General features: G+C 42.5%; 1 protein-coding gene across 2 annotated transcripts; it reads right to left on the bottom strand.

Annotated features, from left to right (window-relative positions):
- Positions 1-63,326: 63,326 nt before the first annotated feature.
- On the bottom strand, positions 63,327-138,455 carry mmp16a (matrix metallopeptidase 16a (membrane-inserted)). Of its 2 annotated transcripts, XM_085362714.1 has the most exons (11): positions 137,954-138,455; positions 117,016-117,164; positions 115,799-115,813; positions 115,394-115,516; positions 108,728-109,032; positions 89,232-89,393; positions 84,731-84,942; positions 73,023-73,161; positions 67,794-67,944; positions 67,128-67,243; positions 63,327-64,707 (listed from the first exon to the last, which is right to left on the bottom strand). In XM_085362714.1, the coding sequence occupies exons 1-11, from the start codon at positions 138,077-138,079 to the stop codon at positions 64,373-64,375; spliced, it is 1,833 nt and encodes a 610-aa protein (XP_085218840.1). In that variant the 5' UTR covers positions 138,080-138,455; the 3' UTR covers positions 63,327-64,372. The 2 variants fall into 2 exon arrangements, with proteins under 2 accessions (XP_085218840.1, XP_085218841.1); XM_085362715.1 differs by lacking the exon at positions 115,799-115,813.
- Between the last annotated feature and the right edge of the window lie 5,724 nt (positions 138,456-144,179).

Here is a 144,179-nt window from a genome sequence, read left to right as displayed (position 1 = left end):
GAGGACTGTCAACACCTGGTCACTGAAAACCATTAGAGTCTTCAGAAAAGTCATTTATTAAGTCATATTGGTTTGCCGGCTGGAGCTCCACGGAGCAAGGTCGGCACTTCTCGTGTTCTTCTTTCTTATTCTCAGTGCTACATCTTTTGCACGTGACAAAAGCAAAAGAAATGAATTCATGGAAAGAACACTTCCTCTGGCTATTGAGATGTATCCAAAGTAAAGAGAAGAAAAACAGTCTCTCAGCAGCTCGCCTTTCTCTTCCCCCAGGACATCTGAAATGTGCCCTCCCCCTCCCTTCTTTTCTTTGATATGGGCTTAGAGTAGAGGGGGAGGCCCCTCAGGTAACCAGAGCTGGCTCTTTGGACTGAAGGGCCAGCCTTTCAGAGAGACGGATGTGTCATTGAAGTCATCCAACCGTGACCTACAGGCAGGCAAGACAGGCTGGGAGGGTCTGACAAACAACCACCAAATCTCTGCATGAGAACGCACTCCGCCACCTGTTTTTATGCTCTTATTATAATCCTGTTGAGAGGAAGTTTCATTCTCAGTCTGGGAACCTGAGAGGACTTCTTCTCTCTTTTCTGTTTCAGTCTTCGCTTTCTTGGTGAATTACATTTGATTTTGAAATGAAACATTTTCCCATGTGTGGATTGAAAATGTTAAAAACCCTGAAAATGTATTTTGTCAAGCTTCTCACAGTGACTGGTGGCTTCCTCCTGCTGTTCCAAACTTACCCTTTGGTTACTGTACACATTTTTGTCAGATCTTTCCACTGGTTTGGAGAAAATACCACTCAGTACATTATATTTTCTCACCAGCCACAGGTTAGCAGTGTTTGACTTTCTCTGTGCAGTATGGAATTAAACAGTGATCATATAAAGTGCCTATAGCAGCGGTCCCCAACCTTTTTTTGCGCCACGGACCGGTTTAATGTCAGACGATATTTTCACTGACCGGCCTTTAAGGTGTCGCGGATAAATAACAAAATAAAATGACACGACCAAGACAAAAACTGTGGTGTTTTGTAAATATAATAATAAATGCGGATTAACTGTGTAATTGTGTAACTTTATTAGCAGCGTCCTCCTGAAATGCGGCAACAACATTGAGCGTAACATCCTCCTCTCTGCCCCTTAACGTTCTCTGGTCGCTATGGTAACGTGTAAATATTTCTTTCAAAATAAGACACACAACTACAACACGGAAAAAGACCCAGGAACACAGAGTTAGCGATAAAAACCTTGAAAACTATCACCGCTAAGCCTCAACTCTCGCGGCCCGGTACCAAACGATTCATGGACCAGTACCGGTCCGTGGCCCGGGGGTTGGGGACCGCTGGCCTATAGAGTATTTCTGGATGTAAATGTGTAGAGCTTCTCTTTTAGATGGAATGAAGAAAAGCTGTATTGCCAGCAGCAGAAACAATACCTTGTCACACACGCATTTGTAATTCCGGCTTCAAAGATGTAGAAAAGCGCGTATCTCTGGAGCTTGTGTTTGAACAGACTGCTCAAATACAGAGACACTAATACAGATTATAAAGTCACTCCTCTCTGTGATATCTGGAGGCTTTATAAACACTGTAATATTATATATGTGGAGGTATATTCACATGTGGCTTATCTGTAAAACCTGACAGCTTTGGCATCTGCCAGAAAATCTTTGCAGTTTTATCATCTCTGTCATACAACGCACACCGTGAGAGTCGATAGGCAAGCTGAGAGCACCTAAACCAATGGCGGAGACTACTGATCCTAATGAAAACAAATTGGGATAAAGAAAATGATGGTTTCTGGGTAAACTTTACTTCTGTGCAGTATTTAGAGGGGTTGATTACAGCTGCACACGGTTTAAATTAAGCTACTAAAACTACTGAACCGAGACAGAAATCTAAATAGTAATTTGTTGTTGAGGGAAATGTAATAATAATGCTACCATATTTTTTCCTGCTGCCCAACAGCAATAAGTCGCCATGAAAGTAATGAAGCCTTCTCTGACTGTGCACTCCAGAGGATTAATGCGAGCTGCCTTTTCTGGCCTAGAGACGATGAGCTTCCAAACAGCCTCCGCCATCTTTACACTAAAGCTCGCTGTCAGGCACAAGTTGATTTGTAGAACGGGCTGGGATACTGACTCGCACGTGTAAGGGCTATTCAATAACTGGGGCTTTACACATTATAGTTAAATGGGGTCATTTGGCAGCCCGTGCCTACTCTCCCGCTGTGTATCTCTGACAGGGATCAAAAGGACTCATTCTGTTCCATTGACTTTCAATCACCTTCCTCTGAGTTCCCCTGTTGCCCCACCAGCCACCAACCGCTGACTCATTACAGGGCTGGGTAAGGGTAACTAGGCCTTTGCAGCTGATGCATTATGGTCTGAAGGCCCGCGGGCAAAAAACCATCTCATCCCCTCCGTGGCGCTCTGATGACAGGACGCTGGTGTTTCTGTGGTAAATTTGCCTGCCTCGTTCTCCGTGGAAACTTTTTCTCGTCAGAGAGCATCGACTGGCTGAAATCATTTTGAAGCCATCTGAATCTCTAGCGCTGTCACACTCTGTGGCAACGGGTGAATTTGCTGAACGAATAATTGCAATAATTAGTCAACGTTGAATGCAATTGATTCTATTTACAGCACCTGGGAGCCAAATGATATAATTACAGAGTCTGACGGAAATTTGAATTTGAAAAGCTGCACATTGTTTTTTTTAGCTAAGTTTAATTTAGAACTCTAAAGGTTTCTGTGTGATGTAGATTCAGTCCACATGATGTGCCTTAAAGACATTCTGTTTTCACTGATCAGTGGATATACTATACTGTTATACTATACATTATTATGACCATTATTGTCCAGAAGGATCATAAAGGGGGGCATGCTTTAGGGTGTGTATATTACTCCATGGCTGCTGTTTGAGTGTGTAACATCGGTCTGGTTGTAACGTCTGGTTTCAAAAAGCAAAGACAGCAGAAAACATAAAGGTGAAGGTTTTAAAAGCCGGACTTGCTGACAGTTGCTGACGTCACAGTGGCACCGTCCATCTTTTTTATACAGTCTATGGTCTGTAACAATGTTTTGGTGGGTGGTGCGAGTTGAAAACACAGACAGCTCTTTAAAACAACTTTGTTTTGCATTTTAAAACTTATTCCCACCACTGAGACTGCAGCACTGGCTGTTTTTCCAACAGAGGAAAAAGTTCCCATTGGAGGTTTAACAGTTTTAGATCATGTTCTCTGCACAGTGAAGTTATTTGAGCCCTTTGTTCAGCTGTCTGTGCACCTATCCCTACATCAGTGCCGAGGCCAACTAACATCACTTTCCTGTGAAAATGACTAGGAACTAAGTGAAAACCTGCTGCTGGGAGCCAGCGCTAACAACACACATCCCATCTGTTCCACTAGTTCAGCAAAAAAGAAAAAAAAAAAGGTTTCAGGTCCATCTGAGCAGACACAAAAAGAAAAACAGATTCATCTCCTTTGGAAAATATTATTAGGCCTCCATGGCTATGTGTACACAAGGTCTGCCTGCTGCCAAGCACACAAACACAGATGAGTTTTTACTGTCAGCTGGGAACATTTCCTCCTCCTCCCCTTCTTTATTCTCTCTGTGTCTGTCGCACTGCAAAAAGTATCCACCTTAGTTTTTATGTGCTGTTTTGACAACAGCTATCACGATTTCAAAACAGCCGAGTTTGAGGGAGTATGTGACAAGATGTTTGAATTCATACTGTGCAGCGCACTGAGTGACAAGCTAATGCTACATTCACACCAACCACTCGCAGTCACTTGTCCTCAAAGCAACTTTGGTGCGTCAAGACAACGATAAAACAGTAATAGGAAGAAGTCAGTCTGCTATCAGTCTGCAACTAAATAGAGTCGTGTTGGCAATTATTTGCAATCTGTGGCAATTAACTGTGATAATCCAAAACTGCAGATCTGTTGCTGTCGACATATTTTACACAGAAATTTACATAAATTCGTAGTCCAGTCAGAACCTTACAGATTTGAAAGAAAAATCTTGAGATTTTGCCAAAATTAGGGACGTCGTTGCTGCAGGATGGCAATTTAACTGCAAAATGACACAGATAGCATCGCTTGCATGTAGCAGTACAAGCAGAATATGACCAGCTGGTGACCAGATGAGTCAAGGCCTTGACTGCGAAGAGATGCATCGTAGACGAGTTGATTTCACTGTGGTGGAAAATGCCTGCGTTGAATTAGAACGACATTTTTTGCAAACCTTGGCCAATTTGTCTGAGAGTGACTGCAGTCAGTCCAAGTCAGACTGTGACTGTGTGCAGACAGGGATAAGCATTGCAGTCCAATGTGGTCACCCAGAGGCTGAGGGTGTTACACTCTTTACCTCTGGGCAACCAACTGATCACCACAGATACTTGCAGTCGGTCACCAAATGCAAAAAAAATACAACCACTTGTAACTGTGAGGCAGCTGCATTTTCTCATCAGTAACCTGATGTCAAGGGTGCTTTCCCACATTCACACAGATTGTTTCAGTGGCTTAGTTATGACTATTCACTGGGCAGGAGAAACAGCAACAATGGTTATGAGAACCACAGGACACACAAGGACAACAGTCTAGAAATGTTGAATTTAAAAGCTGAAACCTGAGCTGACAGAAACAGGACAAATTTCACTTTCCGAGACCACGCCTGGAAAAATAAACATCTTCTGAACATTACTCAATGGTAATGTAAGTAATAAAATAAAACATAGCTGAACATTGTCACACTTGTAAGTTTCTAGCAAGACTGCCTAATTGAAGAGGAAGCGATTTGTTTTCGTACAAATGAAGCAGATTAGATATATACTGAATAAAAAAATGTGATTAATTCTTCAGTTCTTGGCAGCTTTAAAAACGCATGAACCAATTCCAACCTTTGGGCTGAAATGAAGCCAGTGAGGTGTCGATAAAAAGTGCAGTTCCTTCAATGTCCACTTAAGGCTGGCTTCAAAATCAGGCCAGTCCCTGTAGACTCATTTCCCCTTGTTAAATTATAGGGGAAATCTCCAGAGCCGAAGAATGAAACCAACACAAAAGTAGTCTATGGAGCTTGGAAAGAAAAGCGTCTGGACCTCTTTAAGTTTCTTTAAAGACGTTTCACTTCTCATCCGAGAAGCTTCTTCAGTTCTAAGAGCGATGGGTGGACAAGGCCATTTGACCTCAGTAAATCAAAATAGGGTGGGGCTAGGCTTCACAGTGGGTTCACCCGAAACCTTGGGTGATTGCAATGCACACCTGTTTTCACACCTTCGCTCATGTGATTAGGTAGAGGATCAATAGGGGGTCCGTGGCCCTATTTAGGACACTCCCATAGGGCTTAAAATCTGGGGCTCTCCACCAATTGCTCTTAGAACTGAAGAAGCTTCTCGGATGAGAGGTGAAGGTCCAGAAGCTTTTATTCCAAACTACAATGACCTGGATGGCTGAACCTTCACAGACAACACAAAGGTAACAAAAACTGCAGTTCCTCTAGGCACCACTAGAGGCTGCTTCCAAAAGCGAGTTAGTCTCCCAGCGTTAAAAAGCAGCCACGTAGACGATATTTGAGCTCTGCGGATAGTTTCCCCCTTCATAATAACTCAGAGTGGGCTGATTTTTCTATAACTCATCCACCTGGATAATTGAGTTAGGGGCTTAGCTGTGTTGATTGACAGATGTCTGACACAGGCAGCTGGACTCCGTTGGCGTCTGTTAGGCCTCATCCACTGCTTTGATTTATTAAACTGGACCTTTTCACCACATAGTGTGTGTGTGTGTCTGTGCGTGCACTGTTGGTTCCTTTCAAAGCAATTTTAATGGATTACCTAAGAAATATTATGGCTTGTTGTGTAGTCCACACTGTACCAGAAGTATGTTCTTCCATTTTGGTGAGTGAAATTCTAGTTTTTCTGATATGTGTATCTGCATGTTGCTCATGTACACTTTAAGAATGACTAAATTAGCCAGCATTAACAGATAAATGAGCACTCCACCTTTCATCTACAGTAACTCCAAAATACCCAACGTAGCGACGGCCAAAACATTAACGATAAACCTTCACAATGTGGAGTCCAACGTCAGTAACTGAGCTCATGGTGTCATCATCCATCTTTTATACTGTCTATGCTGTCCAAGTCTGGAAAATAAAGAAATAACCCTTCCTGGCTTCTAACCGGTGAGTGAGATCTGATCTTACTCAGCCATTTAGTTTTACATTATTACATTTTTGTCTTTTTATATTAAAGTGTTTTCAGTTTTATTACATTTTGTCTTTGACTCGCTGTTTTTGCTCGCTTAAGTTATGTCACTTTAAATCACTTTGATTTACAGATGCAGCCTGCGAACCCAACTCAACCCATTCATTGCTAGTGTTAGCTGATAATACTCATCCATGTTTGGGTTTGAGCTAAATCAAGACGGCTAAATTGTCAAAATCAAACGATGTTGTGACTGCAACCCTGTCCTTTTACACAATTTCTTTGTACAATTCAAATTTAAAAGGGTTAAGAGATAAAAATTTTAAATCAAAACCCAAATTAACATTTCTTACAGTGCGCTCTCTCCCTCGGGCTACTGTATGACATCTTTCCTTCCACGTTGCTTTTGGAAAGCAGGATGCACAAAGGGAGAGACATTCATTAAGGTGGCCTTGACATCAAACGGCAGAATGGAACAAAAAGTGAAGAAGAAGAAAGAGAAGAGGGAACAGCGGAGGCGAACTGAGGAATAAATGCCTGCTGAGAGTCAGGTGGAGGAAGAAGGAGGGAGCGTGGGAAGGAGGCAGTAACTGTGTGCGTGTGCTCGGCACACATGCCTCTGCATGCTCTGCCCATGAAGTTGATGGAGATTGAGCCATTAAAGGCATTATCATCGTTCTGCTCAGGGGGCCAATTGATGGCGACGCAAACAGAGACAAAAGCATCCAACCTGTCTCTTTACCATTTATCATTGTTAGAACGACAGCTGGAGCACTCCCAGTATCCCCGCAAAATCCCCCAAGTGTGTCTCTGTTTCTGCAAATCCCTCCATCTTACACTGTATATTTTACAATGGAGCCAATTTACAATGACGCGAGGAAGATAAAGCCGAGGCAAACAGAGGCAAACGCAACTCTGATGGAAACATTTTATTTTGGTGGAGAATGGGTGGCCGGAGGGTCGATGGTGTTTTTTGCATTCCAGATGCTTGCTGGAAAATGGGCTGTCATCTGGGTTTCTATGTGAGCACAAGAGGAGACAGCAGGGGCGTCCCAGCACACGACTACTCTATACTCTTCAGCAAATAGGAATCCCTGGACGCCTATCCAAACAAACTTTTCTTTCTGCGCTTGTTTATGTGTATGCACGGTTCTCTGTCTGTCTGCAGACTGATTTCCTGTGGGGGCGTGCATGTTTGCATGTATGTCCAGACCCCTCAGGAGCCTGTCCAGGCGCACGGTGTTGAGCACTGAGCGTCGAGTCAGTGCATTAGTGTCACGGCAGATGTATCCTCCGGCCTGTCCCCTGGCTCTCACTGTTAGCCCATAGAGATGCGTTCAGCTGCAGCCAGCAGCACTTTGCGTGATGAGCTTGGGCAGTAGCCTCAATAAGGACTGATGGCACCATTTGGAGAAAAAGAAGGAAGGAGGCAGCGCACGGGAAACGAAGTGAGGGCAAGACAGATGGAGAGGAAAAACTAGAGGAATGGATTACTGAAAGGAGAAGATAGAGATTTAAGGATGGAGCGATGCTCAGCAGAGTAATGGTGGGGAGAGATGGGCACACCAAGAGTAATGTTAGTTTATACTGAGCAGTGTGCACTCATATGGGCAAACTGCTGGCTATTAAGAACAAGCAGTCATGTTCTGTGACTACAGCCCGATCCGACACCTATCATTACCCTGGTGAATTTATTATGAGGTACTGAGAAAAAAAGTCTACTTCACAGGCACATTTAATCGATGACTGCAGGCTCGTTGGCAGCTGAGCCCGTGGCACGTGTGAGCCAATGGCACACTTTTATAAGCTTCAGTAAGTCTGCTGCTGATGGGAGGGGGCCGGGGGGAGAGGGGGTAAGCAGGGGGTGCCATGTCATTAGCACTTCACATCCATATTGCTGAGGACCTATAATTAGCAGTACAGCACTACGGGGAACCAGACATGCTGCCGCTGAAAAATCAACACAAAGGTGATTCGTTTAGATGAGGGTCGTTGACTTGATGAAGAGTTCGGTCTCCACATGTTGGTGGTGAGCTGTGAAGGCAAACATTATAAACAATATCATGTTTGATTTCACAGCTGATCAGCTGTTGTGTGCTGATCATTAAAAAAAGACGCAGTCAACAATCAGCTGACAGGTTTCTGCCCTTCACGTAACGCTGGACAAATCAGCAGGAGACAGGGAGCGCCGGGGTTTTCTTTTCATTCGCCCAAAGTTGGTTTGCACCCTTAAACCTAATCAAAGCAATATCAGTATCTAAAAATGCACTGCAGCTAAAACACTGCCAGACCAAAATCACTGAACGGAAATTTCTGGAACAGCTTTCTAAGGCTGCAGACGGGAGGAGAAAGACATCTGAAGAGTGTTTCCAATCCTGCTTTTCCTTTCCATTTTCACCGCACCGTCATTAGATGATACACTACTTTTAACTAATTTTAGCTAAATCATTAGATTTCTTTTCTCTTCGCGTGCATTTGCCCAAGTGCACTTGAGCTATTCCCAGATGCATTTACAGTCGATCATTTCCAGCGGTGCAATTTGCTCAACAGTCCGTCTCCTACCCACAAGTAAGGACAACTAATTTCCAAAGTCTGGTAATGACTTCGTTTGCTGAGGTCGACTCAGTCAGAGAGCTTCCTAATCAGGCGCTGATCACCCACCGACCTGCGACACCCACTTCCTCCGAGCTTGATTATCTCAGCGCTGATTTCCAGCAGTGTGGCAACGCCGCATGTCGTCCGAGATCGCTACTGATGACAGTGAGTGCTAATTAAGAGGGAAAGGATGTAAGGAAGGATTGACTTTCAGAATCAATGTGAGAAGAAGCTGTGGGATCGGACCGAATGGCCAAATAAAATGAAATTACTTCAAACATGTATTTCTGGATAGTATTATAACATATAGCATAGTATTATATCAAATCTGATATTCTGAATTTTTTAATTTCCTTTAGGAAACAGTTACTCAGTCCCGAAAGGAAATCATGAGCTATGTTATCACAGATATGGTGCAAATGGTTTTTCTGAATAAACGTGTACACTGAGCGCGGTTCTTATCTCCCAATAGGCTGCACTGCCCTTATAAAAGGCCTTCTTCAGTACACCAGTCCCTAGGGCTGCTCAATTAATCGAATTTTAATCACGATTATGATCTGGGCTTTCAACGATCATTAAAAATGACTGAGCCGATTATTAGTGTAATAATGTGAATTATTGTTTGCAAGATGTTTTGTTCCACAATAGATTGTGTTGCTGCACGGACGTTTTAGAGTGTCACACAAGTAAGGATTGTTAGGCTGTATGTTGCTATTGTACATGGCAGAGGACCAATCTGAGTCGCATGACTTGTTAATAAAACTTACTACCCCGTTGGGTAGGAAATAGATATTCTGGAGTCTGTCGTGAATGAGACCAGAATATAACATGGTGGCAGCGGAGCGGACAGCGGAGCAAGCTGCACGGCCGCTGTGAACCCCCGAGAGACGCCTGTCGGAGCGGTGAGCAACTAGCGGCTAATCGAGTTAGCACCGCCGCGAGGCATGGAGGGCCTTAAATCGCCGCCGACGCTGGTATTGGACTCCAGTAACCTATCACGGACATGGAAGACCTGGAGGGACGAGTTTATGCTCTATGTGGAGCTGACCATGGACTCAGACGGCGAACAGAAAAAAGTAAGCTTGTTCAGTTATCTCGTTGGTGAGAGCGGCAGGGAGCTGCTAGACACGCTAATGGGCGACACGGCGAGAGAGCGGTGGACAGTTAAGGACACTATTGAGAAGTTTGACAATCATTGCAATCCTGTAGTTAATGAAACTGTGGAGCGTTATCGGTTCTTCACGAGAAACCAAGGCGCCAGTGAGACAATCGACAGCTATGTGACGGAGTTAAAGCTGCTGACAAAAACGTGCAATTTTGGAGTAATAAGGGACTCACTGATTCGTGACAGGATTGTATGTGGACTTCACAACCCGAGTCTGAGGGAGAGACTGCTGCGTGAGAAAAACATGACACTGGATGCATGCATACAGCACTGCAGAGCCGCAGAGCTGTCGCGGGAAAACAGCAAAACCATTTCGGGAGCTGCAGTGGAGGAGGTGCATGCTGTGCGTGGAGCTGCGCGCCAGAAACGGATCGGCGACGCAGTGGACTGTAAGTTTTGTGGCAGAACACATGAGAAAAAGAAAGAAAAATGTCCAGCATACAGGAAGAAATGTAAAAAGTGTAGCAGAGAAAACCACTTTGCAGTTAAATGCATGGCACATTCAGAGCAGAAGAGAAGGACGAATGTACACAACGTGACAACATGTGAGAGTGATGAGTATGAGGACGTTCTCTGTGTTACAGAGGCAGACACACATGCTTCAACTACAAAGAACACTGACAAAGTGAGAGGCACTCAACTCTTTGCAGGCATGCTGATGGGCAAAGAGATTGTAAATTTTCAGATTGACTGTGGTGCCAGTTGTAATGTAATGCCAATCCACATGCTAAGCCCGAACACACAGTTGGAGGACACACAGACAGTGTTGATGATGTACAACAAAAGTAAGATAAAGCCGTTGGGAAAATGCAAAGTTAAGCTACGTAACCCGAGAAATCAGAAACTGTATCGGTTGGAGTTTCAAGTGGTTGACAAAGACTGTAAAGTACCACTGCTGGGCAAGAGAGCCAGCGAAGCGATGAAACTCATAAAAGTACACTATGAAAACATCTTGAAACTGGACAGCATCGTTACTTCAGAGCACCCAACAGCCAATGAGTGGAACATGGATCAGATTAAAACATTAAAACAGAGTATGCCGATGTCTTCACGGGAGATGGCTGTTTGGAGGGAGAGTTAAGGCTCGAGGTGGATGAAACTGTGAAACCAGTGCAGTTACCAAAACGGCGTGTCCCTATTGCAATGATAAAGCCGTTAAAAAAGGAGCTTCAAGATCTTCAGCGCAGAGGGATCATTACACCAGTAGAATGCAGCACAGACTGGATCAGTGGGATGGTTGTGGTCCAAAAGCAGAGTGGGGACTTAAGAGTGTGCATAGATCCAAAACCCTTAAACAAAGCCCTACAACGGAGCCACTTCCCATTGCCCACCATTGAGGACATTTTGCCAGATTTGTCAAAGGCTAAAGTGTTCTCTGTCTGCGATGTGAAGAGTGGATTCTGGCACGTGAAACTGGAGGAGGAGTCGAGCTACCTGACAACGTTTTCGACTCCATTTGGACGCTACAGATGGCTGAGGATGCCAATGGGGATAAGTCCAGCTCCGGAAGTGTTCCAGAGGAAGCTCACACAAGCTTTGGATGGACTGGCAGGGATCTACATCATTGCAGATGATGTGCTGATCACGGGTCAGGGGGACACAGATGCTGAAGCAGTACGTGACCATGACGAGAAGTTGAGACAGTTTTTGACTCGTTGCAGGCAGAAAAACATTAAGTTGAACGCAGACAAGTTCAAACTTAAACAGAAGGAGACCACGTACATTGGACATCAGCTGACATGCAATGGTCTGAAAATAGACCCAGAGAAGGTTAGGGCTATAGAAAAAATGCCCAGACCTACAGACGTGAAGGCAGTACAGAGACTGTTAGGTATGGTGAACTACTTAGCAAAGTTTTGCCCACATCCGTCTGACCATTGCGACTTACTGAGACAACTGACACACAGAGACAGTGAGTGGAACTGGACGACTTGACATGAAGACGCATTCCAGAGACTGAAAGAGGCTATAGCAGAGGCTCCAGTCCTGAAATACTACTGCCCAGAGGAAGAGCTGACAGTACAATGTGACGCTTCTGACAAAGGGTTAGGTGCAGCACTCATGCAGACGGGTAAGCCTGTGGCTTTTGCGAGTAGAGCACTTACACGTACAGAGCAGGGTTATGCCCAGATCGAAAAGGAGCTTTTGGCTGTAGTTTTCAGCATGGAGAAGTTTCATCAGTACACATATGGTCGTAAAGTGGTGGTACACAGTGATCACAAACCCTTAGAGACCATAGTAAGAAAACCACTGCTGAGCGCACCCAAACGGTTGCAAAGGATGCTTATGCGCATTCAGAAATATGACATAGATGTGGTGTATGTGCCAGGCAAAGACATGTTATTAGCAGACACGTTGAGCAGGGCATATCTTCCAGAGTGCTCACCACAGGGCTCCATAGAGGAGGAAATAGAGAGCATTAACATGGTCACTCATGCACCCATCTCACCTGACAGACTAAACAGCATAAGGACTGCTACACAAGACGACAAAGCACTACAGATCCTCATAGATACAATTCACACAGGTTGGCCGACAGACAAAAGAGACACTGACGGTGACATCAGACCATACTTCTCATTCCAGGATGAACTGAGTAGTCAGGATGGACTTGTGTTTAGAGGTGAACATGTTGTTGTCCCGACTACCATGAGACAGGAGATCATAACTAGACTACACTCGACACACCTAGGTGTAGAAGGTTGTCTAAGGAGAGCCAGAGAGTGTGTGTACTGGCCAGGCATGAACGAACAAATTAAGACTTATGTGACTAAGTGTGACATCTGCAGGTCAGTTGACTACAGACAGCAGAAAGAGACCTTGGTCCCACATGAGATCCCGACTAGACCATGGGCTAAGGTGGGCTGAGATTTAGTCGACTGTGGGGTTTCCAGCATAAAACATCTTCGCCAGGTTACCCTCAGAGTAACGGGAAGGCAGAATCAGCAGTAAAGACAGCAAAGAGGCTGCTGCTAAAGGCAAAAATGGCAGGGCAAGACCCGTATCTTGCGATTCTGGACCATCGCAATACACCATCACAAGGCCTGGAGACCAGCCCAGCTCAGAGGCTGCTCAGCAGGAGGACACAGACGCTTTTGCCAACCAGGACGAGCCTGCTAAGGCCAAAAGTCATTCCAGCCCGGCGGGAGTTGGAGAGGAAACAGAAGCGCCAAAAACTGTGCTATGACCGATCAGCACGAGACATGGACTCTTTGAAGCTAGGGGACAGTGTCAGAGTTCAGCCTTTTGACCGCCATTCCACTTGGAGCAGGGGAGTGGTGATTGGGACTGTTGACCCGAGGTCCTATGAGGTTCAGTTGGACTCTGGAAGTGTCCTGAGGAGGAATCGGAGGCACCTGAGACATGCAGGTGTGGTGGATCAGGAAAATGCCATAACGGACACCGGGGCACTGACCAGGTCAGTGACAGCTCCCTCAGACACTCGTGAGCGGCAGATCAAGACTGACGAGGTAACAGGGGGTGTCAGGACAAGGTCAGGCCGCAAAGTGGTTCCACCACTTAGGTACAAAGACTATGTTGCATAATGAGGATTTATTGTTTATTGTTTGAGGGGAAGAGTTGTGTATTCTGTGGATATTGATGTTCACTACAGCTTACAGAAATGTACATGTTTGAATAAGTGGAATGCTTTTGTATTCTTTGAGTGTTTCATATTGTTTTCACCCTCAGTGAGAAGAAGGACAAATCAAAACAAAAGGACTTCTGTTTTTTCCAAAAAAAAAAAAAAAAAAAAAAAAGAGAAGGGATGTAATAATGTGAATTATTGTTTGCAAGATGTTTTGTTCCACAATAGATTGTGTTGCTGCACGGACGTTTTAGAGTGTCACACAAGTAAGGATTGTTAGGCTGTATGTTGCTATTGTACATGGCAGAGGACCAATCTGAGTCGCATGACTTGTTAATAAAACTTACTACCCCGTTGGGTAGGAAATAGATATTCTGGAGTCTGTCGTGAATGAGACCAGAATATAACAATTAGCCCCTCCCTCATTTATCCGCGACACCTTAAAGGCCGGTCCGTGAAAATATTGTCGGGCATAAACCGGTCCGTGGCGCAAAAACGGTTGGAGACCGCTGATTAAGAGGACCCGAGGGAAGCTCGGAAAGCTAAGCAGAAGTTATTTGGAGAGTGACTGCCGTTGGTTGAAAAGAGAGTTTAAAAAAAAAACTTCAGTGGTGTTGCACACTATTTTATATTATTTTTTTAAAGTCATTGTTAACCCTTTAAAGCCGGTCAGAGCAGCACGCTCCGTTTTGCGTAACTATTTTTAAATCCCTGTAGAACCTGGACCATGTAAGCTAGCGCAATAATTTGTTTTGCATATGAAACCAGAGGAGTTGTACTTACATCTGATGCCATCAGCTTGTCCTCGGTCACGGTTTCGTTCCACATATAGCTTTGCAAAAATTGCATAAAAAGCGCTTGCAGGAACAAAAACATAATATTCCAGAAACATGCTTTGCCGTTCCTATCAGCTGTTCGTAACACTTCCCACAGTGAAATGATGCACATGCTGTTTTCTTTGCAAATTTGCATCATAGGATTGTTTTTTTGTTTTTCCTGCAGTATATAAAAATTGCTGTATCTCCAAAATAAAACTATGAAGACACTCAAAATAAATTTCCTGTGGTGGGAAACTATTTTTTTGCAACTTTATTGTATTTAAAGTTTTGAGGGATAAACCTCTTAAATTTCTCCAAGTAGAAATATATGTAAACAAAACAAAAGCAATTTTCAAATTTTTTTGTAGTTTATTGCACTTTTTTGCAATTTATGTAATTACTATGGACTTAATGCATACATATTATTAAAATATGGGCTATAACAGTTGTATTGATGTATAGCAACTTGAAATGCTCCCACAAATGGCACTACAACATGTAAAAAAATAATATAAGCTCTGGTGGACTTGGTTCTATAGTAGGTCTTAAAGGGTTAAATAAATATCGTCAAATAATCGTGATCTCAATTTCAGTGAAAATAATCGTGATTATCATTTTTGCCATAATCGAGCAGCCCTACCAGTCCCATCCCACCTCCTAGCAAACAGACCCACTGTCATTATGTTCCCATTAGCTCTCGCTAACTCCGCTGCTCCAAACATTATCACGGCTAGACGCTAATGTTATGACTATGATTATCATTATGTGTTCCTGGTTCTGGAAACACACACACCAGCACGGGAGACTTCATTCCATTTCCCTTCCTGCCGTGAAACAAATCAAAAACTAGTTATGCTGCCGTCCGTGAACGCCATTGCCGCTACCTCGCCACGACATTAATATCAACTATCGATAGAAGCCGGCTGAGAAACTGTCGACTGGGGCCCACTTCTGAGCTGAAGTCAATTAGTGCGGAGGACGACCTCTTCAGATCTACAATTATTACCCCCGACTAAAAACTCTCTGGTTGATGCTAGTCTGCTCTAATAGCATCTTTGGTCGGCTACTCAGTAGAGCTAATTCACATTTATGAAAGAGCATAAATGCGCGTGTATGCACAGTGTTGCTCAAAAGTTTCGAGTCACCCGTCCTTTCTTTATATTTTGTTGGGAAAATAGGTGCAGCAGTTTACTGAAACATATAGAAACATACATGGAAACACAGCTTATGAGACAAATACAGATGGTATGACCATCTTTATTCTTCAACACGGCCTGAACTCTCGTAGGCAGCTTTCATGTAATTTCTTTACGTAGTCTTCAGGAATAGTTTTCCAAGCTTCTTGAAGGAAATTCAAAGCTCTGTCTGATCCCACAAAGCTTCAATAATGTAGTGCATTGGGCTCCATTGTGCGTTTTTCTAGGCTGATAGGCAGTGTGTTTGGGATCATTATCATGGTGAAAAACAAAGTTGTTGCCAATCAGATGCTTTCCGGATGGTACTGAATGGTGGATTAAAATCTGAGAATATTTTTCTGCGTTCATTATTTGATAATTTTTAACAAGATCTCCATCATCACTGCCTCAAACCACGACAGCGCCTCCACCGTGTTTCACAGGTGGCTGTGGACACTCGCTGTTGTACCTCTCGCCTGATCTCCTCTGTATGTATTGAGGATGATTCAAACCGAAAATGTCCACTTACCTAGTTTCCTCAATTTCTTAAGGACACAAGTCAAGTCAATAATCCTTTATTTGTCACATTCATTGTTACACACACATGGTCACCTGCAGTGAAAATTTGATCCCTTCCGACCATACATACATTGCACAAACATCACACTGGGAAGACAGGTTGGAGACAGGTAGAATGGTGGAAAAACGATGGAAATACACACACTACATGTCATGCTGAGATATGGCAAGTTCTCACCTAATAGCACTTTGAGAATAACCTTGTTGGTGTAAAAATACTGTTTTGTGCTGACAAATTGTGTAATCTTTGGTATTTTTCAAAAATTAAAGACATGGAAACTAATTATATGTTTTTTGCTACAGGCTGGAAAGTTGTTGTATTATTCCTTCTTTTATATTTTATTGCATCATTGTTGTGCATTTTACTTATTTTAGTTGCATTTGACATTGTTAAGCACTTTGTGCAGCATGAGGTGTTGGAAATATGGAATAAAAATAAACTTGACCTTGACCTTACACAATTTCTTTGCTAAGTTGACTATTAAGTGTGTTGCCAGCGTTGTAAAGACATCCTTCAAGTTTTTTATTTTCGAATGATTCATAGGTCAGTTTTAAGTGGTTCAGAAAAGAATCCCCCTGAAAATGCTCAGGTACAAGAACTGGATTGAGAATGAGTAAAAGTGCAGAGAGTGTATCAAGAAAGTGTCACGGCGGGGTGCGCCGATGTGTGCGGAAACAGGACCCAAAAGCAGATGATGACGAGGAATAGTAATGATTAACAGAAAGGTGAACCTTTAATGCGATGACGGCAGGGAAATGAACCAAGAGACCAAAAACAAACAGGCAAAAACACTAAGAAACAAAATACTAAATGGTACTGAGACCAAAACCTAAACTATGACTGTGGTGGAAAAATAATAAACAAAGACCATGACTAAGACTAATAATACATAACAAACGAAAACTAGAACTATGACTGAGGTGAGGTAAACAGGCTAAGACCATGACTAAAACTGTGACCCTGGTGAGATAAACAGACGAACTGACAATGGCATGAAGAAAACAAAAGGCTTAAATACAGACATGAGGTGATCAGGGGAAGTGGCGACACATGAGGAAACAGCTGACTGACATGAATCTAATGACAGGACCAGGAGGAGTGAAACTAAATACAATGACCAAAGAACACATGACACTGTCAGAATAAAAACAGGAAACACTAAAACTAGACATGACAATACAAACTTAACATACCAAATATGTGATGAATAATGCAAGAACTCAAACAGAAAACCCAGGAGCAATAACTGCCTAAACTAAAGGCAAATAGGAAATAACACAAAACTAACAACATCTCAAAAAATAAGAACAATACAAAGAAAACTCAAAGTGCTGGGTCGGAGACCCAGCCTGTGACAGAGCCCCCCCCCTTAAGGGCGGATTCCAGACGCCCTAAAACCTCGAAAAACAAAACCAAAAACAACCCACCAAGGGCGGGCGGTGGGGGTCCAGGACGGAGGGCCAGAAACAAGGCCAAAAAAAACAAAAACAAAACGTCCATCAAAATCACAGGAGCGCAGGGAACAGTTCATGACTCCTCAGGGGGCCGACCCGGAGGGTGACGGTCCAGAAAATCATAGTTCATGTGATCAGGGGGCCGACCGTGCGGACGGCAACGGCGGCGACACGGAAACGGTTCAGGGGGCCGACCTCGACGGCGGTGACGTGGAAACAGTTCAGGGGGCCGGCCGTGCGGAAGGCGACGGCGTGGAAACAGTTCAGGGGGCCGGCCGCGCGGAAGGCGACGGCGGCGACTCAGGCGATGGCGATCAGGGGGCCGGCCGCGCGGAAGGCAGCGGCGGCGCCCAAGTGTCAGGCGTACCGGCCGAGGCTTGGAGGGCACAGGACCAGGCGACGCTGAAGCAGAGGCAGGACCAGGCGTAGCACAGGCAGAGGCCGGACCAGGCGTAGACGATGAAGCAGAGGCCGGACCAGGCGTAGCCGAAGCACAGGCAGAGGCCGAAGACTCTGACGAGGCCGAAGACTCTGACGAGGCCGAAGACTCTGGAGCCGGACCAGGCGGAGCAGAAGCACAGGCAGAGGCCGGACCAGGCGAGGCTGAAGACTCTGACGAGGCCGGACCAGGCGAGGCTGAAGACTCTGACGAGGCCGGACCAGGCGAGGCTGAAGGCTCTGACGAGGCCGGACCAGGCGAGGACGAAGGCTCTGAGGCTGAAGCCGGACCAGGCGAGGACGAAGGCTCTGAGGCTGCGGCTGACGAAGCACAGGCTGGAGCTGCGGCTGACGAAGCACAGGCTGGAGCTGCGGCTGACGAAGCACAGGCTGGAGCTGCTGGAGCTGCGGCTGACGAAGCACAGGCTGGAGCTGCGGCTGACGAAGCACAGGCTGGAGCTGCGGCTGACGAAGCACAGGCTGGAGCTGCGGCTGACGAAGCACAGGCTGGAGCTGGTCCTGGCGTAGCAGAGGCAGAACCAGGTGACAGTGAGGCAGCCACAGGTGGTGAAGCAGAAGGTGGCCAGACGGGCTCCTCAGGCCCTCCAGCTGACGAAGCATGAGGCTGAACGGGCTCCTCAGGCCCTCCAGCTGACGAAGCGTGAGGCTGGACGGGCTCCTCGGGCCCGCCAGCAGACGTGGCGTGAGGCTGGACGGGCTCCTCGGGCCCGCCAGCAGACGTGGCGTGAGGCTGGACATGGCGAGGCTGATGTGGTTCTCCTGAACCTTCAGCAGACGAAACATGAAGCTGGCTGGGTTCTCCCGAACCTCCAGCAGACGAGACATGAAGCTGGCTGGGTTCTCCTGAACCTCCAGCAAATGAAGCATGAAGCTGGCTGGATTCTTCTGAACCTCCAGCAGACGAAGCATGAAGCTGGCTGGGTTCTCCTGAACCTCCAGCAGACGAAGCATGAAGCTGGCTGGGTTCTCCTGAACCTCCAGCAGACGAAACATGAGGCTGGCTGGGTTCTTCTGAACCTCCAGCAGACGAAGCATGAAGCTGGCTGGATTCTTCTGAACCTCCAGCAGGTGAAGCATGAAGCTGGCTGGGTTCTCCTGAACCTCCAGCAAACGAAACATGAGGCTGGCTGGGTTCTCCTGAACCTCCAGCAGACGAAACATGAGGCTGGCTGGATTCTCCTGAACCTCCAGCAGATGAAGCATGAAGCTGGCTGGGTTCTCCTGAACCTCCAGCAGACGAAGCATGAAGCTGGCTGGGTTCTCCTGAACCTCCAGCAGACGAAACATGAGGCTGGCTGGGTTCTCCTGAACCTCCAGCAGACGAAGCATGAAGCTGGCTGGGTTCTCCTGAACCTCCAGCAAATGAAGCATGAAGCTGGCTGGGTTCTCCTGAACCTCCAGCAGACGAAACATGAGGCCGGACGGGCTCCCCGGGCCCTCCGGCTGACACTGAAATTGGCTGCACCAGCTGTACCTCCGTCTCCGGCTCCAACCCGGCCTGGATAGCAGTCCCACAGCAGCTTAGCTGAGCCTGATGGCTAGCTTTTCCAGGGCAAACAGTCTCTGTATAGCCGGGTTGCGTTTGTGATACGGGGCGTCGGTGGCGCGCACGCCGCTTTTTCTTAGGAGTGGGAGACGGCGGAGCGATGGGCGGAAGTCCCTGGTAACTCCGAGGTCCCCCGAGAGCCAGTCGAGTTCCCCGGAAAGAGTGCTCGTGCTCCGGAATGAGCCACGGCTTCCACCGGAGCTCCTCCTCCAAGAGAGCGCAGAATATAGACTGGCGCTCGTCGTCGTCCAAGTCTATGGTGTGCGGCGCTTCCTCGCGCTGAACTGTGACAGGAGTATGGCGAGACTGTGATGAGGGCGTGGAAACTGGTGAGCTGAGAGGTGGTGACGCTGCGGCGAATCTCAGCGAACCGACACGAACACACTCAGGTTCCGGAGGCAGCAATGGAGATGACTGATTGTGGGGTTGTTGTGACTGGTGGGTGCTGGAAGCCATTTCCTGACTCGACAGTCCCTGGGCCTGCAGCATCTCCTTTATCCTCGTAAAGGCATCAACTATGGCAGGTGAGTCCGGGAGCTGGAGAAGGCGGGGATCCCTCTCCATAATAGCTTCAGCAGCGTTAATCATTACCAGCTTGCTCTTCAAATCGGGCGCTGTGAGGACGCGGTTGAGGATCGCTTGGATCTGAGCCATCTCCTCCAGACACTCGGTGAGAGCAGAGTCTGCTGGGTCCATGATTGGTCAGTTCGTACTGTCACGGCGGGGTGCGCCGATGTGTGCGGAAACAGGACCCAAAAGCAGATGATGACGAGGAATAGTAATGATTAACAGAAAGGTGAACCTTTAATGCGATGACGGCAGGGAAATGAACCAAGAGACCAAAAACAAACAGGCAAAAACACTAAGAAACAAAATACTAAATGGTACTGAGACCAAAACCTAAACTATGACTGTGGTGGAAAAATAATAAACAAAGACCATGACTAAGACTAATAATACATAACAAACGAAAACTAGAACTATGACTGAGGTGAGGTAAACAGGCTAAGACCATGACTAAAACTGTGACCCTGGTGAGATAAACAGACGAACTGACAATGGCATGAAGAAAACAAAAGGCTTAAATACAGACATGAGGTGATCAGGGGAAGTGGCGACACATGAGGAAACAGCTGACTGACATGAATCTAATGACAGGACCAGGAGGAGTGAAACTAAATACAATGACCAAAGAACACATGACACTGTCAGAATAAAAACAGGAAACACTAAAACTAGACATGACAATACAAACTTAACATACCAAATATGTGATGAATAATGCAAGAACTCAAACAGAAAACCCAGGAGCAATAACTGCCTAAACTAAAGGCAAATAGGAAATAACACAAAACTAACAACATCTCAAAAAATAAGAACAATACAAAGAAAACTCAAAGTGCTGGGTCGGAGACCCAGCCTGTGACAGAAAGACTTTTAGAAAGCTGGAGAACTATTATGACTCAAGACTTTTGCACAGCTCTGTTGCATGTTGCTTTAAAACTCTTCAGCTGCTCTTTGTGGACATGCATCCCAGCATACACACTGAGATAAAAACTGGTTTTCACAGATTGTGTTCCATTCTCTTGACAGCTTTCAGTGTTACAAGCCAAAGACAATGTTACCACAGTGAAATCGACTCCTGCTGCAGCAGACTGGATAATAACAGAGAAGCAGAGGTGGGACCAAGTCATTGTTTTGCAAGTCTCAAGTAAGTCTCAAGTCTTTATCCTCAAGTCTCAAGTCAAGTCTCAAGTAATGTCAGGCAAGTCAGAGTCGAGTCTCAAGTCACTGGTGTAAAAGTCCAAGTCAAGTCACAAGTCTGAAACTTTGAATTTCAAGTCCTTTCGAGTCTTTAAAAAAACAAAAAACGAAAAAATAATGTTGCAGTTATGCTAAATGTAAATATTAGACCATGTAATTTTAAAATCTGTGTTTTTCTCAACACATGACAAAATAGTGAACTTAGAAAATATACACAAATTGTGAAATTGCACCTCTTTAAAATGCAGCTCAATTAAACCTAGCTCCAAGGATAATTTTCACCGACAGTTCTGAGATAAGCTGCATGTTATTCTTGGATGCGGTTGTAGGACTGGCTTTAAAATCGCATGACAAAAATATCATACACATTAAAAAAAAACTGTATCACCAACATAGCCTGGAAAACATTTGCTAGTTAGATGAAGTCAGCTATCTCATCGTAGCACATTTATATGCATATTTATAATCATACGGTTCTTGGAGTGAGTGCATACACTCATGAAGTTTAGTAACTTCCGGTCACTGCAACAAGCCCAGGTACAGTTTACCGACAGATGGGTGCAGGACCTTGAAACGCACCGTGTCGAACGAAAGACCATCGTACGTATCATAAGTTTACCAGTCTCACAAATTGTCGTCATAAATACACATTCCTTAACCGTTTATTAATAGAACCTTTGAGCTCAACGGTAATTAATTAGTAGTGGAAATAATTTCTGGTTCATCACAGAAATGTAGCAGTGACAACAATATTGTATGCTGTAATCGTACTGGGCAATTAGTGATACAAAAAACCTGTTTTATCCTGTGAATAAAAGCATATGTTTTTGTCAATGTACCATAATAACAGAAGCGAAACGCAATATTGTGTCAGGACAATTCACTATTTATGCACAATAAACAAAGGAGCATAGCGCGACAATTTCTGTTCAGCGCCAGACTTGCTTGTAACCTATATCACCAATTATGTTATGAAAATGACGTATTAACTACTAAAAAACACTGACCTTCGTGTAAATGCTTGGAGCAGACTAACCTGTGAGCTGGAGTGTTCTGGGACGTTATATTTGATCTTTGAATGGCTGCAATCCAGGCCACCCGTCGCCTCTTTGTTACTTCGGAAACATGGCTCGAACAATTTCTCTTCAACGACGTAATCCGATAACAACCGATCTCTTTACCCGTCGGCTTCCCGTGGCTGTCATGCGACCGGCTATTGCAGTTAATAATACAACGGCTTCTTGACATTTTTGTGTTTCTTTTTATCGCTGTATAACTGATTTTAATTGAAAGCCTGCGTGCGCTAGTACCGCTTGCCACGAGTTCCCAGAATCCTTTGCGGTTCTACCCGTGAATGACGTCACATTTTCAATCTCTATATAATATGCATGTTAAATTTTATATTTGGGGTAAAATATCAAGTCTTTTCAAGTAAACCGGTTCAAGTCCAATTCAAGTCCCAAGTCATTGGTGTAAAAGTCCAAGTCAAGTCACAAGTCTTAGAACATTTTTTCAAGTCAAGTCTAAAGTCATAAAATTAATGACTCGAGTCTGACTCGAGTCCAAGTCATGTGACTCGAGTCCACACCTCTGCAGAGAAGTAACAAATACATGTTAGTGATTGATTACTTTCTAAACACAGTTTTCTTATATTCTGTAATCGAAACATCCGGAAAAGGGACCAGACTTTCAACAGGTTTCATTTATCTCTGTCTATTTTCTATTAACTTTTAACTTGGACGTGTCAAACTGTGCCCTGTCTTTGAATTACTGTGGTTTAGTAACGGTGCAGATAGATAAATGTTGACCTGTAGCATGTTTGTAAATGGTTAAACTTCCATTGAAAAATCTTGATGCATGCTCAATCATCTGGGTAAGGAAATCCCAAGAAGTTGATTCAGCTCATTCGGACGTAACGTTTTCAACCTTAAGGTTGGGAAACCTGCAGGCAGTGGACTCTGAAGAAGTCCCTGGAATGAGTGACAAACCGTTTGTCCCACTGAAAACGCTACGTCCAGATTAACAGAATCAGCTTTTTGGGATTTTCTTAAAATAAAAATAAATGAAAAAGACTCCACTAGCTTTATAAAGAAACATCAAACAATGAGAGTCCACAGAGGTCTCCAGTCTCCAGCATCGCTAAGGGAGCTGATTTCACTCACTGTAATCAACGTCTCTTTGCAGTTTATGCATCAGGAAGTGTTCAGTAAACCTAGTTTTGAGAGATATCGGCAAACAGTGAAGTTGGGATAACAAACACTGAAAATCCTGGAAAGTCCAGCAGGTCTTTATTACATCATAGCTCGGCTGTTTTTGTGCACAGCTGGGATTATTGGTCTGTGTTTTAGCTGGCATTGTGTTTTTCCACCGAGCCAAGCCAGAGCAGTGCTGCAAATGTGAGTTGTGTGACTTTTCCTGTGGGATAAATGAAGTGGACTTTTACTTCCACCCCGGAACCCTGAATAGGTTTTCCCACTTTGCAACTTACCTGTAAAAGTAGCATCTTAATCATGCATTTTGTTTGAATGGCCAGTGAGAGGCGACTGCTCTGGCTGCAAGAAGACATGAAGGTGTGTTGTCACCATTCATTCATCTCAATTCAGTTTTATTCATATAGTACAAATTCACAACAACAGTCATCCTTAGGCACTTTATATTGTAAGGTAGACACCCTAAAAGATTAGTAAAAACCCCAACAATCAAAGCGCTCCCTATTTTCGAGAGTGGGAAGGAAAAGGTATAGTTTCAAAACATTAAGCTGCAGACAGATAAAACTGCAAGCTTTATGCTCTGTAACGTACTACAGTGGTTAAGACTGTATTTTATGGTTTCTGATATATGATTGCAAAGTGTGTCTTGTGTGTCTCTTCACCTCCTTGCCTCTACTTTCTCTGCATCGTGTTCTTTTTCCTCTTTGATCTCACTCTGAAGCCTGTTTGGCTCAAAGTGCTCTCATTTTGTTAATAGGAGAAGCATGATATAAGCAAAATGCAGCTGGACTCTATTTGCAATACAAATGCAAATTTCATTTCCTCAGGAGCAGCGTGCATGTCTCATTCTTGGCATCAAAGATGTCTCCTCTTATTCTTCTCCAAATAGTTAATGAGTTAAAGCGATCCAGCATGACTTATTTATGAAATCAAAGCCAGTTCGGTGGGTCAAAGTTCACCAGTTCAGTTTAACATTCAGAGTATCACTGTGTCACAGCTTGTAATATCACCAGGTAATCCGAGCTGCGATCAATCTGCAGTCCTCTACCAGAGCACACAAATGTAGTTTCTGTCCCATATATGGAGAAATGTTTGACTTTTCCCTCATTTTTCTTTGAAGCCTTCAGAGTGAAAGTTTCGGACTTTGCAGTGAAGCCCAAATTGCACGTGAACAACATGGAAAACAGACAATTAATAGATCCATCCCCATCTGCATCCCTCAATTTTCTCTTCAACTTCAGCTCTCTAATAACAGTCTTAAGTTGACATTCGGTTTTTCCCAGGGCCAAGCACTTAGGGTAGTGCTGTCTGCTTTCTAATTGTAATAATAATTGTGGTTCCGGCTAATCTCGGCCAGAGCTGTGACCCTAACCTGCTGTGAGCGGATTTGAGATAATGAAATAATTGCCCCAAACGCTTTTTACCCAAGCAGTCGCTGAAACCTGAACCCCTTCAGACAAAGTGGCATCGACATTCATTCAGTCTCTATCAGCGGCGTTTTCCACTTTAATTGAAATTTAGATTGTTGTTGACCCTCTGGGTGAGGTTTCATGGACCGAAATGTGTTGTGGGAGGATAGCATGCAGCTCTAACACAGCTGCCATCTAGCCATCACTGAATGTCTGTATGCATGTGTTTGTGGAAGCTCGTCTTGGTGTTTTCATAATAAAAGGATATCTGTGCCTTTTATCTTCCTCGGCCAGCTCTGCAGCCGTTTTTTGCATATGTGTGTTAGTGATTAGACAAGTACCCCACACACACTGAGTCCTAATCACTCCCTGTTTGTCATACAGTGCACACCATTCACCATCTCCTCTGCTATTTTATTTCATTTCTTTCTCCACAAAATATTGCCAACAAAAATTCCATAATGGAACAAAAACACGTTTCCTCTAATAATGAGGCAGTGCATCGGGCTGAATCGATTGTCTCTTTTGACAGCTTAAATGCCACGCTGCATTTAAGCTGTCAATAATTGCACAAAATTATGATAAATAAGATTCCAAAAGCTGAATTCAAAATACTCCTTTTTACTGAATAAACTGAGTCATCATTATGTAAGGAGCAGAAAGCCATGGAGTGGTCAATTCAATTCAGTTTGGGGTTTTTTTTCTAGAGAAAGAAGTCCAAACAAAAGTCAACGTGAGGCCCTTCATACTGTAAAGATAAAGATAATACAAATGTAAGATGGAAAACCTTAACAATCTGACAATCCCCATAAGTCTGGTTCTGTCAGAGGTTTCTTCCTGTGAAAATGGAGTTTTTCCTTCCCACTGTCGCCAAATGCTCAGTGATTGTTGCCGTTTTCTGTGTCATATTGTATTTACCTTACAATCTGAAGTGCCTTGAGGCAACTGCTGTTGTGATTTAGTGCTATATACTATGATCTGAATGAATTTAATTGATTAGCACCTTGTGACAGCAGGAAGGAAACCCTGGCTCAGGGAGGGGCAGAAGAGAAGACAAATGAAAACAAAGAGGAAAATGAGAGATAAAATACAAACTGTTGGAGAGAGAGAGCAGACACAGTTTAATGGCATGCAGTAGTGGTGTATAAACACACGAGGATTAAAAAGAAAGACATGGAGAAGAAGTGCTGATTGCATCATGGGAAGTCCTCCAGCAGCCTAAGCCTGGAACAGCATACTGCCTCTAAGACATGGATCCTATAAGCCTTCTCAAAAGGAAAGCTGTACGTCTAATATTAAAAGTAGAGAGGGTGTAGGTCTCCCAGGTCTAAACTGGAAGGAAGAGAAGGCCATATTGGCTTTTCTTCATCGTTAAATCCAAAATCAAGCTGAAGATCCTTCTCCTCACATACAAAGTCGTGAATAACCAGACCCCTTCTTATATTAAAGACTCCAAAGTACCATCACCCTAATAGAGCTGCCATTTTCTTTCTCTGCATGTTTGCATGCCACTCTGCATTTAATCATTTTTTATTATTATAAATCACTGGCTGTCTCCCACAGTGAGTGTTTTGTCCTGTCTTCCTCCCAACAGAGTAACAAACACATGTACTAAGTTTTCAGCATCACCCTGACACAGGTCAAGTGGGTGATTTCTGACACGGCCACACTTCAAAGATAGATTGTGTCTAACTGCTCACGTGAAGTTATCTTATACTTGCGTTCTTTCTGCTGGCCAGCAGGGGGCGAGTCCTCTGATTATTTATTTATTTTCCTAAGAGAACACAATGTTTATTTTCATTTCATTTCAAGTTATGTCCCAAATTAAAGTCATATAGTAGTAGTAGTAGTTGTAGTATATAGTATACATATTACATATAATAGTATATAGTAGTAGTATATAATAGTAATATAATATAGACACCATGTAGTCGAAAGAATGAGTGAATATGGAGGAAAATTCCTGCAGAAATGAATAAAGTCTTAAAAAGCTCAAGCTTTCAAGGATATCAGAACACATCAGCTTCAGTTGTTCGAGTTCTGCATCCTTTCACTGAAGCACTTTAAGGACCTCAGAAGTGAAATCGACATGAGCTATCTATACACCAGCTATTCAGCACATAAGGAAACAGAGCTGAGCGTAGAAGTGAGTCAGCGTGATATAAACTACTCTATTCAATTTAGGAAGTACAATTTAAACAGTGTGGATTCAAATTGCTGAAGACCAAGACATGACGTGCAGTCATGTGCTGCATTAATGAGCTCTAACACTATAAAGGCTTATATGCAATGACTTTTCTTTTCTTTTCTTTTCTTTTTTTTTGACGGCTATTCAATGATTCTTCTGTTTTGCACCTCTTTACTATTTTATTGACTTTCCAAGGACTTGACTCATGTGGGAGCTGCAGAAACCACTGGAATTTCAGGATGATTTGCAACCTGATTGGCAGAAAATGTCAAACGTGGTGCAAGTTTGTCCCTCTTTTTCCTTGTTAGGGACGACTTCACACATATCTAAAATCAGAGCCTAACACATAAAGATGCATATGAATTAGTAATAATGCAGCAATATGGTGCGTTTCACAATGATTTGAAAGGACATGAGAGTTGTGCCCTAAATGAACCACAAAGTTTCACTAAAACTAAAGATAAATACTGACAGTGTGGTTTTTTTTTGTCCTGGAAAGGAGTATTTAAGGTGATCCAGAGTACATAAACAGATAAAAACAAAAATCACCAGGTATATTTATACTGAGATCTCTGCAGCAGATTACACAGCTCGGATCTGCTCTGTGGGTTGTATACATTTATCTTACCAACTTAAAAACAGCAACAATGCAGCAAAGAAACAAACCCCCCCCCCCCCCCCCCCCCCGGAAAATAATTCTGACTTGTACAAATAAGAACCAAATCTGAGAAGATGGAACTGTGAAGAAAGCTCAACAAACCCATGCATGGACCCAAAGTACAGTATCAGTATGGGCACCCAGAGCTTGCATCCATCTGGTTTCTTAGCTGCTTATCCAAAATAGGGTTGCAGAGGGAGCTGGAAGCTATCCCAGCTGTAATTGGGCAAAAGGCAGAGTACACCCTGGACAGATCGCAAGTCCAACTCAGACCTAAAACAAAGAGAGAGACCGACAACCCCACACTCTCAAATTTACACCTAGGGTCGATTTAGAATAACCAATTAACTTAACAAGCATGACTTTGGAGGGTAGGAAGAAAACCACAGAGGCGCAGGGAGAACATGAGAGCGATTCTTTCTACTGTGAGGCAACAATACTAACAACTGCACCACCACGTCGCCCTAGGAAACATACTGAAATATAAAATCTGTTTTTTGGGGGTGTTTATGGCATCTTACAGCTTCAGTGTAAAAAAAAGAAGCCTTATCACAGCCAATCAGCTTCATGTTAAATATCTATAGAGATTTTTGACTCTGCATCATTGGTGGGAGACACCGTGTTTACGCTGTAGCTTTGAGAGTTCAAATATCACTGAGGGGAATCACAGAAACATGACGCCAGGAAAGCAAGATTCCACAGAACGACTCGTGTAATATGGAAACCCCTCCTGTGCCCAGTTTGGATCGATATTTCTAAAGAAAATAGAAAATGAGACGTCTTCCTCTTGCAATATCTCACTGAAACACAAACACACATGGAATGCACTGAAGCACACATAAACACATTTAGTGCGAAGGCCCATTGTGCTAGAATTGTAGTTATAAAAGCTATGACACAACAGCATGAATAATAGTGGCTGTGAATCCACTTCAGGGCCACAGTGGCCACAAGATCAGGAATCAGTGAGCTTAAATTATTCAGGCTGTGAGGTGATGGGACTGTGAGAGTGAACATCCTGTTTGAGGATTAAAGGTACACGGATGAGCTGTATATATTCTCTAAACACCACAAAGTGACAGTGTTATTACCGCTGGCAGATTGTGTTGTATGTTATGAATGAGACAATCTTCCCAATTACATTTAATGGCGTTTATAAATGAATTAAAGTTAGTATGTTTATTTTTAAGACAGCCCGTGTTCAATCACGGCACGTTGACTTTTCAGCTTTTAAACCGCAGCTGCACCTCGGAAAATTAAAATTAAAATGGAAATAAAGGACAAAGACAAAGATTTTTGCTCTGACTCCACAAAAAAAGAAAGTAACGGCCTTTCTGTGCTGAATGGCATTTAGATCCTGTTTTTTTTTTTAACACTATTCATCGCACTAATTAAACTGACTGGGGAACAAAAGCCAACTTAGCCCATCCAGTTTCCTTAATTGCTTTTGACACAGTGCACAGATGATCAAAGATAAGATCCATAGTCAGTTTTAGAGTTAGTACAATTTTTAATTAGCCTCTTTTATGGAAGTAATTTTCATGGAGGCACCAAGAAAGACACACAGAGAGTTTTCCCGACCACTGAGAGTGCTCAGCTTCAGGCAGCACTCAACCGAATGTATGACCTGATTCATATGAACGCATTGCCTCTAACATGATGCTCAAATGTCCTGCAATAGTGTGAAAGGAAGGAGTCATGCTAAAGCAATTACACTGCTGGAAAAGGAACACTTTGAAATGATGCTGAATACCTATACTCAGTGTTGGGTAAGTTACTTTAAATTAGTAACTTAGTTACATTACTAGTTACTTCTATCAAAAGTAACTCAGTTACTTCAAGTTACTCGTTACTTTCAGAGTAACTAGTTATTAGGGAAAGTAACTTTAGTTTTACTCAGAATTCTCTTGTTAATGTGTTGCTTCCGTAACTGGATACCCAGCCAGATTGCCAAAAATCATAAAGCCTTTGAATGAAAACAAACACTGTTGTGACAGTGATGTACACTGTTTTGATGGTATGTATCAATCTATCAATTGTTTGGTGTAAGACTCAGATAATTATTTTTTAAAAGCGAGATATTTTAAATGAGAATAAGAAAGAAAAGTATTTCTTTGTGCCCCCCTCTCCCTGTTAATGCCCTACCTGGCCCCCCTGGCAAAACTTTGCTAGACCCGCCCCTGCACAGTTACCAGCTGTCAGCTACCTAAAAAAGGATCCTGGTGTTATTTGTCTCTCAGAAACAGTTCATAACTTCCCTTCAACTCATTCATGTCACCTAAAAGGTAAACCTGTTTCTCCATCACAGCTCTTATGATTCAGTAAGGACATCTCCTGGTTTCATCTTCATGTTTCCCTCTCACCAGATAACCAAACCGACATCATGACCAGCAGCTTTTACAGCTGTGGCTCCAACAAACATCAGCCGAAATATGTAAGACTGCTTTCTTCCATTTGCGCAACATCTCTAAAATTAGAAATATCCTGTCTCAGAGTGACGCTGAAAAACTAGTTCATGCATTTATTACTTCCAGGCTGGACGACTGTAATTCATTATTATCAGGATGTCCAAAAAACTCACTGAAAGCCTTCAGCTAATCCAAAATGCTGCAGCAAGAGTCCTGACAGGGACTAGAAAGAGAGAGCTGATTTCTCCTGTTAAATCCAGAATTGAATTCAAAATCCTGCTCCTCACATACAAGGTCTTAAATAATCAGGCCCCATCTTATCTTAATGACCTTGTAGTACCATATCACCCTATTAGAGCACTTCGCTCTCACACTGCAGGCTTACTTGTTGTTCCTAGAGTATTTAAAAGTAGAATGGGAGGCAGAGCCTTCAGTTTTCAGGCCCCTCTTCTGTTGAACCTGTCATGGTCCTGGGCCATGTGGGCCCAGTATTCTTAGTTTCTTGTATTTTTGTATTTCGTTCCTTATTTAGGCCATGTTTCCTGAGTTGTCCTGTTGTGTTGTTCCTTATTTGACTTCCCCTTGTGACTTTTATCCCCTGTGTGCCCCTCTATGTATCTGTGAGCCCTCATCTCCCCTCCTTGTGTTTCATTCCATGTTTCCCCAGCCCACTATGCCCGTGCTCTCTCTCTCCTCCTGTTTGCACCTGTGTACTTCCTGTTTTACTTTGACAGTCTCCCGTCAGTGTTGTTTACTCCTGCCATGTCTTGTTATGTTTATCTGTGTCAGCTGTGTTCCCATGTGCGGCCACTTCCCCTGATCATCCCTCTTGTGTATTTAGTCTCTGTGTTTCATGTAGTCTGTGTCGCGTCGTCTGTGTTACCACCCCCTGTGTTCTGTATCTCCAGCCATAGCTTTTCCTTAGTTTATGTCCAGTTTAGGTTTCTGTTTGAACTATTACTCTTATGCTGCCCTCACTCTGTTTTGTTCCTTTCATCAGCCAGAATAAAAGGCTCGCTTTTGTTTAACTCCACTCCTGCATCCTCGCTTGTGTTCGCTCCTGGGTCCACCACACACATTTCCGCACGGTCTGCATCCGCAGACCGTGACAAAACCAGCTTCCAGTTTGGATTCAGGAGACAGACACTATCTCTACTTTCAAGATTAGGCTTAAAACTTTCCTTTTTGCTAAAGCATATAGTTAGGGCTGGACCAGGTGACCCTAAATCCTCCCTTAGTTATGCTGCAATAGACGTAGGCAGCCGGGGATTCCCATGATGCATTGAGTTTTTCCTTTCCAGTCTCCTTTCTCACTCAGTATGAGTTAACAGACCTCTCTGCATTGAATCATATCTGTTATTAACCTCTGTCTCTCTTCCACAGCATGTCTTTTATCCTGTCTTCCTTCTCTCACCCCAACCGGTCGCAGCAGATGGCCCCGCCCCTCCCTGAGCCTGGTTCTGCCGGAGGTTTCTTCCTGTTAAAAGGGAGTTTTTCCTTCCCACTGTCGCCAAAGTGCTGCTCATAGGGGGTCATATGGTTGTTGGGTTTTTCTCTGTATCTATGAAGCGCCTTGAGGCGACTTTTGTTGTGATTTGGCGCTATATAAATAAAATTGAATTGAATTGAATTGAACTGATAGTAGAAAGTAAGATTAAATAAATTCTAACAACAGCTGATCAAGCTTAAACGTGCTGCTGTTGTTTAATGCGACCTCCGCTGGTTTCCTCTTTCTGGCGCAAAGTGGGCGATAAACAAACAAGAGAGAAAAGCCGATCAGCTGATCATTGATCAGTTTCATGATTGAAGTAGAATGAGAGAAGAAGAGGCAGCTGTGCAGCGTAAACACAGAATAACTCCAGCTTTGTGTCTTTTTCATTGTAGCTGAAGTCCGGGACAAACTGTATTCCTTTTCACCTCAATACGAAACGTGTAATAATTTCTCTGAATACGAGACGATTCTGTTTTTTACGGGACGTTTGGCAACTCTAATAATTAACCTTATGAACAAAATAAAGTTCATCATAGCACCACCCAGCTGTATAGAAACTCCGTCATGCTAGCTAGCACGCAGTAGGAAAAAGTCAGCATAACGAAAATAAACTCCACCTAAACTTGGTTTATATCTGACCCAGATAGACTGCAGGTCATAACTTCTTACCTGAAGTTCAGTCACCTGACACTCGGACCGGCGGCCGCCTCGGGTCTCTCCTCCTCCTGCCTCCCCTTTCCCTCATCCACCTGCTGGCCTCCACCACTTGTTAATGTTACTGAATCTGTGGAAGCTCTGCGATAACCACCACACGAAGTAACGAGTAACGCGTTCCTGATTTTGGCATAATAACTAGTTACCGTGCTCGTTACCACAATAATAACGTAGTTACTGTAACGCGTTACCTAATAACGCGTTAGTTCCTACACTGCCTATACTGATATGCACTTTTGGTCAAGTTACTTGAAAAGAGTAATTTGTTACTAATTACTGAGTACTTCTCCAAGAAAGTAATCCCATTACTTCACTGATTAATTATTTTCAAAAGTAATTCGTTACTTTATTAGTAACTAATTTTATTACGTATTCATGACCTGAATACATAATAAAATTCTATTTTTTCTGCATAATCCATCATATAAAATTGAATCAATTAAAAAAGTCTCTTTTTAAAACTTCGTTTTATTCATTTTAATCTTTTAACTTCATGCACATTGCATCAAGCGATGCTTGATGTGTTTACACTCACTCTTTCAAATAGATGCAAGCAAAACTGTCACGGTTTGCAGGGGCAAGCCGTGTGGAATATATATAGGACCAAAAGGCGGCAGCTCTGGTGCAGGTGAGGGTTTATTAACAACAAAAATGCAAACAACAAAGGTGCTAGGAACATGAAACTGAAACCTAAACTGGGTAAACTAACAACACAAACCAAGAATGACGGTGCAGGGAGGTCCGGGGAAATACATACAGGGAAACCGAGGGGAAACAACACAGACGAACCAGCAACGAGGACACGGTAACACACACTATAAATACACATGCCAGGAATCAGGGGATGGGAAACAGGAGGGGAACACACCTGGAATACATGATAACTGACAAGGCAGGGGAAACGTAAACAGAACACACTGACATAAGACAGAGCCCTTCAAAGTAAAACAGGAAACACATACACGTAATGACACAGACTCAGAGACGCGGACTAAACACAGAGACTTACTACACTAAGGAAATGCACAAGTAGGGAAGACATCAACCAGAGGGAACACCACTAAATGCTAGAAAATACAAAACTATCAAAAGTAAAAGTACATAACCAAAAACACTGGGTCACCGACCCAGGACCATGACAGTACCCCCCCCTCAAAGGCTGGCTCCAGACAGCCCAACAAGAAACAAAAACAGCCAGAAAAAACAGAAAACAACCCGACCAGGGCGGGCGGCGGGGGCCCAGGAAGGAGGGCCCGAAGCAAAACAAAACCGGAGCACCAGAAGGCCAAAAGACCAAAAACAAAAAACGAGCCCAAAACCAAAAGAAACGAAGCACACCAAAACACAGGAAAAAAAAAAAAAAAAAGTCCAAAACAGAAGAGTCCAGGGGGCCGACAGCACAGGAGTCCAAAACAGTTCAGGGGGCCGGCCAGGGGGCCGACAGCACAGGAGTCCAAAACGGTTCGGGGGGCCGACCGTGCGGACGGCAACGGCGGCGACGTGGATATGGTTCGGGAGGCCGGCCGTGCGGACGGCAACGGCGGCCACTCAGGCGATGGCGGTCCGGGGGCCGGCCGTGCGGAAGGCAGCGGCGGCCACTCAGGCGATGGCGGTCCGGGGGCCGGCCGTGCGGAAGGCAGCGGCGGCCACTCAGGCGATGGCGGTCCGGGGGCCGGCCGTGCGGAAGGCAGCGGCGGCCACTCAGGCGATGGCGATCAGGGGGCCGGCCGCGCGGAAGACAGCGGCGGCGCCCAAGTGTCAGGCGCACCGGCCGAGGCTTGGAGGGCACAGGACCAGGCGACGCTGAAGCAGAGGCAGGACCAGGCGTAACAGGAGCACAGGCAGAGGCTGGACCAGGCGTAGCAGAAGCACAGGCGGCCGCAGGACCAGGCGTAGCAGAAGCACAGGCGGCTGCAGGACCAGACGAGGACGAAGACTCTGATGAGGCCGGACCAGACGAGGACGAAGACTCTGATGAGGCCGGACCAGACGAGGACGAAGACTCTGATGAGGCCGGACCAGACGAGGACGAAGACTCTGATGAGGCCGGACCAGACGAGGACGAAGACTCTGATGAGGCCGGACCAGACGAGGACGAAGACTCTGATGAGGCCGGACCAGACGAGGACGAAGACTCTGAGGCCGGACCAGACGAGGACGAAGACTCTGAGGCCGGACCAGACGAGGACGAAGACTCTGAGGCCGCAGCTGACGAAGCACAGGCTGGAGCTGCAGCTGACGAAGCACAGGCTGGAGCTGCAGCTGACGAAGCACAGGCTGGAGCTGCAGCTGACGAAGCACAGGCTGGAGCTGCAGCTGACGAGGAAGGTTGCTGAACGGGCCCCTCGGACCCTCCAGCGGAGACAGGAGGCTGAACGGGCCCCTCGGACCCTCCAGCCGACGAGGCATGAGGCTGGTGTGGTTCTCCGGAACCACCAGCTGACGAGGAAGGCTGCTGGACGGGCTCCTCGGGCCCCCCAGCTGATGTAGCATGGTGCTGGTGCCCAGCTGACGAGGAAGGTTGCTGAACGGGCCCCTCGGACCCTCCAGCGGAGACAGGAGGCTGAACGGGCCCCTCGGACCCTCCAGCGGAGACAGGAGGCTGAACGGGCCCCTCGGACCCTCCAGCCGACGAGGCATGAGGCTGGTGTGGTTCTCCGGAACCACCAGCTGACGAGGAAGGCTGCTGGACGGGCTCCTCGGGCCCCCCAGCTGAAACAGGAGACAAAGGCCGGAGCGGTCCCTCGGACCCTCCAGCGGAAACAGGAAACAAAGGCCGGAGCGGTCCGTCGGACCCTCCAGCGGAGACACGAGACGAAGGCTGGACGGGCCCCTTGGACCCTCCAGCAGAAGCCATCACAAAGCCCGCAGGCATGGAGTCCACTGGCAGACATGAAGGAAATGGGTGCTGTGCTGAGCACTGGCCCTGCTCAGACAGCACTGACACGGGGCACTTCCCAGGTGGCTGCTTAAACTCCAGGGGTCCAGAATCAGCTGAGGACTGGGACCTAGCCTCTGGGGAAGCCCTGGAGCGGCAAACAGTGCCAATGGCGGCTGAACCAGGAAAAGCACCTTGAGGTGAAATTAAACTTTCTCCCTGCACGGAGTGAATGAGTGAAGCCAATGATACTGGAGCCAGAGCTACTGGGGCCTGCGCTACAGGCGGCACTGGAGCTACTGGGGCCTGCGCTACAGGCGGCACTGGAGCTACTGGGGCCTGCGCTACAGGCGGCACTGGAGCTACTGGGGCCTGCGCTACAGGCGGCACTGGAGCTACTGGGGCCTGCGCTACAGGCGGCACTGGAGCTACTGGGGCCTGCGCTACAGGCGGCACTGGAGCTACTGGGGCCTGCGCTACAGGCGGCACTGGAGCTACTGGGGCCTGCGCTACAGGCGGCACTGGAGCTACTGGGGCCTGCGCTACAGGCGGCACTGGAGCTACTGGGGCCTGCGCTACAGGCGGCACTGGAGCTACTGGGGCCTGCGCTACAGGCGGCACTGGAGCTACTGGGGCCTGCGCTACAGGCGGCACTGGAGCTACTGGGGCCTGCGCTACAGGCGGCACTGGAGCTACTGGAGACTGAACTGAGGGTGGCACAGGAGACTGAACTGAGGGTGGCACAGGAGACTGAACTGAGGGTGGCACAGGAGACTGAACTGAGGGTGGCACAGGAGACTGAACTGAGGGTGGCACAGGAGACTGAACTGAGGGTGGCACAGGAGACTGAACTGAGGGTGGCACAGGCTGCGGGGGAGCTAACTGGGCTGAGAGTGGCTGCGCGGGAGGTGATATGCTGTTCACAAAGTCATCTGCCGCACAGAACACCGCCCCTGAATGAACCGTCATACAGTCCGCAAATGGAAAACAGTCCTCACTCACCACAGCCGGCGAATTAGAAGTCCAAACGTCCAGCTGTGGTGTGGCGCGCTTGCGGCGCGATTGGCGTCTCCTCCCCGCAGACGGCTCCGACGGGCCGGGCAAGATCACATCCGGCGAGTCGGGCAGCGAGGCAGGAGTGGCCGAGAGAAGGTGCGGTGTGAGCCGGAGAAAAGCCTGCATAGTCGGAGGAAGCGAGTTCAATAGCCATGGCAGGCCGGAAAAGAGCCGTTGCAGCCGGTCTTCTGTTGCGCGGCGAAGCTCTTCCGGGGGATGTTCCAGCCATAGGCTGAGAAGGATCTCCACATTGTACGTGATGTCGTCCTGGAGCTCCTCGGACGGATTTACAGCCGCTGGGTCCATGGTGGCTGGTTCGTTCTGTCACGGTTTGCAGGGGCAAGCCGTGTGGAATATATATAGGACCAAAAGGCGGCAGCTCTGGTGCAGGTGAGGGTTTATTAACAACAAAAATGCAAACAACAAAGGTGCTAGGAACATGAAACTGAAACCTAAACTGGGTAAACTAACAACACAAACCAAGAATGACGGTGCAGGGAGGTCCGGGGAAATACATACAGGGAAACCGAGGGGAAACAACACAGACGAACCAGCAACGAGGACACGGTAACACACACTATAAATACACATGCCAGGAATCAGGGGATGGGAAACAGGAGGGGAACACACCTGGAATACATGATAACTGACAAGGCAGGGGAAACGTAAACAGAACACACTGACATAAGACAGAGCCCTTCAAAGTAAAACAGGAAACACATACACGTAATGACACAGACTCAGAGACGCGGACTAAACACAGAGACTTACTACACTAAGGAAATGCACAAGTAGGGAAGACATCAACCAGAGGGAACACCACTAAATGCTAGAAAATACAAAACTATCAAAAGTAAAAGTACATAACCAAAAACACTGGGTCACCGACCCAGGACCATGACAAAACACAGCAAAAAGGAAATAGAATCAAAGATTCAGCAGCACTAAGTTTTCACCTGTTTAGCAGGAGTGGGGCTGGTGGAGTTTTGCCAGCGTGCTAGGTGCTTGCTCAGATTTGAAGTTTAATTATTTGCTGTAGAAAGAAGTTTCTTCCCACGTAGAGTGTACAACAGACGCTAGTGTTTTTGTCACTTTTTACAGAATCAAACTCAAAGTAAAGGAAGTACTTCGCACTCTGTCCATGAGAGTATTATCCGTTGTTGATCTACACACGTCTGTTGCTGCCACAGACGTTACACGCGCTTAAGTCACTGTCATGAGAAACTCTCACAAACAAAATCACGGTAGTAACAGTAACAGTAATGTAATTACTTTTTTGCAATAGTAATCCCTCACTTTACTCATTACTTGAAAAAAGTAATTGGCTCACAGTGACTGCCCATCTCTGCTGATATGTACTGGGTAATAATAATAATAATGGATTGCATTTATATAGCACTTTACAATTCCACTATTCATTCACTCACACACTGGTGGAGGCAGCTACAGTCGCAGCCGCCCTGGGGCAGACTGACAGAAGCGAGGCTGCCATATACTGGCCAATACCAGTATGCAGTAGGGTACAGTGGTCCTTGCCCAAGGACACAACAGGTATCGAACCGGCAACTTTCCGGTTACAGATGTGCTTCCCAATCCCCTGAGCCACGGTCGCCCATAATGTGTTAGGAGTGAAAGGATGCCCTGCTGTTTAATGGAAATGAAAAGTGATCAACCTACAGATTTAGAAACAATGTCATTGCAGCAATTTGAAATGGTACTCTGTTGTTTGCATGTCCCACATGTGGTTGTGTTACCATGTGAGCATTCATCAGTTAACTCTCAAAATAGACATTTTTACATAAAAACAACAAGAAAACGGTCTGTTCACCATATCCAAGGCGTCCTACAGAAATACAAATACACACATTTGTTTATAATCGAATTGTCGAATTTCCCAGAGGAACCCACCCGAGGGATTAATAAAGTTCTATCTTATCTTATAATGTTTCAAACAGTATTTGAAAAAAAAGGACAGATTTTTTTTAAAAGATAATCTTCAGATTCACCTCTACTATAAAAATGTTTTAAATCTGCAACTTCTTGTTTGACAGTCTTGACCTCCAACATGGCAACATGGCAGACAGAACCCTTCATTTCAGTACTACTGGTACTGGAAATTACTTTGCAATAAATGGTTTTTAATGTGTGGGCCCACCGTGTAGTTATTTGATAGTATGAAAAGAATTAAAATGTTAATTTCTAGAAAAATTATCAGAAATGTAAATTCCATTTAACCTCACAAAGACTGAGCAAACTAGTGGAGGAATGTTCCACAGCAGCTGGTCTCATATTCACACCAAAAAACAGCAACTCCATTTTACCAACTTGATGTAATATAACAATAGTAATTGCTATTAACGTGTGCTGTTGGGCATATGCACACTCAAGCCACACTCATGAAGTCTGTTTCTGATTGTTTGGTCAGAGACATTCCCATCAGCGGTGTCCTGCTGGAGGTCATTTTGGAGCTTTGGGCATTGCTCATCCTGCACAAAGCAGCTGATACTAGCCCCGCTGATGGGTTAAGCACCTTCTACGGCCCTGTCCAGCTCTCCTAGAGTAACCTCCTGAATTTCTTCCATGCTCTTGAGACTGTGCTGGGAGACACAGCAAACCTTCTGGCAGTGGCATGTATTGATGTGCCATCCTGGAGGAGTTGGACTACCTGCGCAACCTCTGTTGGGTCCAGGCATCACTCATGGAACTGACCCTAGCCAGAGAAAAGAGGAGGAAAATGTCAGAAGCCTCCACCTGTGAAACCATTGCTGTTTAACAGAATTTCCCATTGTTGCTCCTCTACTCCACCTGTTAATTCCCTTCATGCCAAAGCAGCTGAATCAGATTAACAGCCCCCTCTGCTACTTAACCGACCACATCAATATCCCACATGTTATTCATCTTTCTCATTGTTCAGTTTAATTTGGGCTCATAAGAGCTTTTCTAAAAATCCTAACTTTACCACATGTTCAAGAGCTGCAAGCTTGCATTAATAATAGCTGTTAAAATACTGGCAATTAATATGAACGTTTTAGAAATGACCTTTTGGTGCACTTTCAGGTGGCCTTTACCTTGAATCTTTGACTATTTTCTCAACACAAGAACACAAAAAAATATATATACTGTAATCAAACTCAGATGCTGAATTCCTTCTCATTATTTATTTATTTTCATTACTTGTACTGTTTATATCAGAATTAAAATAAAAAATCTCATGTTTTCACTCAAAGTAACATAAACATCTTCTCTGGCAGGACACACAGTTGTGCTTAGCCGATGATCCAGGTAAATCAGACGATCTCAGACCCGGCCAGCATCAGCCGATGACTAAGCTAATAGAGCTTTATGCATCCTATAGACAAAATACATCTGCAAACCCATTTGCAACCCACCTTCACCGCAGCCCCTTCATTTCATTGTATTCATGCTATTTCTGAATGAAAGCTCCCTGTGTTCGATAACATGGCCTTGCAGTTACTCTCCCTGCCTTTAGGTTCTTGGAGGAGAGAGCTGTACTGTCAAATATAAATGACTACAGATGGAATAATAATCCCACCACTAACACGATAATGACAGAAACCTATTTAAATGTGCTGAAATCTGGTTTCTTGACACTGAGGAAGCTTTAATTCCCAAGTACACAAGAAAAAAGAAACGGCTTGTTGGGTAACCATCTCATAAATTTATGAAGTACATTAGTCTGTGCTCCCTTGGATTAGTGGGGAGATTAAATCTGATCAGAATCGGAGACGTCCTCAGTTATCAAACACAAGGCCTGAGCTGACAGTCCAGGCTGAATTCATATAGTCGAGTGTGTCCACTGAAAAATGGGCTACATCTTACTTATTGATAGATACAAGCCTCAGAGTTAAAAATTAAACCATACAGAACATTTTAAATTGAGTGCAAATTTATGTTTCATATTTGGAATAAGCTTTCCCGAGTATTTTAATCCAAACATTTCAGCCTGCGCTCCTGAGAGGTTTGGAAATGAGATTCTGCTGTCGTGTATAATCCACTTCTATAATGACTTCTCTGTAAAAGGGATAGATAGTCTGAGGCCACGGGGGTTTGCTAAGTAACTCTGTCAGAGAGCTACAGCTACTCACCACTAACACAGCCACTTACTAAAAATACACACCGTCTGCTGAGTAGCACATTTCACAGCTCTGCTCGACACTGTAAATAGACATTTTTCAGTGTCCTCACTGTAAAGGTGAAAACTTTGAGTCACAGCCAGCTTACAGCAGAGGCTCAGTGAATGACTGTTTTTAGATACCCCTACAAAGGGCCATCTGTGGTGCACAGCCACCGTTTTATCATGCCTGCCACTGAATCATTAATAATGAAAATTCCATTATGAAGTCTTAAATCGATTCATAAAGTGGTGCCAAGTAGTGCCAAGGTTTTGTCAGGCGCAGTGGCCCGTGGACATGGGATGGACTCAAGCGCAGATTCAAAACCGGAGGCCAGGGGTGAGGTGTAACGAAAAGAGACTTTATTTTTACAATGCTCAGAGGCTAACAGAAAGTGCAGACTAGAATCAATGAACATAAACTAGATGTCTGAGGCGAGAGAAAAATACTGTGGTGAAAACTAGATGGCAGGGATAACTGGGTGCAGGTACTGGGCAGGGAAAACTGTGGCGGGCCCGGGCACTGAAACAGAGGACAGAGCAGTCAGGGGAATCCCACAGAGGGTTGCGAGTGAATCTAAAAAATAGTACACTGAGCTGTCTTACAAGCTTGCAGGTGGGGGTTGCGTGGAGGGGGGAGGCAGGAGAGGTCCAGGTGGGTGCTGCATGCAAGGCAGGGAGGCAGGCAGGAGAAAATGGCAGCTCCAAAACGGAGAGGGATTACCGGTGGCAGCAAACTGGTATCCAGGAGAGCTTGGTAGGTGGTTTTCAGAGGCTGACGAAAAAAACAGAGATACGGTTAATACACACGATTAGTCACCAAGGAACGGACGTGAGGCCGAGAACTGACTAAAGTTGGCAGATAATCTGGCGAAGACCAGTTGAGTGCGCCGGTCATAAATACTGCTGGTCCGATTGCCATCAGGTGAGGAACAACAAAGACTCCACCCAGTGGGGAGGAGCTGATGCTGTGGAAAACCACCCAGACCACGACAGGTTTAGAGTTTGATAAGGAAGAAAGATTCATTTTTTTAAAGAATCCAGGGTGTTGGTGCAGATGAAGCCATTTGTGTCCATTCTGACAAGATGCATGAACGAGCTCTAATGAGTGCAGTTACATGAATGGTTTTTATCTAAGGCAAAATTACATGAAGTGATTCATTACAGTTTCAAGAGAAAAAATGTGAACAGTTGGATTTTACTCATAAAATGTGGCCAAATCTGAAGACACTCATTGCACACAAACAGCTGCATTTTTAATGTCTTTGTTGAACTGCAGGCTGGAAAAAGTAGGTAAACTCTTAGAACCACAGTCAGAGGCTTCCTGCAGCTGCTTATGAGCCTTGTACACAATAATGAGGTCAATTTTTGATTATTCCTGCTATTAAACTGTTTCAGTTAGTCAATATCTCTGCTACGTCTTGATCTTTTTCAGGTTGTGCTACTCCCATCGCATCTCTCTGACTAGCTTATTCCAAAAAACTTGTTGTTTCTCATGTTAATTTGTTTTTAGTCTTGGGTCATTGCTGCATCGCCAAACCTACCTGCTATTCTGGCATCCACCTGGAAGTGTTCTTGATAGAATCCAGGTCCAGGTTTGCAAAGCATCCAGCCCTTGGGTAGTAAAGCAGCAACAAACCACGAGTCTTTCCATAATTTTCCATAGCTGTTATGGTTTTTTGTGTGTGTTTGTGCGTTTTGGTGTGCAGTTAAATTATGTTTGCAAATGTATTTTGCCAAATTGTTTTCACTTTTGTCACATCTGTTGACTGTTGTCTGTTTTGTTTTATACTTTGTTATCCTTGTGTGAAGCACTTTGTGATCTAGAAAAAATAAATAAAGTTTTACTTACTTATTTATCTGTGCACTGAACACTGTACCTGAAGTATTATGGAACATCTAAATGCCTTTAGCAAACCTGTAATACCCTACACTGTATTTTTTTAAGGTACAGTTAGTTGCACTGATTTGTGTGTAATTCCAACAAAATTCTCCAAAACTTTCTATTAAATTAACCCTTTAAAAATACATCATATGAAAATCACCATGTTCACACACACTCTTGAACCCAGTATCTGAGATGGAAATCACTGTTTCGCCCAATCATGTATTATATATGTGGCTACAGACAAATACATATTACGCCAAAGGCAGAGGAGAGGTTTGCTTTGGAGGCAAATTTTAATGCAAGTCTGCACTTTCAGACACAAAATATAAAACATAGGTTTTATCAGAGGTCCCTCTTCAAGAGACAACCCCACTGGCATCTTAATAAAATGTCTTTCTCCTTAGCTTAAGTCACGAGTCTAACATGAAAACATACCTGGGCTCATGTATTTAATCCTGATATTATCACAATTACCTATTGTTAGCAGATTAGACGTGTATCCGTCCCATCTCTGAACAGGTGACAACGAGTGGGTTAAGCAACACCTGGTTATAAAATAACGTTATTCAAGCTAAAGTAAGGTTTCCTATACAAATCACTGTTTGTCTCTGATAGATCTACATCGAAGAAAGTTTGACTAATGCTGGCTAACAGCAGCTAACAATTCACCTTAGTGTCGCTGTTGTCACCCAGATATATGTGACTCCTTTCTTGAAGATTTACAGCCTCTTCCAGAGTAGATACAGAGTTGTTTGTCTTACAGCTGCCACCGTAGATAGGATTATGCACTTGAATTGGGAGGGGTAAGAAATCAGAATTCCTCTGACCACAATCTACTGACATCTAGTGGTGAGATTTTACACACGCTACCTTGAAGAGTGATTTCCTTCATGTAAAGAGGTTGTAATTATTTCTGCACGTGTCAGTGAATAAAAGCCAACATTGGTTGATTTCTACAGTTTACAAACAACATTCTCTTTCTAAATTGATTAACCTCCAGGTCTTTATAAAGGTTCTACTACAGTCATGTGAGGGTTGTGATGGTTGGTATGTTTCATGCTGACCAGTCTTCTTATGCCTTATTCACAGAGACTTAGACACTGTTTAGTTACAATCTGGCAACCACAGATCACAATTGTTGTTGGAAGTGCCTGCTGGCTGTCGCTAGCTAATCAACTACTAAAGCCCCTTCATTCAGGCCAAGAGAACAGTCAGTAACCCATCAGCACCTGCCAGTTGTTAGGAAAAAGTAAGGCACAACTTTAATTTTGACCATGAATGTTTTCTGTTTCCATCTTTTATTCTACACTTCTAAATCTCACACATCTCCAAGAGTAGAAATTGTCCATGCAAGCCAGAGCAACCACAGAAATCTGCTTACAACCAGTGCATCACAAGAAAGTTTTTGATGTTGCACCCTACTTTGTTATTTATTTCACCTTGCATCAGTGAGCAACCTCCCACAACCACTAATAACTAGTTGAAGAATACACCTTTCCTTAGTGGTTTAGAGTCTCTATGGAAAAGTGTTTCTACAACCCAAAGACAGTTTTATCTCCTTAACTAGAACACCTTACCTCAAGTAGCTTTTGGATAAGACGTATATTTTATAGCCTGGAGTGTGAATGGCTAAGGATGAAAATACCTGAAAGCATTTAGTGTGATAGCGGCTCTGAAGAGACCTACATGACTGCACAAGCTTAGGGTGAGAAAAAGAAGAAAGTTGCTTTATGTTATTAAAAAACCACAAAAATAAAAGACAACATTAGTTGAATACAGTAATGTGAGAAGTCTTATATCTAAATGTCAGATGATAACATTTTTAGTGGGTCCTAATATCTGGTGCTACAGCTGTGGTGTTCTGGCAGAAAACGGTTTAAAACCCTTTAAACTTGATATCTTAGAGATATTATTTATTTTCCTTTCTTATATTTATATTTGATCTGAAACTACAACAAAACTGTTGTGCAGTTTCTGTCAAACTATCATCTACAAGAGGGTTTATGAAAACAAACAAAAAGCTAAATTAGATTGCCAATGAGTGTGACAGCACCTTCAATTAAAAGACTGTAGCTAAGCAATTTCTATTAGATAAAGAATTATAGAGCAGGCAGTGAATTGAAATATTTTCTTATGCTTCACAGAATATAAAGTATGAGGAGAAAATGTGGTTGCAACAACCTCATCACCTTGAATGGGGCAAAAGCAATATCGTATTGACTTCCCAATTACCAGAAAAGAATATGTATGTAGAAGCAAACCCTTTCTCATCCTTTAACTGGCACGTGTTCTCTGTGCAGAGCAAAACAAATTCAGGCCAACCAGCCACACTGCTATAATGAGACAAAACAAACAAAAGAAAATGAGCTTAACCGCTGCAGAAACTTTTCAGAGCTTATATGCAAATTTGCATTGATTTGGCAATCCCCTGTAACTGTACGGACTAAACATCTTTCTTTCAAACAATGTCCCCTCATTCGGTGCTTTGGTGATGGTGGCGGAGGCGGCTCCTAACACTGCTGACCCCAATCTCCCTGATTTGAAATGTAGTGATTAGCGAGGTTATAGCATATGATTTACATCAGACACCACTCCAGTAAGTTTGTTTCATCATAGCGTTATAAAAAAAACTATTCTGAATGCTGCTCACGTTGTGCCAAAAAACAGTTTGTTCTATGCGCACACTTGCCTGTGTTATGTTAAAATCACACCATTCGGCATCTGTTTATCATCTTCACAGAGAAATGTGAGCTACTTGCTACTGCTACTATTTCATTCAATTCAGTTTATTTAATATAGGTAGAAAATAACAACAACAGTCACTTCAAGGTGCTTTAAATCGTTCGGTAAAGTCCTTGCAGTAACAGAGAAATTCCTAATAATCAGCTCTCCTGTGAGTAAGCACTTAGCGACAGTGGGGCAGAAAAACTCCCTTTTAACAGGAAGAAACTTCAAGTAGCAGACACTGCTGAAAAGAGCCAGAGATTAATAATCACTAATGGTTAAATGCAAAGTGGTGTATAAACATGCAGAGAGTGAAAAGAGGTGAGTGACAAATGTACATTTCATATATATATATAAAGTTTACTTTAAGTGACTTATGCAACAAATGAAAGAGCTTCTTTGTGCATAGTGCTGGGTGCAACACATTATAGTTTTCAGTGACGCAGTAATGTAACGCGTTTCTGTGGACATGGAGGAAAATTGTGGAGCAGGAGTGGAGATATGGACACTAATTGTTATTGCTCAAGAGCGCTGTGGTAAAGGTAAAACTGCATTCAGGACAGAATCAAATGTATTATATATATATACGCATGTGTCTGCACAGATAGCATGCTAACACAAAGCTACCCAAGAACCCAGAGTGATGACAAACCTGAGCGTTTGCTGACTCTGTAGCCTGATAATTATGTGACAGTGCACTCCAGGTCATCTTTATGGAGTAACGAGAAAGTAATGTAACAGGACGTGTAACAAATTACTTTCTCTGGCAAGTAGTTAAGTAACACACTGCATTACTTTAAAGAAAAGTAATGAGTAACGTGCTATAAGATTCTTTATTTGAGTAACCACCTCAACACTGCTCATGGATAACCAGCTTCACAGATATTCTTTAACAGAACAGGAAAAAGTTTTTAGCACTGTTAGCTAAAAGTCCTATTTATTTATCAGGCATTCATTACAAGAAACAGGAAAAAGTGTTTATTTATATTATAAATCATATATAAGATTTCATTAATCGGGCAAATTATCACAAATTGTGCCCAGCACGGCTCACACAGTCACAATATTTTTCTCTAAAGGAGATTAGCATCCTTTACATTTTCCTTAGCGACTCAATCCTAGTTAAAACCATCAGCAAAACCGCCCCTACATCCAATTAGGGAAAGGCTCCTCTGTCTATAATTTGCTCTAATTATTTCTTAGATTTGACTTTTCAGGAATTTGGTTCAGAAATAAAATATTATAGCTGAACCTACTTTTCCTATTTTCAGAAAAATAAGCCAGGAAAATGTAGAAAGAAAGCACTTTGTGCATGTATCTGAGTATCCACCAGTTTTCTTATTTGCTCAGGGTCGCAGGTGTCAGAATGTAAATTTGTGCAAACCTTTACAAATATTTACCATTGCACCTTGGGGTTTGAATGTGAGTTGCCAATTTGGGCTGGATCTAGCATGCATATACTGTATGCACCCTAAAGGTGAAGGCTGCATTGTATGACCCAGTAACTGGATGCTCTAGAGTGTGAAACCAACACATCAGTATGCCCATGACTCATGCTGAACTCACACCCGTGCTCAGGCATAACACAGATTGGTGTACACAGTGCACACACACACATTTCACACTATTCAGGCCACTGACCATACATGCCTCCTGTAAGTAGAGCACCATGCGGCAGTACTCTTCAGTGCTCCTTGTCAGCTCCTGTGTGATCACACAGTACAGCATACATAACATGCACTTTGTGTTACAAGGGCAAAGCCCCGCATTTCCTTTGTGAAGAGCCATTTACATCAGGTTGACTGCTTCGTGGAGCTCCTCTCTTTCCCACAGTCATTTATCTCATGCACCCTGCTGTCATCTTATTTTAACCTTCACTTCCTTTCCTTTACATATTCCTCAGAGACTCTGTGTAGTCGAAGCCTGCTTCCTAACAAGACTAAAACGTTTTTGCTAGATATTAAGATATAGATGTGGTTGATTTAGGCTTGCAAAATTTTGCAGATCTTATCCCAACTGCCTGAGATTTGAGCAAAAAAATAAAAAATAAAAATGCTGATCTACCGATCTCTGGAAACAAACCAGGGTCCATAATCCCGCTGGTACCAAAAAGTCCAGAGCGGTCATATCGTCGTCACATGGAGGTTTGAGACAAAGCAGGAGAAAGCAAATAATATGAATTGCCAGCGAGTAGCCGTGCAGCCAGCCTCTGCGGGCTGCTTGAAATACGTAAAACTTCCTGAGCCTGAGGTTCCCCTCACAGAAAATAATTGCCAGAGACGGGGGTGGGGTGGATGTCTGGGGTGTGTGTTGATTTAGCAGATTTGTTGCTGAGGCCCTCAAAAATGGGAGCATTGAACATGAAAAGATTGCATCCCATGTCTCCTGCTGATAAAACTTTATCACTGTCAAAGGAAGCTGTGAAATCAGCGCAGGAAAAAATAAACAGACATTTTTGCTCTCGGGATGTTCTCACGCTCTTGTATCCACTCGCGTAAGGGTCAAAATGCGGACTCGTAGCACTCAAAGCCACCGTGGCAACTTTTATGAAAGGCTGCTGCGGTTATTTTAAACACGGAGCTCAGTATGACCAGTGCTAATTGCTCCATGAAAACAGTTACATAATGTCAACTACAGCTCTGTAAGGGAGCACTCCATCATCGAAGAAATAAAATAGCCCTGCTGATATCATCAAGGTTTGGGCCCTAAAAGCTAAAAGCTTTGTATCAGACTGGGGTATGGCTGCTGAAAGATATTTATCAAAAAGGCAGGTTTCGAGGGGTTCAAATGCAAAGTGCAAATGGCAGAGTTACAAAGAGATTTTTGAACTGCATTACATGTAAGAGTACCAGGATACTTTATTTATAAAGTGCATTTGATGCACAGGATCAGTGAGTTTTGTTTCCAATAAATATTAAAATAACTCTGAGCATTTGTTTCATGCCAAAGAAAACAGATTTATGAAAGCTTCTCTTTAAATATCAGCAATTTATTCATTGTCATATGAGTGGAGACGACTGAGAACAACTGTTGGGTTCTATTAAGATTTTGTTTTAATGTATTAACCGCCTTATATTAGGATGCCTGGGTGGTTGATCCAGGGTTTTGAGTTTATTGTATTATTTATCATTTCTATTCTTTGGTTTCTTCGTTAGATTTATGTCTTATGGTTTATGTCTCTGTGTAATCCTTAGTTGCTATATCCCCGTGTCCAGTCAGTGTCTGTCTGCCCTGGTCCCATGTCTTTGTTCCCTCTGTTGCAGTGCCTGCATATGAGTCTGTGTCTTTAGTTCAGTCTGCATTATGTTTCCTGTTTTACTTTGAAGGTCCATGTCTGATGTTACAGGAAAGAGGTTGAGCTCCTGACCACATGGTGCAGAGACAACAAGCTCCTGCTAAATGTCAGTAAGACCAAGGAGATTATTGTCAACTTCCAGAGAGGCCACACCTGTCACCCCCCATTGACCATCGACGGCGCTGCGGTGGAGAGAGTGAGCAGCACCAAGTTCCTGGGGGTGCACATCAGTGAGGACCTCTCTTAGACCACCAACACAGCATCACTGGCCAAGAAAGCACAACAGCGCCTCTACTTCCTGCGCAAACTCAAGCGGGCAAGTGCTCCACCACCCATCCTGACTACATTCTACAGAGGAACTATTGAAAGTATCCTCTCCAGCTGCATCACTGTGTGGGGCGGTAGCTGCACTGACTATAACAGAAAAGCTCTACAACGCATTGTGAGAACAGCTGAGAGGATAGTTGGTGTACCACTCCCCTCCCTGCAAGACATTTACACCACTCGCCTCACCCGCAAAGCCATCACAATTGTCAACGATGCAACCCACCCCGCGCACTGTCTCCGCTCCCGCACTACCAGGCTCACCAACAGCTTCATCCACCAGGCTGTGAGACTGCTGAACTCTCTTCCCTCCCGGCTCCCAGCCAGCAGAATCACCAGATTGGCAGAAGTGTAGGAAGACAGATTGGACTCTACTCTCTCCCCCCCCCACGCACACTCTCCAACAAGGAAACACTCTCTGAACCAAGAACTGAAAACATTCCTGACTTGCATTGCAATTGCACACACCTGCTGCTATATATATATTTTTAGTATTTCTTTTAGCACTATTTATATTACTATATTACTATTTATTACCTTATTGTTAGGGCTGTTTTTGTTGTGCATCTGCACCTTATTGTTGTCAATGTCTACGCATGGGACAGTGTGAAACGTAATTTCAATTCCTTTGTATGGCAAGTACATTTGAAGAAATTGACAAATAAAAGTATTCTATTCTATTCTATTCTATTCTATTCTATTAATGTATCTGGTTTTGCTTCCCCTTGTCTCGTTAGGCCTGATTTGCCCCAGCTGTGTTTCCCTCCTGTTACCTATTCCCTGATTGCTCCCTCTGTGTATTTAAGCCCTGTGTTTCTGTGTCTGTGTCATGATCTACCCTTATCTTGCTGTGCGTTCTGTCAGTCTTCCGGTGTAAGTTTATTTTGATATATCCAGTTATGTTACATTTGAGTTTAGCATTAAAGCTGTTTTGAGTTCAAGTTTTGCCTCCGATTGTCTGCACCTTGGGTCCTATTCCTGCCTGCACACAGCCGTTCATAACACCTTAATAATCACACTAACATTTCTACCGTTGTAGAGCAATAGAAATAACCCCAGACTTTATGGATAAGACATAAAATGATATTACTGCTCTAAAAATGCTCAAGTGAAACAGATATGAAGTACAAAAATGCTCCATATCATCCATGTCCATAATAATACAACACAGGCTCTTCACTGAATTTGCTTTGCTTGGGCTTTGTGATGCATTTTAATACCATACAAAGTCATGTGAAAAAGAAAGTTTCCACTTACTGTAGGCACAGAGGGTAAGTAAGAGCCAGGTGCTGCTAATGAAGTGCACTTCATAACTTGATCATCAGCAAGTGTGAGCACCTCCATAAACACAGAAGTTGTGGCAGTTTTCTGGTGTGAATTCAGGTGCATGTTAACACTATGCTGCAATTTTCCTTGGAGTGAAAATCGCAAGACATTCACCACACAGGCAGACTATGCAACGCAGATGCTCGGAGAAACTGCAAAAAACCTAAGAGCTAACTTTAGAACTCAGTTAGGATGTTAAATGTTCCTGACAGAACAATTAGGAAAACATATAGAATAGATTTGATTTGTTCGGAAGTCCTGCCAGCGGAAAGATTCTTCTCTCTAAAAAAAATAAAGATGGCAGCACGACGGCTTGCAAAGTGACAACCTCTGATTGCTGCCCCTACTTGAGCCTGGTTCTACTGGCGGTTTCTTCCTGTTAACAGGGATTTTTCTCCTTCCCACTGTCACTAATTTTTTGCTCACAGGGGGCTCCTGATTGCCCCCAGAGTTTTCTCTGTATTGTTATAGGCTCTTTACATTACAATACAAAGCACCTTGAGGTGACTATTGTTGTGACTTAGACGATGTCCACACGTACACAAGAAGATTTTACGTTTTCGTTGTTTTTTTACATTGTCCACATGTGCAGTTTTTAAAAAATCGAAGTCAAACGCTGTCAAGAACATGCCAAATCCTAACCGTATAGAAATGTTGGCCAATCAGGAGTCTAGAAGCCTGCGAGGGAAAAAGTAAACAGGGTTTTGGGCCCGGACAAATCCTTAAGTACTTCTGAAAAGTTTTTGTGTTTTTATGGGAAGGCAGCTAATTTTGTGTTATTGTTCAAGTGGCTTCATCATTTCAAATGTTAATTACTAAAAACAGTATTTTGGCTGGTGTAGACTCACAATTTAGGAATGAACAAAATGCATACAGCATACATAAATGAAAAAATATATATATTCAAAACCGACGACGATGTTGGCGTCGGGATTTGTTTGTGAGAGCATCTGTGTTGAATGTAGAAGCCACGTCCTAAGTTCACTCTGACACCTCTGTCTTTCTTAATGGAGGGCCGGTAACTGTTTTAACTGTAACTGTATATGTACAACAGCAACAGTATTTTGTTGAAATTAATCTCATGTAAGCAATAACGTGGCGCGTGACGTCAAAAACAGCGCACACCTTTGACATGACTAAATCTCACTTTTCTGCTAGCAGCAGTAAGTGAAGGAATAAGAAGAGTTACACTGGTTGTGATTTCCAAGCCTGACCACTTCCAAATGTGGTGCGGATGATCACAACTATTACGCACAATGCATGCATTTAAATGTGTTTTTAAATGCAGATAATGTATTCAGATACAGCTTCTATCTTGTAGATGAAGTATCATTGAAACAATGATGGCTTCATGTTTGTGGGGGCCATGACTGCCAAAACAAAGCCTCTAGGTTTTGGGTCACATTGTGAACTATGAAAACTGTCACGAACACAAGTAGACACAGTGAAACCTCTGTGGAGAAAGCATCAGAGTGACTGAAGGAAAGACATTCGGTTTATGTGTGACACACTTCGGTAAGGTGAGCATCAATCAAAGTGAATATTTTTTTTATCTCCCTCTTAAATCTCACAGCGCATGTCTGGGTTAGAAGACAACAGGTAATCTATTGGTAGGAGGAAGGACTAAGGTGGCAATAGAAGAGTAAGATTTAAAAGTTTTCAAGTAAGTTATGAGTCTCTCTTCTCTGAATGAGCAGGGGATGGAAAAAGTTTTTAAGCCCAATTCTTCTTAATCTACACGTAGACAGGTATCGACTGTTCCCTCAGACTAAAGAAACGTAAACAGCAGAAGAAAACAACCTCCAGATAAACATCAGACAATTCAATAAAAACTATTTCTTCACGATCAAAACATATCATTTATAGTTAACCAGAGACCCACGCCAGTCTCTTAGAAGTTCATAAGTGCTCCTTGTGAAGGAGAAAAAGGAAGGGTCATTGCTTACTGCAGCTGACCAAATCAATGGTGTGATTAATGGAGCTAATTTTACCTGGACACTGTGGATCATTACTTCCTGCTCTCCATCTCCTCCTTCCTCCTGTCTATATGGAAGCCAGTGTGGATAATGTGTTTGCTTCTCTAATGAGAGCCCCGCAGAGACGCAGAGGACAGTGGAGGGTAAAAGCCACGGACGACATGTCCTCTGGGACTGCGGCCCGCCGCACAGAGATGATATCTGCAGCAGTCGCTGAAAGCATCACCACAGCTTACAGAGTCGTGACCTTCCACCACTGACAATGTGCTGACTCAAATGTTACCCTGCATACCTGTCTTGTAACAATATTTCATTAGTCTGGAATTTTTGCCTCAGAAAAGATTAACATGAACAGAATTAAAATCCCCAACCCCCTCCCCGTGGCAAATGTTGCTGCCCGTTGAGCTTTCCATTCTCGTACGGTATTAAAGCAATTCCTGATTACAGCAGCAAAATGCACAATTGGAAATAATGAACTTGGGTGATCCTATTTGTATTTCCTGAATGAACTGACCACTGTAGCTAACTCACTTGGCAGACACTCGAGTTTGTGGAGTGGCTCTAAAAACACAAAATGCACTGCGGTTAAGATAAGGTCAACATATAGTGCGAGTGCTACGTTTAGTTTTCCTGAGCCCCTGCAAAGCTGACATTTTGGAATTTTTCATCCAACATCAACAGTAAGTAAGAGTTGACCTTAATGCTGAGTTTGACAGGGTCATATGTGGAATGGCCTTCCCTGTGAGCTTCAGCCACGGCCAGCTGCTGCAGTGCAGAATGCAACTGAAAACATGGAAGCTGGTGGGGGCAGTTTCAACAGGATGACTGCAACAATGTCCGAACTTATGACCTGTGAAGGAGAAGAGAAAAAAGTGGCCCACAGAGGCTCACACCACAGTATATATGAGTTAGGTGAGCTCTCTCCATCAACTACTGAAGAGTGCTGTGTCCCTTCATCAGCAGTGTGGAACCTCTTTTGTCTTTATTGCCATGCAAATTGTTTGGGTTTTATTTCATTGTGTTTCGAAGAACTCCATTTATTATGTTAATGACCATGAAAAACTTTACACCAAACAAGCGCTCCCTATAAAAACGACTGACAATGTCTCCTCATGTAGAAAGACTAAACAGAAATCCACAACAGTCGCATGAAGCATTAAAACGTCAAACAGACACTTGTGACGACAATGAAGCACGTGTAAAAAGATGTAGAAGTACTAGAAGACAGGAAGTAAAAGCATGGAAAGCACACAAGTGACTGGACAGGAAGCGCAAAGCAGAAAGACAAGGGTACAAAAAGTCGAAATACTATTTTTGAGAGAAAAGCTGAAATGTGGAGAATACCGTTGTTGTCTCAAGACAGACTGCCGCGGCTGCTGTAGCCTCTACACAATGACTTAGATGAAAAACTGAAACAAATTCATCAGCCGACTTGTGATACAATATACATCCTCTTTCTTGCACAATATAACCATTGATAACCTTAAATCTGTTCATTACAAGCCATTTCAATCTTCCAAGATTGTGTGTTCTTCCGTCTGACCAGATGCAGCTGTCTACACCTTCTTTACTACGTCCTCACACTTAACACCACACTGTGTTTATGTGCTCAAACAAATCATTTCCTTCCTTGTAACTAAAACCAGTTCTGAAGTACAAGTTCACAAACTGTGGCACAGTGGTTGCCTCACAGCAAGAAGGTCTTGCGTTCAATGTCATCATCAGGCTGGGCTCTTTCTGTGTGGAGTTTGCATGTTCTCCCCGTGTTTGCATGTATTCCTCCCAAAGACATGCTGTTAGTTTAACTGGAAACTCTAAAGTGCCCATTCACTCTAAAGTGTGAATAGTTGTCTGTCTCTGTGTGTTAGCCCTGTGACAGACTGGCAACCTGTCCACGGTGTACCCTGCCTCTTGCCCACAGCTGGGATAGGCTCCGACGACCCTGAAAAGAGGGTATAAACTCAGAGGGTATAGCAAAGTCTTGTTTGTCTTGAAACAACAACGTTAATCTCCACGTTTCGAGTTTTTCTCAAAATACAATTTTGACTAATTTCTCATAATGGTAGATTACATATTTTTTTCTTAATGTGGCCCTAATACTCTGTCATATGATGGCACACATAAATAGACAAGATAGAGAAACACTGGGGACATCAGGAAAAATTAAAAAAAACATTATAAATTCAAAGTGAGACCTGAGAATTATGCCCATGAACGCCGACTATAGCGCCTCCTGCAGGTGGTGAGTCTACAAGAGAACAGCTCCATGACGCTTCTTCGAGTTGCTCCCAGCTGGGCCTCGCAGGCTAAAGCCACACGCACACTCGAAGCAATTCACAGCAGTGATGACTACACACCCCACAAAGTCAAGGACATTCAGGAACTTTCAGCAACTATGGCTGAAACAACTGTTGCTGACAACAAGTGATGATAAAGCGATAAAAGTTCATTTCAAATACAGGGGAGTGACGTTAGCAGCTACCAGTGAGAACAGAGGGTTGACATATAACTTAGCAATAAATACGCAAGAGGTTTACCTAGGTAATCTTGGAATATCCACAAGCAACCAGCCATTTCTTCCCATGTGTATTTCCTGATTGACAACTGTTGCTAACTTACTTGGTGGACACTCAACGCCCCAAAAACATTAACTGCAGCGCGGTTAGAAAAGGTGACGGAGAAGAGAAACACTGTAGGCCTGTTCTTATGCTGAAATGCATCTTAGTTGCTGTCTTTATAATTAGCCATAGCAATATTAGTGGAAGGTTTTTGCTTGCAAAGTTAGACAGTAATGGAGACCTCAAAGTAGCAGAGGTTTCATAGCTGAAAGCAGGATCAGGGTTTAATTGATAAGCAGATGGCCTTTAAGTTCTATGCACTGAGTCTATATGACCTTAATCTGCATAGTAAGATAATGTCTGCTGCTCCATTAATACCTAATTGTAGGTTGTGCCATCTTGTGTTTGCAGTACCATTAAACTAAATGCAAACTCCAGTAGGAGGGATCGCAAATGGACCCAACAGGAAGCAAGTGAAAGCACAGCATAGAACTTTTTCTTCACTTCATTTAGGCCTGCCATCATATGACAGTGTGGAACCTCTTTTGTCTTTATTGCCATGCAAATTGTTTGGGTTTTATTTCATTGTGTTTCGAAGAACTCCATTTATTATGTTAATGACCATGAAAAACTTTACACCAAACAAGCGCTCCCTATAAAAACGACTGACAATGTCTCCTCATGTAGAAAGACTAAACAGAAATCCACAACAGTCGCATGAAGCATTAAAACGTCAAACAGACACTTGTGACGACAATGAAGCACGTGTAAAAAGATGTAGAAGTACTAGAAGACAGGAAGTAAAAGCATGGAAAGCACACAAGTGACTGGACAGGAAGCGCAAAGCAGAAACCTACTTTCCTTTTTGTTTCGATCCATCAGCCCCATACCATTGAAGCTACTGATGTGAACACGGCACGTATAAGAGCAATGCGGGAGACAGTCGGGGAAGCGCAAACTCAAAAGCTTTCAGTCATAACATGGTGGGAAGGCTAAACAGAATGTCAGCAATTAGAAAAAAAAATCTAATACTGTTACAACAGTGCTGAAATACTTTCAACAAAGGCCTAATGTGTCTCATTTGAGTGTCTGGAATGTACACTATGCCGTGGGTATGTTTTCATATGCATGTAGGTGTTATTCTAAGCAGATTTCAGTGAGAAGGTACACCATGGAGGAAAAAAATCCCATTTGGAACCAATGATGGAAATGATAGAAATTGAAAACAGATTACGAGCCCGTCTGGTCTGAGCAGTCCGTGCACAGCTAGCCGACACCAAATGGGCACTTCTGTGCAGATGCAGAGCTGAGCGTGCTGCGGCCGAGAGGTGCCGCTGATTGGTTCATTCAATCTCATTCTACATGGTGCTGTGTTTGAAATTCTCCTGTCCTTTCCGAGGTGGTTTATAGCTGCAGAAATATGAAGATGGTCTATTCTGTGGTATGAGGAGAAAGGCTCTATGCCCCCTGAATAGACCTGAGGGAGATTGGAAGATGGTTTTCATCTGTCACACTCCACATGCTGACAGTAACTATTCTATTTCTTTACAAAGAGAAAAGTGAAAATGGCTCCGTTCATCACTCTGAAGGAGTGATGAAGGATCTCTAAATGGATGTGGGAGGAATGGCATGAAAGGCAGGCATATGATCAAACTCCATATGCAGCACTGGAGGGGGTGAAATTGCCAAAAAGGATGCATTATAGATCTCACAGGTATGTCTGATTCATAGTCAAATGCAGATAGATTAAAGTTTAAAAAAAAAAAGTTCCTTGATCATCTTTAAAATTTTCCCAGCGTCAACCTGTAGTGTCACGACTGCGCGAGCGCGACTTTAATACTGCAAGGAATGGTGGCGGGCGAGGACTACGCATGGATGAACACAGGCACCAACAAGACAGGGATGCATGTAAACGTCTGAACAAATGTATTTATTGATCGACAGAGCACTGCGTTGAAAGACGGGCAAGAACAGAGGAAAGAGGAAGAAAGATGTTCAGAGAGACAGGCGCTGGGGGGGGGGAGTTCATAAAAGAGCCTACAGGGTTTTTTTTAATGGTTGCTATCACAGGGCCTCCTCAAAGATGATGAAGCGACGGACAGTTTATGGTTTGTTAAGAAATCACCTTTCTTCCTGTGTTTGCCTGTTAAGCTCCCTGTTCCTGTATCAACCTTACAGTCCTTGCAGCAGCAGAATCACCACTTTATATTCGTGATAACATTTGAAACAGCAAGTGCCTGATTTTACACATTGGTAGACCAAAGCAGGCTTCTCATTCCTACTGAGCAACTGATTTATGGCACTTGTGCCTTTAGTTGCTGTCCATGTAGAGTGACTTAGATTAGATAAGGTAATAACAGTAACCCAAATAACAAAGTCAGATCATGCCACAGTCCAAAGAACCAGTAGAGAAAAAGGTCCAAAAAAGCCAGTTCTAAGGCTTTGTAACTCATGAACCACAGTGAGAGCCATTATCCACTAATGGAGAAAACCTGGAACAGTAGCCGACCTGCTAAAATTACTCCAAGAGCACAAGAGGAGGTTACAAAACAACTCAGAATCATCTAAAGACCTCCAGGCCTCACGTGTCTCAGTTAAGGTCAGAATTCAACAATAAGAAAGAGACGGGGCAAAAATGGCATCCATGGGAGAGTCGCAAGAAGAAAACCCCTGCTGACCACAACAAACACAAAGCCTCGTCTCACATTTGCCAAAACACATCTTGATGATCCCGAGACTTTTGGGAAAATACTCTGTGGACTGATGAGATGAAAATTCCCGTTGCTGCTGATCTCAAACTAACACAGCAGTTCACAGAAAGAACAGCACAGCAACAGTCAAACACAGTGGTGATAGTGTGTGGAGTCGGGGCTGCTTTGCTACTTCGGGACCTGGTTGACTCTCTAAGAAGGCTCGGCCATCAGTTCGTGTCCTGAAGCTCAAGTGCACTTGCACACACAAGCAAGTCCAACACTGAATGACTAAACAAACAAACAACAAAATAAAATAATAAAATAATGAGGCGTTGGAAAGATCTAGTCAAATTCCACACTGGAATCCAACTGAGATGCTTTGGCATGACCTTAAACAGGTCATTCATCGTCTTATTTAAGGTGATGCCAAAGCAAAACCCTCAAAACTCTCTAAGAAGGCTGCAAAGAAGAGTGGGTCACAATTCGTCCCCAGTGATGTGAAAGACTCGTTGCCGGTTATCGGCAGTTATTGGTTTGGAGTTTGAAGGGCAAGGGAGATTTGGATCACTTTTTTACCCATAATAAATAAAATTCTCATCTGCATTTTGCATTTACTCTGGTTATTGTCTACTTAAAATTTGTTCAAAAGTGTGACAAATATACACAAAACTCAGGAAGAGGCAAATACTTTCACATCACTGTATTTATCTTTTGCTTAAAAAACAGAATTAACACTACATCGTGTCAGGTAGCATCCTTACGGCCAATCATCCACCCACGATCAAGCGTTTTACGTGTGTTTGTGTATGTGTGGCAGTAGAAGTCAAGTTTGTTTGTTTTTGTATGTAATCTATAACCCTAAATATGAATGCCTGTCTCTGGTAGTAACTCCTCATAACCGAGCTAATTATATACGCATGCTAATGATGACAGCTTCCACTAGGCCTGATAAACACTGTTTATACGTTCGCTGTTTCTGTGTTTCTGGTCTCGAAAAGGTTTTCAATAAAGGGCGTCAAATTATCTGGAGTGGCTCCACACACATAAAACTGCAATGCTTGACAAGCCTGTTTGGTACATTTATTTTGGGGGAGGTTCAACAAACGGTGGGTTTTGACAATGAGTGAGCTGAGAGTCGAGGAGGAAGTGGTGGTGCTGACAAGTCTCACAGACACAAATAGAGGAAATGTCATCAAACTCCCATAAAGACCCAACGAGCACGTAACAGAAAACAGGGAGAGTCACACAATGTTTGTTTTTTGCTTTCTCTCAATATAGATGATGCGCTGGCCTTTCTGCTGCAAGACAGTACAAGTAAACAGCCATTGATCTGCGTGTGCATGTGTGCAGTTATGTGTTTTAACCTTTTTCATCCAGTTAAAAGCAACAGCTTGATCCTGACTGACCTTCAAGAAGCTCCGTTCAGCTGCTGCCTGTTCTGCACTAATACTAGGAAATATGGTCCTTAACCTAGAATGAACCATCAAGAGGTGAATTACAAGCACTTGGGTTAAAGCATGAATTCAGTTCCCATTATAATAATCCGACAGCAGGAGGAGAAGCAGTGCTGCCAAAAATGGAACTGTTGAAAAAACGCTGGGTCCAGCGTAGGTCAGTTTAGCACCCGTGTTTCAGCCTGGCAGGAGCAGTGGAGCCTGGTGAGCCCACGGGGTTTCGTCCAGGCTCCAGTTGTGAGACTAAATGCCCTCAAACACATATTCACTCTCTCTTGCATTGTACACCAAGCATGGAGACCAGAGAGGGATCTAGGCACAGATGCAACATGTTTAATGCACACGAAGCACTCTGTGTGTAGTGTTGCACATACAGACTTCTTTGAAGCTTTCTGACTGACTGAACAGCTTATATTGCTGCTAGAGGAAAGTACATACACTAAATACACCCCAGGCCATCTGAGGGAGAACACAAACAGGGACGTGGACACACACTCTAAGTCTGTATTTACAGAGACAATGACTAAAAGCCTCCGGAAAAGAAAAACAGCACCAATCTAAACATAGCTGAGCATATAATGCCTTTGTCTAACAGCAGAGGCAATTTCACCATTGCACAGGCCTATGACGAGAACCGATGAAGGGTTTTCCCTAAGAGTGTAATTTCATCAAACACACCCACACTCGGAGTCGTGACCACAGTCAGTAAACTGGCGTGACCTCACCCACTTTGTTGTCAGTAACTATATGTCAAATGTGTCCCAGCGAAGCTAGAATAAACAGTATCGAGGCATACGCGGCTCCTGTTTCACATTCAGTCCGCAATAAATGCCAATGCTGCACCTCTGGGACTGCACATCCAAAGAGCCGATTTTAATCATGCCACATAAAAATACAGCAGCGCACAATACCAGAGGCCTGCTGAGCCCAGATCAGCACGCACACACATTTCTCTGAGCGTGTTATTTTTTATTTCTTTTTGTATATCTTTCCTGCCGATGGCTAAGTTTAATCTCTGGAGTGTAGAGTGCACCGTGGGCTGAGCCAATACCTGTATTTACTGTATGTCAGCCCTCTGACTGCACCGTGTGGGAGGGCACAGTGAACGCTCCCAGTCATATTTCATGTCAGTTTGATGAGCTCGATATCGCCCTCGCGTCCGCAATCATGCCGCTCTAACCAACAGCTGATTAGTTTAGCTTAGGATACACACACTGGGGATGGCAACTATGTGCTCCAACGTTAAGAAAACCAAGCACTTTTAGAGCTCGGCAGATAAGTTGTATCTTCCTGTTTAATCCATAAAAAACTTAAGTGTAGAGGAAGTGTAAAACCATAACTGATAATTTCACCCTGTGGCTTGTTACACAAGTCCAAGGGTGTAACACTCTGAAGCAGAGACTGAATTGGACTGTTTAGGAATTACAACCCTTTATATGCATTGTTTACCATTTTGAGAGGCTTAAAAATAATCAGACAAACTAACATTAGTTTAAATATAAGCATTATTCATAATACTTGGATTAAAATCCTCTGCAGGCAATGATGGCCTAAGGTCTAGGACCCATAGTCCTGTGTTTCCATCCTTAGATGTTCTGCCACCTTATGTTGCTTCTTGCATGTGGGTCTGCACTTAATTAATAGTTTTCTATTTAGCAACTGAAAAGCAGCTCGGCGATATGCACCGAAGGTCGTGAGTTTGAGTCGTTTGGTGTGGAGTTTGCATGTTCCCCTCGGTTACTCCGCCTTTCTTCCACAGTCCAAAGACATTAGGTTAGTAGATTACCCATAGTTGGGACTGTGACTGTTCTTTATGTTCTGCAACAAAGTGGCAACCTGTCCTGGGCTGACCCTGCCTCTTGCTCTATGGCAGCTGGGATAGGCTCCAGCCTGGGGCAGGTCGGAGGTTTTGTGGTTTGATTCCTGGCTGCTCCAGTCTGCATACCAAATATCAAAGTGCTTTATGTTGCATAAAGCACTTTGAGTGGTCATGTAGAGTAGAAAAGCACTGTACAAGAACAAGTCCATTTACCATTTTTGTGATCCTGAATTGTAAGACTGACCGATTAAGTGGAAGAAAAGCCTGCTCTGTTGGCCATTGAAGAATTTGTTTTTGTAGCATGCTTTGGACCATTCACCTGCACTGTGACTTGTCCGATCAGTTTTGCAGCATTTAGCTGAATCTGAGCAGAGTATAGCCCTTCACTTCATATATCCAGCCTCCTACTTCTATCAGCAGTCTAATCGTTAAACACTAGTAACCTGTTTCCACTGGTAGCCATGCATGCTATAACATGCTCTCTTACCTGAAGACTTTTTAAAATTAATCTTGAACACAAATACCATTTTGCTGCTTGTTTTAAACTCTGTGTATTTAAATTAATGAAGCCTGCCTCTTTGAGTGCTTTGCTGAGTTGGTAAGATGTTGTGAAGTTGCTTTTCCTAACCGTGGAAATAATTCTGTCATCATGCACTTTTAGTTGTCTTCTCTGGCCTTTCAGGCCTTTTGGTGCTGCTGTGTTTGCTAGTGCATCGTTCTTTTTAAGAATAAACCCAAGTGTTGAGTTAGCCTAGGTTTTTCTGCTAGGATTTTGCACTGATATATAATTTTGATGATGGAACAGGACTGCTTGGGAGCCAAGGGTCCCGTTACGTTTGAGGTTGGGAAGATATGAGAAAGGGTATGAATATGACAAACTAAACATTTATCACAAAACTTTTGTTTCTACACCTGACTGATTTACAATCCACTGTAGTGGTGTACAGAGGCAAAGTGAATGATCTATGAATGTAATGAAAAACTAACTCATCACATTGCAACAGAAAGCCGTTAATATCTGGTTTAAACAGAGGACGTTCTGTTGTGATGGATATCGAATAAATAAATAAAAATGTCCTCATTAACAGTATGTGTCAAGAATCGATGCTCACTATACCTTTTACTTAATGTTTCAAGCAGGGTGAAAATAAAAATAAAAGCGAATGCATGAGGACAAAAACTATGATTAAATGTACTGAAACTTTCATTAAAGATGGCAATTTACCTTTTTAAAAATCTTTTATCACACATTTATGTTTTGCAGGATAATATAGAGTGTTGAAGGAAAACGCCACACCCATACATCACAAGGCTGTAGTGGAAAATTACTGGACACAAAGGACAGGGCATAGAGTCTGAGGTGTGTGTGGGTACGATGGAGTTTTGTTTCTCTTCACAGGGAGAAGATGCCCGACTGGTGTTAAGATGTAAGATGAACCAGCTACCAGACCAAGTGCCAAATTGGGAAAGCCAAGTTTCCCTACAAACTGCATCTCCTTTCCAACTTTTTAACCAACCATACACACATCTTATTTGTGTGATACAATAAGAAGTTCATTCACTAGTGTGGGCGGGTGTTTGACAGGTCCACAGCGCTGTGTAACTTGAACCTTCAAAACATTTAATTAAACTTTGAAACTGTATATTTTACGTTTGCTCACCAAGAAAACATAAGAAGCTTTCACACTTTAGATTGAGTCTGCAATAATCTTATGATATTTAACCCTATAAAAAAAAAACACTAAAGCTAAAAGGATTTAGATGCCTGAATGAAAATTAACACGGTTTCAAAATGCAGTCTACCTGCTGAGTTTAAAAAAACGAGTAGAAAGTTTGAAGGCGGTTCTTCAATGTATATTGATCAGTTTATTCATTCAATCGGGACATGTTTTTCTCTTGTCCCAAAGTCTTACACAAACAAGTCATCGTGACATGTCCAAGTTGTTTTGACCAGAAAACAGGAAAGAAAGAAAAAAAAACAGTATGTGATCATGAAAACAAACACACATTCAAAGACTACCCGTCATGTCTCCATGACACTACGTGTTTGGTTCAGGCCAATCACCCAAATGTACCACTTAAATCTTTTACAGTTTGTTTGTCTCGGATTTAATTGTAGCTGGAGGAAGGCAGGCGGTGGGACCGGGGTACACTTAAAAGATACAAAAGTGAACATAAACAGTATTTTTAAGAGAAAACTTCCTCCTCGGCTCGATGGGAGGGAAGGGGGTCAAAGCCATGTTGAGCAGAACCGATAGGGTCGTACAGTAAATGCTTGCATGCACGTTGACACAGGCACTGATCTTGACTTGCTGTCTCACTTCAGTCTTCAGACAAGAGCATTCTGGGAACTGTGAGCTCTCTCAAACAAGGCAGTCAACAGGATTTTATTATTATCATTATTTTTAATTAAGTCCATTCACAAAAAAGAAATAAAAAAACCCAAACAAACAAAAACAGAGGAATATGGGCCAAGGACAAATCCAGAAACAAGACTCCTGTCAGCCTGTCTTATGGAAATATCAAAACTAACAGTAACAAATACCTTAACACACAAAAATAGTGGCTTTACTCCAGAACCTTCCAACATCTTTTTTTTTTAGTATACAATACATTACTTTCAGTACAGGCTGGACCTACTGTATTAATCTGTCCAGAATGGCTCAGCAAGCCAGTGCTGAGGATTCTGAGTAACGTAATAAAATTCATAAAATACCAACCACAAGAAGCAATTAAGCAGCTTCTTTAAAAAAAGGAAGAAGAAACAAAAAGAAATAATAGCGGTATACAAATTAAAATAATAAAAAAAAAAAAGAAAAACACCAAGAACAGCAAAACCAAGCACAAGTAGTATGATGTATAATTAAGGCGAGTTAAAATATTGCAGAATAATTTGGCCCCTGTGTCTCAAACAGACTGCCACAACAGTCAGAGCTCCCCCCAACTCGTAATCGCTGCAAGGATCCAGAGAAGGGAAAGAAGGAACTAAAGAAAGAAAGAAAGAAAAATGTGATCCTCTTTGGAGAGAGATGGATTTTATTTGGTTTTGTTTGGTCTCTTCTTCAGGGATGTCTTAAAGGGAACAGTGAGGACCTCTTTTCTCACATGAATTCCAATAAAAAAAAGAAGAAAAAAAGAAAAAACAAACAAAAAAACAGATGAATGATTGGTTACGTAATAAAGTTGTGTTTATCTGAGACTTATTTTTTTATTTTTTATTTTTCTGAGCCCAGTCTGAAGCTGGAGGAGGGGAGGGGCACGCGGATCAGAAAATAGAAAGCTGTTTATCAACAACCTGATATGACACAGTTGACAATGCAGTGCCCTGTGGGAAGAGTTTGTTCCCCTGAAAGTCCTCCGTCTGAAAAGCAGTCGGGCAAAGAAACAAAGAGGACGGGGATAGGAAGTCGAGTTTCTGAGATACAAAGTGATGCTGACCCTCTTGTTGATTTTTTTTTTTTCTCATTATTTTTGGACCGGGATCGAAGGTCACATCCGACAAAGATCCCCCTCCACAAACTGTCCCTCTGGGCCCCGTTTGTTAAAAAGGCTGGGGGCTGGAGAAAGTCAGCTTAAAGTCCTGGGAGTCGCCTTTTTTTAAACGCGGGATCACCGTCAGACTTCTCGGCTGGTTCTGCAGGTCTGCACGAAAGTTTCGATCGCCGAAGAGGAGGAGGCGTGGCTTGTTGTTTTTCCCATAAAGCTGTCCAGTGTCCACCGTCCTCCTCTCTGTGAAAAGTGGGGGGCTGTTGTACTGTTTTTCCACAATCCTCTTAACTCCCACCCTAGCTCTGCCCTCTCGTCTCTTAACCCCACCCCCCTCCAAAAAAATTCAAACCCATTCCTGCATGGAGCGTTTGCAGTACAGTATGTGGCGAGGCGTGCCCTTCCTCTTGAACTGCACCACGGTGTAGACCAGCACCAGCAGGCACAGCGCGAGCACGCAGGGGATCACTATGGCGATGGCCTTCACCGTGTTGGCCTCGTTGTCCAGCTCGATCACCACGTCCGAGTTGCCGTCGTCGGCCGGTGGGCGGCCGGGGTCGATGGGCGTCAGCTCGCAGCCCATGAAGTCCTTGAGGATGGAGCGCGGGTAGCCCGGTTCCACTCTGAGGAACTGGTTGCTAAACTTCCAGTACTCCTTCCCCTTGTAGAAGTAGGTGAAACCTGAAGCAAGGACACACGCACACAAAAGTTGTTAAAGAGTGATTTAGCACGTTTTCAGCTAATGCTCAGCTCTGTCAGTACTGTCAAAATGTGCATTAAGCTGTCACCGAAAAGCCATCAAACTGGATATAATGATAACAATTTCATTCAGCTGACGGAAAGGTCACCAGCTAGGGCGAGTGCTAAAACGTGAGGAATACGTCACATTACTAGCTTATAAGCCATTTGCTGTTAGATCCTCATCGATACACGTCAGGCATCATTTTTACTGCTAACATATACTGAAGTAACCGGGCACAACTGTTGCTTTGGAGGAAGCTCTTTCATGTATTTAATAAAGTCACGAACTGTTCAAAGAATTTATTACTAATTGAATCTTTAAAAAAGAAATCACCTTTTATCTTAAAGGAAAAAAATTATTCAAGCGAAGTCAAAATGAAGATAACCAGCCAGTAGTGTGTGTGCTGCTCTGATGCTGAGCCACAGTTTCGGTTTCAGTTCAGTTGTTCTGCTGGGATATCTGTGCCTGTCCCTCAGGACTAATTATACCGGTCATGAAAGAGAAAACACACCCGAGCGGGAGTCAGGCCCCGTAGCTACGCTCACACAAAAGCGCAGCAAATGTCACTGGCAAACAAGGCGCTTTCTAAGCCACGAGAGCGACGGTCGATTTTGTGACGGGACGTGAGGGCGACTGTCCCAGCGTCCCCCAAAGATGCACAGATCCGCTAATGCAGTCGGCCGCCGTGCATTCAGGTGAGAATTTACCCCTCCTCTCCACAACGGCTCCAGCGATGGAAAAAAAAAATCATGAAACACAAAGAAACTATTTTTTTGTTGTTCCATGCCCACAATATGTTCATTTCAAACTTTGCCTCCACCGTCGCTCAAATGCTCACTGGGAAAATGTGCCGTGTAAAACTGGTCCGGACAGCCTGGCTGAATCCTTGAGCTCTCCTCTCCCTCGTTGGCCTCCTTTCACACTTTGTGTTTCCCCATTTGTTATTTATGCGCACTCCTCTCTAAGAAGATGAGGAAAGAAATGTTCTAAGTTTCCAGGCGAGGAAGGCCAGCGCTTTTTAAACAACGTGTCGGTTGGAGATGGTATGAGCGAGGAAATGAAACAGCGTAAGGTGGGATTTTAGATGAAAGAGGGGCCGGCCTGGCCGAGTGGGAGACTTGATCACCTTGTCGGGCAGAGCTCTGTCTTCACAACCTGGCCGCGTATAGTGAGACAGGCCAAACCACACAATGCTCTTTGAATTAGTATTTAGAGCTCAGCTGAGTATTGTGATTAGCTGATGAATTACAGCCACTGTCGGGATGCTCCTCTTTCTGATCTGGCGGCAGGTTCTGTCACACTTTTCTCCTACATTTAACCCAAATTAAGCGAAAAAGGGTTTTTTGTTAGAAATAGAAAGATCCACATGAAGACTAACTATACAGCTCCATAACAAGTAGAACTATTCACTGAGAGACACAGAGGGGGAGAGCAGATGAGAGGTCAGACAGGCTGAGCTTGTGTGGGTTAGAACCAGGTCAACGTCGCCCTGGGCTCCCCGCTCCGAAACGTGCCGCCTCATACACACTGTCGTGGGCTACAGTGGCGTGCTCAATTACGCCTGGCGATCTGGGTCAGTGTTATGAGCGGTCCACTTGGCACGCTGTCTCGGCAAACAGCCGGCTCTCTCAATAAACGAAGGCCGACACATTTACGTGCAGAAACATACACAAACAGCCATCATCCGCTTGGATATCAGTCCATCCTTCATGCTCTGATTGATGCCCGCTCCACCTGGCCTCACCGGCAGAAATGCCCAGCTACAGGTCTGGCGGGGGATCTTCGGCACAGATGGCACGAGCTTTCAACACCACCTGCTCTGTTTTTTCCAAACGACTTGCAGCCAAGACCAGACCCCAAACCCACCTGGCACGGTGCATCCAATGGGAAAAGATTATTTTTGTAGCCTTGCCATCTGAGCGGCCTATCGTTGAGCTCCCGGCGAGATTTTAATCCCGCCTACCCAAGCCTGAAGAGAGTCAGTTGGCTTAAAACCGGAATGAGCACCCAGCGGTGGTCTTGTCCTTTCTGCTTTCCATAGTCCGGCTCCAACTGGGTCTTATGGCATTCAGAGCAGGATGGACCGATTACGCAATATTTTCTTGTGAAACAATTCATAAAAAACAGGGACAAAATGTATTTCTGGATGATCTGACCTGCTTTTTGTTTGGAATACGCAAAAAACATTTCCCTCTGTATTGCATGTATGGAAGCGTGCCACACACTGAGACTCAGTTTAATAAGTGGGGCAAATTTCAATCAATGCTACCCTGCCAGTGACCATCTGAAATCAATGCAGCCTGGCAAACGAACTGCAACTTGCTTGCCAAACCAGAGTATTGTGCAGGACAAATCGTACCATTGGCTTTGTCCACGAAGGCCCCCTGTGGCGATTCAGGCACACCTCTCCACACTGTGATAGGCTTAGGATAGCCAAGGTCCATGATTCTCATTTCCTCATTGTAGCGCCAGTACCTAAACAGGAACAAACGATGAGCCACGGGAAGACAAAGCAGGTACTATAAGGCTAGAGGAACACAGGGCTGAAAATGGAAACAGATGGTATTTTATGTGTATACCTAGTATCTTACTATCACACTGTCAGCTTCCTCTAGTGAGTTAATTCAAATAATACCTATCATAGCAGGTGTGAGAGGCATGGGGAAAATCTAACTCTATCCCACATTTTCCCTGAACCTTTTTCACCCTGATGATGTGGGCCAGCAGACAAACAAAGAAAACTAATGAACCGTCCTCTAAGAGGAGTCGCTGACCTGATTTTGTAGCAACATATTACAGATGGTTCTTTAGCACAAGTGTCAAATGAAATCAGGTTGAGAGCGACTCTGTGTCAGATCAGAAACGCTACTTTAAAACATTCTTCCCGTTCTTGTTTAGTTATACTAAATATCCACCAATTTAAGATCATACGCTTCGCTTTTAAGAGACCTTTGCAGGCTAAATTTGCACACGGCTTTCAAGGAAGAAAGTCCAGAACTGATCTAAGACCTCCACTCGTACCCACCTGTCCCCTTTAAAGAAGTAGGTTTTGGCCACATCCTCCCACCACAGGGCGGTGTCGATGCTCTGTGAGGGCATGCCATGGGCAAACTGGGAGATGTCCTTGGGGTATCCGGACTGCAACACCGTGTCCTTAAACACCCAGAACTGCTTTCCTGCATATCGAGAAAGAGAGTGAGAAAACAAATTAGAAGGAGGACGAGTAACCGTGGGGATTACCATACAGGGGGGCAAAAGACCCCAAAACGCACTGAACACACGGCAGGCAATAACCTGTTGCGTTGTATTACTGTATTTGATGCTGATACTGTTGAAAGAGGGAACAGAAATGGTGACAAGCTCCCCTTGCCCTTGCTTAGAGGTGCTCTGGGAACTTTTTGGCGCTGGCAAACTGAGCTGGTAACTGCTCAGCTGTGATAAAAGGAAAAAAGCTGCAAAGCTTGTGGGAAAACTGGCAACCAAACAGTCAAATTAAAACCTTTATTTTTTAAAAGTTTCCTGGATCCATGAAGCCAAGAAAATACTTGGGTTGTGATATTGTTGCTGAAATATTAAAAACCATATATCTTTTTCTGCTTTGTTCCTCGCCTCCATTTTTTCCTCTCTACAGCCTCCTTCCTGTGGAGTAATTAGGTTAAACAGCACATTTCTGACACCGCGTGACCCCAGGAAGTGCATTTCTTCATCAATGGTGGAGGCGTAGGGTGGGTCAAGAGGAAATGTGTGTTGGGGTGTGTGGGGGGAGGTACGTGGCAGAAAAGAAAAAGGGAAAGAAGGAGTAGGAATGACAAAGGCAGAGCAGATGGCGTTTTTATTATTCCCTTTTTATGATTAAATCAAATGAAACGGAGCCTGAGGCTATGAATGTTTGCTGTTTTATGAGCGGGAAAAGAGCAATCATCGGTTTAATATCTGCAAAATACTTACAGTATTTCTTTCAATAATCGCGGCGCTGACAAAAATAAATCAGGGTTTGGAGGAAAACATAAAAAAGGGCTGACAAGGAGGAGTGTGTGACATGTGCAGATGTCAGACACACACACAGTATGCTTCAGTCGCCTCTGAAACTCTGTAACATTCAAGACATTGAATATAAGTAAATTGAAGTTTTTTAAAGCTTGTTTTTAAGACAAAAACAGAGAATCAAAGATTCAAACCGTGTTTGCAGAATCCGATTAACTGGCTGTGTTTAAAGAGCCGGATCCTCGCGTCTCCCTGGTGTCTAACTAAACACCAATCAGCCTGAAACACTACATGGAATTTCTGCAGGGTCAGCTTTACAGATGACCACACAACTTCTTTCTTTCTTTTTTTTAACAAATGCAGGAAATGGATGTCAAATAAGGGAGGCAAAATCCCAGCAATATCTGGCCTCATTCATTTTCTTCACAAATTCCCCATGTCTGACATTTCACCCTAAAGTATTTAAACAATACGGATACCTTAGAGATGGAAAGGTGGAAGGAACAGTAGGACAGGGTGTTGGCTGAATGTTAAATGGGAAGGCGAGACCTGCAACGGCCTCTTTTTTTCTCAAAAGGAAATTCCTGTCATTTCAAGTCATTCTCTCTCAGCGCTCCGCTCACCGTGGGTCACGCTTCCTCCCGGCCTTGATACGCCACGCTAACACGCCACACCCTGAGGTTAATAGTGACCCGTCCCCAGAAAGAATGAGTTCAAATTGATTCATAAAAAAACTCCCAAACTTTCCCTTCTCTCACTCTTTTTCCCCCCCAATCCCACATAGAATGGGATTCTCCGTTCTCGCTTTCTTTTTTAAATTGGAGTCGACTTGCATCGGCCTCCACATAAAAGTCGAGCTTCATCTTCAGAGCTGTGAGGGCTGCTTTGATGTAGTGGTGGCTCTGGCATCTGCTGCACTGCAGCGACTAATCCCCCCCCCGCCTGCCCTCAACAGTGTATGAAAAGTGTTATATAGGATGAAGATTTGTTCCAAAAAGGAGACGCCTCCTCTTTACACAGGCCACACACAAAAACGGGAAAACCAGGAACCACACATGCGCCTGTGAGTACTTAACTTATTATGCATACGCACGTGCAGTGTGACCCCGTGGCTTTAATGTCTGCTTGAAATCATCGCGTTCAGATCTGGAAATGTATTCTTCGACACGGCGTTTAAGCAAAAATCATCGCAGGCTTTTCCACGTACAACAAACAGCCTATGGAGATTCTAAGTTTGTCAGATATTCTCCCATAAAACTAAAAACTGCTACAACTGCGCCGATGGAGCACGAACCGTGCTGACTGCTACTACTGAACATAAACCAAACATAACCCCCATTTCTCACAAAAAACAGAAGTGTAAACTGACTGCTATTTTGCATGATACCTCCATCTGTAACCCTGTGTTATAAGGTAGGGAACAGTAAATGTACTAAAAGGTTACACTGTGTTAGAAGAGTTCCTGCTCAGGACCCGAGCATTCACCCTTTCAGAGCCAAAATGCCAGGGTATTAATGTTTTGGCTAAAATTAGATGCTCTGTCCTAAATGTTTTATTTCGTCTGGGGCAATGAGCATTCATACCTAAATTCATTATACCGCCCCCTTTTCTCTACTTAATGTTTCAGATTAGAATCTGCTGCTGAAAATATCTTTGTTTGAGACATTTTATCCTGCATTTAGCTATTGAGTACATACAAAAACCTCTTCATGGGGCAACAGTTTTACAAAGAACAGCCAAAAACAGTAAAAATGTTAATAAAAACTTTATATAATTCATGGAGTTAACATTAGCTGCAACACTTGGTAGCTAGCTCTGATGCAGAAGTGACAAGCTAACAGTAAGTGGCTAACAGTAAGTGGCTAACAGTAAGTGGCTAATAGAAAACATACGTTACTGTAGAGTATTATATAAAAAAAACACTTTTTCTACTTTTGTTTTGCTTTATTAAACTTCTGTTAAGTTTTGAGTGTTTTTGCAGCATGTTTATATTTGCCGGTGTTTTCTTAAATTGCAGAGCATTTGACCTCTCATGGCCACCGTGAATATCTGCACTGACACAATATACCACACAGGAAGAGAGCCAGACATAAGCAGGATACCAAATACCTGTGGCTGTGTATAACTGTAACCAGCACCATGACCTCAAACTTGAAATAAGACCCTACAAGAATACGGAGAAAACCTCTGAGCAAGCATTTGGAAACAGTGGGAGGAAAAAACTCCCTTTTAACAGGAAGAAACAAGAACAAAGCAGAACCAGGCAAAACTGGTTGGGAGTGAATTCAATGACATTTTTAATTTAAAATTCAATGTACACGCCAATACTGGTCCAGCCTACAGCTCGAGTTCAATGTGAGAGTTTTGATCATCTCTAAGTGATTAAAATTGGACGTGATGAGCGAGTGGTGAGTGTCACTGATCTTTTATGACTCTGGAGGGGACCATAGGGTTGCCAAATGAAAATCAGGTTATATTTAGAAAGACTTGAAACTATCAATCAAAGTCAAAATGCAAAAATGCAAGTTTAACCTACCACATTAGCCGAGCCTGCGTATTGTTCTGCTCTTAATCTGAAATAAAACAATATAAGCCATGTCTGCATAATTTAGATGTAGGGAGTAGCTTTGTCTGTCCTCTGACACAAAAGCCTCAATCAAGCTCTGATTGGATCCTGCCTCCCAGGAGGAAGATACATACCCCTATATGTGTGCTGTGCATATGCAGGGCGCCTCCGAGTAAAGCTGCAAAAGCCCATGCTAATCTGATTAATTTAATTTCAATTCACAACACAGCTTCTTATTAATCAACATTTCTCCATGTAAAACACTCTTCTTCTAAATCTGCCTGCATGGTGTTGCCAAACTGTGAATAGTAATTCTGTAAGGGCATATAGCCTGATTAGCAATCCACACAGCAGGCCCGGTTCGACTGATGCGTTTAAAATTCATGCTGAACTTCTTGCGTCTCTGAAGAATTCAGCGAGGGAAACAACTAATACACTGACATTGGCGTAGGAACGAAGAGCACACTCTTAATGTATACTGTGTCTGTTTCCAGACCTGCCCAAAAAGCACTAAGCTAATCAGTGTCTCAGCCATGACAGCCAAAGCAGACTCCAACGTCCCCATCTGTGGATGTATTTTAAGAGAATTGCATCAGACGAGAGCTGTTCAGAGTATATTCAAAACGCCTGGTTAGACGAGGAGTTAACGTGCCGCCTTCTGCTTTCTGACCGACTTTCTTCCTAATTTTTCTTCCAAATGGTGACAGTCAGAACAAGGCCTTCTGGGAAATCAGCTGCATGTGTTCAAATGAAAAAAGGCATTCTGTTAGTATGAATTTTCTAACTCCACCGCTGCCCAGTAAAGAGCAGGGTGGAGGAGAAGGCAGCGAAATCAAACTTGCAGAGCTCGTGGCACACCCGGGACCAGCAGTCTGCATTTCCAGGAATTGTTTGGTGTTGGAAATAGAAACGAGTTTGAGAGAAGATTTGTAGTTTTTTTTTTATCATCCCAGCAGAGTTTCGTTGTTACCTACGTCTCCTTTCATCAACACCCTTCCTTCCCCGCCTTTCCCTGCCTCCCGTCCTCTCTGTGTGTATGCAAATACGAGGGCCGTGTTTGTTTGCTGCTTCTTTTAAGTGGCTTTGCAGCTTCAGACATAATTAGTCATAAAGCTGTGTTTTGGGGGCTCAGTCTAGATTTGAATGTGAAGACAAATCTTTCAGCAAAGCAAAAAAAAAAGAAAGAAGAACAATTAAAATCACGTCTCATCAAGCGGCGAGGCTCTCCTTGCACATGCTGTTCCAGTGATTTCCTAGACCTGTGCATACAGATTGTGTTTAACTGCAGTGGACGATTTTATATGAAAATATATCACTGGAGCAGAAAAATGCAACACATGCATTATTAAAAGGCAAAACTGTTTGTGGTAAACTTTCCTACCAAAGCAAAACAACTGCTTTAATCCTCCCCAGACTTGCACTAAACTCTGCAGTGCTCAGAGGGAGCATGATAGCATAAAAAAATCCCTCTATTTTCAACATACACACATGGAAATTGAATATAGGAGGAATGAGCGTCCAGCTTATACAAGACGATGACTTGTAGGGATAACAGAGCAGACATGGAGCTACTGCAAGCCGGGACTGCACGGAGGCAACTGGGCTACAGCACTGCAGGATCAGATAAAAAGCTTTATGATGCTTTGCCTGTAATGAAAAACAGCTTTACTAAACAGTGATGGTGGTGGAGTGTAAAGGACTCACCTTTGAAGAAGACAAACTTGCCCTCGCTGTTCTCATAGACTGCGTCTATCTTGGGCGGCAGGCCTCTCCAGAACATTCGGATGGGCATGGGGTATCCCTGCATTACAGAGTTATCTTTCACCCGCCAAAACCAGTGGTCCTGAAAGGGAACAGAGGACTATGTTAGGAATAAATGAGAACCTTTAAAGGTCTGACACACAGATTGTCAGAGGTAGAATATACCCTTAGAAGTTGAAAGCATGATGTCTGCCGTCATCCTATAAAGGCCTTTTTGGCAAAAAACCCCAACAAAAAACCCAACAAAAAGCCCGCTTAGCGAAGATTTAGCTTTCCTCTTTCAGTGCAGCAGCAATCACAGGAAGAATCCAGTGTGTTCTAGAGAATAAGACGCACGCATGTGTGAAAAACATCATCAGAAGATCAAGTAGGAAAAAATGCACATGAATGTTTCTAAGATCCCAAACAACACGCTGCCCTGATCTAAGAACAGAAACAAACTACAGCTATAAGGAATTTCTGCATATAGTGACACAGCTGGCAGTGAATCTATCTGATACGCTGAATTCAGGCCAGCGCCTTGCTTTGCTGCTCATGCAACAAAGCCTGCTGGTGACAGCCGTGATGCTTTTAAGACACACATGTGCTTTCTCAGGTTGTCTGGAAAGCCTCGGCGACTGTCGCTACACATGCAGAGCCTGAAGAACATGCTGGGAAAACCATCAAGTAACAGGGGCAAAAGTGATAGTCAGGAGCTTTATGAGGACCCAAGGGGCTGACTTCTTTTTTTTTTGGGGCGGGGGGGACAAGTGGAAGGTGTGTCTTTTTGATGTTGGATGAAACTTGATGACAGAGGGAGCCGGGGAGAGACACAGCTGCAAAAGCCATTAGGACTCAGAAAGATGTCCCACCCTTTGGCAATGAATGGCCAATTGCACCTCCTTAACACGCTGGGCGCTCGGGCCAAAAAAGCCCGACCTCGTAGGGAGGGATGCAGGGGAGACAGCACATCATCGCACCCTGCCTCATTCACAGCGAAAGCTAAATAAACAGCCAATTTATCAAAGACTCTCTGCACAGCTCTCTTTCTCTCTCTTTGTCTAATCCAATTGTTTCTCTGGGACTCTGCACTCTCCCTGGACTCGTCCTCCTCTTTCTTTTCATTTTCCCCTTGTCTCTCATTCCAGTTCCTCTGCTTTTTCCTCTCCTCTCCCACTCTCGCTCCACACCTACTGCCTCCATAGATTTCAGTTGTTCAGCATTTTCTTCTGTACGCGGCCCGGCCGAGTAATTGAAAACAGATCAAAACTGTGAAATCCGAGCCATTTGAGTCCTTTTGACTTTATAAAAAGGGAAAATGTTCTTTCTCCCGCCTGCCCCAACTTCCCACTCCCACTCTGAAAACAAAGCTCGGGCGACTTGTAGAAAATTTCAGCAGGCGCTTCTCAATTACAGGAACGTTCAGAATAATCAGAGCGAGTTCAGTCTTAGCGAAAGATGGAAATATCACACCGCTCTCCGCTTTGAGGAAAAGGGCGGTACCGAGTTTATCAAGTATACAGTCTCGTGGCACATGACGATGCATTCAGAGCGATGAGGCTGAATTCAAATCTGGTTTCTACAGGAATATAAATTCTGCCCTCCTGGATAAATAAAAAAAATCTGGTTCTACCGATGAGTTTTTGTGCTGAGGAAAGTTTGCGAAGCGGATCCCAAACTGCCTCGCTGACAGCTGAACCGAGTGTTTTGTTGGCAAAATCAATACTGCACAACACACTGGTGTACTGCATGAAGTACCTGACCTGCTGAGCTGACAAATCAACAAAACACACACACACACACACACGATGGAGAGCACTTTGCACTTCATTAATTCTGAAATGAACAGGTATCTGTTTAGCGCATTAATTCATGAGGATTCTGCCGCAAGATGACTGGCAAATAATCATTACACAGAGACACCAATCAGCAATCCCGACTAAAACCGTGTGCCTAATTAATGCTCGGATCCTCCTCGTTCCACCTTAACAGCTCTGAACCACCGCAGCATTGACACCTGACCTGTGGGAATATCTTTTGGTGTCTGCTACTAGTAGGGGTGGGGAAGATTATTGATGACTGATAGATTCAACAAACAAAACAGCCTCAAGTATCACTTGAGATTTAAAGTGGTGCAAAATACTAAAATGAGGCGCAAATCAGCCATAACATTACACTGAATGACTACAAAGAGGCGAAACAACAACAGAGTGAAGCCAAATGTGCCCAGACAGCCAAAAAAACTCGAAATGACTACAAAGAGATGCAAAAAAATCATAAAAGTGACACCAAAAAATGAGAAAGAAATGCAAAAGAACAAAAAAATGCAATAACATGTACAGAAATCCAAGACAATTGCATATGTAGGCAAAATGATTAGTAAAGCGTGCAAGTGAACAAAGTTACACAAAAAGATGCAAAACAGCCATAAAATGACAACCAAGTGACACAAAATGACCACAAAGAGAACACAACAACAACAACAACAACAGCAAAGTGGCGTCAGACGTGTACAGAGATCCAGAAAATCATAATAAGACCAGCGATGCAAACGACCATAAAATCACAACATAAAATGGTAACCAAGTGACACGAGACGATTAGAAAGCGAGGGGCAAAAAAACGATTACAGAGATTCAAAACAACTCAGCATCACTAATCTTTGTGAGCCGAGCTGAAACACACTGGTGTGAATTACACTACGCGTTCACACGCCGACCCTTCACAGCGGCATGCTGGGTACATGACTCAATCAGACTCTTAGAAAGTTCGAGGCTGATGACTTACAGACTTTGCCCCGACGTAAAGCGCCAACACAGGAATGAAAAACAAGAACACGGCACATTTAAGAAGTGACTCAAATCGTTGAACACTGCATAAATACTTATCAATCAATGAAAATGAAAAGAACCGGCGTGAAATCTTTCTGCAAAGGACAAAAGAGCAAGTAGACCGCCCTGTTATTAGCAAAGAACAACAAGTGGAGACAATGAAGCTATTCCGAGAGATCAACGCTTTTTTGAATTTGTTGTGTAAAAATGAGGTTAAACCTAAAAACCTCGACACCCACGTCAGCCCCGGGTAAGCATCTGCTGCCGCCTTTTGTGTTTATGTGCTGAGAGAAGAGGTGAGAATATGACAGGCAGTGATATCTGGATGACAGCCGCGTTGACCTCTCACTCATCTAACATGACGCACGCACAGGGCAACCTGCTAGTGACAAATAAAAGCTGTTTCATTCATTCATTTCATACATGTGCTCAAGGCCAAGAAGCAAGACTGCAGGGACGTAACTGTAACTGCTGTAAATAATGAAGCGCGACCTTCATCAGCGCAACAAAACACGGCAGCTTTCACTTCTCAACCTGCAGCTCTTTCTTTCCGTTAGATTTTAATTCTAATACGCCAGCTTTACAGTTCATCTTTGTGGGGACATTTTCCAATCCAATAAATGTCAGCGTGGCGCTCTGTGCACGATGTAAGCCTCCATCCCCAAAGTCAAGAGTGCAGAACGGTGTTTAGCAGCTCCGGCATCAAACTGCCAAAATGACTGGCTGTGTTATCAGTTTCTGCAATTTTATACTCTGAAATAAACTTCAGTCGTATTTTTTAGAGAACAAAAAGTGATTTCATGGGAAACAACAATTGCAACTGTTTATTTTAACTAGGTGTGTTTATGTTTCGGGAAAAACTATGTCATCATGGGGAAATTTGCCGCTGCTAAAAAGGCTAAAAAGCAGGGGTGTCAAACATAAGGCCCAGGGACTAGAATTGGCCGAGCAATGGCTATAATGGAAAATACGATGGATGGCATAAATTTGTACCTGTATTTGCTACACCAAAGATAGAATAGATAAACCACAGAATGACTTTCTGCTTAGTGAGCAGAACTTTTTCTATAATTTTATGCAAAAAAGCTGAGATGTGCTGTTAAAATTACACTTCTTCATCTTATATTAAGATATCACAGGGATTAAATTACTAGTTAAATGTCTGTAGGTTGACAGAAAGTCAAGTTTCACTCCTCTTGTCCAACCTGAGATCAAAGTGGGCTGTACGTGGCCCCTTGATATAAAACAAGTTTGACATTCCTGCTCTGAAGCACTTAGGTACCAATCTCACAGGAGGACATTAAACATATGGTAAGAGAAAAGGATCAGAGAGTTAGCTTAGCTTAACATAAAGATTAGAAAATGGGCAAGCGGCCGGCACATTTCAAACTGGAATGTGGGTACAGATTAAAACAAATGATAACACATAACACATTATTAAGTGAAATTCAGAGGTGCTGGTAGGGGGTTTGTTACCTTTGAGCATGCCCAAGCTGGCTGCTTCCCCCCTGCTTCTCATCTTTCTGCTCAGTTAAACTAAGCTAAGCTAATCACCCAGAGGCTTTAGATTAAAATTAGACACGAGAGTGGTGTTCAGCTTTTCATCTCTCTTTCTCTTTGAATTCTCAGGACACCTGAAAAAGAAGTCTTACAATTGTCCAAAAACTGAATTGGTGGCATTAAAAATCCACTCCAGACGCGCGCTATTTTTGGACTCTCTCTCTCTCTTGCTTTTCATTCCACTGCTCAAAAAGATATTAAGAAGACACGACAGCTTACTGCCCATTTGGCAACTGCTTTCTCATTAATGGATGTCATAGTCAAGGAGCGTGGCTCCGGCATCGGCAATCCTGAACAGCGAGGCGCCCCGCGGCAGAATCCCCTGCTCTATATCTGTCCACACGAAGGAAGGAAGTGTCCCTCAGTGAGTGGGCGAGAGGGGTGGTAGTTTCCATTTATTATATGTCTATATAACGGGCAACGCACCAATAATGGAAGCTAGAGTAGATGAAAGCATTAGTGTGTCGAGTGTTGGGTGGAAGCTTATATATAGACCTGTAGGGGAAAAAACGTATACCTGCATGTGGGCACAACAAAAGGCTCTAATCCTGTCCGTGTAATGCAGCTACAAGTGTCCGAACATAATGAGTCACTGTTAAACGACAGCAGAGACATAGTGGGTGAAATGAATTTGGAGATTTAAACTATCACCTAACAAGAGCTACAACAATTTCTATAGCACCGCTTTCACAGAGAGGTTTTACTGAACAGTGAGCTTTAATAAAAAAAATTAGCTTTAGGGATAAAAACTACTTTGGGAAAAAAAGAAACCTTATAGCACAAAGAAAAGCATGAGCACAGTAATTTCCCTTTTTGTAATCCTTGCATCCTTGTTTTGAATTCTTGCTCCATAAAGGCAATACTGCAGCTATAAGAAAAGCATGTTGTAGGGAATGTTTAGTTAAAATCCTCAAATCCCTGTTTGGATTTTCTGCCTCTAAAAACTGACAAGACAGCAGTGAGCCATAAACCCAAATCCAAACTTTAATTATGATGTCTGAGACTCCATCCATATTTTACTACAATCCAAGCCTGATGGGAATTGAATGAACTCCTGGAAACTTTTTTTTGGTCTGCTTGTTGTCAGACAGCATAAGCGTCACACGCGGGCACGTTTGCGGTACAGCGGGAAAAAACTGGTTGCAATTAAAGCCCGAGAAAGCACTCTTCACCAGTGTACGCATGCATATACATGAATGTGTGTGCTGCTTCCAGCTCCGGTGGGAGAGCATATGGCCTGCGGGTTCACAGAAAGTTGAACCTGAAGTGGCTGCGACCATAAAACAACAGTAACTTTGTAGCTTTACGGGGCATTTACCGTTGACACTGGATCTGTGAAGTCATCGGTGAACCCCGGGTGACCCCGTGTCACCTCACTAGGAAAGAAAAATGAGCCACCGTAAAAAAACCACCTTTAACAAGCATGACTCCCGGCCTGGCTGTGTAGATTAATGTTAACCCGTATAAATCAGACATCTTTCAGCACTGCTTGAAAGACTAGTCTATCCCAGCATTCTTTATAACAAGGACTTCTGCGTCATAAAGAGCCACAATCAGGGCGTCTCAGCCCTGAATGTTACTCATCGATCCTGAATCTGTAACGTTACGTGAAAGTGGAACATTTTTCCCAGCGAGTCTTTGATAATCTGCTCTCCATTTTAAATTCACAGGTGGAACATGTGAATATTTTCTAAAAACAGAAACCTCTGTCTCTGCACGGCAACGTTGTCGCTCTTGATTCACTGTTTTCTGCTGCTGTTTTAGTGCCACTCGTTAAGAATACCTGTTCTGTGAGCATCTGAAGGTCTAGAACAGCAAAAATATTTGATGAGTATCCGACAGCAATCATCCAAATATCCTGGTTTGATAAGAGATGTTCCGTATACAAACCTGTAGCCTCCTATATGTTTTAAAACAGAATACTTGCGATATCCAAAGTTTCGACATACATCCTCATCAGAGTTCTGCCCTGAATGATCATTTTAAATACAACAATACTTTTTCCTGCAGCCTATTTTTCCTTTTGCAGAGCAGCGGGTCCATGTGAAAAGAAATCCAAGCTCTGAATTGCTCTAACAATGAGCTGCAAAAGCCTACTATGATGCATATCAACAATGAAATTGCACTGAAAACCCCACTGCTCCCAGTGAATTTCACCAGATCACCTTCACTTTAAAGCTCCCTACTTTACATTGCTGGACCACCTGTCAGGGGCGGCGGGACCGCTGAGATCTCTGCTATAATGACTTGGCATCGACTGGCCTTTGGTTTTCCAAAACAATCAAGCTGGGATGGTGAATACAACCCAGTTATGCGGGGCCAAATGGACCCGCAGAGCAAAGTAACCAAGCAAGGAATCAATCGAACAATCAAGTAAAGAACAAATCAGCCTTGTGAAGTTAAAAACCCCCTGAAAACTCAGCGAGCCATCGCTGCAGCCAGTCTGTAAACTCGTGCGTGTACATTGGCTGGTTCTGAAGGGAATTTATCAGAGTCCGGAGTAATCCAAACATCTCTAATTATGATTCCAGATAAACTGTTTTACAGTTGGGCAGCTTCATCTACCAGGAGGAAAGAGGCGTTAACACGATACGTCAGTCTGCTCGCAGAAAGTTGGCAAAATACTCACTGAGAATCAAGAAATATTAGGACCACCTGCTCCTCCAGAAAAGCACACTTGGAGATGGAATCCAAGTCAAACCCGTGCTCCCTTATTCATTTCACTTCACTAAACACACTTGATTCACGGGCTGAGACGCAGATTACTCTAAGGGGAGAACAAATCATCATGACTCTGATATTGCTGGTGGTCTTAACGATGTGAACACAGTGGATTTACAGCTACGCTTACATGTGTTCTGCAAATCTTTCCCCTTCGCTCCCCGGGATGTTTAGGAAAATGTGAGGCGGTGCCAGCGAAACGCTGAAAGCCAACAAAATAATGGAAGCACCATGCCAATTTAACATAAGTGGATGCCCACTTAAGCCGAGCAATTACAGGTTCCCCTGCTTATTTAGCACACTATCATTAACTAAGACAAATTGCAAACATGATGTCTTTTGCATACGGGTTGTTTTTCAAGCACTGTGCACATAAGCTATCATACATCACAGCTTTACGTTACAGAGTTTGTGAATTATGAAACAATTGATAATACAGTGCTTAATAGAAAAGTGACGGGACTAAGCCAAATGATGCGTAACAAAACAAGGCTGCAGTGTACAGATGAGCAGCAAGTGCAACACAAAAGAAACAGCTGAAATATGACTTCATCAAAATGCTCCTTATCGTTTTAATATCTGTTTGCTAAAATGGGCTCTCTCCCCACAAACCATCACATCTCTGCAGGTCCATTGCATCCTGGAGAACTATTGGAACATACAATAATAAAAATGATTCTTTTATTTTGAAAGTGTAAATATAAGTAAATAAATCCTAGCAATACACAAAAATGAAATCAATACAAAAAATTACTGAGCAAAGGGTTTAGGCTAAAACTTTAGCTTATTACACTTACAGCCTTTTATAACAGGTATTCATTTATAAATAACTGGACATTATTAACTTCAGCTTATTGTTATTATTATCTATATAACTAGGAAGCTCATTCTCCTTACGATACTTTAAAGATGTAACACATTTTGGGATCACCTTAGCAGAAGGCATCGACAATATCATTTCCTAAATGTTGCCAGCATAAACAAAGGCAGTAAAATTTTAGCCTCATTTAAAGATAAAAGCCATTTTTACAAAAGTTTGACCTTATTTGACCTTGAAGAAGAGGTCAGAGGTCCAAGGTGACATGGCATTTAGAATCAGCATAGATCATCACCTGTATGTTGTCAATGCAAACAATGGCAGGTTTCAATAGTTCCAAATAGCATTATTATCACTTTGACCTTCAGATTAATCTATTGGCTTTAAAGGAGATGTCAGAGGTCAAATGTGACATGCTATTTTAAATCTGTCAACAGTACTTACTATATGCTGACAATATACACCACACTAAGAATCGTACTTTCTAAGTTACGAGCCTTTTTGTCAGTTTTCCACCAATAAATCGTGAGGATGAGCTTGAAGATGTCGGTGGATGGAAGCCAAATTTTAGCATGACCCCCTCTACACCCCTACAAAGTTCTAGCAGAATTCATTCACAATGTTCGGAGCTATCGTGTGTCCTCATCACAACTGCCAAGGACGTTTACCCCTTTTACAGAAATACATCTTTCCAATATTTACACTGACCCCTGCCTTTTAAACATACTAGTGTCTAATTTTAAAGAGCCTCTAGAAGCAGATTCTTTTGTGCTTTACACATCTTCAGCACAGTGCTGAGATCAACAATATCCTACAATTGTAAGGTGTGAGTTATATGAAATGGTTGGCTCATAACAATAAAATCATGACATCCCTTGTTTTAGGTCCTCACAGTAAAGCAGCGGAGCACATACACAGCATCCTTCCACCAAGGCTGAAAATTCACTCAACACCGAGCATCAATAGAGTCTCTTGATCCAGAAGAATCCAGGTTTGTGTCTGAAACCTTCTTGTGAATATAAGGATGATTTCTCACCTCACTGTTTTTTTCCCATTTTAATTGATATTTAATTGTAATAAATAAATATAGTCTGTGGGTCAAGCCCCACCTCTGCAAAACTGTTGTTTCTGAATAATAATTTTTCAATAATCCTGAATCCTGCAAACAAACTAAACCAATCACATAACCTCTTTGGCAAAGGTAAATATATAGGTAGCCATAAATTAAAAAAAAATAACGAAATATTCATGTAGACTGTGTTGGATTGTAGTGTTATTTTATGCCATGTTATACCCCGAATTCAAGATTGTGAATTATTATGTAGATTAGTTTGCATTATTCTCCTGAATTAGAAGAAGCTGATAACTATTGCATTAGCTAAACTGATTTGCATTACATTAAACTGCTGACTTGGTGTGAATGAATGACATTGCTTTATGATGCATTATACTGCTGAGTTATAAGAAATACTGTTCACAGAGAGTTATTGTCTTATTTGTCTGATTAGAAGAGAACAGAATATGCTGGAGTTTTCTGCCCCATCTCAGCAGGAGCAGATAAGCAGGGAGCCAAGGTCGTAGCTTAGGCGCTGTGTGAGAGAAAGCATGTAAATGTTTAGGCTTTTTATGATAAGGTGGAGGCACCAGAGGCTATAAAAGTTTGAGCAATGCTCCACCATTTTGAGATTTTGAGGCTGTCTGCATCAGTGTCCATCTCCCACGCGTGTGTTCATTAAAATCATCGTTTGACTCAACACGACCGGACCAGTGTTGTTATTGTGGTTTTTTCTCTTGTTTCCATCCCCAATTTTGAACCTTAAGAACTGAGAAAAAACAATGCTTGGATATATAAACAGATTAGATATAAACAATATCAAAGTCATGCTTGAGACGACCAATGTGATAAATTAAGACCAGGAAACTTCTGCAGCAGTGAACCACATTTTAATTTCAGACGCTGGGATCACTGGGACAGATATTTAGAGCCTTTCTCCTTCACTTCCTAAAGTCATAAAACATTTGGCTGATTGCTGAACATCTTTTTTTATCTCAGCACTACCTCTGAGCTCTGTAGACATCCCATGATCCTCATCACTCCATCAGGACAGGCTGTTGCCCTGGGAGTAATGAAGGCTGACAGTAGCTGCTGCTGCAGGCACCATGTGAAAGAGAGAGGCTGGACTAGACTACTGTGACAAGCAGGTATTGTTTCCACAGCCAAACCAGGCTCAGTGTGGGCTTCCAGTCTAATTTTGGGTAAATATCCTTACAGGCAGCAGCTTCAGCTCCACGAGTCCTTTTTTTTTTAATTTATTTTTTGAGTCAACAAGAAGAAAGTTGCAGCGAGGGGTGCAGAGAGGACGAAAACTGGTTTTACTCTGGCTCCACAAGTCTCTTATTTAACCAATGAATACTGTCTACTTATATCCACAGAAAATACAGTCACACTCACATAAAGCATTATAGGCACTCTTTCTCCTTTCTGTGGAGAACACAGGACAGCTTTGTGCAGCCCCAGGGTTTTTCTCTGTTCCTTACTGCATGTTGCCAAGGTCTCGCTCTCACAAGCTAAGACCAAGGATAAAGATGTGTGTTTTTTCTCTTGTACTGGAATGAAAACCAAGCTGAGCTTCTCTAGAGAAGGAGAAACTGTATTCTACTGTGCACTGCATGCCTTTCCTTCTTTGTAAATTCTAGTTCAATAGACCCCAAGTTAACTAGGAAGTCTTCCTTCAGACATAATAGCCTCTTTAATAATGGGATAAAATACAGAGGCAACAGCTTCAAGAGAACAGAACAGGTTCCACAGTATTTCCACAAGCTAGAACCGCACTGTGAAACTGTGAAATAACTTATATTACCATCAAGTGAAGTTTTTCCACACTATGCACATGCCAAACATGAAGCAGAATAACAGAAAAAGCTCTTATTTAGGTAATAATATTTAGATAATCCTCCAAACTTACAGCAATTTATTCTGCATGTAACTACAACCCAACTTTAAAAAACAAAACCAAAAAAGTAGCTGATGATAACAAGCAGGATGCAATCAATTTAAAATCATGTATATATTAGATCCTATTATATGTACTATTGTGTATTAAACGATTACACATTTTATATTACACAGATTTATAATACATATTTACAATATTGTTGTTTCAAATGGAGATTATATCCTCAAAGCTAAACTTTGTCAATATCTGTTTAATCCGATTAGATAAAGTTTTCTACTTCAGTTATTTCGTGCTGCAAAATGAGATTGTTGAGCATGCTAACACTGACCTTATGACCTGTCATGAATCCTACCATAAGACCGAGCCGGGCTGCTATCAGTCTGAAATTGAGCCCTCTTGTTAGTAGGATTCCCAGTGTATTTTCATGTATTTATTATTAATTGTGTTTTCATATATTTAATAAAATATTTATCACAATTTTTCTCTGTTGGTCTTAATTAAGACTAACAGAGATGGACTGTAGGGCCAGGTTGTTCTTGTGTTGGTGTTATCAGCTAGTCAAGTTATGTATTACACCCAGACGTATGGTGCAGGGATGAAGTCTCTTCTAGCTCAGTGGTGATTTGGACTGGGAACAATGATTTCTGTGCTCCCACACAGCTAAGAGATCCAGGCTATTGGTAAAAGAAAAAAACAGCTCTTGGGTTAAAAACTTGAGATTGCTGGAAACAAACCAAACGTGAAGAGCCCCTAGCTTTGTTGTGATATCACATGCTGTTGTTTTACCTTGAAGACGAACATCTCCCTTCTCAGTATGGCCAGGGTGTTGAAGCCTCCATCGCAGATGTTGGGTTTAGCATTGGGCTGCGACGGTCGCGTAGGCAGCATTGGGAGTTGCGTCTGCCTGTCTTGTTTACGAGGGTCCGAAGGAGGATGGGAGCGAGGAGAGGGCGCCGTTGGCAAAGGCTTGGTGGGCTGGGGGAGTTTATCGGGCGGCCCTGCGGGGAGTCAGAGAAATACATCTTATACGTCTCCGCAACATGTTGTTTTGCTTTTTCATTACTTCACCAGTTGAAGCTAACCAGCACTCTGATCTTGCAGGAGAAACGAATGTTCAAGCCAAGTTTGGTGGTGCCACTTGGAAAAACAACAACAAACAAACAAAGGTAAGAAGTGATGAAGGCTGCCAACGAGGACTCAACAAAGATATGAGAGAGAAAGGAGTCCACGGATAAACAAGATGAGGTCAGTGGGTAGAAATCAGTGGGTAGATGTTAACGCTGCCAAGTTTAGAGATTCAGCTTAGCAAAGCATAATATCATACGCTATAAAGACACAAAAAAACATCAGAGCAGAATTAGGTTTAATAAATGTAGATCATGTGATTTCATGCCAAATTCATGAATTACTGTACGTGATAAAGGGAAAGGAGTTATGCACACTGAGGCAGTGGCTAATAACAAATGGGCGTTGCCTATGAATAACGCATGACGCTGCATGATTAACGCACTCTGTGACTGTAAGGGGATGAGGTGCAGACAGACTGAGGAAGACAAGACTGTGACAAGACTAACGCTTGTTCCATGGTACTGCGCCTGTGTCACGTTTGCGCAGGTATTTGCCTGCGCAGAGCTTTCTAGAGTTGTTTTCAACCTGTGCTAACGAGATCCCGTGCAGACTTCCAAAGATAGAAAATTGCAGTCTTAAAAGTACAGACGCTCATTTCACGTCAGCTCTTTGTGCTTATAATTTTGCTGACTGATTGGACCAACAATAACACCACATACTTGGCACGCTAGCCTCTATCTGGCAGCAGACGCTTTCTGCAGGTAGACGTTTCGATCCGTACATCCCTACAGTCTGCCAACAGAGACCAATATTCAGCCCATAACGTGACAGAAAGACCTCACCTTAATCAGATAAAATGTATGATTTTAATGGCCTTCCATTCTTTCAGCAGACGTTCACAGACTTGCAGAATCAATGCCAAGGCCCACTGAAGCTGTCCTGGCAACATATAGTGGCTACTTAGACATTTTACGTTGGCTCTTCCTTTAATGTGTCATCCATCTGTAGTTGACAAACCAGACAATCGCAGGATTAAGCCATCACCCAGTCCACAAAACTGATCAGCGGGTCTACACGAGAGTGATTCCATTCACTGACTGAAGTTAATCCCCTGAAATACATCCCAGATTAGTGGAGCCAAAGTACTCTGAAGTTATGTAAGCATGGGGGAGATTCACAGTCAGATGGACGTGTAAACAAACAGGCAAATGTGTACTTGCAGCTACATTGTGGTAAACCGACGACAAGAAAAGATTAACACAGCTTTTTTTGGGGGCAGATTTTGGCTCTTTTGGTCACCCTGTAATTTCAGCATCTGGCTGTTGTTAATTTACTGGAGATGTCCAGGTGGCCCACGTGTTACACCAGTACTGTGGTGACTGGCTGGACCAATCAGCTAATTCCACCGATCTGTGCACTTGAAACAGGAATCTAATCAGCGAACTCTGTGGGTGGGAGTGGGAGACAAACTTCCCACACTTACAGATATTAGTGGAACACAGATGAAAACCAGCAATGCAGCCTAAGAACAAAGGAGCTGGAGAGCCTTTATAACCACAGAATTCATTCATGAACCACTCGTAGTTCACGTTCATATTGCTGATCTGTTTGGATTTAAATAAATACTGTGTATTATGTAAAACACTCAACACAAAAAGTTCAGACATTTTTCATAGTGCATGTTTGAGGTACTTATTTTATTTTTAGTGGGCTACATACTGAATTTAGAGCACAGAAAGAAAAAAAAAATCAATCCTATCACACTAGTATCGATCCGATACTGATACCAGCATGAGTATCGATACTATTGATATTTGGCTCGATTTGCATCATGGTTTCACCTTCTCATGTTGCAATTCCCTGACCACTACCTCAGCTGCTGCTGACCTCTCATCCCTACTACTAAAGCCATTAGCAGGATGTGAAGAGATGTAAGTGCAGAAACAGGAGGCCTGTGTGACAGAGAAACTTCAGAAGTATTACGTGACAGTCATGGTGGAGTAGTAAAGGATAGTGTTATTGCTGTAGCTGACTCCAGGGTCACTACTGATATGTTAGCCAATCTATGTGGACATACCAACTAGCAATGTGGATATGCTGACGCCTGTTTTTAGCATGCTAGTGTGGTTAAAGATATAAATGTGCAAAGAGTGAACATATACAGAAAATGAGAATATCAATATTGGAGTGTTTTATTGTTCATAATGGAATTATGACACAGGCTAATGGTCATGGTTTAAAGGAAAAATATCAAACAAAGATTTAACGAGGCCTAAAAGATAAGACATGTGAGACTTTTAAAATTTAATGCAGCTCTTGTTGGGCATCCGGCCATTTAGAAGTTTAAGGCAGATTTACCCTTTAGTTATTTATGTAAAATTAGATTTAGCTCATTTTGTTTTCTTTAAAAGGTCCTAAAAATATAAACTCCAGCCCAACTTTTAAATCATGTTTACTGTTTGAGGGCTTCAGCTGAATTTCAATACAATTATGGCCTGAATAACATTAATGATTTTTGTTTCTGTCATCCCAGTCATCGACATCATGGTGCCTGAGCTCTGCTGCTTCTGTAAAAAGGAAGTGGGCTCTGAGAACGCAGGAAGTCATTAAGTTCAAAGCCCAGTGGGAACATTTGGATTTGTCCAGGAAGAAAAAAAGATTACATGACAGAAATGCCACATCTATAGGTTTGAATGTGATCTGTACTTCATTCTTTACAGTTTCAAGCTGCCAAACTTTTTATTCACATAAGTCAATACATATCGAATGCACTTTACAGTGTTTTTTGTGACTACGGTTCAAAGAGTTGAAGGAATAAACAGAAGCAGCAAAGCCAAAACGTCCAAAAACTCTAGAGGTCAACTGATCCTCAGCAGCTCTTAGCTTCCCACAGTTCCTCGTATGATTGTGCCCGACTCTCCCAGACTGCAAGCCAACAGCTGTAAATGAACGCCAATTCACTCGCATTTCCTTCACATCTCCTTATACCGCTTCACCTTCACACAGAACCAAGTCGCACTTTTTTCCTACTCAACCTTAAGTGCATCACCTTGTACTCGATGTAAGCTGTGTACCTCCCACCTCTTCTCCTGTTTAGTACCACATCTAGCACCGGCACTGGCATGTGGAAAAAAAATGGAGGCCAATTACTGCGAGGGGGGTGGGGGGTACGAAGCTGAGAGCAGAGCTGTCATCAGTCGTCCTGCCCTTCAACTCTTGGTACGACACAGAGGAGAGGGAGGGAGGGGCAATGCAGAGGAATAAAACACGAGAGGGATGAAGAGAGATTTGATCGCTTGCCCAGGTCTGTCACTCCCAGAGGGACGTGCCCTGACCATGTAAGCAGATGGCAGGTTCTATGTGTGTGCGCGCATGCAGCCATTCAGCAGAGTGTGACTGGTGTACAGTGTCGACAGCAGTAAGGAACGATGCTGTCATTCGCCAACGAGTCGTTTCCGAACTTAGATGTCAAGCTGAGGTTGAGACGACAGCATCGGCACTCCCGATAACACATTTAAACATTAAGGCTTCCGCCTCCACAAGCCAGCCTCGTCTGAATTATCATTACAAGTATCCAGACTGATAACTGATTTTTGTCACTGCAATCTACTAATTCAACTACGAGTGAAAAAACCGAAGAAGCAAACTCTGTGGGTGCTTCCATAAATCCTTTGCCGTCAAATTGAATTTCACACTGCCGCCCCAGAGCTATATCAGCTTTATGAGAAGACAAAGCACTGTGCAATCAGCGTCTGTCAACTCCAAATGTGTGTCGATGAGGGATGCGTGCTATAGGCGCTCTGATGATGAAGTATGATCGGAAATGTAGGTCTTAATTGAATTCAATTTAAGTATTTGAGCCTTAATTTGAATCTTGGTCTTAATCTTATTTCTGTAACTGTGAAAGTTTGTTACAATAACGCAGAAAACAAGAGCTCCAGGTGAAGGAAGATGACTTACTTTAGCTATGCCAGCTTCATATGGTTAGGTGTGTTGGGCAGTGTACTTATAGTTGAGCTCTTACATGGTCTACTGACTTGATATGTCACAGGAAGATGACTATGAATGCTTAGTATGTTATTGGCTTGCTTGTATGACAGCTAAAGCCTGAAGACTAACTCCTCAGACCACACTGATAAACTCTAATACTTGGCTGTGTCCTGCGTTTGCTTAACAAATTGCTGAATTTAAATAAAAAAAAGAAAAAAAGAAGGCTTACCATAAATTTTCTGGATGCCTAGCAGGTCATCCATTGGTAGTTTGAAGTCATCCGTGTCCATGTACTGATAGAAAGGAGCCATGATAGCTGTGGGGTCGTTGGAGTGTTCGAGGCCCAGTGCGTGACCAAGCTCATGGACGGCTACCAGGAACAAATCGTTACCTAGAAACACGAAGAGAGAGTGAAGGAGAGAACAGCTCTGTCAGTGCTGTTGGACGTAAACGAAAACAAGCGAATTCGGAAAGAAAAAGAAAAGAGAAAACTTTGTCAGCCCCGGGTTATTGTGGCTTGTCATGGTCCACCTGTTCTAGTGCCAGAGAGGTTCCCTCAAAATAAGGCCAAGTTTTGAAAGTTTGTACAGTCGTGTTTAAATAAGCAGCAGCCCTACAGGGGAAAAGCTGACTGTGTCTTACAATATGCATCCATACATATATAAGGGTCTATGCATGAGCACAGATAATCCACCATCTGCGCTCCTAATCAGTCCATCTTCAGACAGAAACACAGGCTCGTACACATACACGTGTAATAAATACAAGTGCACTTCAAAGAGCACAGGCAACCCTGCGAACTGTAATTAGTCTCTAGCTGCGGTAAGCTGAAGACTACACTGGGTTCTTGACCTCTCGACTCAGAAACTCTCTGTGGCTAACAGCCAAACCCCAGCCCAACCCTAGCTGTATTAAAGCTGAGATATTTGGGATTGAAAGCCTCCTATTCCTCAACTTACGTCACTGGCAACCAAAACAACAACAAAAACCAGTCCTCCTCATCCTCCTCTCTGATGTTCTGCCAGCGTTTTGAATCTGACCCATAAAGAAGCTCATCATCATACAATTAGGGTTAGACTGCTACGTCTTCTATTATTTGTGGCTATACACGGGCTGTCTGTGGGAAACTATTAACCTGATTCCAATGAGACGTCTTACGCTGCAATATGTTATTGCTGAACTTCAAAGGAAAGCTTTTTTTCCTAGCTGTCAGACACAAAAAGTTATGGTTTACCGTTATGCATGAAAATGTAATAGCAGTTAGACAAAGGTCGGCTGGAGTTTAGAGTCAAACTGGTCAAAAACAAAAAAATATGGGGTGAGCACCATCACCTCGCAGCAAAAAGGGTATGCTCTGGATACTCTGGCTTCTTCCCACAGTCCAAAGACAAAGATGGGGTTAGGCCAACTCGTGACTCTAAATTGAGCTTGTCTGTCTGTGTTAACCCTGCGACAGACTGGCCAGGGTGTGCCCTGCCTCTCGTCCTGCGATGCTAACCTGGATTAGTGGAAGAAAATGGCTGGAAGAAAAAAACAAAAAGGATTTAATGTGTTTTGAGGGGGGTTTCTTTTGCACTCTCCAAGCTGCCATCTCTCTTCAGTTTTACCTTTGCTTTTTTTTTCTTCTCCCCCCTTATCGCAACAAGACTCAGTGGGGATAAGCATCACTTATTCATTGGTGTTCCTACGAAAGTGAGGCACTTATCTGCTGCAAATCTGTCACATGAATAACGCTTCAGCAGATACAGAGACTGAGATTTAGATCTCTTCATCGCAGGTACAGTGCGATACTTAGGAATTTACGGACAAGGCTACAACAGAGAAACGGGTTAATTGGGACCTCATGAATGATATTTGACTGTATAAATGTCAGCAGGTCTTTATAGGCGTGATGGAAAGCTCTTGCGTTAATACCCAGGTTTTCGCTGAAACAGCTTCGGGTTTCAGTCCAAGTCGTCCAATGAAAATAGATGGCTTGTAAAAGTTAGAGAAGTGTAGAAATTGAGGCAAAATTTATGCAAGCTTGTAATATTGAACAAGTGTCTGAAGATGTGGTTTATAGCAAATAAAGAGAGGCAGAGAGAAAGAAAGGAGATAAAGAGGAGAGAGATACAGCTAAGTGATTCAGGAATTATTTGAGGAGGAAATCGGGCGAGCCAGCTCTGCAGCTGAAGATCTTCCACCCCCCGCCCGAGTTGTTTCCTGGGATAGCAGCGGAAGCAGAAGGGTAAGAGTGAACAATTAAGTCTAAAAAAAAAATGAAAAAATCAAATTAATTCTATGAAAATAGCCGGTAGAGTTACAGCACACAAATGTGATGGTGGTCTGTGAAGAGATTTTGATCTTAGTGTAGCTGTACACGTGCTTGCTTGATTTACCCACACTAACTGGCATCATTTCTGACTTCATAAATCATATTAATAACTCACTGACCGCATCAGCACTCACTGACTCACTGACCTCTTTTTCTTTTCTTACCAAAAAAGACTTGAAGCTCAGAGGAGTGTTAAAAAAATGTGTGTAGCACGTTTTGACATCATATGTGAGTAAAGTGGAATTATTGACTGTATATGTAATATTAATGCGACTACATTTACACCAGATCTCTGTCACCTCATCGTACCTGATCCTTAGTACCCAGAAGGTTATTAGTAAACAAGTAAAGGTTTATTTATGTGGAACTTTTCACAGACTAGGCAGTCACAAAGTAAAAAATATTGACTGTAGTAAGTTGTCCCAGTATGTATGTATGTATGTATGTATGTGTATATATATATATATATATATATATATATATATATATATATATATATATCATAGACTGTTTTATTGAGAAATACAGTATATGAGAGCTATTGCACAACGAGTTCTGACACTACAGATGCTCAGGTCATCAGTTGCACGACTTAAGTGAAGAACTGTCTCTGTCGTTTTCCGTCTCCATCTCGTTCCATCGCTCAATCTTGAGTCAGCCTTCCTGCCTCCCGGGTCCCTCTGAGGTCAGTGTCGTCGCTTTGACTCGGCTGCTTATGTAAGTCACGTTGTGTTAGATGGGGATGTCCTGTCGACCCCGGGGCCACAAACAAAGCTAAGGCAGTTTGTACCGCCTGGCTAATTATCAGCTGGAAGTTACAGAGAGCCCAGAGAGAAAATGGTGACACCTAGACAGACGTGGGTAGATGAAGAGGATGGAGCCAGATGAAAGAAACAAAGAGCAGTGCACAAGGAGGGAAACCAAGCGAGATGAAGGTGAGAGAAAAAGTTATAGAATGGGGAAACAGAGGGGGGGAGACAAAGATTTGATATAGTGGATACATAGAGAGATAAAAAAGGTGAAGTAAACCAAGGAGAAAGGGCGTTTGGAGTGATAGCTACATGAGGGAAACTGGGGGGAGAAGGATGATAAAAAGAAATAGAAAAAACCTGAGGCGAGGAAAACGATAAGGTTCGGGACAGTGTACTATCGTGTAAGAGTGCTCCAGTATTCGTTCAATCACAGAAGACGAAAATGATGAATTACACGACTCCAACCTCTGACCTTGGCATTTATAACATCGCTCTACTGTCAGTGGCCCAATCGCAACCCCAAACACAAAATAATAACGCAGAAAATAGAGGATGCAGTTGAAGAAAACAATGCCAGGAGATGAAATGAATTACAAATCTGTGCAGGGTTTGTGCGATAATCCACAGAGGGTCACAGTTTTTGGATTGGGGGGATTTGAGTCCTGTATTTTCATTGGGCGGTGAGTCATCGTTATGATGTGTGCCGTTTGCGTATTTGAGCAAGATTTCAGCACAAAAAAAGACAAGTATTTATTTAGCACATGAATGAGTTTTAAGTAATAAAAATCTGCTTGTGTTAAATGATTCAGCAGGTTTTTTGGTTTTTTGTCCTGTTAAGTGGGCAACGATCAAGCGGCAGCTGCAGTGTTGCCCACACTGCTCAGGATAGGGTCAAGGTTGCTGCTAATGAGGGTCGAGGAGAAAGAAAAGAAAAATGAAATTAAAAAAATTGAAATTGGAATGAAAGTGGAGATTTACAATCTTTGCCCACAGGATGTGCAGTAAGCAGGGGCTTTGATTAAAACGCAGAAACCTCTACCTGCTCTCCCTGAACTTACCGCGAGGAGTGCAGAGAGACTGCGTAGGGTTGGAGATGAACACACACTATGGTCACCACTGTTCAATTGCAGTAATAGCTCAGGTTGTCAGCAAAAGCCTCCAGGGGCCCATAACCCTTCCTGCCTGCTTACTGCTTAACTAAGTGCCCGTGGTTCACTCAATACATGACATCTGATGTAAGCTACAAGCCTGGGTGACCAGCAGTCAGCCCACTTGTAAGTGTACCTTGTTCTTTATCCCTCCCAGCTCTCACGTTATCACATTCTTGTGCTTCTTTTTTACTGTACAAATCCCAAACGCCACCAAAGGACCAAGTTTTCAAAAACACAGCATCCCCTGTGACTCCTAACTACACATCAACATCAAGCTAGTGAAAGGTGTCAAACAAAGCAATTACAACTCTCACTTGTTTTATTACAGTGAAGAGGGCACCCAGCAGAGATGAACAAAATTCTAACTCCCCCACCCTTTCTTTAGAAAACACAGCTGTTATTGTGCCGTCCGAGTGTAAGCAAGCATAAGCACTCTCTTTGTCTCAGGGGATCACAAATGTTTCCTATTGTTCAGCTCCCACAGCGCCCTGAATGGCTGACACTATGATTTCAAGAGTGGTGTTCGAAGAAGCAGCACTGCACAGTAAAGTAAATGCAAAAGGATGTTAATTGCCACCTCAGGAGCGTCTCTGGTGGATTGACAGAGCACAAGAAACAAGAGCAAGGACACTGGTTCCTTGGTTTCATACGGAAGTCTCAGCAGAACCTAAAGCAGCCCTCACCAGTTTTTTTTAAAGCCTTGTCTAAGCCTAAATTGTAGGTCCAGGTCTAAGAAGTTAACCAAGGAAGTGTGACACTGAACCTGCGCAATTATGAAGTAAGAAAAACACTGTTTTAAACAAAAGAAGCTAAGCGTACGTTAGCTCATCCTAGCTGCCATCTCTTGGCTGCATAATCCCTTCTGGTTCCTTTGCTTTTTTCTACTGACTTTAACTGTTTTTACATTACAGTCAAACTATTCATCAGTGTTTAGCTATGACTTTTAGCTAACTACTTCAGTTCCTTAAGCACTACTGTACTGTTAGTTAATTATTAGCTATTTTAATAGTTCAGCTATTTGTGCATGACTTTAGCTTATTATTATTTTAACTGTCTGTGCATTATTTTAGCAAAACGTGTCAACTGTTTATTCAGTGCTGTTGCAGTTCATTACTTCTGTTGTTTATGCGTTTATGTGTTTATTCAGCTCGTTAGTCATTAATTCTTAGCTAATTATTTGCTAATTTTAACTATATATTAGTATTCAACAGTTTAAGCATCACCTTTAGGTGTTTTAACGATTTATGCATTTCCATCAACTAGCTGTTACGTGACCTTTAGTTGACTATTTCAATTGTTTATCCATCATTTTTATGTTTCTCCATTAAATTTTAACCCATAAGTTTATGACTTTATACTTTAACTAAGAATTGTTAGAACTATTTATTTATCAATTTCTTACAATAAAATCAGTAGCTATGTGATGTAGTGGTTACTACATGTTTCATGTGTAAGGTGACATTATCAGACAAGACTTTAACCATTTAATCATTTCTCCCATCCATAAAGACTCAAACAGAGCTACATATACTTTCAACAACTGCAATGGAGACCCAATGAGGTACTGATGCATGGTGTACTGTGTCATCAGCCTTCATGAACATGTAAGGTAGAGAGAGGATACAATCGCATTGTCAAGTAGCTGTACTAACAAAATTGCGTTTGTGTCAAAATACTAGTCATGCAGACCCTTAAAGATGCTAACCTAATAAGGTTTATTAAAAAACCTTAGCCTTTTAAAAAGTGCTTGACTAGAACAGGTACAGTTTACTGTCTGAAAGGAGGAAAAAAAACAGAAATCAGCTGTTGTCCTCCAGCTGGGGTGAAGTTCACGATACCGACACAGGATGCTGTTTGTCCAACTCAGTACGTCACTGGAAACAAGAGAAGCCCTGACAGGGAACCAAGCTGGAGATATGCGAGTCCACAGAGGCAGCAGAGAAAGTAAAACCGAGTGTGAGTCAATGAGAGCACTGGCTGTCCAGGAGTACTATGCTGTGCTGACAAGCTGCCAGAGGATCTCAGCCCAGTGATTCAGTGCCTGGCTCAGAGGGCCTGGGGCACGCAGACCTCTGCTGGCTGTCAAGCCAGAGCTGTGCGCCTGATTTGACAGAGTGACCATTGTGAAGAATGCAGCCAAAATACAATAGCTGCATTCTGCTCACTTCACATTCACACCCTCAATACTTCCAACACACCCTCGCAGGACAATACAGAAACACGCTGTGCGCCACTCTGTGCATTTCACCAAATCAGCTCACAAGTATTGCAAATACAAACACTTGAAAACAAGATTTCAAAGCGTCAGACTGAAACTTTTGCCCCATGCTGGTTTCTTGTGGGTACAATTTACAAATAAAATGTAACACCACTCTTCCAGTACTCAATTATATAACAGAAAGAGACTGTTTAGTAGCCAAAGTAGCCACAACACAATCTGAATACTGTTCGTAATGATGAGATGAGCTGCTTTCATATTTAAAAAACACTGCAAAGAGCAGTGGAAACTGATTAACCTCCATGTTAGTGTTGTTGAGTTATTCAAACACTCCTATAGTCTAGCCTTTCTCTTTGTCTGTCCTCTCTCTCTAGGTTGTAGACACCCTGGCTGAGCAACACTTGTGCTTTTGAATCTATTACCCTTAATTCTCACAAGCGTGTCAGAGAACAAAGCCCAGCTGACGTGAGCAACATATGTAACTAGAGTAATTATTTATTTACAGACTGCTACAGACTGAAATTCGGTGTTGGGAACATTGCCAGGGATCCAAGAAATTGGCCGTTCCAGTGGACTCAAGATAAATAAACCAGCTGAAAGGAGGAAGAAAAAAACAAAAACGCTGCCAAAGAAAAACATCTTTTATTCGTGTCATGTTTATCTCTGTGCAGCACCTGTGAGTGAGACGGGGATGCGTGTGTATTTTCATTGTGATCATTAATCATTAATAATGCATTTGCCATGGTAAGTGCAGCAATGGTGTATGCATGTGTGTGTTTGCACATCCTTTGGCGGTCTGTTCCTATAGACACTGCAGGCGGCAAACAGCCATGAAAATGGTGCAAACAAGTTTCAGACCTCGCTTTGCAATTTGAAATAAAGCTAAAAAACACTAGAAAAATACTGGCTGCATCAGCATGCCTACAGTGTTTTAAACATGCCCTTCTTGTAGCCTTGCAGGTAATCACAATTCCTGATTAAAGAAGAAGAAGGCACAATAGTCGCTTTTGCCATCCCTCTGCATATTCACCTGACGCTCTTCTTTGTCTTATTTTACACACTTTTACACATGCCCGAGTGCATTTTCTAACTTTTTTTTCCAAGTAGCTGTTGTGGTGGTCCTCAGTGTCATCTAACTGTTTTGTATCTGTCGTCCAGCAGCTGGACAGACTCCAGCACCACCATCTTGGACTGCAGCTGGAGACTAGTCCTTGCTCTGCTCTGGAGGTCTGCTGCGAGCTGAGGGCCACTCCATCCAGAACCTGAGGCAGATGGAGAGCCGGTGCCACAGCGCTGAGCTCACCGAGGCTGCAGACCAGAACAAGGTCTTAAATCAACAGTTGCACGTCAAGACGGTGGAGCCCGTCCACAGGACCAGGAACTGGCTGGAGAGGAAGTTGTCATGTAGTTTATAATAAATGATTAATTCAATTGTGAAAGCAAAGGTACACCCAGCTGACTATTACCACAAACAAGGACTAACTCTGTGGCAAACACTGAAATCCCCATCATTTATTTAATGCCTTACACTTCAGCTTGGCACCTCCCTTCCAACTCAGTCAGGCCTAACACTTCAGCACTTTCAGTTCACCTGCTGCAGCATTTTACCTTCTTCAAAAGTTTGGTAACAAAGCCTGAGATGCACTGATGCACGAGCCATACCCACACATTACAAAAAAACCTCCCCTGAGAAACCCTGATGGCGACACGGCTACTCCCATCCTTAAAATACAAAGAAAATGTGCACAGCACATCAGAGCAGACGCAAGAGGTACTGTTTCAAGAGTGATCTTCAGAACAAAACGAACCCCGGCCAGGTTTGTTTACACTTTTTGTTTACCGAGGATTATGGGTATGAGGTTATGACAGCATCTGACTGACTTGTGGGAGGGCGAGCCTCCCGAGGTGTGCGATTTGTTTGCCTCTGAGAGTGTTAAGTGTGTGCGTGAGCGTATTCATGTGTGGGGGCAGAAGAGAGCACAGCCACCCACGTAGAAGTTTATCCTGCTGTCAGTAGGCAGCCGTCTATTTCTAGTGGCAGCCATAGTGGGCAGGAACACATGGTGATCTCTCTGCTGTCTTTGTCTTTCTATTTCATTTTCTTTGGGAAAAAGTGGAAAAACTATTCGGTGAATGCTTTTTTTTCCTCTTCAAACAGATACATAATATTCGGTGTGCTAAAGATACTGCACCTGGCAAATTCAAGAACTAGTAAAAAGAAGATCCAGAGACGAGGTGGCTACATAATCTAACGCCTGTATTACAGCCCATGGTTGTAACAGTGCAGTGCAGCTTTCATGGCATTCTTTAATTACTTGCTGTACATTAATCTGTCAGACTAAAACAGATACAGGATCCCAGTCCTTTCTGTCATATTGATGTCTCCGGTGGCCTGACTTTAAATTCAGAAGTGGGCTGGACAAAATGAAGACAAATGCTTTAATTTGCAAACGTTATTTTCTGCACTTAACTCCGCTTATATAAGTGACACGCTTTTGTAAAACGAGACAATTAACTTGAGATTTCGCTGCATTATTAGCTCCTGTGTGCCACATTCACCCAGTGCCAACTTCCTTCCAGCTTTATTGTTGCCTGAGAGCCAAAGCCGGGGGCATAAAACCCCATTAACCTCTTACTTTTTTCTTTTAACATACTCATCTGTATGTATTACATCACATTTCACAGATATGCCTCGCACAGTGTTGTGTATATGCATGTATTCGGTTATATATTATTCATCGTGCTCCCAGGCAACCGTTTCAAACCATACTGTCAAATCATTCCATCCATGATGCAAGAGACAAACTGCCTCATATGTAGCACCACTGCACTGGGTTTGTATATGTGTGTGGACATTTCTGTTCTTCTGTTTTACAGCATGTGTCCTCCCACAAACCTAGCAACCCAGCCATCAATACAGTTCCTACCACCTGCCCAAACAGCCCTGTTTGATGTCCTCGAGATTCACGAGTACACGTGTTTCCAGTAAAAAGATAAAGATCTATTCCTCGGGTAAGAAAAAAAGAACCCACATCTGAATCTCCCCATTTATTTTCTCCATCTGGGAAATAGAGAGCGGCAGCAGGAGAGCAGGGGAGATAGGACAAAGACAGAGACTGAAGGGCACAGGAAAGATTACAATTCTTTATAGAAACTGGCAGATGATGAAGTGCAGTTTTGTGAGTGGGACAACCTTGAAAGAACTTTTCTGGACTATCCTGTAAATATCAGACATAAGTTGTGTAATTAAAAAGAAACAGCCCCTATTAACAAAACAAAACAATACAGAAGGAAAAAATAAACTGATGAATTTTCATTTAACTAAATATTGCTGAGAAAGGCTAAAATGGTCATTTTACACCATTAGGGCTTCAACGCTAATTCAAATTGCACTTGCGAGTTAATGGCTTTCACAGTATTTCACATTATTAGCGATCCTGAGGAAACAACACTTTTTTTTTCCTGAGACTTTCAGAGCTGCGTCTGGTTCCAGTACAGGAGTATGCTGCCAATTAATTTACTCGTTTACTTGAACAATGCACTGCAGAGCACCAGAGCCCAACGAGAACAGACTCTGATTCATGCTGGAAATGGACCGTGAAAGCCACTGTCCTTTGCTTCGGCGTACAGTGCTCCGTGTTTTAGTCAGCAACGAGCCTCTAGTCTATCCGGTGAAGTCAGTGGGACACAAATCAAAGCATCCAAAGGCTTAATCAATGTTTCGTCTCTGGAGGACGAGGAACCTCTGGAGGAACCCGGTGAGTTTGGCCTGGAACCAGGAACGGGAGGTAAAATAAGATCCAGGTAAATAATTTGACCCTTTAAAAAAAAAAAGCAGCTGCTCAAGGGAGAGAAAATGAAGAACAGGTTTCAGATCATACCTCATTTCATTTCAGATTTAGAAGAAATAAAACAGCTGAGAAAATGCTGGAAATCTGTGCAGGCTTACCCCGCCTCCGCAGAAGATCCATCAGGAACCAGAGTTAAGCAACTTTGGGGGGTGGGGCCTACAGCACTAAGTGTTAATGATTGGTCAAGTGATTTGATATTCAATCAATTAGTTGGTCAGAACTGGTTTACTTGCTTTAGGCCTAGCATTTTAAGTGTTGGGTATTTGGTCAATCAACTTTTTGATTTATCAATAATTATGGAAAAGATGCTCGGTGTAAAATGAATGTAAACCAATTATGTACATTTCATTTGATCAGATTCCTTAATCTGACGGCTGTAATTTTTTAGATTGTACTTATATGACAAAATTACATGGAAAAAAAGTTAAAACCTTGACCCTATAAGACCAAATGTATCATATGGGATACGGTAGTGTTTGTGTTTTTGTGACTTTCTGAGACTTCTACGGCATCATTTTTCACCCTCCTCTAAAACAATCTGAATAATCTGCACAATACTCATATGTGCAAATTACTATTTCATTTTGTTTCTTTTTTGACAAAAGGTTCAATAAACACTCCATTCTCAAATAGTTTTTTGGAATTTTTGCTGAAATATTCTGGAAATTATTGCATGTTTTAAGGACATAAAGTCAGCATTTCGGACTTAAATATTTTTTCGAGTGTCAAACTCACACTTCGCTTTTAGGGAAGAAAGCCACTACATGTCACTTTTAACTAACAAAGTTATTTATCAAATGAATGACTTTATGCCCTTTCCTGCTCTGAAGTAAACAGGCAAAGGAATCCCCGAGCCAGCTCCTGACATCACAAACCTGAGCCAGCCACAAAACACAGAGGAGACGCCACTTTGGAAATTAGACCAAATTACGAGGGAAGAAAAATAGAAATACATCACTTGCTGGAGTGGAATGACAAATCCAAACATGCTGCAGGAGACTTAAAAAGAATAAATAAATAAAAACCCGATAAGAAATCTAAAATAAGACCATAGGAGCGTACAGACTGAAAGACCGTAGCCTGACAGCAGACAGGCCAACCTTCCTAAAACGTTGTCCAAACAACATGCAGAGAACTTCCCCATTTGGAAAAATATATATTGTCATTTTAATGTCTGGACAACGAGGCAAAATGACTCTTCAATCCCGGCAAGTGCTGCCCATTAAGCATGTTTCTGCCGCCACAGCCAGAAGGAAAAATCAGCGAGTCAATCAAGCAAATAAACTGGGTTCCTCGGGTTCTGGCTTCGGGATACGCAATCACCCATATATCTGAATCATAACTGCTTTTTATTTTTGTTGTTGGATTGATTTGTATTGTAGCCATTACTATTTTAACAGCTTTATAACAGTGCTTTGGAAACACATCAAGTGCTACGCCAGCCAAACCCACTGAACCTAATGGACAGAGCCAGTGCAAGAATGAAAGCGAGGAACAGGAGAACAAGAGAAACGGGGTGGAAAAGACAGAGCGCACCGCTTCCTCCTCATCACCCAGTAGGAGTAGCCTAAAAATAAACCTGCAAGGACACCATATGTTCTTCAGTTCCTAAACTACTCTTCCTTTTCTCTCTCTTGTACTCTATCTGCTCTAACATCTCTTTTTTTTTCTATGTGTGTGTGTGTATTCTTCTGTTTTCTCATTCGTTACGGTACCCTGACTCAACAGGGGCTGCTGCACATAACAATGCCAGCTCTGCCTGCCGTGGAGACGCCTAAAAATCTATCGCCTTTCATCGTCAGCTGGTAAAAACAACAACAACAACAAATAAAAAAAACCCAAAATGGCATCTGCTTTGAATGCACCACTGGATAACAAGGACCAGACGTCGATGATAAACTGTTTTGGCGAATGTCATCGGGGATCTGAGCTTTCTTCCAAGACCATCAATCAAATGTGTCGATCCCGACGTCCACTCCATCAACCAACCTTCACTCGGTTATCAAGTGCCCCACTAACACCCCAAATTTTCTAATCCTCCTACCTGGAAATGTAAATTCTTGGTGTATTTTTCCTTGGCCAGGGTGTGTTTTTCTAACCTCCGGTTCATTTTTGGGGGGTAAGGGTGAAGAACATAATAATGCGCTGGAATCTCTCATTTCCTGTGTGTAGGTCTAGCCTTCATGCTGTGTTGTTACATAGTTTCCCCTGATATTAGCGAAGGCTGGAGGTCCTTGAAGACATACCAGGCCTTATAAGTCACCCTCGGGTGAAACTGGGTGTTTGTGTACAGTCATGGTATGCAGTGAAGGTGATGAAATGTTTCTTTAGTGCCAGGCTGGTTTTTTTTGTTGGTTTTTTCCCCTCAAATCCAGTCAGCCTCTCTGCGACTTAAAGTCTAAATGGAATACATCTTATCTGTTCCTGCATCAATCGCTTTTGGTTTTTCCACAAAGGAAAACACAGCGGCCTCAGCCCACGACGATGACCTCGTGATAAAGCACAGATGAGTGTTGATGCTTATTTGCCTCATCTTTCTTTTTTCCTGGTGCACAAATGGAAAAACTGTCAAAAAATAAATAAATAAGTAAATAAAACAACTTTTGCAAATGTGGTCACGGCATGTTGAGATCTGCTGAAGAGACAATCTAATCATCTCCATCTCCAGTTCTAGTTCTTTACTCCTTATCATGTGTTCATACCAAATCCCTCCAATCTTCTCCTCTTTGCCCTCCAGCACTCCCCCCCCCCCCCCCCCTTTTTTTAATTTATTTATTTATTTATTTATTTTTCCATGATGTCTCACGCAATCCTCTTATCCTCCCGGCATAATTTTCACATCCACCCTCCGCTCTCCTTTCGATTGTACCCTATGACATCTTTAGCCCGTTCTCTTATGCCTCCATCTATCCCTGCATCTATCGATCTCTTACAGCCATTCATCCATCCATCGGGCTCTTAAGCCAGGCATTTGGGGAGTGTACAGCAGCTGCAGGAACTCCAGGAGCACTTCTCTCTGTTTTTGGCCACGGGGTTTTTGCAAAGCAGAGCAGAGATAGTAACAACACCAATTGAGAGAAAGAGATCTCCAGTATCCCACTTTAAGGTAAAATTACATAACAGCATTGCTAGCCGCACTCCAGGATGGATACACTAATCAAATCATACACAAATCATCAGGCTGCATATGTCCAATTTACCGTTTGTCCCTGTTAGAGGTGATTGTTAAGGTGTTTTAACCAGAGTTGTTTAAAGAAATCAAGCAATGTTTGTTTGAAAGCAGCACAAGAGGCAGACACGCCCTTTAAACACAGGCTTCTAGGAAAGCGATCTCACCAAAGCGCCGTGTCAAACAACCTTCACGCGCTCTTTTAAGGCACGACACCCTGCACGTAAAGGTGCGATATGATCTGTGTCTGAGTCTGCTCGCTGCAAGGAAGAGGAGAGGGTTTAGGGTGAAGCAAAAAAGCGATAACACCGGCCGGATGAGAGTAACTTCTCCAGAGTTGAATCAATGACATGAATCCCGCTACAAGCAAACACAGTCTAATTTCCAAATATCTGTATGCTAACAATTCATGTGTTGTGACATAGCACCTTTATAAGGATGAAAAATTAAAAAGGGAAACAAATTCATTTAAGTCTTGCAAGAACTCTTTCATCAGTCGACACAGGTCAGCGTGAAGTTACAAACATAACACTATAAAAATGTTGCGGCCATGCTAATACTATAAAGCAGGAATGGGTGATCCAGCATCAAAGGAAATTTGTGGTACTGACATTTATGATGATGTAGAAAAATAAAATACAATATTTAGCAGGGATTGCAGCTTTCAGGCAGAAACATTAATAAATGTAAGCAAATCAGGGATGTTGTATGTTGTCTCGAGCTCTTTATCCAGCTGCTTAAAGCCCTCATTTTGCCACCGTGTAACTGCATCAGTAATTTCCACCGTTTGGCTCCTCCTTTCTTAAGCAGCGCAACTCCAGAGATGCACGGTTGAGTCACTTGTTTACTTTTGGGTTGCACGTCGGCGGCGACTAGCATGTCCTCCTTATGTCGCAGCCGTGTTCTACTCGACCACGTGTTTGTTGTCTCGCCTTTGGTGGGAACAGTTCTCCTGCATATTTTGCAGTATTGTGATGTGTGAGAGGATTGTTTTTATTAGATTGTTATTAGAGGCTGAGATGATGCTCTCGCTCTCAGACATTTCAGGGCTTGTCTTGTTGTTGGGAACATGAAAACACATGATACTGCTATAGCAGGACACGAAAATATGGCACTTTTATATCATCATGGACAATATGATATGGCACAGCACTACTGTAAAGAACTCAAAACCCTTAGATCTTAATATTCAAAATGCCTTTTCACTTTTTCATCATCCTAAACTGTATCTGAACATGCCTTCTTCCAAAAAGCAACCACAAGCTCGCGTTATGACTGTAATTAATATTATGTCCATTTCCACACTAAAAGGAAGCTTGGAGACCTCTGCTTATTTCTCAAAGTACCGTTTAGTTTTTAATACAGCGTTGCACTGTTGGTTACAGAACGCAGCATTTGGCTCCTCTAAAATGTGATAAACAACTCTTTCAGAGATGCATTAGACTTGAAAATGAGAACTGAAAATCTCTCATTTTTGATTTTGGTTACATCCAAGTAAAAACTAGACCTGCAAATGTTTAAGTGGCCACTTACAGTGCATCCACTTGTTAAACACGACTCTCAAAAACCCCCACATGATGTTATTAGCGAGCAAACAGCTAATAAGTGGGTGAAAGTGGAGTCTCCACAGAAGGTCTGGCACAGCCTTGGTTTGTTTACTTTCACATTCAGGATCCATTAATGTATAAATCACTTTCTTAATGAATTACTTTTTAGCGCAAAAACTGATATTAGGGAAGCTTGAGGCAGCAGATGTTTAGAATTCTTAGCTTGAAAAACAGATTTAAATTTTGGCAGAAACATCTTCAGGTACAACACGGTTTTCTTTTTTTCTTTTGTCACGCTGCCGTGGTTGTAGCTTTTCTAGTGTGTTTTAATTTAGAGTCGCCACCTTCTCTCCTTTGTGATAAATGTACCAAAATCAAACACACATAACAGCTGCATGTTAGCTACTGTATATCAAGACTCCCTCAAAGATTACACTGAACTGTTGTTATGGCACTCTACCATATAGACCATATACTAATATATAGACCAAAGCATTTATGGTGTAGTACTTATAACACAAATTTGATCATCAGATTATTGTAAGAACTCTTGGTCATGGTAGCCTAACGCTAGCTAAACTTGAACACATTTCTTGATCACAAAAACAACAACCAATGTCCAAACACAAAATACTTTACAAAGACTTAGTGACAAGTCGGCACATAAAATGTATATGCTATGACTGATAACTCTAACCCTTGCTATAACCACGGAGCGGTAGGGATGCAGTTGTTCGCCTTTAAAGTTGTGTCTTAATGATTTAACCAACATCCCTCAAAGGCACAGCTTTTACATTGAAAGCAAATGGTCTCTGTTTCCAGTTTGCATCACATTTTTTGCAGTTTCTCTACCACTTAGCAAAAAGTTGGCAAGTGTGCTTGAGACCAAAGCAATCACAAGGAGGTTTTCGGTGTTGCACCACATACCTCAGTAGCAACAGAAAGTGACCTCCAGCAAACACGCGCCTACTGGGTAGGGAATACCAATTTTTCCTAGCAACCAGTGGTTGTCAGACAGCAACCAATCAGTGTCTAGTCTTGAATAAATCACTCTCCAACATGTGCTAAAAATCACACTGAATGAAACTTTTCCATCAACACCTGTGCTGGAGTGTGAGTGGAACTGTACATGTGAGTACTTAAACACACATGTATGCAAGTGTTTGTCTCAGCGCAAACAGGGATTAATCCTTCAGCGTGCATCTGTGACACCATTGTCCAAAACAACAACAATAACACTGACGGTGTGACGCTGGCAACAGTCGCCCTGATGACTGATATTTTTCTTTTCTCTCGACAACAGTGCAGGGGGAGGATTAGGTATGACAGCTTACCAGACAGCAGCTCATCTCTGCTGTGTGCCTGTGTGGGATTGTAACTTTGAAACACAACAAAGAAGGAGGGAGAGGAGACTGAAAGAAAGAAAATAGGATGAAAAAAGGAACTGAAAAGCTAAAAATCATGTGCTGGTCTGAGCAAACATTACATCATTCCCAGCTGTTCTTACAAAGTGTGGGATGAATCAGAGATGGATTACAAATCCTTGAAATAGCATGCACTGGAAATATATGGAATTATCCATCCCCGCCGCCACAACATCTAGATTAAAATGAACATCTGCGTGCGTGATTTTACTGCCGCCGATTCCAGATAAACAAAAGCGAGCTGAGTTTCGCATCTTTGGCTCTTAAATCGTAAGTCAGCCAACAGGCTGACTTACGATGACATGACATGAAAAAAAAATGCTTCTGGAGATATTTCTTTGTAAATGCATTGCATCGTTTCTATTTTACACATTAGTCATAATCTAGGAAGCATCACTTCAGCGTAAGACCACCTGTCTGCCTATTGTTTGAGGAGGAATATCGACACAGCAGCAGTGCCAGTGCAGAAAGCTCAGAAATGTACTGCACTGGCCAATAAAATCCATGTAAAAGCAAGATTATGACAACTCTCCACAGAGCCTCGTCTCTCTAGTCTCCATCATTAGAACCTCTGTGCAGTTTTTCTGGCATCTGAGGAGCTTTCAGTCTCATTGAGCTGTTAGCACAAACACATTTTATCATTTCTTTGCCTTTATTTGACAGCAAGGACCTTGCACTTACGTGACACTTTATAATCCATTACCATCCATCTACTGTATAAGGATGCAAAAACACGGGAGTAACTGTAAATGCCTTAAAATACAGTACATGCTCTCTTTTACTTTTTCTTTTTTTTTGTTTTCATCTCTGGGAAGCTGAGCAAATAAATGGCCAGAACAAAAGAGTTCAGACTTTATGTGTTTACGAGATGAAATAAAAACACCACTAACTGAAGCAATACTGCAGAGATTGTATCATGATACATTAATCTGATCACAGCTACACTGGCTGCAACAGTACGCGGTGCAATGAAACAGGACTATGTTTAATTATTAGTACTGAAGTTGTAGCGTTATTGCTTGCGGTACTATTATCTTACAGTTTTTAAGTGTTCGTCTGCCAAAAGCTACACTATGGCTCAAAGCCTCGCGACCGTGCCAAGACGAGAAAAACAATCTGGCAGAGCGATACAGAGCCTGATATTTGCAATAGTTTTTGGCATAGGGATTGTTACATTTCAGGATAAGAAAGAAAAAAGCTTTGAGCTGTGTGCTTCTTCAAAACTCATCTAAATGTAACGCCAGCCGTCATACAGGAATAAGGGCAGCCCCCGCCACGGCGAGCAGTCAGGACTCAGCCAGTAAACACTCCCATTTGAAAAAGAAAAAAAAAAGCTGGAGAGAGCGTAATAGAAGTGCCTGCATTATGGGATGTTTTCACAGAAGTGTGGGCCACAGCAGGGCTGTATTAATACTGCACTGAGGGGAGGAACAGAACGTGTCTGCTAGAATCGTGGCCTTCAGTGACAGCTGCTTGTCAGCGTGCGCGTGAGTGCGTGGGTAACGTGCGGGTCTTTACCTTCGCGTGTGCTCATGTGCGTGTTAATACATATGTATCATGTCAAAGAGTGGAGCAGAATGAACAACCAGCATTGTCGACGGTTACTAGAGGTTATCGTTATCCTAAATAGAGAGTCACACTGATCGATCAAAGCTTAAAGAAAAGCTGTTCACTCTGTTCTGTCTGAACCTGCCAATGCCCCTCCGCTCCAACTTAAAATTCTGTCTTCAACAGCAAGTTACTTACTCTGATTTCCAAAGTAGTGTTCACCAGCTCCCACTCGTCTCCCTCTCTTGCCTTTCCTCTTCAAATGTTTTCTTTACTCCTCACTACGCTGCTCATTCAGTCTTTCCCTCTCCTTCTGTCTCTCTTATGAGCGCTTGAACTTCCAATATTTGTCTAATGACACTGTGTTTCTCTCTGTTATCCTCTCTTTTGCTTGCTGTTATCTCCGCTGCCTTCCCGCTAGGAATCTCATCTGTTTTTATGTATCTATATTTTTTTTTCATCTGTGTCCCTCATTCTTAAGTGTCCCTGTGTCCCTCATCCTTGGCGCTGCATCGGTTACCACTGCTATTGTTTTTTGGCTCATGACTCGCTGACAGCAGGGCGGATCAGCTCCTAGAATTTAATGAGGGATTCAAGCAGAGGTACGTCCATCTTTTGCAAACTCGGACAAATCTTATTGTGATTGGATCATCTTTGCAGACCTTTCTTTCCACCCTCTCTCGCTCTTCATTGACTCTCGCTTAGGGGTGCACAGAGTTCAGAGTTTCACCTAGGACTGTCTGCCACTAATACACAAAAAACACAAGTGGAGACCTGTTGCATATCAGCACAACGACTTGGACGGCAACGCGCCTGCTCAGACTGCACCATGCAGAACACATGGCATGCAGACCCCGCTAAAGGCGGGCTGCAAGGCTCCAAGGGCAGGTACTCAGCAAGGGCACGGGCTTGAGATCGGCGCAGAGTGAGAGGGGATATGATTACTGTTGTTCAATGAGGGTGGTATTTGCTTTGAGAAAGCGAGATGAAGCAACAAGCCTCAGCAAATCACAGTTGTAAATCACAGCAGAGCAAGGAATGAGTAGTGACCTGACCCCGCAAAACCAACAGCATCACGACGCATGGCTCCGTGCAGACGTACCGAACATAAAATACACTTTTACCTTTACAATTACCACAGTAAATATGTAGTAAATGTGATAAAAGTATTAAACCTGTAACTATATCTGTAAAGCCACATTGACAGGTTGGAAAACAATTTCCTGTTTTACTGTTTTGGATGCGAGGCCGCGGGAAATCCTGTGTCGCACCTCAGGGATCACGATATCCTGTGTCGATCATTTCTGTCCACTTTTGGTGAAATAAAACAGGCGAGTGAAAAAAAAAGGGCAGAATACTCCACAGTAAGGATGTGTGTTTAACGTCATTGCAGGTTACCTGAAATCGATAGCAACTTCTGAGCATTACACATTGTTTAACGTTAACTAAAAATGAACGCACAGCCAAGGACTAATTAACAGTGTGACGAGTTTGTGTTTTATGGACATTCTGTGTGTGAATTAAACTCGTTTTAAACCTTATTGGCTGCCATGTCTCTGCAGAAAACGAATTAGCAGCAGGAGCTTATTATGCGTAAGGTCAGCAGTTTGGCTTCTGGTCGAGCTGCTGGGACTATTTTGTTGTAAATACTCAATAAAAGCCACTGTTTTATGACTGACGTCTGGTTTTGTTGTATTTTTGCGACAAGCTGATGAAACCATGAAGGTCAACAGTGTATTTACCATCCTTACCATCGTGGTTGGGGTTGCCCAGCGTCCAAGGCTCGTCTGAGTCAAAGTGTGTGTCGCCTCCTATTCCCGGCCCTGGAAAGTAGGCATGGGCCAGGAAGCCCCCCTCGCCATCGAAGGGTGAGCTGTCTCCGTGGAAACCTGAAGCAAAGATGATGGTGATGTCCACGTCTTTCTTGCTCCTCTCCAGCTCACTGTAGGGCACAGCCTCAAAGCGCAGTGGCGTCACGCTTTGCCACACGTCGAAGGCTCGCCGAATGGCGTCGTGGGTCTCCTCAGCACCCACTTTGGGTGTCACGTTCTTTATGCTGCAGAGATGTGAGATAAAAGACAGGGGGTAAAGAAGTTAGACTGGAGAAATGCACGCAGGCCAGATCATTTTCTTTTTATCATCAAGCCTCAAATCTGGATTTCTCTTTCAGCTGTCAAGATGAGCAAATCCACTGTAAATTGGTCTAATAAGGAGCTCACAGCACTGGGTAAAATAAACACACTGAAGAGTGGCTTATTGTGCTGGATGACCACTCAGAGGAAAAAGAAAAAAGACAAAATTAAAGAACAGAATCAAATCAGGGACGAAAATAAAGTCCTGTGAATCTGAGACATGGCAAGGCAGAAACTGACAGTGAGTTCAAGCACAACGGCTGAAAGAGGTGAACATCGCTGCATGTCAATCTATGTGATCTCACTACGCCAAACAAGAAGAGGAAAAAACCCAACTATCACCGCTTTTCCCTGCATGCTGCCATTTCACGCTCGTCCTGCTCGCCAACAGAGAGCTAAATGGAGCGATTTGTGAGAGAAAACAGCTGAGTCCTCCCCCGCCGGCTTTGAGTCGGTGCAGGTGTGGAGAGGATGGGACAATTTCCTGCCTCTGGAATTTATTTTCTAATTAAGGATTATCAACAGTCCACTGCCTGCTGAGAGCCACAGTCTGGTTCGGGCAATCAGGAAAAACCTCTCTCCGCTTTATTCTAGTCTGACAATATCTCAGTGTCACGCTCTATTAAAATCTGGTTCGTCTCCAGGGATAGACAGATAGGTGTAGCTTACATCAGTCAACTTAAGACACTTGTAAACACAAGCCGCTCTGTGTGTTCTTCTGCTGCTGCGTCTGATTTGGGAGGAACGATGATGTTTAATTTAAGTGCGTAAAAAAAGTGGGAGTCAAAACAGCTCCGCGTCAGTTTCTTTGTTTTCTTGTTCAACTGCTTCAGGTTTATTCGAAACTTCCCTGTTATCGCCTCGCATCCACCCCGTCTCATTTGTGTACCCTCCGTCACCTCGTCACCTTTGTTCCCGTTTTTGTTTGAGTTCTTCACAGTTTCTGTGTTTGGCTGTCAGCGCTGTCGTTTTCCATAATAGGAATAAATATTATCAGAACGCCTTTGTCTACCACTGCGAGGCACATTTATATACACTGCAAATTGATACCACACGTAAGCTCCGATTCATTATTGAATCACATTTGGTGAAGAGGGAAGCACACTTATAGCAAAACACAATCTGCTTTTCTTTCTCTGTCGGCCGCTTCAAGACTGACTCGCAGGCGGCCGACCACCACTCTGCCAGAGACGTGTTCGCTTTAATTGCACTCTCAAAAGTCTTGTAAAACCTTCTCTTTCTGATAATGATTTCAGAACTGAGGCCTGCAGACACACACACACACACACACACACACACACACACACACACACACACACACACACACACACAGAGCGAAAGTAAGAAAGTAACAGAACATACGTCATGATAAAAGACGAAGAAGCAGGGATGCTTTTAATTCTTTTTTTTAGAGCTATGTCTTATTTTTGATATCCTAGCATCCTTCCTGTTAGCCTACATTTAGACCTCCACTGTCAGGCAAACAGCAGCTGGTGCATGCACTGAACCGAGACTGAGAAGAATCAGCAGCCAGAGCAGTGTTTTTGTCCACCTAAAAAAGGAAAAAAAAGAACATTCAACCTCCTTTCAGCTTCCCAGTAGCTCTTCAAAATACAAGTCTCTAATATATCTTTAACTGATAATACCGCCATTCTGTTTGTTATTTTCACATCAACTGTCGCGTCTCACACTGTCGAGTACAGCCACAAAACTCTACAAGCGTCCAGACGATGCAGTCACACTGGTCAAAAAGTTGACTGTGGAACGCGATACACTTTTCTCCCCCTACGCTCAATATCTTGGCTAAAAAGCGAAAAGCGAGGCAGCATCACAACCCGACTGATTTTCAGTGCAGTTCTTGTGTAATCTTCTTTAAGAATGGCTTCTTGACAGCCACGTTCCACTGAGACCATTCCTGATGAGGCTTCACTGATGCATCTCTCAGGCCTCTGCTGGATTTCTTTCCCCCCCCATTTCTTAATGATATGAGCTTCAAAGATATACAATAATGTCTTTGAAGCTGATATAAGATAAGATAAGATAAGATAAGATAAGATAAGATAAGATAAGATAAGATAAGATAAGATAAGATAAGATAAGATAAGATAGAACTTTATTAATCCCTCGGGTGGGTTCCTCTGGGAAATTCGACTTCCAAAGAAAGCACAGCAACGACCGAAGTTACAGTTACAGAACTGTTATATATATATACACACACACACACACACACACACACACACACACACATATATAAATACAGAGACAAATATAAATAAAATATACAAAGGGGATAAATAGAATAAATAGGAATAAAAAATAAAAATACAAGTGAATTGCACATTTCAAGTATTGAGTATATACTAATATTAAGTTGAGCTTAAAACTGTGTAAATTTTGAACTGTTCTACAGTTTAAAGTGCAGGTACTAAATGCTGTTATCTTAACCTGGGAGCTGACAAAGCCTTAAATTCCAGAGATAATCTTGAACATCATCTAGAAGTGGCATTAGCTAACTATTCCTACCTAATTGAGACCACTTAAAGTGGCATCATGAATAGCCACTTTGTCTTTTAAAGGGCTTATGTAAAGCAGACTGAAGTACAAACGTGATAAAGACAGGGAAACAGTCCGTCTTTTGAATCAATATCAGCTGACCCAGAGAGAGTCACAAAGGTACAAACGTCTTCCCTGTTATTAAAAGTAACACATAAACACTGTAGCACCACCAGGGTTCTGTGTGAATACATGCCCTTGTCCTGTTCTCTCTGAAAGGCCTTATCAACAACTGAGGCCACTCAAGGAATAAAAAAAAGATGGTTTTCATACGAGCCTGTGACCCAACCCTCTGTATGTGTGTCCTATTTTAAGGACAAGCCAGATAAAGAGGGTAACACATGCAGGGCGAAGCTGCACAATAACAAATGGAAATAATCCCTGCCTGCTCTGAGGCCACACCACATATTAAACTCCATACTGCGAGGTGATAATGACTCCGAATGCAACTCATGTGCTGTAATAGTACCTGCATGCAGGGAAAACAGTAGGGATGCCAAAGCTAATTAGTGCCTCCCCACAGAAAGTACTGTATGTGGCTACACCGAGACCAGCACACACCTGGGGCTTGCATGCATTTGTTATACTTTCCAAATGTCAGTGTTATTTTTTTCAGGACTATTTTAAATGCTTGAAGCCTGTAACAGAAAGGCAGAGGTTCTTCGGGGAGAAACAAGAACAAGATATCCACTTTTTAGTTAGATTGCTACAGTTTAACTGTAGTGTCTGTAGAGATAGTGTTTGTTTTGAGGTAGTGCCTGTTCCTTTCGCAAAAGACACCTGGGAGTCCAGTGACTGTGCGCAACAAGAGCACCTGATCTGGGATTGAATGGTTTAGATGCAGTTTTAAGTTTGATATTATATATGATGAATTAAGCCAGCGCTCATCCTCTGCACAGTACCATCCGTGCAGTGCAGCACGGCGGTGGCAGCATCATGTTGTTGGGTGTGTGTTTTTAAAATTCATTATGTCATGTCACCTGAGCACTCGTGATCTTAGACTGAGCAGAAAGTTCTTCCATCAAGGCAATGACCCTCAACACACAGTCAAGACATTGACTAAGGGGCTTAGTGACTAGGGATGTTCTTACTAACTTCCTTGTTAGTCAGTCTAATTTTACATTTCTTTTTACTCAACAAATCATTGGGTAATTAACAATGACGGCACATGTGCAGCCTTTGACAGCTGTTAGATGACCCAATTTCATATTCAGCTTTTACACTTCCAGGCATTACCACAGTCAGATGGCACTGCATAATATCTTTGGGCCAACGGTTAACATAAACATAAAGTGGCCAAGTCACAGCTCTGGCTTGAACCTATCAAATATTTCAGGAAGTATAAATACTGTGCGAATACTGGCCCAACTTGACAAAGCTCTGGAAGGCGTGCAGAGAAGAATGGTAAAGATTCGCAAAAAGATTCGAGGTTATAACATATTATGTTATATTATGTTTTATAAGTGGGGAAATGTTTATTCCAGCATTTTATATATATAGACAAAACCTCTGTATCAAACACTCAGAAGTGTTCTAGCTAGCTAATGCTAATCACATTTTCATGTATGCTTTTACTTTCTTTACCATCGTCATACGAAACATAAAAACAGTTTAAGTCTACTGGCTAATTTTTGTGTTTACTTCAACTTTGATTTGAATTTTAAAGATCTGCGACTCTTGAGAACTCTGAGAACATGTTTTATGACTGAGGTACAATATTCCTAAAAGTCAGCATCCTAATAATTTATGGGCATAAGGTGCTTTGGATAACCGTTACCGTCACTGTGACTCATAGCTTTCAGCACCTAACCTTACAAGTTCCCTTGCAGTTAGCACAATTTTATGTTTACCACCGTCCATCGGTGAACCTCAGTTATACTTGAAAACGTTTTTTCTTCAAACTGAGAAGGAAAGATGTTGCTTCTTATTCTGACACGAATGCATAGCAGCATTTCTTAAATTACTGACAAGATTTTGATACTTGAATCAGATTTAAATGAGGTGACCCGTTCTAACACTACATAAAGAACATTTAAGCAGATTAAAAGAGTCGTTAGACGATTGCATTCTCCTACAACCTCCATTGCAATCTGACATAAAAGGAGCAGCTGAAGGCACATCTGACAACTGACTAGAGGCCACATCTATGTACACATCACACACACACACACACACACACACACACACACACACACACACACACACACACACATATATATAAATATATATGCACACACAAATACACACACTCAAAATGCTCCCATTCATTTACATAACCCTAATCTGTCAGAGAGTACCCTCTGCCTTCCACCAGGGTTTCCTCCTCCTCCTCTCAGCTCATGTCTTTCTCTCTGAATCTGCTTCTCCTGTTCTCTTCTCTTTCCTCTCTCCTCATTTCCACCCTTCTCCTCCTCCACTCTGCATCGATCCGCCTCATTGGTTTGGTTTCTTATCAGTGGTGCTGCAAATGAACCACGTGCTCAATTTCAACTCAATCTCAAAAAAAGAAAAGGTTATTCGAGGCCACTGAGCCATACATTATATTTAGCAGGAATTACCGCTTATGCAAAACATTTTTAAAAATCTAGAATAATAACTGAAAAAACAAGAACAGCACTTGAGGATTGTCCATAAAACACGAAGCTGAGGCAAGCAACAGTATAACACACATGAAATATTACAGAATCTGGGCTACTCACTACATCTTAGCAGAGAAAAATTATATAACCACAGAAAGCTGTCCTGTACATTATTACTCATGTAGCGGGATGTCAGAAAAGGCGCTGGTGAATTATGAAATCGGTGAGGTCACCAGTGCGCGTACACTCTTTTTGCATTTGTGCTACATGTTCTGTCAGGAGCGAGACGGCTCCGGCAGTGAGAGGTTTGATGGACACGGCCTGTGCTGCTGTTAATGTGATGTTTAAGGCTCTGAGTGACGTGGAACTTTACTTGACCTTTGCTTTTGTAGGTTCGCGTCCATTACGCAAGTTCAAATATTGTGCTTCTTTCAGTGGAAATGAGGAAGTGAAATCAGGGATGTCAAAGTGATTTTACTTGGTTGGCCACATACAGCCTGTCTCAATACAAGAAACAGTTTTTGCACATGATAAAGAAGCTGCTAGAGTAGGGGTAAGACATCTGTCAGCGTGACTCTTTGGGCTTTAACTGCAAGAAATGAATGTGTAAGAAGGATCTGGCAGCTCATTGCCCAGACTGTCCTGTAATTATTACACAGATTTTGGTTAATCCAAAGAAAATGTCCCCTTTTTTTCTGCAGGCTTTTCTAAAAGAAAAACAAAACTAAAAAAACCAAAACACAGAAATTTCTTTGGTAGTTAGTGAAAAAACATCTGTCAGTTAATAATCTGTCACTTAATTACATTGATGTACCATGAATGGGCATGTGGGAAGTCTTTAGCAGAGGGAAAATCTTATGGGCTGGATTGGAGTCTTTGCTAGAATGATTCTGGCCCACAGGCCTTATGTTTGACAGCCCTGCTATAAAGCTTACAGGCAGGGACAGGTCAAAAGCTCAAACGACTCGGAAATAAAGGAGCTACTGAAGAAAAAAGTATTCTTTCTTCCTATCTCTATGTCTCCCACACGGCTGCTCGGGTGATTGGGGTCTCCTCGCAGTTTGGGGTGTGTTTCTGGGGTTTTCTGAACATGCTGTAGTGCTAGGTAGCACTGAAATGCCTTGAAAACAAAAGAAAAGCTGAATCCACCCACCTGTATGTGATATGTTTGTGTTGCCACTTCTGTCCCGTGAGGGCGTACCGTCGTTTCCTGACACTTAATCTGGACACACCCCCTATTTGGTCAGGAACCCCGCATCGGGGCTTCTTCATCCACCTGTGGAGAGAGGCGGGGAGGAAAAAAGTTATATCGGCAGCAGCACATTACCTCCCCCACCCTGACACAGTGATGTCACTGGCTCACAGGAGCCAACTCTGAGCCAGTGTCACACAGAACAGATGTGCAAAATAATTCAATATGATGTAATTTTTGAACATTTATATGTAAACGAAATGCAAAGATGACAACGTGTTGATAACAGAACACACGTACTTCATCGTAACACCCACACAGTGTAAAACTACATGTATTTAAATGTACAAAAAAAAGGTGCCTCACCTTATCGTGTTATCCCTACATTAATCGAGAGAAGCAGAAGGGGGGAAAAAGAAACAGGCACTGTTAGCTCATCACATTTCACTCTGTTTCAGCCCAGCGGTTGGATAGCTGTTAGTCTGCATTCACATAGCTGGCCACCACATCGCCACATCACAGTTCAGTGACCAATGTGAGCTCTTTTGCTGCGTGTGGCATGTATGGTATTTCGCTGTTGGTGCGCACAAATGTCAGCGAGCACTGTTTTAGTGATTTGCAGGTATAATGCGGCGAGGTTAAACCCGGGTAAATCCAGGGCTGCTTTAAAAACACAGATGATCTGTGTCCTCGTGCCACTGCCGCTCTCATACAGATGAATAATTTAAAAACATCTCTTTAAAGACTTATGAGAGCCCCAGGTGGGTTTTCACTCCACTACACTCCTGTGTGCAGACAAAATATAATATAACAATGAGTCTTTCCATTAAAAAGAAAGAAAATCCAAACCAACATGACCTGCTTGATTGCTTGTAGCTGCTGGGCTGAGGTTGGACTGTTCAAATGAGGACAAAGCCAACCAGAGTCGCAGCTCTTCTGTTTCTTCCACTGTCTATTAATACTAAAACATTGTGAAGTCTTTGATCTGACATCGGAGGTGTACTCTTGCAAAAACCCTCTTTGATCACATTAATAAGCCCCACTTAGTCTACGTTACGCCAACTTTGCGTCTGGCAAAACGACTCTGGTCGCCTTAAAAATGTAAGACGGGGCGAAAAGAAACACAAACAGCCTGTACCTCCATTTTTGAAAATGTCTAGTTCACTTGAACTGTGAGTCCTACAAAAAAGAAACACAAGCAACACAGTTCGCAGTGTGTTTTCCCTCCTCAAATTAATAAAACATCTACCTACAGTATGCCCGAGGCCCTCAGCAAATTTAGATTTTTAGTCTGAGACTGTTCATCAAATCATAAAAATCAATCTGAGATCCACATCTCTCTCTTTTTAAAAGCCACATGAGCAATTCAACATATCCCAAGTAATTACTTGTATTCAGGCGAATACAAAAAATGACCAAAGCAAACACCACGGTTTCTCTGTAGCTGTAATTTCACACTCAGCCGCTTCCTGTTGTATTCTTACCCGTGTTTTCTTATTTTGGGAATAAACCCATCGTGAACCTTGTGCATAATTCATACTGTGGTGTCTTTAAGGGTATTTTTAAAGGTGTGTGTGACTCACTCTATAGTGTTGCTGTCCAGCGTGCCTGTGACATTTAGGCCGTAGCGGCGCTGCATGGCAGCGATAGCAGACTGCATGACTCGGGCAGAACGCAGCACTGACATTCTGGGGTCTGCAGGAGGGAGGTAGCCATACCTCTGGAGCCATGCCTATAAACAAGGAAACAAGGAGGAAAAAGGTTAGACATCACTGTAAACTCCAAGGAATAATCTGCAAAGACTGATTTTTGGACAGGAGCTAAACATGATCTCAAAATCATAAATAGACATTTGAAGACAGGAGGCAGCTTAGCTTGAGTATAAAGTTTGAAAAGGTGGGGAAATATCCAGCTTGGCTCTTCCAACAGCTATAAAGCTCATTAACCGCCTCCGCTGTGGCAAGACACTTCACCCGCACCCTGTCCAGCTGAGCAGCGCAGAGCTGCTAGTGCTGAAGTGCGAGTCCAGAGTTCCTACAAGTAAATTTATGGTGTAGTTTGTTTTTTTTCCTGTGCATGAGAAGCATTTTAAGCAGAAAGCACACTCCATACGACCTAGAACAACATTTAAATGTCATCAAGATAAAACTCCGCATTAAGCTACACAGAGCAAAGATCAGCTAGTAACCGGTCTAAGGACACATCTGAAAAGACATTTGTAAAAGGGCATAAGTAGAGAGAGAGAGAAATCTCCATACCAGTCTATAGTGCAGAATGTCATCCGTTATCATGTCATTTTACTTGTCTGGAAAGGGCTTTGGTGTAATAAAGCTTTGAGTGTCCCTATAAAATCCAGCCAGAGGGAATCATTGCTCAGATCTTTGGACCAAGCAGGAGAAGCGGGAATCGGCCGGGCGTCCCCACAGAAGAGGCTTTAGGGATTTGGATAGTCTCAGCCTCTCTGTATACACTCAGTCCTCATCGTAAAAATGCCAAATGTGGGATTAGCTAACTGCTGCATATCGGAACACAAAGCCAACAGCAAAACGAGGGTTAAATTGTTTTGCTTGAAGAGCGGGGAAAGTGAAACAACACAACGTTGGCCCGGAATCTCAAATATCCAGTGAACTCAGAACTGCCGCGTGTTTGCCTCAGACCTTCTTATTTCTCTTTCAGCAACTCTGTGCTGTGAAACCTGAGCGCCGTTCTCGTGCACAGTGTTTTCAAGCTGCTTCAGGCCCGCTGCTCAGGATAGCATACACACTGAGAATGAAATTTACTAAACAGGGAGGAAAGCCCAGAGTGCGAGAGCGAGAGGAGAATGCAATAAAAAGCAAGAAATGCGAGTCTATAGCTTCGTTTACGGTGACTGCGCTCCACATCCAAGCAGTAACAATGAGCTCTTTTGAAACTTATTGTATATGCTGTTTGTAGCAGCGGTGCAAACAAGCTGATATGTATGACTGTTCAGAAGGTGAGAAGAACTGAACATGTCACTCAGCTAATGTGCAAATGAGGACACTAAATAAAAAAATCATGACACCGGGAGGATGCCCAGGTGCCTGAGCATTGTGGGTAAGTGTGGTGGCAACTGCACAAAGCAGATCCTAGCTGAGAATGTGAGTGATCTCATAAATAGTTCATGCAAACATGGGGATTCCTACTGGTAATTAACAAAGCATCTTATGAGCAGGAAGAACGAGCAAGATCATTGAAATACATTTCTTTTAAAGAACTACATAAAGCTTCTCCATTAGGTGATTGTGCAACTGAAGGGTGATTAGCCTAGCTTGACTTCAGATCCAGATAATGCCCATGTTTGTCCAGACTCTAGGGGTGGGCAATTAATTATCCCAAAGGGCCACATGAGAAATTGGGACTGCTGTGAGTGGCTGCACCAATAAATAATAATTAACTTATATTAGCTTATCAGTGTGGCCCTCCAAACAGTCCCACCTTTTGGGAAAATTAATGCCCACTCCAGTCCAAAGCAAGGGCGAAGCTAAAGGGTGGTGCATGCCAGTGTAACAGGGCAGCTACATCTCTTTAATATATGAGCAACTCTAACCCACATAATTTTCTTATAGAATAATAAAGTATGCTGATTATGATTCTGATATGTTTGTGGAGACAGGAGATCTGTACTGAACTTTCAGCCAATTTTTAAGTGATTTCTTTATTGTTTTTTCATTTCTAATGAGCTGGTTGGAGCCCTGCTGTATTTAACAATACATGTCCACCAGCCTGCCTAAAGCTCACTCTTTAACATTTTATATATAACCTGCTTTGTTTTAAGGCAGCTTGATCCTTTCAGGCAAAGCCAGACTTCTAAACCTGCTAGTCTTTATGCTAAGCTAAGCTAACTGCTGCCAACTTAATTACCAGCCTTACTATATATACCATATTGTTTCTCGCAACACAGGATTAAGTTCTTTCATAAAAAGGTGACCTGGAAAAATAACTTTCTTTTCTTTCCACACAGCCAGTTATTCTGAATCCCAGACTTTTCCTTTAGTAATTTATGAGAATAAAGCTAAGAATTATATTGACAAAATATGTGGAAATTATGTTTTCTATTTAATTATTAAAGTAACTTCATACATTGTTAATTACACTTGAGATAAAGACACATTCTTTCAGTAAGATCAGAACTAGCCAGCAAAACAGCATTTCTAAACTTTCTACTTTCTCTACCCTGAAATTGTTTGATGAAAGGAAAATATTAACAGTGCCAATGACAAACCCAGTTACTAATATGTCTATATTACATTGGAATATAAATAACATTTAAAAAAGCGGCTTCTCATTGAAGTCTTAACTCTAGAATAAGCGAGACTTTCTCTCTGTAGTTTGTGTTGTGACTGGCACATCTACTGAGACCTTCATGAAGAGACTCAAACTCTGCATCAATGACTTACAGTATCAAACTCCACTCTCATCACTTTGGCAGATGCCAAAATGTTACACCTGTGTCATGATTCACACTTCCAAGTACCTGCCTGTAAACCCCAAACCTCTCTTTGTGTATTTTCTTTCTTCCCTTTCTTTACTGCACGCTTTGGTGCTTTTCGTGCCCATCCTGCAGCCGCACTCTCCTCGTCCCCCTCTCGCTGTGAGTGGGTGGGTGATAACATTACAATGTGTGTCAGATTTACTAGATTCAACTTTAGTTAAAATAAATGAATAAATAAATCTGCAAATCTGACTACACATCAAGCCACTTGTTACAGTTACTCCATTGCGTTTCCCAGCAGACTTTACGAGTACCAAACACTGTAAGATCTTCTCTTCTCTTTCTATGCCCACATCTTCTCCACCTCATGGCACTCTCTTTTCCTTCCAATGTCTGCTTTAATTCTTCTTGTCCTGTAATCATCTCTATGCCTCCCTCTCATCTCCTCTTTTTTTTTTCCCTTTGGTAACCAAACTTTGGCTCTGTCCTATAACCACTGCCCTAGTGCTTTCAGAGGGAAAAGGGAGAGAGGAAAGGGAAAAAATAGACGATACAGATGAAAAGCACACAAGTTCAGACGTGGCACTGCATATTTGTAGCAGAACGCTTTTGCTTTTTCTTCTGCAGTTCTAAGAGACTACTGTAAAACCTGATTTCATCAGCAGAGAGATATTTTAATTCGACGCCAGCTTCAATTGGCTGGATGGGTTTTGAAAAAGTTTGGGCATATATTTCCTCCTGAGATAAAAAGAGGCTAGGGAGGCCAGTGTATTCGTTTTCCCAGAGGAAATATTTACTTCTGAAACTGAGATGTTCATGAACTTAAAGAAACTGTCAATTTGTGACCAACACTTGGTGTGCGGATGTCATCGATGTTTACAGAGCTACGTGACGATTATGTAAATTAAAGGCTGCAAAGAAAACTCGCTTTTTTTTTGGGATGCAAGAACTAAGTGATGTGTTTGTGCTTTGAGTTATTGCGGCTGTCGCTGTCTACCACTCAAACATTGAGGGGATATTGGATGGTGCCAGTTCGAGCGCGCAGGAGGGGTGAAGGGTTGTTCGACGTCCCATATGAGAATGAAACATGGTGGCAGGATGTGGAGGGTGTAGCTGTCATACCGGTTCTTTATGTACACCACCGTGGGGAAACAGCACGACAGCACAAAAGGATGAATATAGCAGCAGAGGGCGGCCAGTAATTCCAATGAAAATTTCCGCATTGACAGCAAAAACAGTCAGCTGAGTCATTTCGGTCATTGTGTCTCTGCTACTGCAACGTTTGGCAGAATAACCAAAATAAGGGCTATTGGTTCATGTCCACTTCCTCTAATCTCTGGACATCCGCTTCAAAACGCAGCCTCACTTCTTTTTAGAACTTATACTCTTGATACGTCGCTTTGACATCACCAGGATGGTTTTCATAGAGTCTCATTCATTAAGCTAAAAACACTCCAAACTGTGTTTGTTGTAGTTTTAAAAAAAAAGCTCAGATTACTTCAAAGCTTTTCCTCAAACCGCCGCTTTTGCTCGCATTTCCTCGTGTCGTCGTTCACGCGGAAAACCAGAAACTTCCACAGTCAAACAAAAAAAGTTGCGACAGTTGCAGTTTCAGGACCAAAATCCACACGCTGCAACGCAGGAATCAAAGAGAAGCACGAGCTCAAGGCTCACATTTATTAAAACTGCACACGTTCAAAGATTCAATCCAAGGCTTTGATCTTTAATTCCGTCATCGTGCCAAACTTTATGTGACTCCGTTGGGAGAGAGGTTAAAGATGGAGGAAGCACAAGTATAAATTATTTCCAGTATTTCAAATATTGCAGAATTTGAAGCTATAATAAACCGTGAGTATTATGTCCATTCGTTCATTCAGAGTTGACTTTTACAACCTTCACGATGGAGATCTTATAATCAGAGAGAGAAAAAACTGAAGATCTAAAGACGTGTTCTGCTGAATCAGTGCCGAGCACTTTACTTTTTCTACATTTCACTCTCCCATCTGTCCTTATCTCTTTATGTTTTCTTTCATTATCCTCCCTCTCTGCTGCTGCCCACTTCTCATCCTCATCGATTTACTCTTTCCCTTTGTGATCTATGGTTCCCGGGGTTCTGCCGATGCAAGGGTTCCTGAGAGCAGGAGGCTCCACTTCGACAGCATCCTTTATTCAATAAGACAGAAATTCTTCCCCGTCCTGCTCTCTGCAAAATGGATAACGAGGGAGCTTGTGAACGTAGATGGTTTGGTTCAATAAAGTTGCAATTTGGATTTCTTGTCAGTGTAATAACAGGGACACAGAACAGTAACCGTACTTTCTGTAGTCACAGGGATTGCAGATAGAAATAGAGCCCAGGACAAATGAGCAGGAGATGGTAAAACCATGAACACATCAGTAATTCAGCTCCCAGATCAAAGCATCAACACTTTTTACTTCATACGCTTTTAGTGTTTGCAAAGGGAGCTCAAGAAAGGGCAGCTACAAAGAATCCAAAGAAATATTTGGAGCACTGATGGAACAGTTCTGAATTGTGATAAATACACCTTTCAACTTGGATTTTTTTGTTATTTTTTGCACAAAGCAAGATATCTTTTACGACTAAAAATGTCCAAATAGCTAATAAAAAGAAAAGGAGCCCAGTTCCCCTAGAGGTCTGTTGTTGCCGTCTCCAAAAGAGAGTAAATGGTAAATGGATTGATTCTTATATAGAGCTTTCCTACTCTCCAACATGCCACACTCACCCATTCACACAAGCACTTTCTTCTATGCTTTAAGTGCTTTCTATCTGCCATTCACACACATTCACATCCAATGGATGCATCGGTTAGAAACTTGGGGTTAGTAACTTCCCAGGCATGCAGACTTGGGGAGCCAGGAATCAGACCACCAACTTTCCGATCAGGAGCTGACATGCCCTACCTTCTGAGCTCAGGAGTAGGGCTGGGTATCGTCACTGATTTCTAGAATCAATTCGATTCAGATTCACGAGATCCTGAATCGATTCGATCCACGATTCGATTTGATTCAATTCGATTTGAATCTGGGAAATTTTGCCTCAGACAGTCAGAAATATTATAATTCAGATCAGGACATTTACATATTTTTGTATCTATAAAAAGGAAGCTGACACTTTCGAGACTTTATCAAAGGTGTGAGCATCACAGCAGATGCCTTTGTGTCAAAGTAGCTGAAGATAAATCACAGAAAAACATGGTGATTTTCCTGGCCTGGAATTTTATAAAAATATTCTGCAGTACATCAAAAACGAAAGAAAACCATTAATCAACTTATGAACATTACCTCTGAAGTTACAGAGGTTTTATTAGAGACACGGCTAAGCGTTTTGCATTTTGTATAATTTTAAAAAGTTTAAATTTGTTCAGAAGTTTATTGAACGGCAGAAATTAGGTTTTCATTTCGGAAGTAAGTAAAAGGAAAAAAAAAACATTGGCCGACAGCGCTGTAAACAACGGTAGTCTTGTGCGTAACAAGCAAGCGAATAATGCAGAAAACATATTTCGGGGATAGACGGGAAACTGTTCTTGAAGTACACTGAGAAAGAGAGAGAGAGCTGTGCATGAAGTGTGATTTTATTGTGGTGGAAGCAAAACAGCAAAAGTAAGAGGGAGTCCATGACAATGTTTATGTGAAGCTTAGTTTGGATCTTCTTTTGCTGCTGGTTCGGTCAATATTGTTTGGAGAGAGATCAAACTAACAGTTTTAGAATCAGCGCAAAGGGGGCGTAAACACAAAGTCAATTCTCATATTAGATCCCTATGTTAAAATGTCTTAAACTAAACTGTTTAAAGTGGTGTGTACAGCTAATTACCACCTCTATTACAACTCTGTGCTAATCAGCTAATTTAGGTTATTGGACTGGACCTCGTGACTGATCAGAGTCAAGTTTATCCTGGCAAAAGATGATACTTTTAGCAAACAAGCCACTTATGGCTGCTCCCCTGAACAAGGGGACACCGTCACGGCTAGCTCGGCATGTTTGATTTGGCAGCTTTAAGGTGCCAATGTACCGGTATGTACAATGTAAAACCGGCACGATCGTACACTCGTGCCCCAGCTGTGACAGCTCCAAGTTACAAAGCTCAAGAGGTGCACTGTGGTGATAATTTCACAGTTTTCACCACAAACTAACTGGAATTAATCATCATACCTGGTCGATCAATTTGAGCACTCACTCCAAACCAGCCAAGCATTGTTCTTTAAGTACTGAGCGTAGGGCTGCACGATTTTGCATAAAATGAGAATCACGATTTTTTGGCTTAGAATTGAGATCACGATTCTCTCACGATTTTCTTTTCCAGTATAAATATTTATTGCACTTATTAACTGCACATCAACTTCGTAACAGTTGAAACTAAACATAAAAACAATAAATAAACATAAAAACAACAAATGTCTCACATTTTGTTGTTGCCGCAAAATGTTGAACTGCTTGAAATTCCGTCTCCATCGTTGCTCGACACTGCGTGTATAGAGCAGGTAGCGCAACAATAGAAAAATAGTTGCGGGACGGCACTGTGTAGCGTTTGTCTAGGGTATTGATCATTTTCCTAAATCCTTCATTTTGCAGTGTTGATGGGAGCCATATCTTTAGTCAGGTGATAAGTGATAGCCTCCGTAATTTCTTTGTGCCTGCGGAAGTTCGACGTGCATAGGGAAGCGCTGTATACGGTTCCCGTTATTGATGTTTGGGTGGTTGACCGGACGGATTTTCTCCTGTCACTTTCTCGTCATCCCTGACGTGCTCTCCGTTGTTTTTTTCCCTGCCAATTTTAGCAGCCAGCTTCTTTATCACGTGGTATAAGGCTCCGCCCTTGTCATTTGTGAGCGCTTGTTTTCATGCAGATTACGTCCCAGATCAAAATGTGGTACAATTGTCATCGTCTTTTTTCTTTCTTTTTTTTAAATCGTTGTCATTTGGAAATGAGATCGGACATAAGTATGAATTGAGATCGCGATTTTCTAACGATTAATCGTGCCGCTCTAACTGAGCGCACCCTGAAAGCAGAAGGCAGCAAAAGCGCTATAATGAGGTTAAACTTCTTCACAAATCAAGTCCCTCTTGAAGTGGAAGGATAAGGAGTCAACCAGCAGTGCCCTGACAGAGGCTAAAATCTCTGAAATGCATCAGTGTCTATTTTTGGGTTCTCCACACTTGATTTCACTTTACTTTGAAGTAGATTTCTCTCATGCTTCAGATGTGAGAAGAACCTGGCCTCCCCTAACCTGCCTGCACACTTCTTCACGGTAAGTGCATTTCTTTTTCACCCTTGTCACATTATGAGGAAAAGAAATCCACACACACACACACACACACATTTCACGGTTTCAAATTTCCATCCTCAAAGTTGCCCTAAAAAGCCTCTTCTGTCCCATTTTACACCTTTACCTGTTTCTCTACGCCTCTCATTCAACTACTTTCAACTACACTTTTCAGTTAGAGAATTGTCTCAAACAGAGACTAAAACTTGTATTATCATTAGTAAAGCCATCTCAGGTGAATTTGGGCAGCATTCAGGAGAGGCTCAGACATCCAGATGTTCGACACGAGTGCTGAACTGAGGTGAACTTCGTCTCATCAGACCACCTTCCAACGAGCTGACTTGGCCTGTGACTTAACGAGCAGAAGGCGGGCTAATTAGCCGATGGGTGCCATCAAAAGGCCACCTTGTAAGGCGACGGGATCACTCCATTATGGATGAGATGTGGCTGAGGAAGCCCGGTCGTCATGGCAACACACCGCCATCACACAGCAGCTGCTGATGTTGGCATTTGTGACTGATCAACTGATAGGGGCTTGGTCCTCTCAGGTTACAGAGACGGCATATGACCTATGTTGGAGACCACATTTGCATTAGCTGTTCACTGTGAGCTTCAGTCAGAGGATGAGGGCTGTAGAATAGCTACAGTTAGTGTGCAATACAATTGTTTTTGTTGTTGTTGATTTTGTCTCATGAACAATTTACAGATATGGCCCACGTGGATTTCATGGTATTCTAACTTTCTGTAGGTTTTTCTGCTTCTCAACCTTAGTCCCTGTGATAAAGGGACAGCAACATTTTCTCAGCCTGTCTGCAAATCTCTGAATTACACTCCTACTTGGAGCAGGCTTGTAACAGACCCTCAGCGAACGCCAGAGAGTTTGTTTACAAGCTTGTGAGAAATTTCACAGGCATGATGGAACAGAAGAGATCAACTGTTCATCATATTTTAATTGAGCTTTGTCAGGCTGAGTGCACATGCTGTTGCTGGAGATTTATAAGAAATGATATTCTATTATATACAGACAGTGATAGAGCCAGAATATGTTAATCGAAGCAAGAAAGTGCTGAGCATTTCTTACAATGCGGTGGGACATCACTTATATTAATTTTATCTTTTTTTCTGTAGGCTAAGTAACGCATTTCCTTGGTCACTTACTTTTACTATTTGGTGATACAAGCATGACATCCATCTAGAACATACCACGAAGAAACATTTAGTAATTTTATTTTATGATCAGTAGCTGTGAAAATGTTGTTATTAAGCATTAATAAAGTGCACAAGCGCATTAGAATTTAGCTGAGTGATTGTGCTCATCAAGTGTGTCCACATGGGAGTGAGAGTTGCAGAGAAATGGTTACTAAAAGTTACTCGTGGAAAACAGCTGTTACTGGATATAACTACTGTTCTCTGATTATGTGTTTAGCCTTCATTACACAGGCCTAGAGACCGGTCTGCACCCTCCTGCCAATGGAGAATATCTACCTCCAGAGTAAAGTTGTGCCTCAGATCTCTGAGGCACAACTTTACTCTGGAGGTCAACACATCAACACAATCAACACATTTCAAAAAGTGCAACTTTTACTTTGAAGACAAGTGGTCTCGGTTTCCAGTTTGGGGTTATAGTTTTCAGTCTGCAGTCTTCTATGCAAAGAAATGGCAATCATAGCCACCTGCTAACAGTAAAAGAAACTGTAAGGAGAATTTAGGTATTACACCCAATATCGCTTTGCCACTAATTTCCTGCTAGCAGCTGGCAGCAACCTTCACCAACCACTTGTCAATCAGTCACAGAATGCACTTTTTTTTTCCTAGCGACAGGTGGTTACCATAGCATTGCTGACCAATCTCTAGGCCTGCATAATCGAGGCTCTAGCAGTCAAATTCACAGCAGCTGCCATGAACCATTTGCAACTAGTGAGAGAATATTCATTTTTCTCTTGTTGCAACCAGTGGTCGTCAGCTAGTCTCCAACCAGTCTGTGTGAACAGAACTTAAAAGCCTTCACCTCTGTCTGGCCCATGGATAGACACAGAGTATGCCTCAGCTTGAAGATACTTTTTAAAATGTGGTAGTGCTATTTTTAAATTAGATTTTATAATTAAACAATTTTTCTGGTGGCTGAACTAGTCTTTAATTATTCAGGAGGTCCACATGTCGAAACTGTGATCAAACTGAGATCTAGCTGTCAAGAAATGGCCAACCCGCCTTTTCACAAATAGGTAGCTGCATTAGCAGAATGGAACTCTGTGTGTCAGTTAAATTGTTGCCGAGACAGAAATACAACCTGTTAAAGGGCAGCACCTGTCAGTTGTGGCCTCAGACACTGAAAGCCCTTCTATTTTCTATTCTGCTCGTCTAATGTGAATGATTTACACCCCGGCATGCTGACAGAATACAATTAGCTCCCTGCTAGGACAGAAAAACAGTATTGGAAGACCTTGCCCAGAGCCTTTTCTACACTACAAATAACACGCTGACCAATTACTCTACACTTTAAAAAGGAGAATGAATGTACTTTTTTAAAAATGATTTCAGCTGCAACTGTTAAGAAAGCCTGTGCCCAAGCATTACTGTTGAGCACATCCAGCCACTTGATTCATTAATAAACATTTAGCAGAGTAGAGACATTACATCAAAATGTCCTGTGAGTATACCCAGTGATGATGGTATGAAGTGGCTCAATCTGTGCTGCAAGTTGGAGCAGAGCTGCTAGAAGTGATCATCTCTCAGCACAGGTGACTTGTGGGAACAAGATCCCAGCCTTCTGGGGAAGCCTGCCACCTCTGACCGCCCTGAATTATTCATCGGTTACATGCCGGACCACTGCGAGTATGCCAGGGTCGTCAAGGCAACCGCAGCCTTTTCCTGCCCACACAAATAACCACATACCCACATGATTCAAAGTGCCGTACTGAAATTCATACTGTAAAATTTAAACGAGGGAAAAAAGAATCAACCTGACTTTTAATGAAACCAAAACCATCGTCTGCACCTCATGACCCCAATGCGATGCGATGACTGCAGCAGGGCGCTGCAGCACATTTAGCCCCTAGTGCCTACACACGCACACAAACACACAATGGCTTTATGTATGCCATGTCCACCCTCTCAGTGGCCCCATTAGGATGAAATGTCACAAAAATGTCATGGAAAAATGTCAGAGTCTGATCATACATACTGATCAGAACAGCGGGCTTTAAGTGGATAATCTTTTGGGAGCTTGTCAAAGTATTTTAATGACTTAAGATAATGAAAAATGACAGCAAGAAACATCAAGATTATGGCATGTGACAGGAGCTGCAGTATGACATCAATCCTAAAAGACAAAAACCTCCATGAGGCTGTTTGATATTCAGGTTTCAAAGTACATTAATTTCTGCGATGAAGCCCAATCGCTAATTTAAACACAGTGAAATGTGATTACATGCACGCAGGAACAGATTGAAACAGTTGTCATGACTCACAAAACTATGCGTACGTTTATATGTACACACACACCCCAACACACCCCTGAGCGTTTGTCAAAAGCCTAATTGACAGACTTACACGTGATGCCCCATTGGCATCATCTAATGTTGCTGTTGTTAGTGACATTAAAGATTTAACAGCTCAGTAAGCTGTGACCAAAGACGTGTCTTAGAAAGAAGGAGACTGACATGCAGGGAAAAATTCTGAACAAAATATAATAACAAGTGGCTGCTCAGAGAAAGTCAGGTGTGCGTGCGTGTGTGTGTGTGTCTGCTTGTGTACGTGTGCATGATTATGAATCATTTACGTCTGTGCAGGTGTTGTTGTATTTCTCCAGGATTGGGTGAACAGACTGACACAGACACCCCAGTGGCTCACAAATCTGCTCTCTTACCAAAGCCAAATGACGTCAAGAAATGGTGTGTGTGTGTGTGTGTGTGTGTGTGTGTGTGTGTGTGTGTGTGTGTGTGTGTGCGTGTGTGTGTAATCCATATGATTCCTCAGTGAGAAACGAGGGCGAAGCGCACCAATATAAATACACTCATAAATATGCCTGCGTGCACTCAGACACAGGAGGTGAGCTCATGCACACTAAGTGTACTGTATGTAGGAGGAAAATACGGCTGCAGGGAAACAAAAGCAACAATTTAATATTGACTTTGTTAAAGATAAATTGTTAAGGAATAGCCAGCCCAGTCACTGATGGAACACGAAGCCTGTGCCGCAAAAGGACGTGATGCATTTTCAATTGGGGGCTATTTTGGAGAACTGTGTAGTTAAGTTGTTAATATCAGTGCTGATAACCACCGTGGCGCAGGGAAAGTATAGAAACATTCAGTCTTCATTAACTGTAAATTCAAGGAAAAACACACCAAAGTACTAAGCACACTGTTTGAGTGCCAAGCAATTTCTGGGAAATAAAAAAAGAAAAAAAAGAAAGAAAAAAAAAAAACACACAGTGAACGATTATCACCAAAAATAGCAAATGAGGTCTGTTAACACTGTTTTCTAGTGTATGGTGTTATATTAAAACATAAATTCTCTCTATGACCTGCAGGACACACAGGCACATGGTGTGTCATCCACACACGTTCGCATCAATTGTTTTCCATTATTCAGATGCCACTCAGGGGCTGAGCATGCCAACTGGTAACATGAGCTGAGATGTGGGGATGAAGCTCTCCCATTCCTCACACAGTGACAACAGCACTGAGTAGTTTGCACTGGGCAGCACTTGAGCTTGGCTTTAGCCCAGTGCTGAAAGCAGCTACACTGCCTACATAGCTATGTAAAGAATATAACACAGTAATAGTTTATTTAATTATTGTAAACTTACTCAAGGGATAGTTTGTCAAGCATGATTTTGTTGCCACAGTTGGATGAGAACTTCTCATCCCATTCTTGTTTTGTGACCATTTAAAAATTACGCTAAATACAGAAGACAATAAGCTTTGATTAGCATAATGCCTAGCCCAGACTGCACAACATTTTTGCCCTTTATAATTAGGGGGGGGGATGTGTATCTGAAAATCTTTCCTTTCTGTGACCTTCTGTGCGCGCTGTCTTTGAGGACACGTGCGATGGTCATCAGGAAGGAGACTCTAGCTAGAGATTTGCAGAAAACAAAGTGACACTGGATGTGCTCAATTTCAGCTCCAATACCAATGCCAATCACCACATCGGTCAGTTCAGTCACAGACTTGAAGGAACTGCCATCGAAGACTCTGAAAACTTGTAAGAAGCTACTTCCTCTGATTGCAGCTCTGACTTTCAGTTGCTGTGACACACTATGAAATACAAAATGATCAAGTTGCACTTTCATTCCTGATGCAAAGCAACACCCTACTTTGTTTGTTGCAGGTCATAATCAGGCTCAATTCATGTAGTCTGACCTGAATTTGAAGCTGATTCAGAACAGCCATGTAGTTAAATGTTAAACTAGCAAGTTGGTATTAAAAAAAATTTAATCACTGCATAGGTATAACTAGAGCTGGGCGATAGAACGATAACGATATGTATCGCGATATAACTTTTTCTCCATAGAAAAATTAAACTATCGCGATAGACCTCGCCGCTCTTGTCCACTTAAAAAAAAAAAAGAACAGCCAATCCAAATTACGTAGCGCAGAGCCGAACCAATCACAGCCGCAGCGTCACGTCACGTGACTTGTTACGTACAGCACAAGTGCCAAGCCGCACATGTGTATTTGTTTGGGAAGCAGCCAGCCACCGTACCGCCCGGGTAATGGAGGAAATGAGTGCGCCGACTAGAAAAATCAACCGAGCGTGACCGAAGAGAAAACAGATGATGGTTCCAACGCCGGAGAGATTGTCGAACGGAAGAGCCATAGAAGTTCCGTAGTGTGAAGGTATTTCGGCTATTTCAAGTCTGACAAAAAACAGAGTAGCGTGCACTGTAAATTGTGCCGAAAGCAAGTCTGGAAATACAATAAACTGGTGCATGCGCTACGTCCACACGTACCCGGGTATTTTTGAAAACGCAGATTTTTCTATGCGTTTGCACCTTTCGTCCACACGTAAACGGCGTTTTTGGTCACTGAAAACGAAGATTTTTGAAAACTCAGTTTTTGCATTTACGTGTGGACCAGAAAAACGGAGAAAACGCAGCGTCAAAGGTGTGCGCATTTTTTGACATCACACTGTGCGCCACGTTATTGTTTCAGTGAAATGAATTTCTACAATACTGTTACTGTTAATTCTACTCTCTGCAGTGTTTAAATGCTTACATATACACACAGTTACTGTCCCTCCACACATATGACTCTGTTCTGCTTCTATGCCCCAGCTTTGTTTACTTTTTCCCACGGTTAGGAATCTAGCGCCACCTGCTGCTTTGGCATGTTCATAGCAGCGTTTTCCTTCATTTCTCCCTTTATGTGTGGACGGGATTATTTTTTAAAACGGAAACGGAAAATCTCCATTTTCAAAAATACCCGTGTACGTGTGGACGTAGCCTCAGTCTCTGACTGGAAGCGCTAATTCGTCATTCGGCTTTTGTCAGACTAAAGTAACTGTTAAAACTGTTTGAAAAGCTAAGCTATACAACAAGGAGAGATTGAGAATTTCCTTTTAGTTCTCAGTTTATTTGATATTGACAAAAGTAAGTCAATTTTGTCTGTTCTTCTGTAAAACGAACTAAGATTTATTTTTAGAATTAATATTTTGTTTCTAAGTGGAATTGACAATTTAGTCGTCTGTTTCGTTTGTTCTATTTTGAAACTTAAACGCTTTAGCGGCTGCCTTTTGTGTAGTTTGCAATATTTGCCTTTATTTATCTGAAAAAGTCTCATGTTCCTTAAGTACATCTACCCTGTTGAACTTATTATGGGAAATAAATATTTAAATAAAAACAAGCTGCTGATTATTTCACATTTTACTTGTGAGCAACGGCACATTTAAATCTTACAAATATAGTTATTTGGCTCATATCGTGATAGATATCGTTATCGCCTGAAATGAAAAAAACATATCGTGATATGAAAAAATCTTATATCGCCCAGCTCTAGGTATAACAATACATTCCAGTTCAAGTTTGTAGGATAATTAATATACATGTAAATACAGATGTTTATTGATGCTGATTGATGCATTTATAGTTTTGGACAGAACAAAGCAAGCCATCTTCATTTTTCAATTATGCTAAGCTAACAAGCGTTTATATTTGTTACAAAGATGTAAAGTGTATGCTTCTGTTTTACACTTATGGCCGGTCCATTACTGTGCAACAAAAGATCAAAGTTCGGTTCTGCCTTATGATTGATGATGATCGGCTCTTTCACGATTCCTCACTAACAGGTGAGCAAACAGAGCGAGCTGACAGAACTCTTGGTTGGAGTTAATAATCACAGCCGACAGTCAGCAGAGTCTAGCCAAACCACCTTTTATTAATTCATTCATCCATCTGAGAAAGGATGTGTTAACAGATGGGAGTACAACTTTGCGCTGTCTTTGTTTTACAGTAGATTATCTTTGACTAAGCAACTTGTCTTTGTCTCTAGTTGCACAGTGGCATGATTCAAACACTTCAAACACTCAGAGCGCAGCTCTGCACCTGATGCCTCCCAGTGAAACACTGAGTGTAACCAAGGCAGCGTGACGCTCACGAGGCTTTAGTGGGTGCACATCGGTGTTGTTGTGCTCCAAGAGAATCTCAAATGTAAATCACAGATCACAGAAATACCTGCAAGCAATACAATTAACATTTTGAGTGATTCGGCCATCTTTGGACACAGATGGAAATGTATATGGTCATGTTTTTATAACATAATAACATATTTATATTCATATAAACATATTCAAAGTATTCAAATTCCAGAGGAAAAACAAACACTTAGGAAATGTTTCAGACACACTTTTCTCTTAAAGTTGTTCCAGTGTTTCGGCAAAATTCTGCTTTTCTTCCTGTAACTGACAGGACACATAATCATCTTTGTAAGGCTTCTCCAGTGGAAACTTATGTTATGTACATAATAAATGAGTGACTATTTGTAGTGCTCCATATTACAGCTTTATTGTACAGTATAATTCAACTGAAAATGTACTGTGAAACTAAACAGATTATTAATCTCACAGTGGTTAAATAACAAAAATATGTAGATTAGCAAAGAAAATTAGGAATCAACACATGCTACACTGGCAAACTTCTGGCTTCAACGTTAGCATTAGCATTATAAGGAACCCAGACAAAGTCCTTTTAGATACTGCACTTTGTGTCATGGATATATCTTCCAGCATACCATGTTAAAGTTGGCTCAGGGGCTTGCATGCCATGTTGCTAACATTAGGGATGCAACGATACCAATTTTTTCAAACCAATACGATACCGATACTTGGATCTGAGTACTTGCCAATACAGAGTACAAAAACCGATACTTCTACCACACACACACACACACACACACGCACACACACACACACAAATGCAATGAATTGGAAGACAGGTTTTATTTTATTCTCTGCCGATAAATAATATATTAATAAAAATGACCACAAAAAAATTTCAAGTGAAAAATAAGCACTTCTGTTAAATTATTGCAGAGTCTCCAAATTGAAATTTAACAAAACATCATTGAACTATTGGCACTGTCTCGAGCTTTCGGAATAATAAATAAACACTTCTGTTTGGAATAAAATAAATACAAATTAGGTTTGAGAATAAAATAAACTTTAAAGTTGTTGCAGAGTGTCCATATTGTAAACAAACAAACAAAATAACGAAAGTATTTGGCATTGACGAACTCCCCATCTGCCCGTGGATCATCAGTCCACTCTGCCGTTAAACCGAGGACTGACATCGCGCACACACTGCTTGTCTTTACCTCTTTAGAAAGTTTTGGCACCATTATCTCCCTGATGTGTGGGCGGCTGGGAATTTCATATCGCAGCTCGGGTATGCTGAGAAGAATCCTATGTTTTCCACGACTGGCATTGGCTGGTCATCCAGAGCGATAAAATGAGTCAGAGCCTCTGTTATTTTAACTGCCCGTGGATTTTCTCTTGACATTTTTCATCGCTTTTCCAAAACCTGAGTTAAAGTTGGCTGTTCCCAGTCCACACTGCTGACATTTTGTTTAGCCTAGCTACAGCAGCCTCCAGTTTCTCTTTTTTTATCTGGAGCTGCCAGTCTGACTCGTCTAACCCTGTGCCTGTTTAACGCAGGATGTCCCCCTAGTGGCCAATCTAAAAAACTACAACAAAAATGACAAGCCACCCTCTGATTAACGAAATAAGTTAGTATCGGTTCATGGTATCGGTTAACTTTTACGAGTATGAGTACACACACATTTTACAGTATCGGCCCCGATACCCGATACCAGTATCGGTATTGGTGTATCCCTAGCTAAGATGATTTTTGATTATCTGAATAAGCATCGAGTTGTAAGAAAACTAGCTACTTTATGCAACTATTTTTTGTTTAAATGATATACATTTACTTTACCTGGTAGCATGCTAAGCACTGCCACTAAAAGGTAGTGGTAAAGCATATAGAGGCTTTATTTACCGACCACTATTAAACAACAGAACAGAAGAAGAATACACGATTAACTGCGAAGTGACAGATTGATGAAACATCTGTGAGACTATACAGACAGCTACTTTCAACTTTAGGAAAGAAAAGGAAGGAAAATTATTTCAAGGCCAAACTGTGTCAGGTACAGCTAGCAGAAGACAAGAGTACCACAACTATACATAGTCATTTAAGGGGGGTTTAAGGGTAGGAGGTGATCTTGGAAGTATAACAGTGTAAAATGGAATCATACATTTCCTTGAAATGAGTATCTCCAGTGTAGTTACATTTTGGTATGTGTGTTAGAAGATCAGCATGAAATCAGATACACCAGAGGCTGATCAGCCAGTCATCCATCATGGCCAATCAGCTGAAAACAGCCGACTGGCCCATCGATCTGTGCATCTCTACTTCAGACAAACTTGGCGCGTGGCCGAGCACAGCTCGGCATGTCTCTGCATTTGTGACACTAAGTGGAGAAAACGCTTATAAAATATTAAGTTACATTTCTCCCTCTAACTGTCTGATATTGTCAAACAGGGATAGGGGGGAAATCTCTCTGTTTTAATTACTCTGAATTATGTAAGAGCTAATGATAAAAATAACCTGAGATAAATCAACTGCCTGCAAGGCCCACCTACAGCATGACGCCACGCAGAGAAAGCACTTACTTTATTGGCTGTCGCACAAAAAACGTTGGCTCATCCATGTAAAATCAATCTGGACTGAAACAGAAAATAATACTCACAAGGAGATAAACAAAATTAAGTCGAGCCTGAGCCATTGTTAATGGCGCTGTCCAATTTGCAGAGAGAATTACTTCAGGGGAGACAATCGAATGGACGAAAGCTGAAGAGCTTTCAGAAATCTTTCTGCAGTAGCCATGTATAGTGCTGAAGTGAGGTGTTACACGTTCCTATTAATTACTCTTATCACTGAGTGACAGGCTGTCCTTCCTGTGAAAATGTCATCCAAAGCAAGAGGAAACAGGAGAAACAAGTGGGGGAATGACAGCATTACAGCCACTTTGTCTGTGAAGACAAATCCAGGAAGGTCGGCAGCAAAGGCTCCATCCAAAAGGGTGAGGTTTTCGAAAAGACCGCAGTCTGACCAGTAATCACAGGGCAGGCTCAGGATGACCTCCCACCTCAAACCACACCTGTTAATTAGAGGAAATACTCATCTGTGTCTACTCTCTAGAACACTTGGTGTAGGAGTAAACACAGCCCTAACAGCTGAGCGAGTGGCTCCAGTGAAAGCAGCACAGTCTCCAAACAGAAACTGTTTAGAAAGATTGCGAAACTGCAGCCAAATTCTACCAGCCTGGAGTGGGACTGCACAGCATGTGCTTTACTGTGACTTTGCTTTTCTTTGAATACCCCTTAGGATCAAATTAAACACTTTCTTTTGGGGGTTTTTCTTTAAGCCTCATTCATTGCTCTTTTCTCCCATGCCGGGCATTCCCAATTGAAGCAACTTGTCAGTTTAAAGCCCACCTGATGCTTAAATCAAACTTGTTGTTGTTGTGCATAGCAGAGTGCAACTTTCGGCAGCCTCGACGCCTCTCTCGTCTCATTTGTGACAAAGACGACAGCTAAATTAGGGACCAGAAAATGTCTCGCATTACAGCAGAAAGCCCACTTTTCACTAGCAAATGAATGAGAACGTGTGGAGGCTTTTTCAGTCCTCCACACGTGCATGAAAACACAGAAATCATAGATATCAAACTACTGTAAGCACGCTTGTGAGCTCGCTGGCATCTTTACCTGACAGGCACAGCAGGGGCTCATCTTGAGGTACTTTGCATTAATATGCACACTGGTGCTGTTGCATTTATTTGTAGGTTGTCAAAGTTAATCAGCTCCAGACCATTTGGCTTCCTGAGAATGACTTATTAAAGTTGAGAGACTTTGAAAAAAGACAAAAAAGAAAAAAAGAGAGCCACGACCGCTGAGCACATTCACAATTCAGTGACACAAAGAAACAACAGATGCAAGGGCTGGAGGTGGATAATAAGATTCAAGTGGAGGTGGACGACGTGGGAGAAGGGAACGCTCTGCGAGAGAACGATGATGTTAACGCTAATAATGCGTTTTTCACCAGGTTAAATGGTACCGAGCAGCACGGGTTATTATTATTATTTTTATTTTTTTACCAGAGATCAGGTCAGTGCTGCCTCTCTGCCTCTGGCATGCCCAGCTTGCAAATCATGTGGAAATGTGGATGTGGGACTCGAGTCACTGTCAGTACACATGCCAGGATGATCCTGTGCAGCGGCTCCTGTTTGCATGTGTGTGCATGTGTGAGAGAGACAGACAGGAAAGGGGCTGCTGAGCGCAGTGTCACAGCCTTCTCTGGATGTAAAAGGGGCAGACGTGCACGGCAAAAGCCACAGATTAAGTTGCACACCATCTTGAAAGAAACACTAGCAGAAGTTGGAGAGATTCTTTTTAAAAGTCTGAGTCTCAGAGTTCATTGGCACAACACTTGTAGCCTGAAGACGTTCAACTACCCATTAAGCCGGGCGGTCGTTTCAGAATACAAGCTGCCTTTGTGAAGGAACCTTCCCTGCTTTGTTAAATTCTCATCTGGCTGCCCACATTGTTCTCTGTGACCCCATAAGATCTCCTTCCTGCAGAGTGAAGCCTTAGACCTGAGTTTGTTTGTTTTTTTGTTTGTTTTTGCAGACACGGGGTATGCGAATGCAGTAAAACCACTAAAACACAATAATCTCGCACATACCCACTCTGAATGTCTGCCCATTGACTTCTGACATCGTTGCTCATGCTGGCTCAGTTTTTAAAATCATAGGGTTATGCATTGTTTACATACCTAGATAAGAGTGGAAATGTTATTTTGTTTGTGTGTGGTTTTTTTTGTTTGTTTTTTTACATTAAGGTAGCCCACATTTTGTTTCAATCCAAAATTCAATGTTTCAGCACTCTGAGAACACAAACAAGCACAAGCTGGGGAGGGAAATAAAGCTTTGAAACCCTCTAACAATACCTGCACTTCCATTCAGAAATGCACATTCCTTGGGAAACTGTCTAAAAGCGGCTAACGAACTGGGTAGAACTACAACCCAGCTGGGCATCTCACAAAGGCTCTGTTGTTGTGGTCGGTGAAACATCAGCACAAGGGACTGGAGTTACAGAGCAACTCTAACACTTTATTATTATTATCATTCTTTTAAATGAGGATAAAAATAACACAGTTTAATTTAACAAAAACCGTGAAGCTGTTGTTGTGCGGGAAAATCTCTTGGATGTCAACAAATCAGTCCTCTTACCTCTACACTGAAAGACTGCTCCTCTCCGTTCACGGCACATAAAATCCACAGCAACAACTGCAAGCATAACGTCCCCATACAGCAGCTATTAAGACATCTCCTACTGCGGAGCGCCAATAAAACCATAGTGACACCCGCTGTTGGAGCTTATTGTCTGCGCTCAGTTTTATTTACAGGCGACACAGAGAAATGGGCAGCGGGAATAAATCCTACACATTTGGCAGCAACATCGCTGATGTCTCGCTGTCTCTCTTGCGGTGCCGAAAGCAGAGGACGGGGGAGTGAAATGGGCGAAGGAGCGGATTCGTCGAGCCCTTGCACCCGCTGCTTTCGCCGCGGTTTCGGGAGGAGGTTATCCCCGGGGAAAGAATCGCTGTTAACGCCTCTCAGGCGCCTCCTGGTCCCACAGTCCCCGGGTCAGTCCTCCGGTACACCGGCCGTTGTTCCAAGCGGACGCGTCCAGCCCGTTTTCTGCACCGCGCGGCATAGCTGCCCGTTTTCAATCGTGTTTCCCACCGAATGCGCATGTGCACACTGGCACGAGCGCCCCCTCCCATCCCCATCCTCATCAAAATCCCAGATAAAAACATAACAGTCCTCATCCTGCCAGTGCAGTTTGACACAAACGTAAGAAGCGCTATTTTCCCATGTTCTATGTTCTTCTCTTTGGGTAAATAAACACGCAGGCTTCCGTATTTGGCTCCATGGCATTTTTCACATGGCAACAAGCAGGGACAGCTTATTATTGTGCTAATATAACCAACTTTATTTCATAACTTGAGACGAGTAGAAAATTGTGACTGTTCATAAATGCCCCATAAGCTTTTATGATGTAAATATTAAACTGAGTAGCATAAAAGTGCAAGTTAAATATATTTTAAAAATAATAAAATGTTTACATGGTTTTTATATCGTTTTTAATACCTTCTCCCTATACTGCTATGTATATTTAGATTTACATTCTTATTTTTATGATTTCTATCAGCCACAGCCAAGCTACATGTAATGTGCTCCTGTGCCCATGCGTATGGGATTTCTGTATCCATGTTTTAAACCCTCCTTTGCCAATAGAGGGCGATGACAGGCTCAGTGTTCAACCACCACCCTCAGTGTGGGTGTGTAATCCTACTCCGATATCTCCTGTGTGTCAACTTGGCTTCCAGTATAAGGTAATGATGCCATCAGGAGTGTTGTCACCGTAGAGAAAGTGATGTGTTCACGGTTTAAGAGCGCTCCTTTTACAAAGAAACCTTTCATCAAAGTCTCATCTTTGCATTAATAAAAGACTGTGACAAATCTGTGTCATTTATTATTGGTAAACAGAGTTATATTGCTTTTGCAATGGCACTTGGGTCCTCACTAATACACAAAAAGTGCCACATTAAAGAGCCTCTGTTTAATCTCCTCGTATAATAAAGAAGGGGCAGGCATAATGACCCAGGTCAATGATTTTCTACTTAAACTAACACCAGGGGACGAGGAACAAGCAGCATGTGTGCCACAGCAAAAGGTAGGTGAGCCACACTATTAGGCTATTAATGAGAGTTGACTTTGCACACACACTCCAGCTTTATCCTGGGACAAATTCTCACACTAAATGGATAAAACTCCATTTAAAGTTTTGAAAAACACTAGGAGCGTCAGAACAGGCACAGTTTGGCTTGAACCCCGTGTGATCCACGTGAGTTCTGCAGGGCATCATGTCACGCTAACTCTTAAAAAAAAACATCATCTTGCTTATTACACTTCATGGAGGAAGTATTAATTATAGTTTGCAGATGTAAGTTTATTGTATCTGGACAGGAAATGACAAACACTTTGGAGCACTGTGTCAGCTCATAGGAAAGGGTAAAATTTATTGTGTGTCTAACAAGGTGAAGCTCGGACTCATGAATTATTGATTCTTCTTTTGCACAGCTCTGTTCTGAAGTGGTTAGGATGCCTCGTCAGTGATGAGAATGTAGACACCCAGTAGAGTATTTTAAAATTAATGTAACAAGCTTTAATTTGCAAACTTTAGAGATGACGATTATTAATTTACAGACAGACGTCTTGTTTAATAACTTGTAGAAACATCATGAAAGCATGCATGTATATTATGAAATTTTAAAAAAAGCAGCTTCCTGGAAAGCAGTGAAATTACCAGGTAAAGATAAAATTAGATGCACAGTTATGGTAGATGCCTAATGTGACTCACAAATTCCAGGAAGAATTAGCTAGTGGCAATAAAAAAGAGAATGTTAAAAAAAAGACGAGCTGACTCAGAGTACTTAAAGTCTCTACAGGTCGCATAAAATCATAAAAAGCAGAGCTCCAATTTAGATAAAGATAACATAATATATTTATGTAATCATAATTATGTAGAGCACATTTGGCCAGATGTCACAGTGTGATTACAAAGCATAAAATGTAATAAAAATCAATCCAGAGATGAAAAAATATGCATTGAAAAACACTTAAATGTAACATTTTATTTCAAAACAGTACACAAAGTACATAAATACATGGAAAAAAAACCCAAAAAAACCAAATCTGCCACACGTGTCTAAACATCCATCCATCCATTTTCTTCCATTTATCCAATTCAGTGTGATGAGGGGACTGGAGTGTAGCCCAGTTGTCACAGGGTGAGAGGCGGGTTACAAAGTGGATAGGTCGCTAATCTGTCACAGGACTAACACAGAGAGACAAACAACCATTCAGGGCCAATTTAGAATCAGCAGTTAACCTAACCCCACTTAATTCATGTGTTTGGACTGTGGAAGGACACCAGAACGCCACACAAAAGACAGAGTGGATTCTAACCCAGAACCTTCTTGCTTTAAGGCAACAGTATGAACCACTACGCCACCAGGCTGTCCCATGTCTAAACAGATATGTTTTTATCTTCCATTTAAAAGAATTCATGAAACCAAGTCTTTTAGCAGGTGTGTGGGACAAACAGCAAATTTAGCATATTTGTCTGAGGGTAAAAGACAATACTACAATGCTCTGTGTGCATGAATAAAAATATTAAACTGGATCCTGAACGTGAGGAAGTATTTAAAATAACCCACAAGACTGCCTAAGAGAGTAAAAGCATACTACGATTGTTGATAAACAACAATATGAAGGCATACACGAGCATCTTTAGCTGCACATTTAAAGCTCTAGTCTCAGTTTTCTGAGGTTTGTTATGTTCATCTGAACCTCCGTCTTTTCAGCGGTAGGCCATAAAAAATGGTAAATCATAAAATTAAGGCATTCTAGAAGCCAAGATAGGAGATAAGCTGCAATGACTTTGATGAAAAATAAAGCTAAATATCTATCTAAATTTTTGATAATGAGTACTTCAAAGGCAACAGAAAAAGGCCACCTAGGCACCTTGCAGTTATTGAGTCAGCCATGAACTCCTCAGACAGCCCGTTCTCACTCCAGAGGCTCCTCTGTTCACCACAGTATTATAAAGTCGAATGTAGAGCCAACATCCTAGCTAAATCTGACAGTTAAAGCTTTGTCCAAACTTGAAGGTGCAACTGGAAAATGATCATCAGCAAAGATAAAACAGAATTACCCAAAAAAAAAGGATGAAGTTGTTGCAAAGGCCCAGTCAAAATCCAGACCTCATTCTGACTTAAATGCTGTGGAAGGACCTTGTTAGAACTGTGCAAAAATAATGTCCTGCAAACCAAACCAAAGCTGTAGAGTGGGCTAAAAATTAATCCACAACAATGTTAGAAACCTTAGAACTGACAGAAGATGTGCCTTCTTTTTATCATGACATATACAGGACAGCAAAGGCCCAAGAACTGAGCCTTGTTGGACACCACAGGACAGCGGAGAGGAATCTGATGAAAACCCTACAGAACAAAAGAAGAAACCTCAGTCAATGAAATTAATTAAGGTGATGATCTATCTTGCAAACCCTCAGAAGACGACCTCCCAAACTCTGACTTAAACGTGTCGTTATTTTATTCCTTCCCATATTCTTTTTCTTTTTTTCAGTTTGTTGTTTGGTAAAAACCTCTCTAGAATAAGATCACAGCACACCCTGGCATCACCAAAAACCATAGTTACTACTATAGTATATGTATAGTTATAGTTATAGTATAATATGGTATTGCATTCAGTGGGCTAGAGGTTAACTTCATTTAACTTCATTTAGTAATGAAGGCAGTAATCACTGCCTCTGACAGAAAAATACAGTAAAGAAGAAAGAGGTGTCAAAATGCAGTTGTTGATAATAACAAAGGCGTTCTTGGGATTCATTTTTGAGGAAGAGATTATGTCTGCAAAGTAACCAGTCGAGGCTTCTTTTACCGAGGCTTTAAACTAATACAAGCGATCTTTAGAGCACAGACAGTGGAACTTGAACTCAGTGGCTTTCCACAGTATCTGGGTCCTTTCTTGGGTAGCAGACATGTGTTTATCTTTTTCTGTTCATATAGGATCCACCTCTTTTTGAAAATCCAGGGCTGTGACAAAATTGCTAAAGATGAATGGCAAATTATGAGTTCAACTGAACTCAATTTGAACATTTTCCATTCATAAATCCACTGTGCAGTTATTAGCACAAAAACAACTTCTCTCGTTGGCCATTGTGGTGTCATTTACTAACAGTATGAATACATGTTTTTCCTAGAATATATTGACTGTATGTTCCACAACTCAAAACCACTCGTGTAATCAGTGAAGACGTGTAATTTTTATTGCATGTGATAGTCGATGCTGAATAAACTGCACAAGCACAACCCTGCTGAACTGCTCTGTCACTCATTCTTTGTGGGAGTTAAATAACTTCCTCATTTCATGCTCACTTTGTAACGATGCAAATTTACAATGATTTTTACCGTGTTAAAAATATGAAGTCTTTTCTTTGTCCTCCTTGTGCTCATCTAGAAGTTTGTTGGATGGTTGAAATCATTCGCTCATCCACACTTCCTCTCTCTTTTGGCTAACTCTTTCGCACTCACGTCTCTCTTCCTCTCCACTCCTTAATGACTTCCTCTCTCACTCAATAATCCTGAATACCCTATTTGAAAGGTTCTGGCCCTTTCCAACTGGTCCTCCCACCAGCGCAAAGCCCTGCCAGGCTCCTCAAAGCCTCCCTATGCAAACACGACTATGTCTCATAACTGCTGCATCTGCTCCCAGTCAGACCTCCTGGATCTCCTGGCAGCATGAATTTAAAGCTGCCCGTCTGTCTCCCTTTTTCAAGGAACAAAATAACAATAATAATAATTTTTAAAGAGATATGATGAAGAGAGAGCAGTAGTTGGTAATTAAAGAGTTTCTAATCTCCTTTGGGGATAAGTAATCCCATTACACTTCCACATTGGATAATTGGCCAAGACGTTAAATAGACCACAGTTCATCAGCAAAATGTAATTTGAAACAGGTATTTCCCTCACTTTGTTGGGATTCATGACATGTTTAATTTGTGATGTGCTTCCTGATGTTGGGTGGGATCACACTGGCTCCTATCCCCTCTCCAGATGAAACTCTGGGTCAGCCTAGCACAGCGTGGACTCGACTCTTCAACAAGTTCTCAAATTGATTACTATGTTATCATATGGTACTGAAGCCAAGTAGAAGGAAAACTTCTCCAGTGAGAAATAACTCATGTGTTCCAACAACAGTCTATTTCACAGTTGGACCAATTTACTAGTGTCTGAACCCAGAATCATTTTGGGGTGTTTCTCACAGTTACTTTTCTTTTGAATGAAAACTGATCCGACTCATAAACAAATGTCAGCATTACTTCATTTAATCTTAGAGTATCTCATGCATCTCACATTACAACCATAAAATACAGCTGCCGTTTTTGTCTAAGCTGCTGTGTTGCCTTATAGTTGTGGCAGGTGTGTGAATAAATGCATGTTAACTGTACATTGGTTTTGTCACCTTTATGTAAAGCCCAGCGAAAACCCAACAATCAAAGGAAATATTCTAGGATGCTCGTACTTGGTGATTAGCTAGAAAGTGTTCGTAGACAAATCAGCATCTTCCATGTAAACCATGGTCAAATGTTGCAATTTTCCAGTGGCCAAAGCAATCATAAACAGGTTTTTGGTGCAACACCCACAACCAACTGATTGCATTCAGCGACTGCCAACAAATTCCAGCGACCACGACCCAGTTCCATCGGGAACATTTATTTTTCCCTAGAGACTGGAAGTTTCCAGGGGGTTCCTGACTGAAATTATTTCCCCTAGGGATCAATAAAGTATTCTGATTCTGATGTCAT

The sequence above is a fragment of the Diplotaxodon limnothrissa genome, linkage group LG9 (assembly GCF_057381915.1).
Source record: "Diplotaxodon limnothrissa isolate DT_005_m linkage group LG9, D_limnothrissa_male_GT1.1, whole genome shotgun sequence".
NCBI lineage: Eukaryota > Metazoa > Chordata > Actinopteri > Cichliformes > Cichlidae > Diplotaxodon > Diplotaxodon limnothrissa.
The sequence above is the reverse complement of the archived record's forward strand: the minus strand, read 5'-3'. Positions and strand labels throughout refer to the sequence as shown.

What these genes read in the sequence shown, in the direction of transcription:
- mmp16a (XM_085362714.1), bottom strand. Translation starts at nt 138,079, where the DNA reads ATGGTTTTATTGGCGCTCCGCAGTAGGAGATGTCTTAATAGCTGCTGT. An exon ending in AGCAGTCTTTCAGTGTAGAG is followed by an intron (nt 117,165 to 137,953) that starts GTAAGAGGACTG and finishes CCTTGTTTATAG; the next exon opens with GCATGGCTCCAGAGGTATGG. An exon ending in TACTTCTTTAAAGGGGACAG is followed by an intron (nt 67,244 to 67,793) that starts GTGGGTACGAGT and finishes GTTCCTGTTTAG; the next exon opens with GTACTGGCGCTACAATGAGG.